A 132,013-nucleotide genomic window follows, 5' to 3' on the forward strand; every position below is an offset into this window, starting at 1 on the left:
TATAGAGCTGCAGTGTAATATGCATGAGTCATGAATAATAATTGGACTAGATCACCCTCAGGGTCCCTTCCAACTCTACAATTCTATGATTCTGTAATGAATTGCCCTGTAAGAATAAGAGAAAGGAGACCAGGACAATATCAGGATGCTCCCTCCATCTATTCCACCTGGGATTACATTCTCCCATACCAAAACCAACAGTTATACTACAGTTAGAAGAGAGTTAAGATGCCACCACCATGCCTGATGTCACTTCCAGTGGGATCCCTCCACCGAATGGGAACACAGATTTTGCATATCATGGGTTGCTTCCAATGTTGGCCACACTCAGAGTTGACCTGTTGGAATTAATGGACATAACTAACACAGGCCCGCTATTCCCAACGGATAATTCTGAGTGCCCTTCCACTCTCCATCTCCAGTAACTGTTGGATCCAGGTAGCAAAAATGTCACTGGGCACAAACAGAGTGGTTTTGGAGAAAAGTCACTCTGATCCATAGAGGTGCCGTGCAGTTGGTGAATGAGGTTAGGGAGCCCTCCTGCATTGCTGAGAGATCTCAGTCTTCACTTAAAAGGAAAAGAATCCCACCTTTCTCCACCCATCAGGGGTGGTGCTTCCCGTTTCGCCACTTGAGGAAAGGGGAAAGTGCCACCATGCCACGCCAATGTTGCTGCCACCACCACTACCTGTCTGCTCCTTCTGCTGCCACCTGCTTTGATATGCGCCCTGCTGCATCTGCCAATGGTGCAGAAGCAGCACCACCATTTGTGCCAATTTCCAACAAGATCATGCCAATTGTGGGTGAGACCACTCCACCACTGGTGAAGGGGATGGGGCAAGCAGCGTAGCTGCGGGGATGCTGCCTGGGGGTCTTCTACTGCCTGAGGCAGCAGCCTCAGCTTGCCTAATGGGTGAGCCGGATCTGCATCCCATAATACAGACGTAGCCAATGTGGTGTCCTTTGAACATTGTGAACTACATCCTCCATCATCCCTAACCATTGGCCATGCTAGCTAGGGCTCATGGGTTTTGTAGTCGGATAAATCTGGAATGCACCATGTTGGCTAGCCCTGCCATAATAGAATGCTAAGCCTCTTCTTCTCCAGCCATCCATGCTTGGAACATTTTCACCATCCTTCCTGAGATGCAAGCAATACCACTTTCAATTTCCCGATTTGTTCTCCTCAAAGGAATCATAACCCATATTACCACCCACAAGGGAAATGCTAAAATCGTTGGCGAAAAACTTGAATCAACACAATACAATTATCTTGTTGCATACAGTACCAAATACTGGGTCGATGCAGTCTTTTCCACATATCCCTTGGCAACACTTCATGGACCCTGTACAGTCAAAGTCATTATTGCAATGGTTGGGGGGATTCATCATCCGACATCTTACAGTAACCACTGGGCACTGTCCTGGTTTCTCTGCAACAGAAAGAGCAAACGTGGAATGAAAGAAAAGGGCAGAATTGTTATGCTTCTTGGACTTGCCAGATAATTACTCTTAAGGACGTAAGATAGGCCTGCTGGATCAGGCCAATGACCCATCTAGTCCAACATCCTGTTCTCACAGTGGCCAACCAGATGCCTTTAGAAATCCCCCAGTCCTTTAGGAAACCCCCAGACATGATCCAAGCACAAGGGCTCTCTCCCCTCCTGTAGTTTCCAGCAACTGGTATTCAGAAGAATTATTGCCTCCAGCCATGGAGGCAGAACATAGCCATTGTGACTAGTAGCCATTTATAGACTTATCCTTCCAGAAAAAAAGTTCCATAGCTTAAGTCTGATTCCAGATTGAAAGAACAGGGGAGAATTCCTCAGCAGTCTTTATGGAAACTGGTTCCCCCTGCTCTGAGAAAAGCAGGAGGAGTTTACTAGACAAGACGAGCTACAGAAGACTGCAGGAGGGCTATCTTGAAGCATTGCCAGTATTAAAAGCATGCTCCTCAGCATAGCTAGAATTGCTATTTGTCAAGTGTTTGCCTGCTCATCCATTATTCTGCCCTTGACTTCAGTATCAGATATGCTATTGAACACGCAAAGTAATTGAAACGGAGACGGCATGTGGTTTGTTTGTTTTTTAATCGTTCTACTCTGGCACCAGTTAGACTCACCCCACTCCCACTCCAGGACCTGCCAAAGTCTCAGGCTGCCCCCTCTCCATAACCACCAGTCCCCACCCTCTCACCTGCCAGAACCACACCAGGCTCTACCATGGACCAGCCCATAGTTGAATGGATGTTTGGCTTAGTGGGTCACCAACAGCGCAAGCATCCCTTAAGATCAATGTTGCTAGCATGATGTCCTCCAGACATTGTTAGATTCCAACTGTCTTGATCTCTGTTCATTGGCTATGCTGGCTTATGGGAGTTGGAGCCCACCAACATTCAGAGGGTACCATGTTGGCTAACCCTGCGCTGATCTGATTTCAAAGGATGAAATGGCGGCGGCGGGGGGGGGGGGGGGAAATGCCCATCTTTATCAGAAGCAAAAATACCCCTTATAGCATATGGTTGTCTTGGGACTTACCTTTTGGTCTTCCTGCAGCAGATGCAGGTGGCATCTGTGAAGAAAGGACTAGGATGCTGAGAAGGAGGAAGGCACCTAAAGTCTTCATGATGTTAGTCAGATATCAATGCCCAAGACTGAGCTAAGTCAGTATTTATATTGGTAGGGGTGGGTCAGGAGATGATGCCATCTTTTCACGCCCTCATTCTTAGCTGGTGCATCTTGCTAATTCTGTTGGGTTGTATATAGTTTCCATCTATGTCACACCTTGCAACAGTAGACATTGGAATTAACAGATTATAATCTGCAATGAGCTTCCCCAGTTTGGTGCTGTCCAGATGTTTGGAGTGACAACTCCCATCATCCCCAGCCAATGCAATGAATGGAGCTGGTGGGAATTGTTGTCCAAAACATCTGGACAGCATCAAGTTAAGAAAGGTTGGTCTACCATGTGTCAAAAGTTGCCAATAATTAACCTTTTCTGCCATTCCATGCAACTTGGTTCTTTTGAAAGGTGTAATCAAGCAGCTCAGTTGAACTGGAACTCTATGCATGCCCCAAGACTATGCAGTAAGTAAATACAGTAAGATTTCATTGTACTTGTACCCAAGACTATGTGTGTAATTTCACTGATTTCAATTAGCAAAGAATCCGGTGACTGTGCTTGAGATCAGAGGAAGCTCAAGTCAAGTATCATTTTGTTAAGCAGTTTCATCCAAAATTCTTCACCAGGGTGGCTGCTATTTGCAAGGAATTCCCTGCAGTGACCTAGAAATGGACTTCCCCTTGGATCACAACAGTTAGTGCATGTCTAATTTATCCCCCTAGGATTGGTGACACAGCTAATGCAGCCAGCACCTGTAATGTGGCCCTTAATTATCCCTTGCAAGTCATGGATTTTCCCCCAGCAAGTATATTCCACCCTGATTAAACACATTTGTTTCCATTCCCTGTGTAGCACAAGTTTAATCCTTGCAGTGTACACACTGATACCTATTAAATAAAGCATGCTCTGATTGGTTAAGAGACACCCTTTGAGACTGTGCTGCATGGGAAAAATTAAGTCCTATAAGTAATGACAGATTACCTGTCCTTTGTCATGGAATGTCCACCCTACCAAGCCCTGTTCTTCACAAGATAATCCTCTGCATCAGAGCCCAGCCTTCCGTATAATCGAGAACACCTTAATACTCAGTTTGTTTGTTCTCGTGGGACTGACACTTGAGAGGCTACTACACATTGCTCTTTCCTCCATTTTGCTCTGACTCTGGATTGCTCTAGGAACAAGGCCTTTTCTTATGTCAGCTAGACCTCCTTGGCCTCTTCTCCCCATCCCATTGCTTCTAAATCATGTTTGTGGTTGTTTTCCTTGTGGGAAAGGATCCTCGTGGGAAAGCACAAGCCACTGCCTCACCACAAATAAGCTTTTCCCATTAAGGGATGTTATTGGAATTAGACATGACTGCTCAGGCCTGAGTGCTCACTGGAAGGACAGATCCTGAAGCTGAGGCTCCAATACTTTGGCCACCTCATGAGAAGAGAAGACTCCCTGGAAAAGACCCTGATGCTGGGAAAGATGGAGGGCACAAGGAGAAGGGGACGACAGAGGGCGAGATGGTTGGACAGTGTTCTCGAAGCTACCAGCATGAGTTTGACAAAACTGCGGGAGGCAGTGGAAAACAGGAGTGCCTGGCGTGCTCTGGTCCATGGGGTCACGAAGAGTAGGACGTGACTAAACGACTAAACAACAACAAAGCTCAGGCCTGAGCCTTGTCAGGACGTGGACCAACTGGAGGTTCTTGAGGAGTGCAACTAACTGACTCTCTGTTCTGAAAGGACTCCATTCCCCATCCAAATCCACAGCCAAGACCACCCACCAGCAGGCCAAGGTGAAATCGCAAGGAACCAGCGTTGTCCCTGCTCATCCATCCACGGGACAGGTAACCATTGTGTGTCACCTCTCACATTTCTCTGCCATTCGTGTTACACAGGTCTCACCCACCTACAGTTTATGCACGACCCAAACTCCACATTTTGCATGTGAAAACGTCCTGGTCTGTTTATTTACTTAGTCCCCTTGGACAACCCTCTGCAGGCTGCATGCCAAAGGTAGATGGTCCAAAGCAGAAAAGCAAGTGAGGCAAGGGATGTGATTCTGACATTTGTAAGAAGCTGCAGTAGCTACATTCCAGGCGACATTCCAGTAAAATAAGGTCAGAGGTTTCTGCAGGGATGTTGCTGCTCTTTACCAAGAGGGGGAAGGGAAAGGCAGCGAGGAGCTTGGCATGGCATAGAATCAGGAACATCAGGTTGGCTCCATCACTATGCTCAGACAGTGCTGTTCTCCCTGCTGCCTTGCTTATTCTCTGTCTGTCTGTCTGTCTGTCTTTTATTACCTGGCAGCAATGTGCAGTGTCAGGACTTGAAAGAGCCCTGATGGCCACGGCTACCAGTAAGTGGACTGGGTGACCCAACCGCACAAATGTATTTCCCCCGCTCAGAACAACCTATCGGCAAGAATTGCTGCTTGCAATTTCACAGCCTTGGGGACTGAACTGTCAATTGCTACCTTGCAGAGCTGTTGTGAAGATAGGGGGGGGGGGCGCGACGACAACCATCTCCTGAGCTCTAGTGGGGGAGGGGGGAGAGAAGCAAGACACAAATATGTAAGAAGCAGGAAATGTTTGGTTTCCCCAACTCTAAGCAAAACACACACACAAACGCACACACGTTTTGCCAACCTTGAATATCCTTGTGTTAAAATGCAGTCTATAGGAATTTTAACTTTCTGCTGCTGTGAAATGTTTCGATGGTTTTATTTCCTGATTCATTTTGCATTTTGCTTTTATGGTTGCTGTATATTGATAAATATCAGCCCAGTGATGGCAAGCATGCCAGGAACAGCTGTGCAGGGAAAATAGAAAATCAGAAAGAGGGAGTGCAATGCGACATTTTTTTCTCAGTAGGAAGGAAGCACCGTTTCTTTCAAGAGAGCTACTTTCATGTAAAACATACCTGATCCAGCCAATTGTGTTTTATCCTGCAAAGGCAGCACACTTGGTGAGTGGATTAAATAATGTGGACTTGGAGTAAAGTGTTCAAACAAATGCACCTGTGTAAAGTATCCAGGCAGGTTAACCTCCTGCTCCTCCAACCCCAGCAGCGACAACAAGGTTCTCCTATTTTTTTCTGCTGCTCTGGGAGGCCCAAGTCCAGAGTAGGGCTGCTCAGCTGGCCAATGGTAATGAGCCCCCATAAGTGAATATAATGTCAATTACTCTGCTCTGCTCTCCCCTATTCCTCATTAATTCCCACATCATTCACTTTGCATCTCATTGCAAGCTGTTTTTGTTGGAGGAGAGTGAATCTCTTCAGCAGGGAAGATACTGGAAATGCCTCATTTAATTATCTTCTGATTGCTTAGCAATTGTAATTAAGTGATTAACTGTCTTTAGCAGTGTTGTTGCCTGCTGCAGCCTTAGAACGTTGCCTCAACAGTTTGCTTTCTAACTTACTTTGAGAAGAAGGAAAGAAAGAAAGAAAGAAAGAAAGAAAGAAAGAAAGAAAGAAAGAAAGAAAGAAAGAAAATAGTGTGTGTCCACACCACCACCACCACCACCACTAATTCTGGAGAAGAAAGCAACATTTACCTTTGCATTGGGGCACTGAGACATCACCACCACCCTTCAGATCTCTTATTCCTGTTTGTCTTCCAAGAAAACCCTACATGTTCCTAATTCCTCCTGTTGCTCTGTGCGACATTAATGCCCCAAACTCAGAAACTGGTCTCGGTCTGTACAAAATACAGAAAAATAAAAACAATTAAAAACAAATCAATCTTTCTATGTCTTGTCTTTCATTTACTTGTTTCCCTGACCTCCTCACACCTCCCTTTTTTGTATTCCAGTTCAGTTAGTTAATTCAGCAAATCCTTTCCCTCTTTGTTTTTAACTTAATCCTTTATCTTAATATATTATAACTTTAGATTCTCACCTGTTAACAATCCATTTTTACATACTCCTTTGTAACATTGCTGCTAAAACCACTTAACTTCATTCCGACATCATTCTAACATTCATTAATTTTGCAGTATTTCTGTAAATAGTCTTTAAATTTCTTCCAATCTTCTTCCACCGACTCTTCTCCCTGGTCTCGGATTCTGCCAGTCATTTCCGCCAATTCCATGTAGTCCATCACCTTCATCTGCCATTCTTCCAGGGTGGGTAGATCTTGTGTCTTCCAGTACTTTGCAATAAGTATTCTTGCTGCTGTTGTAGCATACATAAAGAAAGTTCTATCCTTCTTTAGCACCAATTGGCCAACCATGCCCAGGAGAAAGGCCTCTGGTTTCTTCAGAAAGGTATATTTAAATACCTTTTTCATTTCATTATAGATCATCTCCCAGAAAGCCTTAATCCTTGGGCACGTCCACCAAAGGTGAAAGAATGTACCTTCAGTTTCTTTACATTTCCAACATTTATTATCGGGCAAATGATAGATTTTTGCAAGCTTGACTGGTGTCATGTACCACCTGTATATCATTTTCATAATATTCTCTCTTAAGGCATTACATGCCGTAAACTTCATACCTGTGGTCCATAACTGTTCCCAGTCAGCCATCATTATGTTATGTCCAACATCTTGTGCCCATTTAATCATAGCAGATTTCACCATTTCATCCTGAGTATTCCATTTCAACAGCAAGTTATACATCTTTGACAAAATCTTGGTTTTGGGTTCTAACAGTTCTGTTTCCAATTTTGATTTTTCCACCTGGAAGCCAATTTTCTTGTCCAAATTATATGCCTCCATTATCTGATAATAATGAAGCCAATCTCGCACTTTTTTTTCTTTTTCTTTTTCTTTTTCTTATTTTTGTAATCTTTTCTGAAACTTTAATAAATATCATTAAAAAAAAAAAAAAGAAACTGGTCTCGGTCTGCTCCAGTCACTCCCTAGAAGGAAATACTAAATGCCTTACAGGCTTCTCCAGCTGTACATTGACCTAGAAGTCACCATATGCTCTGGATAGTCTTTTCACTGCTTACATGTGGTGCAGCTACAACTAATCCAGAATGCAACAGCTAGACTGGTTACTGGGAGTGACCACCAAGACCATATCACACCGGTCCTGAGAGACCGGCATTGGCTCCCAGTACATTTTCGAGCACAATTCAAAGTGTTGGTGTTGACCTTAAAAGCCCTAAACGGCCTCGGCCCAGTATACCTGAAGGAGCGGCTCCACCCCCATTGTTCTGCCCAGACAGTGAGCTCTAGTGATGAGGGCCTTCTGGCGGTTCCCTCATTGCAAGAAGCAAAGTTACAGGAAACCTGGCAGAGGGCCTTCTTGGTAGTGGCGCCCGCCCTGTGGAATGCCCTCCCATCAGATGTCAAGGAAATAAACATCTATCTGACTTTCAGAAGACTTCTGATGGCAACCCTGTTTGGGGAAGTTTTTAATGTTTATCGTGTTTTTAATATTTTGTTGGGAGCCACCCAGAGTGGCTGAGGAAACCCAACCAGATGGGCGGGGTATAAGTAAAAAATTATTATTATTATTATTATTATTATTATTATTTATTATCATCCAAACATTCTCAGTGATCAGGCTGGGATAGAAGAGCTCAGTCAGTTGTTTACTTATTATTCCATCTATATCATCATCATCATCATCCAAACAATCTCAGTGATAGACTGGGATAGAAGAGCTCAGTCAGTTGAGCTCTTATTATTCCATCTATATCCTACCTAAGCTTCTAAGAAGCTTATTGGGTGAGGATTCAAAACCTGGTTTCCCAACTCCTAGTCGGACACTTTAACTTCTAAACGCATACTGCCTCTCCTTTAGACTGTAAACCTACAGGGATGAGCAGCAGCAGCACATGCAATTCAAGAAAAAGAAAAGAGACAATCATCACAAGTGACCAAGCTTTCTTTTTTTTAATGTTTATTAGCAGGGAAATAGAAAAAATAATGAAAAAGAAGCCCGTTTCCCACTCAAGCATTTTGCTTCTCTCCCAGTCTTCATAAGCATGATGAGCCGCCAACACCTGTGGTCTTCAGCCATCTTAGGATGAAGGGGAAACATCCTGGAAAGAAATCAAAACATTGGGAACATTACTTTCTAGCAGTTGTTAGAACACAGGAGATCTGGTTTGCAAAGAGCCCTTCTTGGCCACTAATGTGAATTTTGTTGCAGAGTACGTTTCTCTCTCACTAAGTGGAAGACAGACATGGCTATAATATGTAAACTGGCTCCTTACGTAGAATCACCAGTCATTACTTGTTACTGCAGAAGCAAGAAGGAAGGTGGAAAGAGAAACTCAATGCATGGTCCATGAAGGCCACTTTGATTTCTGGACCGAGATACATTAACTGTTCAGTGGCTTTTCCGTCTCATTGCAGTGGTGCTAATTAAAGACTGTTGTCAGAGGAGGAGGTGTTAGCTGGGGAGAGTCCTACGGGTCAGACAGAGAGACCTGGGACTTCCCATTCCTGGTAAACATATTTGCAGCAACCCTTCTCTCTCTCTCTCTCTCTCTCTCTCTCTCTCTCTCTCTCTCTCTCTCTCTGTGTGTGTGTGTGTTTAACTTATATATTTATTTATAATAGAAAGGGCAAAAGGCTGATTGTTCAGACTCAGGATGTTTTGTTTTTAAATAGGTGAGCTGGTCCTGCCTGGAGTTTGCACAAGGGCAAGTTTGTTATGGGGTGCACATGAAGTGCAGAGCAAAGATATTGCACAATGTCGACATGAATGGGTTTGGAATGACAGAAACTGTTACATAAGGTAAACATGAATCAATCAATCAACGCTAACCTGATTCAAATAACAAGTATTCCTGAACAATAGGCTTAGTCACACACCTCGCCTTTGCAGGTGGCTATTTAATCTGCAAAGCGCACAATGAAAGGTCATCATTGTTTGCAGTGATGGTTAAATCCAGAATATCTGGCAATGAATTCCAAATCAGTGGCACCATGCTCTGTATCTGTCCTCTCCCTTGAATCCCTATGTACTGTACATAGAAACTGAAGTGATTCCTCTAAGACTGCTTACACACAGTACATTTAAAGCATGTACCTTACTTAAAAGAATCCTGGGACATGTTGTTTACACTTACACACACACACAGAGTCACAACTCCAGCAACCGTAAACTACAGTTCGGAAGCCATGTACTATATGCAGGAGATTGCAGTCAAACATAACTATCCATGAGTGCTAGTTAGTGCGTAAAGGGGTTAAGATCAGAGAATTCTCTTCCTAGAATTCTCAGCTGGATCACACACCCTCTTCTCCATGTGGGAAGAAGTAAAGCTGCTTCTCTTCTTGTTCCCTCTCTCTCCACTCCATGCAACTGATCATGGATGCCATATCTAAGCTTTGCGCCAAGCTTAGAACATGTGTTTGAAGCTATCTTCCTGCATTTTCTACCCAATAGTATTCTGCCTGTGTTCTCATTGCTGTTGCTTGGATAAATGCATTAATCTGCCCTTTAGAATATTTTGTAAGCGGTCTGTTTATTGCAAGAGGGGTGGAAAGAAAGGAGCACTGTTTACAAGCAGGCTAAATAGGATAGAAGGGTCTGACAGTCTATAAACATTATACTGCTGCCTTTTGGGTGTTTAAACTCTACCTTAGTTTAAACTCTACCTTTCCTGCTGGAGAGTGTGCAAAGCCCAGTGTTTTGAATCCAGGCATCCAGTGAATTCTTTTATTAATTACCTCCCCCAACACACACACAATGGCCACGGGGATCCCTATTTTCTTCCCACACTTTGAGTTGGACATAATTTATTAAACCACCCATCTCCAAAGGTGTGTAGATTAATTTCCAGTGTGAGTGGCCTGAAAAGGCTGTTTTGGAACTGGTGTGTGTGTGTGTGTGTGTGTGTGTGTGTGTGTGCCTGTCTTCTCTTCTTCAAAGCTATATGGGAGATAGCAGTTGCCCCTACCCAGCCGAACAGATCAATGGTGAGGGGACGGTGATGCTCAAAATACCTCAACAGTTTGAAAAGCAAGCAGAGAGAGCAAGAGAGAATATAGGGACTGGATCTACTGTATTCGCAGAAACAAATTATTATTATTATTATTATTATTATTATTATTAATTATTATTATTTTATATCCTGCCCATCTGGCTGGGATTCCCCAGAAACAAAGGACAAAGAGGCATGGGACTGTGCTGATGAGTGTTTGAAGGGGAGAAAGAGGTAAATTGGGGCATCAGAATTACACCCACAGTCTCAGGAATCCACAGTCCCACTTACATTCCACATTCCGGAATCTTGGATCCACACAGCGCATTGCGCAGCAGGAATAGCAACACTTTTTCCATCCTTGGCAAGTATAGTCATCTATGCACTGATCAGGTTGAGGGCCAGTGCATCTGCAACGATCTATCGGGCAGATTCCAGGTTTGCCTGCAACAGGAAAAGGTCAGAGCACAGCCCCATGCAAGGTAGTCACACAAGCAGATAATTGGAAGTCTTTTGAATCAGCACAGTAGGTTTTGTATCTTGGTGCATTATTTAAACATTTGTGCCCCAGCTCATTGTTTGAGGCAACTTACAAAACTATAAGCAAACTACAAGATGTATTGTTGAACTACCAAAGACTGCTTTCAAATACAACCAGTGGACTAATCTTATCCAATTTAAAGTGCTTTGTAAGCACACCCAACAAGAAGAAATGGGGCTTCCTTTAAACTTCAAAAATATTGTTGCGGGCCCCACCAATCTTTGAGTGGTACACGATTCAGTGGGGCTTGCTCCCAAGTGAATGGACATAGGATTGCTGCCTACCTCCTAACATCACCTGGCTTTCCTGTTTCCTGCTCCAGCTGATTATGTCGGATTCAGAACTCCTCCCATTAACTGACCACATGGAAAGAAGTGCTTTAACTACTTCCTGTGGGTTTTCCTGGGTTTTCCCTATCTAATTCCCTTTCCAAGCAGCAGCTGGTTTTATGCCTCACCTTTTGGAGTCTTCTGACAAGCTGTGAAAGGTAGCCAAAGGGCTAGAAGTCCCACAAGGGCAAAAGTCACCAGTGTCTTCATGGCTCTTCCAGCAATCAAGCACTACTGCTCAGAACTGAGCAAGGCTGGTATTTAAGGAGCTGCAAGGCTACAGTTGAGTTGGGAAATCAGATTTGCTAATCTTCCTCTAGCGTCACCTGCCTTGCAGGAAAAGTGAAAAAGAAAAACAACAACAGAAAACTCTAAGCAATTTCTTTGCACCGTCATCACATATTGTTAACAACTCCTAATATTCCAGTACAATCTGGACAACGAAGAGCAAGCCAATCTGGAATTTGCTGGCACTCTTAATGCTGACAGTTGTTAAGCAAAGACAAAAGGGTTGGGGCGACAGAGAGAGAGAACTTGCTGGATGTTGCAGCCACAAAGTCTGCATTCGATTGCTGTGACAGAAATGGATGATGCCGCCAGGAGGAGACCACCATGTTTGTGAAGTTAATGGCCAATAGGATTTAGTCATTGCTGATTGAAGCATCAGAAGGTGCCTTATACTGAGTCAGATGACTGATTCATATAGCTCAATATGTCTGCACCTGCCTTTCTCAACCTTAGGTCCCCAGATGTTGTTGGACTACAACTCCCATCATCCCTAAGCTAGCAGTGACCAGGGATAATGAGAGTTGTAGTCCAACAACAACATGTGTGGACCCACGATTGGGAGAGGTATTCCCAATATTCTGGGGCTGGCTGGTTGGAACCCTGAACAGGAGCATTCCAGTTACAAGGTAAGAATACATTGCAACCCTTGGTTTCAGAATCCTCTTGACATGTTTGAATAAAAACCAAGGAACCTATGCCTATCTCACAAGAACTATACCCGGGATAAAATTCTTTCAACGTCTGGACCCAGCCAGGACACTAAAATATAATCAAAGAAGCCAAAAGGGTCTGTCATGTGTATCTTTGCACAAACAAACTTCAGATCTTGCCATGTTGAAAAGTAGACAGCGCTACTATAGTAGGAGGAAGTGAAAAAAGTCAGACACTAATATTTTTGAGGACTATTTTGGAAAATTGCTTAGCAGGACCACCTTATAAGAAATTGGAATGAATGCTCAATAAACAGGTTGTCTGGAAGAGACCTTTAACAGTCATAGAGAGCTGAAGGTTTGGGTTTTTTTAAAGAGAATTGGGTAACTTTCCCAAATCTAGCCAATAGTTCCTGTCTGCCCTCCAGTGGTGGTAATTCTGGACTGAAGTTATATCCACACTTCTATTTGTGCTTTGTTTCCTTCCGCTTGTCAAGCTGTAGATTAGTTTTGTCCTGGGCCATCCACAAGTTTTGTCCAAGATTCTAGGTCCTCATGCCACACCTTACTGCTCACTATTTCAAGGAGACATCCCTGAAAACATGTGATACTCTGTCCATCACTTCTGTTTTTCTTCCTTCTTGCCCTACCCTTTCTCTGCTCCCTCTGCTCCCTCACACAACTGTGGAGCTGCACATGTTCTCCTTTTCTCTTACTCTTTTTGGGGGGTTCTTGCGGTCCATTGTGTTCCTGCACACAAGCACGCAGTGTCATGTTGTTGCTTCTCCAACCCCCCCCCCCCCCAAGGTCAAACAGGCACAGGTTAAAAACAGACCGTGATTTAATTGCCATTAAAGGAAGACCATCCACACAGCCCAGAATGTAGCATTTTTGAGGTGGCAGGGGCATGAGCTGCTAACCGCCCCAATTTAAACACAAGAGTCTTCCAAAAACCCATCCCAAACCTCCAAATTCCCATGGTGATCAGCAAATGGTAACGGGGGCAGGACTGTGAAATCTGGAAGCCCCTAGTCATGAACCGGCACATGGGTGGTGGATACAGATTCAGTTTCTCCGACTCAAGGATTGACGCAGTTGAGCAGCTCGGCAGCTATATCCATGACTGAACAATCCTATTTAGGATCCACTCTCCTCATCCTGTGATGCGGGTGGTGCTGTGGGTTAAACCACAGTGCCTAGGACTTGCCGATCAGGAGGTCAGCTGTTTGAATCCCCGCAACGGGTGAGCTCCTGTTGCTCAGTCCCAGCTCCTGCCAACCTATCATTTCAAACCACGTCAAAGTGCAAGTAGATAAATAGGTACCGCTCTGGTGGGAAGGTAAACAGCATTTCTGTGTGCTGCTCTGGTTCGCCAGAAGCAACTTAGTCATGCTGGCCAGATGACCCGGAAGTTGTACACTGGCTCCCTCGGCCAATAAAGCGAGATGAGCACTGCAACCCCAGAGTCAGTCATGTCTGGACCTAACGGTCAGGGGTCCTTTACCTTTACTCCGCACCCTGAAAAGGGGGAGGGGCTAGAAAAGGTGCCCTAAACATAGTCTGCCTCCCTTTTCCCCTGATTGGATTACCACGCCCAGTGGGGCCATCACCCAGCGGTCGTAAAAGACTATTGAACTTTACATTTCCAACATTTATTGTCGGGCAGATGATAGATTTTTGCGAGCTTGACTGGTGTTATGTACCACCTGTAAATCATTTTCATTAAATTCTCTTTTAAGGCATTACATGCGGTAAACTTCATACCAGTGGTCCATAACTGTTCCCAGTCAGCCATCATAATATTATGTCCAACATGTTGTGCCCATTTAATCATAGCAGATTTCACCATTTCATCCTGAGTGTTCCATTTCAACAGCAAGTTATACATTCTTGACAAATTCTTAATTTTTGGATCTAACAGTTCTGTTTCCAATTTTGATTTTTCCACCTGGAAGCCAATTTTTTTATCCAAATTGTACGCCTCCATTATTTGCTAATAATGGAGCCAGTCTCTCACTTTTTAATATTCTGTTGTGAGCCACCCAGAGTGGCTAGGGAAACCCAGCCAGATTGGGCGGGGTATGAGTAAAAAAATATTATTATTATTATTATTATTATTATTATTATTATTATTATTACTACTACTACTATTATCTAAACAATCTCAGTGATCAGGATGGGATAGAAGAGCTCAGTCAGTTGTTTACATATTATTCCATCTATATCCTACCTAAGCTTCTGAGAAGCTTATTGGGTGAGGATTCAAACCTGGTATCCCAACTCCTAGTCGGACACTTTAACTTCTAAACCCATACTGCCTCTCCTTTAGACTGTAAACCTACAGGGAGCAGCAGCAGCAGCACGTGCAATTCAAGAAAAAGAAAAGAGACAATCATCACAAGTGACCAAGCTTTCTTTTTTTTTAATGTTTATTAGCAGGGAAATAGAAAAATAATGAAAAAGAAGCCCGGTTCCCACTCAAACATTTTGCTTCTCTCCCAATCTTCATAAGCATGATGAGCCGCCAACACCTGTGGTCTTCAGGCATCTTAGGATGAAGGGGAAACATCCTGGAAAGAAATCAAAACATTGGGAACATTACTTTCTAGCAGTTGTTAGAACACAAGAGATCTGGTTTGCAAAGAGCCCTTCTTGGCCACTAATGTGAATTTTGTTGCAGAGTACGTTTCTCTCTCACTAAGTGGAAGACAGACATGGCTATAATATGTAAACTGGCTCCTTACGTAGAATCACCAGTCATTACTTGTTACTGCAGAAGCAAGGAGGAGGGTGGAAAGAGAAACTCAATGCATGGTCCAGGAAAGCCGCCTTGATTTCTGGACCGAGATACATTAACTGTTCAGTGGCTTTTCCCTCTCATTAAAGACTGTTGTCAGAGGAGGTGGTGTTAGCTGGGGAGAGTCCTACGGGTCAGACAGAGAGACCTGGCTCTCCCCATCCCTGGTGTACATATCTGCAGCAACTCTCTCTCTCTCTCTCTCTCTCTCTCTCTCTCTCTCTCTCTCTCTGTGTGTGTGTGTGTGTCCCTGGTATCTCTTCTTCAGAGCTATATGGGAGACAGCAGTTGCCCCTACCCAGCAAACAGATGAATGGTGAGAAGAAGGTGATGCTCAAACTGCCTCAACAGTTTGAAAAGGAAGGAGAGAGCGCAAGAGAGAATATAGGGACTGGAGCTACTGTATTTGCAGAAACAATATTATTATTATTATTATTATTATTATTATTATTATTATATATCCCTCCTATCTGGCTGGGGTTCCCCAGAAAAAAAGGACATAGAGGCATGGGACTGTGCTGATGAGTGTTTGAAGGGGAGAAAGAGGTAAATTGGGGCATCAGAATTACACCCACAGTCTCAGGAATCCACAGTCCCACTTACATTCCACATTCCGGAATCTTGGATCCACACAGCGCATTGCGCAGCAGGTATAGCAACACTTTTTCCGTCCTTGGCAAGTATAGTCATCTATGCACTCATCTGGTTGAGGGCCAATGCATAAGCAAGGATTTGTCGGGCAGGTTCCAGGTTTGCCTGCAATAGGAAAAGGTTGGAAGTCTTTTGAATCAGCACAGTAGGTTTTGTATCTTGGTGCATTATTTAAATATTTGTGCCCCAGCTCATTGTTCAAGGCAACTGACAAAACCATAAGCAAACTACAAAATATATTGTTGAACTACCAAAGACCGCTTTCAAATACAACCAGTGGACTAATCTTATCCAATTTAAGAGTCTTTGTAAGCACACCCAACAAGAAGAAATGGGGCTTCCTTTAAACTTCAAATATATAGTTTTGGGGCCCACCAATCTTTGAGTGGTACAAGATTCAGTGGGGCTTGCTCCCAAGTCAATGGATATAGGATTGCTGCTGGTTTTATGCCTCACCTTTTGGAGTCTTCTGACAAGCTGTGAAAGGTAGCCAAAGGGCTAGAAGTCCCACAAGGGCAAAAGTCACCAGTGTCTTCATGGCTCTTCCAGCAATCAAGCACTACTGCTCAGAACTGAGTAAGGCTGGTATTTAAGGAGCTGCAAGGCTACAGTTGAGTTGGGAAATCAGATTTGCTAATCTTCCTCTAGCGTCACCTGCCTTGCAGGAAAATTAATAAAGAAAAGCAACAACAGAAAACTCTAAGCAATTTCTTTGCACCGTCATCACAGACCGCATGTAGAGTGACAACAACTGCACGTACTGGAACCAGTGTGTGTTAACAACTCTTAATATTCCAGTATAATCTGGACAATAAAAAGCAAGCAAATCTGGAATTCGGTGGCACTCTTAATGCTGACGGAGGTTCAGGAAAGACAAAAGGGTTGGGGCGACAGAGAGAGAGAACTTGCTGGATGTTGTAGCCACAAAGTCTGCATTTGATTGCTGTGACAGAAATGGATGATGCCCCCAGGAGGAGACCACCATGTTTGTGAAGTTAATGGCCAATAGGATTTAGTCATTGCTGATTGAAGCATCAGAAGGTGCCTTATACTGAGTCAGATGACTGATTCACATAGCTCAATATGTCTGCACCTGCCTTTCTCAACCTTGGGTCCCCAGATGTTGTTGGACTACAACTCCCATCATCCCTAAGCTAGCAGTGACCAGGGATGATGAGAGTTGTAGTCCAACAACAACATGTGTGGACCCACGATTGGGAGAGGTATTGCCATAATATTCTGGGGCTGGCTGGTTGGAACCCTGAACAGGAGCATTCCAGTTACAAGGTAAGAACACATTGCAATGTTTTGTTTCAGATTCCATCTCACAAGAACTATACCCGGGTTAAAATTCTTTCAAGGTCTGGACCCAGCCAGGACACTAAAACATAATCAAAGAAGCCAAAAGGGTCTTTCATGTGTATCTTTGCACAAACCAACTTCAGATCTTGCCATGTTGAAAAGTAGACAGAGCTACTATAGCAGGAGGAAGTGAAAAAAGTCAGACACAAACCAGGGCCTTCTAATAGAGGAGCTTCTTCAATAAAGTTGGACGCATGGCTCCCTATAGAGCCTTGTCATGCTCTAATGAGGTATATTAGAATATAGGTAAACAAGGGTTCATTTTAGTCACTTTTTCTTGAAAAGTATCTTGAAATCAATTTCTGGCTAATATTTATTTATTGTTATTTTGTTTAAACGGTAAAAAAATAAAATAAATCTAAATCTGGCTCTGCAGTTTGTTCTGCTTTTCCAGAAATCAGTTCCATGTTTGCCAAATAAAGTGGGAGAGAGGAAAGCAACTCAGTACATTGGTACCTCAGGTTAAGTACTTAATTCGTTCCAGAGGTCCATTCTTAACCTGAAACTGTTCTTAACCTGAAGCACCTCTTTAGCTAATGGGGCCTCCTGCTGCTGCATTACCGCCGCAGCACAATTTCTGTTCTCATCCTGAAGTAAAGTTCTTAACCCGAGGTACTATTTCTGGGTTAGCAGAGTTTGTAACATGAAGCGTATGTAACCTGAAGCGACTGTAACCTGAGGTACCACTGTATTGGAATTGGTTGTACTGTCCTGACTGTACTCACACAAATGGGTTTGCAGGTGGGATTTAAACTCCTCCTGGCAAACGCAGGTTGAACAGTTAAAGCGGATTTGGCAGGGAGGGGAACCCATTTTCAACAAAAATCCGACTGTTTGTAGAGAGGTAGGTGATGGGGAAATGTGCAGGAAAATTGTTTAGCAGGACCACCCTATAAGAAATTGGGATGAATGCTCAATAAACAGGTTATTTGGAAGAGACCTTTAACAGTCATAGAGAGCTGAAGGTTTTCGTTGTTTTTTAAGAGAATTGGGTAACTTTCACAAATCTAGCCAATAGTTCCTGTCTGCCCTCTGGTGGTGGTAATTATGGACTGAAGTTTTATCCACACTTCCATTTGTGCTTTGTTTTCTTCCTCTTGTCAAGCTGCAGATTAGTTTTGTCCTGGGCCATCCACAAGGTCCTCATGCCACACCTTAGTGCTCACTATTTCAAGGAGGCATCCCTGAAAACATGGGATACTCTGTCCATCACTTCTGTTTTTCTTCCTTCTTGCCCTACGCTTTCTCTGCTCCCCTGGTAATGGGGGCAGGATTGTGAAATCTGGAAGGCCCTAGTCATGAACCAGCACATGGGTGGTGGATACAGATTCAGTGGCTCCGACTCAAGGACTGAGGCAGTTGAGCAGCTCAGCAGCTACAGTATATCCATGACTGAGCAGTCCTATTTAGGATCCACTCTCCTCACCCTGAAAAGGGGGAGGGGCTAGAAAAGGTGTCCTAAGCATAGTCTGCCTCCCTTTCCCCCTGACTGGATTACCACGCCCAGTGGGGCCACCACCCAGTGGTTGTAAAAGACCATTGAACTTTGGAACATGGAATATATAAACACTGACAACTGGGAAACACTGGCCTGCGAGCGCTCCAGTTGGAGATCAGCCTTTACCAAAGGTGTTGTGGGCTTTGAAGATGCTCAAACTCCGGACGAAAGAGAGAAATGTGCTAAAAGAAAGGCAGGGTTGGCAAACCCTCGCTGTGATCAACTCCTGCCTGGAAACCAATGTTCCCGCTGTGGAAGGATGTGTGGATCCAGAATTGGTCTCCACAGTCACTTACACACTCACTGTTAAGACCATGTTCATGAAAGACAATCTTACTCGGCTACGAGTGATCGGAGGAGGAGGAGGAGGAGGAGGAGGAGGAGAAGAAGAAGAAGAAGAAGAAGAAGAAGAAGAAGAAGAAGAAGAAGAAGAAGCAGCAGCAGCAGCAGCAGCAGCAGCAGCAGCAGCCAGGGAAGGGGGGCAATTTGGATGGTGTACATTCCCCAGTCATTCCCAACTTTTGCATTGTGGTCACACAGCTGACACACGTTGGCACTGGAAAGGAAAACTGCTTATGCTCACATATATGTAGTTGTTTGCAGTTCCCATAAGAGTGCAAGAGGTGGACACATTTTTAAAATAAAGAAAATAGTGTTGGGTAGAGACCAGCACAGCTCCAGGCTTCAGAGACAACTGGTAAAAAAAGGATCAGATCAGGAGAGGAACAAATTTCTATTTGGGTTTTAAGGAGTTTTTCATTTGTTGTGATACAGTGTTTTTTTCTATTTCTGTGTCGCGATATACAGTAACACCTCCGCAAACGTCGGCCCGTCGACTGTCCAGTTCTGCCAACGTCTGTGGCAAACCCGGAAGTACTGGAATGGGTTACTTCCAAGTTTGCTGCTCGCACATGCGCAGAAGCGCAGACCGCTCCGCCTGTGTGCGCAGAGCAGCGCTTTGTCGAGCGTCCCTTTCGTCGAGCGTCCAGGGCTCCAGAACAGATCCCGGATTCAAAACAAGGTACCACTGTAAATGAAAAGCTTTTGGGCCAGTGCTACTGATCTGATGCAAATCCTAGGAAAGTGAAAGTGAATGAAAGTGTGTCCAGGCCCAAGATTCTCTCCATTGAGATCTAGCAACTTGCAAGGTCAGGCTACCTGGAATTTTCACCTTTCAGAACTGGTTGTGTAGTTCCTGTTCTGCAACAGGTGTGCTGCTATTTTGGGGAAATCTCCAATTGAAATAGAGCAATATAAAATAATATAGATTGCAGCTCTTCCAGACTGGAATAACAATTTGCATATACAATTTGAACCATGTGCATTTATTTCTTCTGCAAGTGTAACTGTATGACTTTTTCATTTATAGTTTCAAAGAGAGAGAGAGAGATAAATGAGTCCTGGATCCACAGGAGGAAAGCTTCCTATTTTGTGATGACGGTGTTTGTAAATACTGGTGTTGCAAGGTAATTTCTTGTTGCATAAACATTTCCCAGATTGATGCAGGAACTGGAAATAAGCTGTCAGAGTTATAACCACTGGGATGAATCTGGAAGCTTGCTCTGTGTTAGAAGTTGTATATTCAATTTAAATAACCAATAGCCCATAACCTATTATGTAACACATTTTGCTGCAGATTATGACTTCTTCACTGTCAATCACAAGAGCAAGGTCTACTTTTATAGTCCAATAGATGAATGTACAGAAATGCTCCTGTTTCATCTGAGCTTCTTGGTCAATATGTGGCCCATTCAAGAAAATCTCCAAGGAGACGTTATAGCTGACCACCAATATTTTAAGTAACAAGTAAAAACATGTTCCTTCACTTCTGTTCTCCTTCCACATGATGTCCTGAGACTCAGATGAGAAATGCCAACAGCAAAAACAAAAGACTGTTGGTGGTATCCAACTAAGTCATACTCAGAATGGACCCACAAAAATAATTTGATTTACTAACAAAAGTCAATTGGTTTCAATGGATCTACTCTGATTATGACTCAGTCAGATAAACCCTTTATTTGCATTCAGTTGGGTAGAAAGTGGTTTCCCTGCATGATGAAAAGATGAATAATTGGGCGAATTTCAGGCACAGGTGTTGCATTTCAGGCGCGCCAACAGGATGTTATTCTGGATGGGAAAAGGAGACAAAAACAACAAGGTTGGTGACAGAGAACAAAATAATCCTCGTCAATTGTACCTCCTCACTCCCAGCCTCGGAGAAAATTCCTAAAATGTTCCCGCCTGTTGTTGTCCTTACCTCCCTGGAAGAGAGAACTCAGAGTAGGTCCCTCCTTCTAAATCCTTCTAATTGGGAATCTTAGCATTTTGAATATCTTACCGTGTTTTTTTCTCATTTATCAGACATATAAATGCCCCTTTAAAGCACAGAGCTTAGCCCTTTCTGGTGTCCTAGAGAGAAGTGCCCTGCACTGGCGCTCAGTAGCCAAATTCTGATAAATTTGTCAGATCAAAATAAAATCCAAACTGACAGGGCGATATCTTTGAGTGGACCAATTACTGTTGGTATATAGGGATAACCCGTGGCTCCCAGCTTCCCTGATTGCACCAGGCCCATCATAAGACTTTGAACACAGGAAAAGACAAAGAGCCTGCGGGATCGAGACAACTGCCCATCTAGTTCTGCATCCTGCTCTCACGGTGGCCACCCAGATGCCTGTGGGGAACCAACAAGCAAGGCTAGAACATCTACTGTATTTTTTGCTCCATACAGCACACCTGACCATAAGGCGCACCTACTTTGGGGGGGGGAATTCAAGGGAAAAAATATTATTTAAAGGGAGCGCTGAGCAGAGCCCGTATGCATCCCAGGCTCTGCTCAGCGCTCCCTTTCATGAGCCGCGTGGAGCGTGTGTGTGGCGCTTGCAGGCTTTTCCCCGAGGAGGGAGAAGGGCAGCCTGTCAGTGACACACACGCTCCGCACAGCTCTTTAACGGGAGAGCGGGTCTTGGGGGCATTTGCGGGAAGTGGGGGAAGTGAGAGAGCCTCGCTTTGTCCCTTCCTCCACCTCGCGCAAAAGCCAGGGATAGCCGCGTGAAGCCTCCCCAGGGCAGTGGGATGAAGGCTCTCCGCTGCCCTGCGGAGGCTTCACAGGCTACCCCAGAGCTGCTCAGGAGCTTGTTGGGGCTGGGGGGGGGGAAGCCCGGGTCCCCCCCGGGTCCCCCCCAGCCCCAACCCGGGTCCCCCCCCCCAGCCCCCAAAAGCAGCTCAGGAAGCTGCTCCCAGAGCTTGTCAGGGCTGGCGGGGGAAGCCCGGGTTTCCTCCCCACCAGCCCCAGGGACCACACATTCACTCCATAAGACGCACAGACATTTCACCTTTGATTTTAAGAGGAAAAAAGTGTGTCTTATGGAGCAAAAAATACGGTATCTTATTCAGGCTCTCTCTCTCTGCTGTGGTTTCCAGCAACTTGCATTCAGAAGCATACTGCCTCTGTGGAGACAGAGCATTGCCCCCCATGAATTTGCCCGCTCCTCTTTCAAAGCCAACCGAGTTGGCAGAGGTGCCAGCTTGCGGGGGCGTCATTAGGCCCAAGGTTGTCCACGTGATGCCAGGACGTGGGGAGGAGCCAGGGGCAGAGCTGAATGCAGTGGCCGTGCGGCTTCAATGGCCAGTGGCTGCTCCTCCTCCTGGCACAGCCACTGGCGGGAGGCTGCTTTGACCGTCCTTCCCCTCCGCAGCAGGGGAGAAAGGGAAGAAGCCGGCCACTGGAGCTGCGCCATGCTTGGACCCGCACTCGGCCTCCTCTGCCGCCTCAACATTGGGAGCCCTCCGGCCCCTTCCCAAAAGATTTTGAGGGGCCCCAAAACAGATCAGCCCCCAGGAACTGGCACCCCTGCAAGTTGGTGGCCATTGTTGCCCCTTGTGGGAGTGGGTTCCATTGTTCAACAATGCACTGCTTGTATCTGTCCCAAATCTTCCAATATTCAGCTTTTATGGACGTGAAAAAAGTTCTTGTGTTGTTAGGAAGGGAGAAAATCTTTCTCTATGCTGTGCAGAATTTTATAGACTTCTACCGTGTTGCCTCTTACTAATCTTTTCTCTAACCTATAAAGTTCCAAATGCTGGAACCGCTCCTCAGGTGCTCCATCCCCTTGGTCATTTGGGCTGGCTGCATCTATCAAGATGATGTCCAAGGTATGTCCTTAGCCGTCGATGGTGATACCTTATCTGCAGGACCTGGCACAATTGTAGTAGCAACACCTTTGTCTTCCTGGGCAGTCATAGTCAGTTCTGCAACGATCAATTCCTGGGACAGTGCACCTAAATGGATTCCGTGGGCAATACCAAGATATCACTGGGGGAAAGAACAAAAGGAGCATCGTTAACCAATGTTCAGACACTAATGAATGCATTCTAGTATTTCTTTTGACTATTGTGCAGCCCTATTGGCGGTACCAAAAGCCACATTTGAATGAGTAATCAGCAAGTTCACAGCCTGAGCCTGCAAGACCTGACAATCTGGTTCAGCTTTCTATGTATACTTTACAGACTCAGCGTCTCTCCAAATATGTAGTAGTACCATTGCTCTGAAGCGAACCAGAGTCAGAGTAGTAATGCTAGCTCCCCCCCTCCATGCACCTCTGGATGGGCAGATGGGTGGGGGAAATGGTGGCTGTTCTTATTTTATACTTCCTTGAAATGGCCATCCAGTTGACATCCTACAAATGGGTGGTGAAATATTGACTACCCCTCTAGGCACAAGTGTCCACAGGAAAATCAAGGGGTAAGAGATGACCGCTGCTGCCTATCTCCTTGCTCTTATCATTGCTTGCATGGTAAGAGAGGGCATTTGTTTGAGTGAGCAGCGAGGAGCTGCCCAAGTGGCAGTGACAGCAAGGAGTAGGGGGAGCAGAGCAAGGGGTCTCCAGGGGTTGGCAATGTGCCCCTGCAAGGGGTGGGCCTTGGCAGGTGCCCAGCAATGCCAGCTCCAACATTACACATCTCTCAGAGGGTTAAAAGGAAGGTGAATTGATGCAGTTCATTATTAAAAAGACACACACCTTGTTCCTACTCACAGCCAAACACATCTGCTTCATAGAGAGAACTCTGAGTAGGTCCATCTCACCTGGCCCATAGAAAAGGGCTGGATGCAGAGGAATGGTGGGAGGTATCAGCTGGGGAACTCCCCGAGGAAGAAGGTTCAGAGCCAGGGGATTGATGGTGGAATGCCCATATGTGGTCAGAGGGACAAGGAGCAGGCTGGCAGGAGGAGGTGTTGGGAGCAGAAGAAGGAACATGCCTTAGTGAGCAAGAAGAAGCTGGGGCAGAGAGCAGTCTAGACTGAGAGGCGGGAGAGGAGGGGGGCCAGGAGACAGAGATGAGACAGGCTGCTGAAGAAGCCCAGGGCTGACTTAAGCATATGCGGCGTCGGGGTGCAAAGATCCGCTCAGCGCCCCCCCCCCGGTTGCCCAGTCCCAGGTGCGCAGGAGGTCGGAGCCAGCCAGCTGCCTCAGCGTCTTGCTGGCTCAGTCGCCCCTGAACTCGCAGCTCAAAGCCGCCCACAGCAGAAGAGCCCACTGCGACGCTCCGACCAACAGGAGGGCTCTTCACCGGATTCAACTCTCAGGCCCTGGACTCTCGGCCTGGCACCCCTGAGAGCCCGGCCCCCAGGTGCCCCGCACCCCTAGCGCCTATGAGTAAGACGGCCCCGAAGAAGCCACAGAGTCTTCCCCTTCTGCTGTGACCAGCTCCCCTTCCTCATGGTCTCCCAGAACACCCAGAGGAATGAAGAGGGCAGAACAGAGACAAGACGAAGGCTTGGGCTGCTGGGGAAGGAACTGGGGGAGGAATCTTAGAGAGGAGTGGGACGGCAGGGACCTCCAGTCCTTGCAACTGCCTTCTTGGGGCAAGACCTACTGGGAAGAGTTCCTGTGATCACTAGGCCTGTTTGGGTTTCTTTGAATAAAGAGTCAACTTCACTGACACTGGGTGTTTTATTACTGACCCACTCCTGGCACCGGTTCATATTTTATGGAATATATTGTTGCACCTATATATATACACCCATTAATATCCTTTCGAATGGCAGAGCTTAGCCACTTAGGCTGCCCCAGAGAATAAGGTGTGCAGTGGTGGTACATCTTGCACAAACTGGTTTCCCCCTTCCCTGTTTCCAATAATATGCATGCTCTAAGAAATTGTACCTTGAAATGTCAGTCATTGATGAATATACCTGGTGATGGAGCTCTGCAGACCCTGGCACATCTGTAGTTGCAGCACTGGAGGTTACGTGGGCAGTCATAGTTACTCCTGCAACGATTAATTCCTGGCATGGAGCACCGAAATGGATTTCCTGGGCACATCCCTGAAATATTATTATTATTATTATTATTATCATTATCATTATTATTATCATTACTACTACTACTACTACTGCTACTGCTACTACTACTACCCACCTTTTTCTCTGACAGGGAAAAGCATGGGAGACTGGAAGCAGTCATTAAAAACAGTTAAACATTAATAGAATTACAATTTTATATGAGTTTGTGTGTATGAGTGCGATCCATCAAAACATACTAATAATTACAATAAAAAGAGCACAAAAATAAAATAGGACAGCATCTCAACATCAAAATATGAACTTTTACGCACTTTAAAATTCTATTGACTATAGTGCAGCCATGTTATCCATAGCAAAATTTGCATTTGAATTTATAATTAGGAAGCTCACATTTTAGGCATGCAAGAGCCCACTATCCTGCATTCTTTCCACATGTATTTTATAGGTTCCCAATCTATCCAAATCTTATGTAGGCCAGAAACCCTGGGAAATGTTGCTAAATGATAACTTTCCAGTGAAATTTTCCAACACGTTTCTTCCGTCCATTTTTTGCTGTTAGAAAAGTGATGGGACGCCAGCCAAATCTGTGTTAATAAACAGCACGTCTGAAAGTGCCCAATTTCTCAGAGTCAGTAACTAACTCTGTAAGACAGGGGAATCTTTCAAGTCACTATGATTTTGTGAAGATAAATGAGACACACAAAGGAATTTACAATTTAAGTTCTATATAAATAATGAATGGTTCGTTTATCTCTTTTAAGATGTTTCCAGCTAAACATTTCATTTGTAAGAAAAGGAAATTACAGTTGTCATTGTGATCACATGATTCTCCCAAGATGTGAGAATCAAAAAAAGTTGCCTATCTCTAAAGATGCAAAGTTGTCAGCAGGCATGGTAAGCTATGGTAGATAGAGATAGATGATTGATAGATAGATAGATAGATAGATAGATAGAAGATATAGATATTGATACTGTATGTGGTTTGTTCAACACTTCTATTTGTTTAAAGCATATGTCAAAGCAGTCTAAAAATACTAAAATTAAAAAATATAAAAAATAAACAACATAAACAATTATTTCTCATTAAAAAACAATCCATCATTTTTGGTGACTTGAGTCTTTGTCACATGTGCTCTGCTACACTGCTACCTTTTTCACAACATTCCAATCTGTATTGTATACTTAAATAAATGGAATTCAATCATGTCCTCACACACACACACAAAAATACAGTATAGTTTTAGAGAGAATTAAGAATTGCTCTTGGCTTTCTGCAAACTAGAAAACTCTGTCCATGCCCACTGGCAACCTTCTCCAGAGTGCCTAAGAGTGGCCAACATACCACCAGCTCTGTTTAATTGAAGGTAGCATGAATTTATTTATTTATATTAGTAGTAGTAGTAGTAGTAGTATTGATATTATTAGTATTATTAGCATTGCAATGCTGTCCTATATACATGCTTGCTCTTACTCCCACTATGCTCAATGTGACTTACTTCTCAGGCTACAATTTTTCACACACTCTGTAGTCTTATTCAACTCAAGTTCTGGGTATAGACAAACATACGTTTGCCCTAAAAAGGCCGCAGTTCTATGCACATTTACTACCTGGAAATAAGTCCCATTGAACTCACAGAGTTCAGTAACGTATAGCTGCAAAGCAAACATGTGCAGAATTATATTGGGGGCTGCCGTCTCTGTTATTGTTGCCTGCCATTCCTGCTCTGCTTACTCATGCTGCAGCTCACACTGCCACCTACTGGCAGCCACACAAACTACAGCATGACAACTTTTTCCCTTACAAAAATATTATATAGCAAGACAGCGTGAATTCCGTTTCTTTCTTCTGCAGGACAAAGTCCTGTTTATGTCAGGACAAAGTTACTTGCCCTGAAATGGCTTTGTGGATATAACTACCGATAACCCAGCTTTAGCTACTCCAAATGTTTTTTCCCCTGTCCTGTATTCCAGAATCGCCTTTCAACTTTTTCACATCTTACCTACCTATTCTGTAACAAGTTGCAGAGGGTAATTCGGTCCAAAGGGCAAGAAGCCCCACAAGGAGAAGGACCGTCAGTGTCTTCATGGTGCCTTCAGGAATCGGGTGTGAACGCTTAGAATAGAACAAGACTTGTATTTAAACAGATGCGTGGGTAGGGTTAAGATTATATGTCTCCCCATCTACCTCATACTTAATATCAGCAGCATCAAACTTTTCAGGCCCTTGAAAATAATTGCATTGCACCAACTTTATAGATTGCATGTGTTGTTGTAGCCGGGCCTATGGGTGTTGACACCTGTAATGCACCTGTATAAACACCCAAACTTCAAAGAATTCTCCTGAGTCACACCCTGATTATAGCTCCTTCCAGCACGTGAGGAAAACTCACTCACCCCTGGGAATGGTACCAGGGCAGGGCTCATGTTGTAAAAGAACCAGGACTTCCTATATTCAAGTTAATACCTGGTGATTGTGATGTTTTCAAAAAGACAGAGAGTGAGTGAGAGAGAGAGAACTAAACAGCCACAAGGTGGGATAGGCTATAGCTCAATAGCACAGCACATGCCTTTTTTCCCCCCTGAAGAAGCTTGTGAATCACTACGTGGCATTTCTAATTAAAATGATCCTCCGATATAGAGTGAAATAGTCAGCTCATTACTACATGGTGCACAGTGTTCAGTGGGATTTGCTGAGAGACCCCTTGGGGGTCCAAGGCCCTCAGGCCTGAAGAAATGCCCTGTTTGGGTTCTAAAAGTGGATGGTGGGAGTGAGTGGTTGTCCGAATACTATAGTGTGTTTTATTTTGTACATTCTGCTGCCTTGCAATGCTCTTTGACTTCATGTTGGTATTGTCAATATGAATATTGCTTATGTATCTTTAATTTTTTTAATGTAAATTATTTGACATTGGTTTTATTTTACTCTGTGTGTGTGTGTGTGTGTATCATCATCATCATCAATAATATTTATATACTGTTCGATTTACATAGAACATGGTAAGATAATTTAATTTTAAAAAGCAAAAAATGCATATGCAACATTTAAAACCAAAAATTCAAAGAAACATATCAGCAAAATCACAGAAGCCATCAATAAAAAGTCAGTTAAATACCAATAAATAATAAAACCGAACAATGTGGTGAATCTTAGGAGGCTGGGAATGCTATCTATAAATGGAATTCATAATAAGAACAATTGTAGGACCATCACACACACACACACACCCAACACAAAATCCACTTGCAGTGTGCTGGGGTTTTTTGAAGACAGGCTTCTATAGTCCATAGTCATGTGGTCTTGCTAAGAATATCTGCAGGCTGGAATCCTTTCTTCACTGAATGCTGCAATGCTGCAAGTACAAGCGGGATGTTGTAAACCTGCCTTAAAATGATGAGTGAAGTCCCACAGTCACCTCATTACTTACATCAGGTAGTCACAAGCACATGCACATTGGCTCCTCAAAATTTCTTTTAAAAAATATTTACTTTGTTCCCAACTTTTCTCAAACGGTCCAAAGGAAGACCATTTGAAAGTTGAAACAGTGAGAATTTGTTGGACAAGATGGACCACATGGTCTTTTCAGGGTCCACCAAGAAATTTCCACTCAGCCCCCATGAGTGGGGCCACCAGTCATAGCCTCCATCATTAACTCAAGGTGGGAGAGCAGGTGACTACACTGAGGGAAATAAGGCCAATTCCAGGTGGTAGAAGCCCCAACTCCCTGCAAACCATCCCAGCTGAAGACTCAATACATTCCCTCTTCACATTCCATCCAAAAGTGGGAAGCAAATTCCTCCCCATTTGTACCAGTAGCGATGGGGCTTGAGCAAACAGCCCTCCGGACCAAGCGCTGATTCCCTATTCCCAGGGATGCTGATTGGTGTAGATACCTACACAGTTTGAGGCAGAACAATGAGCAACCTAGAATCTTCATGACCCAAGGAATCAGGCACTCCCCAAGCACCAATCACATGACACTGCTACTATAATGCCCCCATATTTGCTGCACTCTTTCAGTATTGTTAGGGGCAGGCACCAGGCCGCTAGGCCTCAGTGCTTTCTGTAACACTAGTTGACTAGGTGACAGCCAAGCCAGGCCAGCAACAAGCCAGCTTCAGCACCACCAGGACACTAGCTCAGGTGGGCGTGAATGCCCTGGGCTGAAGGGCAACAGCTAGGGAAGTGCAAATACTGCCTCCCAAGTATCTGCCACCTGGGGCAGCTGCCTCACTTTACCTAATGGTAGAGCCGGTCTTGGAAATAATTAGTTCTTTTTTAAAAAAAAATATTAAAGCACATAACATGCATGGCCCTAAATATGGAAATTGTTCATCTTCATCTGCATAGATGACAGGCCTGTTTGGTACCTCCTTTAACAGAGTCAAGCAACAGGAAGACGCCAGGCTTGGATTAAAAGTTTCCTGTCACTAATTAAAACAGAGATGGAATTCTGACTGTGTTCCTGCTAATGCTCTGATCTTCCAGAATCACCCAATTATATATGTATCTCGCAATCTGGACCTCGTGTCATTTCTGTTGCTTGCACGAGACCTTTACATTGGTCATAGAGTTTGTGCTCTTAATTAAACGCTGGGCATTCCCCATGTTGCTCAATGATAGCCTTGTTGGCGTGCCATGTTTTCGTTCTTTTGAATGCACTTAAAAGCCACAGTCACATCAGCGTCTGTGAGAAAATACTTCGGTTGTGCTCTTATAGATGTGCTCATATATATGTATTTATGCTCTCACACAGAGAGACGCACATTTGTATTTATCTATTGTAAAATGCTTTGACATATTTCAGATAGTAAGTGGTCTATAAATATAAACAATGAGCAAACAAATGAATGAATAAATAAATAACGGTTTGGTGCATACAGATCCATGGTATCTACAAGTCTCAGAAACCTGGAAACCACCGTGTGAGAAGCTGCCCATGGGTCCCACCTGATGTCATGTCTCAGGTGGCTCCAAAATGCCTCAAATTGGTTTTAATGAGTGTGGTTTGCCTTTGCACCAGCTCTGATGCTGATTGCATCAGCTGGATTTTGGGAGTCAAGAAGCAGCCCGTCAACTTGGATCTGCTGCTGAGAAGCGGAGCGTTTATTGTCTTCCCAAAAGTGCCCTGCCCTTCCTTGACACACCTATGTAATACTTCCGTTTCCCTCCGCCTTTCCAGGGAATACAGGAGATGTTTTTTGATACTCCCAGTGTTATCACTCTAGGTTGTTCGGAGGCCCAAAAAGAAATGTGATTTGGCACTGTCAGGTGTGCTCGATTTGTACTGATATAAATTTTATTTTTAAACGCTTGCACATTAACAATATTAATTTAAATACAGTGGTACCACGGAACTCGAACAGAATCCATTCCGGAAGTCCGCTCGACTTCCAAATCATTTGGAAATCAAGGTGCGGCTTCTGATTGGCCCACTTCCAGGTTTGCAGCATTCGGGAGCCAAAACGTTCGACTCACAAGGCATTCAGGATCCAGGGTATTGCGAATGTTTTCGACAACCTCACATGCGGGACTTGACATCTTTCCGCAGGGCCTGCAAGACAGAGCTGTTCCACCAGGCCTTTGGCCAAGGCACAGCCTGACCCCCTCCTTCGGTAATCCTCATAGAACTCTAGCCCAATGGTTGCCATTAATTTGACTCTGAATTTTAGAATGAATTGATTTTAGAATGTATTTCAATTAATTGATTGTGATTTTATGTAAACTGTGTTATTTTTACTGTTGTTAGCCGCTCTGACCCCAGCTTCGGCTGGGGAGGGCGGGATATAAATATATAAAAAAATAGTAGTAGTAGTAGTAGTAGTATAGTGGTACCTCGGGTTAAGTACTTAATTCGTTCCGGAGGTCCGTTCTTAACCTGAAACTGTTCTTAACCTGAAGACCACTTTAGCTAATGGGGCCTCCTGCTGCCGCTGCTGCTGCGCCGCTGGAGCACGATTTCTGTTTTCATCCTGAAGCAAAGTTCTTAACCTAAAGCACTATTTCTGGGTTAGTAGAGTCTGTAACCTGAAGCGTATGTAACCTGAAGCGTATGTAACCCGAGGTACCACTGTATATACAATAATATTTGCCTTCTTTGCAAATCCCCCAGGGATTGCGTGCCAAAATTTGGTGGCCCCAAAGTAAAAGAAAGTAGAGAAATCAAGTGCTACCAGCAGATTCACTTGGTGGCTGGCGAGACATTAAATAAAACAGAGGTTGGTTCACATTTGTAAGCTAGTGGTTCACCGTTCTTACCACTCTTTATGGAGAATGAGACAATCAGTGACCACTAGCTATTATGGCTCTGCTCTGCTTCCATAGTGAGAGGTTCTAATGCTTCTGAATACCAGTTTCTGGAAACCACAGGTGGGTAGGATAGTCTTGTGCTCAGGTCCAGCCTGCGAGTTTCCAGTAGGCATCTGACTGGCCACTGTGAGTACAGGATGCTGGACTAGAGGGGCTATTGGCCTGATCCAGCAAACTCTTCTCATATTATTATGCCATAAGTTCATGGATTGCCAATCTGGTGCCCACAGGGTCCCTTCCCACTCCTCCCTCCAGCCTGTGTTGAAATCGGGCTTGAAAGAAGTATTCTCTTGTAGCCAATGAAGCAACATGTGCTCAATTGCAGTGCATCTTCAGATTGCAGACGTGTCCATGGGCCCAAAAAGTTCGATGACTCCTATGATCGGTGTTGGAAAAAACAAAGTCATTCGAAAGAAAGAGCCTCAGGTAAGCTGGCTGGTGAGTTTGGGAGAAGGGGAGGGGCACTTCAGGGGAGGGAGAGTTGATGACAGTGGTGGTTGATAAACATCAGTGCAAGCCCACACAGAGCATGCCGCTTTTCAAATATCTCAAGGGCTCTTACATGGAAGATGGAGCAAGCTTTTTTTCTCGTGGCTTCAAGTTACAAGAAAGGAGATTCCTACGAAACATCAGGAAGAACTTTCTAATGGTAATAGCTGTCCAACAGTGGAACGGACTCTCTTGAAGGTGGTGGACTCTCCTTCCTTGGAGGATTTTAAAGCAGAAGTTGGACGGCCATCTGTCATGGATGCCTGAGGTTCCTGCATTACAGGGGTTGCACTGGATGACCCTCTAGATCCCAACTCTACAGTTCTATGATTCTTCCTGCCATGGTACGTAAGTCTGTACTAATATGTTCATAGCGGAGTAGGAGAATCAATGCCAGGTTCGGAATAAACCAAGCGACAAAGTGTGTATTGTTGCAAAATAAGCAAATATCCACAAACGTTTATTTATATGATCCGTTCTAGGTTTAGATTTCATTTCATTTCTTCTTCTTTTTTAAGTGCAAAGCCTCATTTTTAAAAATTTTCATTATGTGCAATGTATGAATTGCTTGATTCAGAGCTAAGCTACCAAAGATAAATCTACACAGCTTTGATTCACTGGATTCCTTCTCTGCTTCCCCCCCTAGAGCAGCTGTCAGCAATGTGTGTGGTACGATCAACCATTGCAATCCACCCCATTGGGAAGGCTTGGCGAGTTAATGCTCCATTCAGTGTTTCACCTGTGAAAACAAGGATTGTTCTGGGTGTGGGTGAAAAAAAGTCTATGCCTCAAGCTTCCTGTTGCGGGGGGGGGGGCGGTGTCTGCCTCCCTTCACAGGCTCCCATTCATTAGCATAGTCAAACACTCCAGTTGTCCGTTCCCTCCATCCATAAGAATAAAGGCTGGGTTAGGGGAAAGAGTTTATTTCTTGCCATTACCCAAGAGAGGAGATTTCAGGATAAATGTATGAAGTTGCCTTCTCATTGCTGCTTGGAATACTTTGCTTAGGAACAAGCTGCGTTGGGAGGGAGCAGGGTGTTGAGCCATTTCGTACATATACGAATGGTGCCTGTTGGGTTCCCACCTATCCTGTATAATACAGGATTGTCCCGTATTCCAATGTAAAATGTGAGGTCCTGTATTGATAGTTTTGTCCTGTATTGCCCCCTCCTTTCTCTGCCAAGTTAGGGATCCAAAGGGTTGTGCGGAAGATCATGTATTTAAGCTCTGGGTAGCCAAGCACACAAGGGACGCGTGTGGCACTGTGGTCTAAACCACAGAGCCTAGGGCTTGCTGATCAGAAGGTTGGCAGTTTGAATCCCTGCGACGGGGTGAGTCCCATTGCTCGGTCCCAGCTCCTGCCAACCTAGCAGTTCGAAAGCACGTCAAAGTGCAAGTAGATAAATAGGTACCGCTCCAGTGGGAAGGTAAACGACATTTCCGTGCGCTGCTCTGGTTCGCCAGAAGCGGCTTAGTCATGCTGGCCACATGACCCAGAAGCTGTACGCCAGCTCCCTCGGCCAAGAAAGCGAGATGAGCGCCGCAACCCCAGAGTCGGTCACGACTGGACCCAACGGTCAGGGGTCCCTTTACCTAGCCAAGCACACAGATTTATAAATTCGTGTGTGTGTGTGTGTGTGTGTGTGTGTGTGTGACAAATTCCAGAGAGGCCATCCTGCTGTAGTTTGCAATGTATTGCTTTGAAGTCACTTCAGCACCAGATTGGGGGGCGGGGTTGCTCCCAAACTGCCCCACCCTGTATTTTGCCGGAACAAAGATGGCGACCCTAGTGTATGTGTGAATTTTTAACAATACAAGTGGGACTGCATAAAAATGTTGCAGTGAGATCTCCGTTTGAGATTCCAGCCACTCTGTTCTATCCCCTTCCCTCCCATCCACTTTTCTGCTTCATCAGAGAGACCGAGACAAAGAGGAAGCAGAAAAGATTAAGATCCTTTGTCCTATTTCCCGCCACAGGAATAGGGGATATGACATCAAACTCTCTGAGCCTTAACCCCTTCATATGCTTATTTAGTAAACGTAATTGCCATTTTGGCGGCAGATTTCCCCACAAACCCTTTGCTCTGCCAAAACATCAGGAAAAACTTTCTGACAGTAAGAGATGTTTGACAGTGGAATGGTCTTCCTTGGGAAGTTGTGGACGCTCCTTCCTTGAAGGTTTTTAAGCAGAGGTTAATGACCATCTGTCATGGATGCTTTAGCTGAGATTCTTGCATTGCAGGGGGTAGACTAGACGACTATTGGGTCCCTTCAACTCTACAATTCTATGAACCACTGAGTGAGTGCACAATCCTCATTGGGCTGTTTGTAGGGGAGATTCCCCATTCTACTTCTGTAAGTCATGGGCTTCCCCCACCAGCATGACTGCCAATGACTCCCTCTTAAGCATGGGCGACACCATTTTGGTTACCTAAGAGGCAACATTCACAGCCTAGCATCAGAAATTGATGGAATGATTATAGTAGCAGCTACTTTGAAGTAAGCCCCATTGAATTCACTATGTCTTACTTCTAGGAGTAGTTTTCAGTTTACTGTACAGTGGTACCTCAGGTTAAGTACTTAATTCGTTCCAGAGGTCTGTTCTTAACCTGAAACTGTTCTTAACCTGAAGCACCACTTTAGCTTATGGGGCCTCCCGCTGCCGCCGCACCGCCGGAGCACGATTTCTGTTCTCATCCTGAAGCAAAGTTCTTAATCCGAGGTACCATTTCTGGGTTAGCGGAATCTGTAACCTGAAGCGTATGTAACCTGAAATGTATGTAACCCAAGGTACCACTGTATTCACTTTACTGCCAAGTTTGCACAACTGGTGAGATAAGGATTGAGCAAAAGCAGTTAAGAGACTTTCTCCTTTAAGGGGTAAATGGGGAATCATGACTTAGCAAGAGGCTAAAGGACATCATCCATCAGCTATTGCAATAGAATTTAGACTGAAGTGAGTTGGAATCTAGCAAAATCTGGAAGATCTCATGTCCCTCTTTCCCTTGCTGTAGGTACCGGCTTGCTTATTATTTTCCAAGGGTCCACACTTGAAAAGACAACAGAAGCCAATTAGAAATCTTCAGCAAGTTTATTGGGTCCATTTATTAAAAATTTACATATAAAAAAGATTGTTTAAAAATAAGACTACCCTGCCCTGCTTTTCAGAAATATATATATATATATATATATATATATATATATATATATATATATACACCGTATTTTTCGCCCCATAAGACGCACCAGACCACAAGACACACCTAGTTTTTGGAGGAGGAAAACAAGAAAAAAAATATTCTGAATCTCAGAAGCCAGAACAGCAAGAGGGATTGCTGCGCAGTGAAAGCAGCAATCCCTCTTGCTGTTCTGGCTTCTGTGATAGCTGCACAGCCTGCATTCGCTCCATAAGACGCGCGCGCACACACACACACACACACACACACACACACACATATTTATATATATAACTTTTTTTAAAAAAAACTTTCTTTTTTTTTTAAAGAGGAGGGAAAACAACAAATTCTCCATCAATACTCTCAAAGTCAAGTTGTGGGGTGGGAGCAGAGTATTCCAATCAGAGATGCCCCAGTTTGGGGGGGGGGGGTTGGAGCATCTTATTCTAACTTACATATTTTAAAATAATATTTCCTTTTTTTTTTTGAAAAGCAGGTATTTGTGTGCAACTGAAGCAGAAAGCTGTAGACAAAGGAGCTGCTGGCGCTGCTTTTCACAGTGGAGGATAACAAGGGAGAAAACAGCACGGTCTTCAGCTTGGAAATGTGAGAAGCTGCCAATGTCTCTCCCTCCATAAGCAAGCCTTTTTTAAAAAAATAAAAATGAAAATGAAATTTAGCAAGGAAGGGGATTTCTTTTTTCAACCAGGCATGTTGATGTCTGAGGCTCTTGAGTGCTCCGCAAAGCTCCCAAGAAAGACTTCATTGGCTGCCAACTAACCCCGGTCGCTCTTGAAGATAATGTCTGCTTCACTTCCTGCGTCTTCTCTGAACCATCCACCTGTTGCGGCTCAACCAGTTTCGACAAATGGCTCAGCCCAACCATCCATTTCAAGCCAAGGGAGGGAAAGTGTTCCAACATAGGGTTTCTTTGTTTTTTTTTAATAAAAAATTTGTTTTTCTTTTTTTTATCTAGGCAAGTAGGGAGCAGTTTCAGCTCCCCCCTCAGGCTCGTGTTATATGAAAACCAACAACCATTTACAACAGGAACGCCAATGATGAGTTAACAGGATGTGTCTGCGCCCATAAGGTGAGGTGTCTCTCAACCCCGATCATTTTCTGCCAACCTGGTTTTCCAGCTGGTCAATTCTGGCAGTCATCTGAGCAAGTGGTTGCATTAAGGAAAGCAGCACATGCAAGATTGTGCAAACGGTCATTCACAACTTAAGGCAGGGGCAACTAACCCCCCAGTTTGGTGCCTGATACACACACACACACTGCCAACAATTTTTTTTCTGTCTCCCAATTATTATTTATTTATTTGCTGCCTGCATTTCTACCTAACCTTTTTCTCCAAGGAAGGAACTTTCAAGTTGGCTTAGTGTCAGGGGCTGGACTGATGAGGAATGGTGGGGACCTCCCCGAGAACAGGAGGATAGTATAGATTTAGAACAGTGGTTTGCAGAAGGACATAGTTCAGAGTCTGCAGAGGGCAGAAGCTGGGAAATACTGGAAGAGGAACAGCAGGAAGAAGAAGCACCAGGGGAGAGACAGATGATAGTGTCCTTGGAAAGCATTCCTGACCCCCCTCCCAGGACCAGGCGTGCATTGCGGGTAGCAGAACAGAGAGCTCAGAGGCAGAAAGATCAGATTAACTGATGCAGGGGTGACGTAGAATAGGAAAGACGTAGGAGGGTGGGACTTTACTTGGAGCAATCCCATTATTTAGGGAAGACTACATTCCTTCGTCACTCTCTGTGAATTATTGAATAAATTGCTTGGTTAGAACTTGAAGCAGAGAAACGATAAAAGTTCTAACCAAGCAATTTATTCAATAATTCACAGAGAGTGACGAAGGAATGTAGTGACACCCTGACACTTACATGGTTATCTCACCCTCCTCATTTAATCCCCACAACCTCCCTGTGAGGCAGGTTAGGCTGAAAGGCAGCAAGCCTGAACCAAAGTCACCCAGTGAGCTTCATGGCCAAGTGAGGATTTGAACACTGGTTAGACACAGAGTGCTGATGCGTATGCAAATCCCCCCTTCTCTCTGGGTAATCAGCTAATTATATGATGAATGGAGAGGCATAACCCCCCTCTCCTCCCTTTCTCAGCTCAGCTAAAGAATGGGGTCCGTGTACCTGTGTACATATGCCTGCCTGAGTGTGCAAGCAGGCGTGTGAAAGTGTGCCCATGAGTGTGGCATGGCCACACCCACCACCGACATGTGAACCCTGCAGGGTTGGCCAAGGGTGAATGTTCACCCTGCAGGGGCTTTTTCCCTTCACGGTAGAGTCTTCGCTGTTTCAGGCAGCTGGCTTTGGGATAAACCCTGAAGACAATTCAAAATCTCATTAGGATAGCGTGCAGAAATGCATTACCTTGCGGGAAACTGCTTGCAAAAAAAAAAAAAGTGTCTATATTGGAAGAAATTCACACAGAAATGCTGGCAAATTTTCATGCCTTTTTTTAAAAAGAATCCACAAAACGATGCAAAAATGCGGAGACCTGAATTTAAGGTTATAAAAATGAGAAAAGTGAAAGTAACAGATTCACTCATCCCTAGTTCCACCCCAAGAGCACGATTTTAGCCTAACATCATCAGAATGAGTGACAATGACTTGCATAGGCCATCAAGTAAGCTTCATTGTTGACTGGGGCTTTGGGCTTGGCTTTCCTCACACCCAAACTCATCCATTCTAGCTGCTGGACCACATTCCCACCCCTGAAGTTATTGCTTGTCACAAAGGCGGCATCAAGAGCACTGAACTCCAGCAGACACTTTGCACATGAGCTCTGTTGCGCCTGCTGAGCACTTCCCCCAAGACTCTGCCCTTTTAGGTACAATTTGCCCTCTGAAACCCTGGAGAATGGGATGCTTAAAATGAGAATCTAAATCCTTCCAAGAAAGGGGGGGAAAGGCAACATAACAAATGTTCCTGCCCGCTTTCACTTTTCGTGAAGGTTATACCAAAAAGGATATTTTTATCAGTGAGGTCTTCCAGGATTGCAAGACTGTTTGTCTGGAACTGAACCAGGGCCTCACATTCACACGGGTTGCGGAATTCAGTTTCTCCCTTGCCTTCCTCTGAAATAACATAAAATATATTAGAAACATATTCAGTTCAGCACTATCAGCACTTAATAGCACCAGAGGCCCCTGATTCCATAAAAAACCTTTGATCTGATGTGACCATCACCTTGCCACTGACTCCTGCACTCTGGGCTAAGTTGGTTAAGTGAAGGCAACCAAAATGTGAAATGCAGTTAGCTTTCTGTGATAAAAAATTGCCCAAGGGCTGCAATGAAGAACTGAAAGGGGTCAGGGGAACAATTCTCAAATTTCCACAGGCTCCTGTTGTGACCTTAATTGACATACTGCATACGATATATGCAATGCTCTAACTTTCTGCTAGGGAAAAGCCTTATTTATATTTATTATTATTGAAAGTCTACCCCTTACCATCTCCAAGTCTCTGTGCTATGAGACTTATTCACACATGCACTGAACAGATATATAAGCTGCCTCTACGGGTGTAGAATTGTTAATGTGACCAAGTGTGTGCTTGTTGATTTGTACAGCTCAATTGTTGTGCTCAATTGTTGTGCGCATGGCCACACAGATTCCACACCTGTGGAGCACCACAAGTGAAGAACTGTACCACAGCTCAACTACTAGACCTGTTCACACGATACACACTGAACACAGGTTCAGGATGTCTCTACACAGCTTCCCCCTTTCTTTTAGGGGGATACTAAATTTAGCGTTAAATGACCTGGAAAGTGATGTAATGTGAGGCAAGACACAGAATCATGTGCAGAATGACCTATTTGCTTACAGGATTTACTGGAACATGGCATTCAAATATCTGACGGTAGAAGCATAGCGGTAAAGGTTGTTGCCTAGATTCCGCCATCGCTTACCAGGACAGATGTTGACTTTGAGATTGTCCACAATGTTCGTCATGGTGTTGAAATCTGCAGAGTATGAGAAGTGCTGATCTACTGGCTCAGAAGCAATCGCTCTCAGTTCCTCTTCAACAGCTTTGCCGACTCCGACCGCAAACATGGTAATTCCTGCAGAACCGGCAACATGTATAGGATACAAGGGTTTCAGTTTTTGGGAACTCAGGCAATTTGTTTGAATCTCAATAGCCAGTGCTATGGGATGCCATTCATACACAGTGCATGAAGACAGAACCAATCGTTTCTGAGATTGAGGGAGGAGTTCCAGAGCTGGGGTACCACCACCAAGAAGGCTCTCCTTTGAATAGCAAGCCTAGGCTGATGATGCAGCCATGAGAGCCTTTCTGACAAGTCTTCATAGTTGGTGAGGTCTGCATGGAAGTAGGTCTCTCAGGTATTAGTAGTCACTATTATTATCACTATAATTTGTGGATTTCTATACTGCTTAATGCCAAACTAGGCTTCTACACAGTTTAGAAGTACAGAAACCAAAGGCTCAAACATTAAAACGCAAAGATCCATAATTAAAATACACAATAAAACCATCCCATTAAAAAATGAACATCCATCGCTGAAATATGCAATAAAACAATTCCATTAAAGCAACACAGCAATTAAAACAGGAGACTCAGGTCAAGAGACCAAGGGGATGACTGGGCAATGAGGTGCATCATCGATAGCTGGTGGAAAGTCAATACAGATGAGGCCTCTCTTGTTTCCGTAGGACATGTGTTCTATAACACCAGTGCTACCAGTAAACAAACCTGCCTCTGCATCACCACAAGCTGGTCATAATTAGGATGGGACAAATAATAACCCCCTTCCCCTTCTTCTCCCAGAGTAGTTTTAACCTCAGGTCTTGCGCCAACCACAGAGCGCTCTTCCAAAACTTCTGCCCACAACGTGAGGGAAGGGTTCATGACAGAAAACAACTGAAGTGGGAGAGAATCATGGGAGTTCTATGAGACTGGGTCAATAGTTGCGTCCAGATTAGGAGCCCTTGAGGTCCCAGGATACAAAATGGCTGATCCCTGTCATGTAGGCAATGAAGTGGGATATCATGCAAGAAGAGAGAGTTATAGACAGGAGAACACAGGATTAAATAATACTGTGTGTTCAATTTTATCTGCCCTGCTCTGTCCCATCATGATCATGCTCTTATCCACCTATGGGAAAAGAACAAGTCTTGAAAATATGGAACCAGATGAATGAAAAACAGAAGAAGACACAACTTTCAATGAGAAGTAAGCTGCAGCTTCCAGGCATAACATTGGCAAAGGATGAAAACTTCTTTTTCCTCCATTTCTTGTTCTGGGTTTAAGCTGCCTGTCCTCTTCTGGCCAGGGATAAGAAAGGCCGCTGTACCTTCCCTTTTCCTCATCTCTTGGGAGTTCAGCAACTGACTAGAAAGAAGCATAACCGCCTCAATTTTTCTAGGCCCTGTAATTTGACACTCCTCTGCATTTTCCTTTTGGCAATAACAGGAGGAAACGAGAGAATTCGCTAATTAGCCACAAATTCCTGACACTGCCCAGAAACACAGAGGCAGAACAAACTGGCTGGAATGCTCCAGCAAACCTCTGGCTGCCCTGGTGCCAAGAGCAAAGGAGTTATTTGGCCCAAACTCTTAGAATGCAGGCATTGCCATCCCAGACAGTCTGCCTACAGAGTGGCTCAGCCCCTGTCTGCACTGCAGCTTTCAAACCGGTTTAAGATAAATAACCATGAGATCCTGAGAACTGTAGTTCTGTGATGAAGGGGTCTCTAGCAGAATCCTCAGCAAGCCCAACTGGCTACAATTCCCAGCATCCTTTCAGGGAAACCATGGCAGCTCATGAAAGAAACTGATTAGAATTTGTAGGTGCTGGAAGGATAGAGAAGGGAGCATCTCTTGGTGGTACATCATGTCTGCATGCAGAAACTCCAGGTTCAATCCCTAGCACACGAGTCAGGAATCTTTTCCTGCCAACTGGATGGATCCCACACTCCTCTACCCTTGATGGACCATGTTGCCACATGGGAGAGGGGCTGCCCATCTGTCAATCACCAGGCTTCACAAGGACATCAGGTGACAACGTCTAAGGGGCTAGCTGGGGGGGAAATATTATCTCCAGCAGCTTCAAAATTTCCAGAAATCTTACATCTCTCCTGGCACTGGCTTTCCAGGGTTCCTTTCAGACAGCCCTATCTGGAGATAAAGGAGACTGAACCTGGGACCTTCTGCATGCAAAGCAGGTGTCTTACCACTGAGACACAGCGGCAATTCATAGCCCAACCTCTATGGTCAGAACATACCTAGAGAAAAGAGTTGTATGGCAAAATGCGTACAGTTAGAGATCAAGTGCTTTACTGATTGGAGAAATTCAGAAGCAACCTCCTTTCAGCTCCTCACCCATGAATAAAAGCTCTGCAATACCTATAGACAGATCCCAATTACACATCCCTGCTGCACCCTCACCTGACTCCTTTGCTCTTCTCGCCCACTCGGAGATGTCGTCTTGAGAACGGCCGTCCGTGAAGACCAGGCCTACTCTGGGCACATTCTGGGAAAGGGGCCGGGCCCCTTCCGCCTCCGAGAAGCTGTGCTCCAGCATGTGCTTGAGGGCCAGGCCTGTCATGGTGCCCTTCTCCATGTACTGCACTCTCTGCACCGCTTTTTTGACATCAGCCACTGTCGTGTACTTGTTGAGAGGGAACTCCGTGCGCACTCGGCTTGAGTACTGGACCAGCCCCACGCGCGTGCCGTGAGGGGACACGTCCAGGAAGTCCACAATCTGGTTCACAAACTGCTTCACCAGCTCGAAGTTCTGAGGCCGGACGCTCTTGGAGCCATCGATCACCAGCACCAAGTCGATGTGCCCAGCTTTACACTCTATAGCCCAAGGAAAAAAGGGGAGGTGAAGGGAGACGAGCGTTAGCCTTGTCTTCTGAAATAGCAGCAAAGTGAGATATATGATGGATATTGGGCCATCACCCTCGAGTTGCTGAAAAGTCCAGACTGGGCACCTCCAAGCTGTGAGGATCCCAGCTTCACACAGTTGGAGAATTCCCTCACAATCCTGTAGCTCTTTTGCTACACTTTACAAGACCTTTGGAAACCCAATCCCAGTACTGTTTCTAGACAACTACAATGTACCTCTCACACACATGATTTTCAGTAGGCCATCTCTTGTGCCTTGCCTCTTGCATCACCAGCATTCTGGTTCCTCAGCAAATCACACAGACAAACTGTGGGTCAACAGTGCCCTCTTGCTACCAACTGACACCACAGCCTAATTAGGACATGCAAATCCCTTTGTAAGATTGGGTTACAACCTGACATCCCAGATATTGTTATTATAATTATTACTCCTTTTAAAGTTACTTTTAACAACATCATTAAAAAAAACTTGAAAATTAACATGAAGCAAATTCCATACAAATACAACATTGTTCGTCTCTACATTTTATCCAACGTTTTTCAGTAAGAGATTATGGTAAGCACAACTTTAGAAAGTTAAAGCCAACCTGAGGTTCCGGAAGGTAGCAGTTCTCTTGGCAGAACTGTACGAAAGGAGACCAGCTCCCCCAGAATTTGTTCCTATAATCATCAGGTACTCTTGCTCTTAGATAAGATGTTAATTTTGTCTTTATAACAAAATGCTAAACTTTGATAAACTGCTCTTTCCAACGAGGGAGTACTATGTCTTTCCATCTTTGGGCAAATAATTTTTGTGCAGCTGTTAAAATATGAGAAGCAAGTACTATGTGTTCCTTCTATATAGTAAGTGGTGTGTGTGTGTGTGTGTGTGTGTGTGTGTGTCAGAGAGAGAGAGAGAGAGAGAGATAATACAACAGTACCAATGCAAGAACTAGTAGTACATCACGATTCAGGATTCTGCTTAGTATTTTAATGATCTCACTATTCTGAACACCTCGTATTCACTTCTTTTATTTAGTCTTTTGCTTCCTGTCACATATTTTTGCAAATAATACACAAACTCCTCCGTTGTAACCTTAGATCCCATGATACAGGAGGAATTCTGTCTGCTCTGAGGCCGTTGCCACCCAACTCGGCAAATCCAGTCTAATAACACACAGCAACTAATGCATCCCTCCTAACCAATCATGCATTTATGTTATGTGCCAACTGGGACACTTTTTGTTGTATTTTCAAAAGCAGAAACAGTATCTCTGAATGTGTGTCTATCTAAGAGATATCAGGAATAGTGATCAGTCAGGATCAAGACATCGCCACTTACCTGCCTGCCATCTATTTGAAATATTCTGTGTCATGTGAGAGGTCAAGGCTAGGAATCTGTTTCAGGTATCAAAGAGGAGTCATGCATGAAGAACATTCCATAGCAAGGAAAACCCCTAATACTCACTGTTGCATGTCTTCTTGTCTGCCTGGAGCTGCTGACCCTCTGGGCAAAGACAGTGGTAAGAGCCTGCAGTGCTGACACACTTAAATTCACATCCATGCTCTACGCTATTGCAGAGGTCGCTGGCTGAAACACAAATCATGGGGATAATTTCATCTAGCTACGGAGTTCAGCATGTTGCACCAGGTGGAGAACCATTAGGACCATACGGTGAAGAAACTATAAACTATGTTTTCTGCTGCTCCAGGGGGGAGGACCCGAACCAACGGAATCAAGTGACAAGAAAGGCAATTCCAACTAAATATTAGGATTTACTTTCTGACAGTAAAAGCTGTTCAAAAGGGGAATAGGCCAGCATGGAAGGTGGTTGACTCTCCTTCATTGGAGGTTTTTTTAACCGGCTGGATGGATTCTTTGGTTGTAATTCCTCCATTGCAGGTAGCTGGACTAAATGGCCCTTGTGGTCCTTTCCAATTCCACAATTCTGTGGTTCTAAGGAAAATTAGAAAGGCAATATTGCCTTTGGTTATGTTGATCACCAGGATTCTCCAGCACTCTAAGGAACATGTTTTATACTGAAGTCACAGCCCATAAATCCAGTGCATCACAGTCCCTTCCACCGACTCTATGGGTGTCTTCTTTTGAGACATCCCAACTCATTTTCAAAACAGTCATTTGGCAAACCTAGTAATGAATCATAGCCAGATGTTGCACTCTATGTTTTAGCGCACTTGTTTGCTTTTCTTTTTTGCTCCCCCCTCTGCACCAATGCATATGGTGTTCTCCGCCACAGCCACACAATGCAACACTTACCCTGGCATGACTTGCCATCAGCCTGCAGGGTGTAACCATCGCGGCAGCGACAATAGTACCCATTGAGGATATTCACACAATCATGCTGGCAGCTGTGGTTGCCAAAGTTGCAGAAATTGATCACTGGAAGAAATAGAGGGGGTGGGGAATGATTTTGAGGTGATCAGGACCCATTGCTCTTCCCTCCAGCAAAATGCCTCCATTCCTCCGAGATCCCAGTTCCCATTTAATAGCTACCAACCCACCACCCCTTGCCCAATATTATGGAATACAGAGGCAGAAAAGGGCAGCCAAAATTAACAGGGGGCTGGAGAAACTCCCCTATCAGGAATGACCACAATGACAGGGGCTTTTTCATTCAGAGAAAAAAAGAGTAAGAGGTGACGTGATCTGTCATGATGGCAATATACTAGTTCCATGCCTCTTGATACCAGTTGCTGGGGGGTGACAGTGGGGAGCGTCCTGCCTGTGGGCTTCGCAGGGGAACCTGATCAGCCACTGTGTGAAAGAAGATCCAGATCTAGAGAGGTTTCTTATCTGATCCAGCAGGACTCGTCTTACGCCCTTAGATGGAGATTACTCACTGCTACATGTCTTCTTGTCTTGGTTGAGCTGATAGCCTGTCCGGCAGCGGCAAGTGTAGGAGCCGAGAGAGCTGACGCATTGATGCTCGCAGCCGTGTCTCCCATCAGCACAGGCATCGATGACTGCAGAGGTTTTAAAAAAAGGACACGTCATGGACTGGGCAAACAAAAGCCATAGGTAAGGCTTGTCCACTCTTGCATACTTGGGCACTGGGACTGCTATCAGAGGATATCAGGTACAGCGACTCATGTTGACAAGAAGCTAGGGGGTAGGCAGATCCTGTTGGTTTTTGGCTTCTCATTTTTCCAGTTCAGTCTTCCACATTTCTTCTTCGTTTTGCAATTCATTTATTTTTGAAGTCTTTGTGAAAATTCATCAGCATTTTTGTTAGGATTTCTCCTAATACAGTGGAACCTCGGGTTGCGGACGTGATCCATGATGGAAGCATGTCCGCAACCTGCAGCATTCGCATCCTGAAGCGCCACATCTGCACAGGCGCCAGCGCGATTTGGCGCTTCTGCGCATGCACAAAGAGCGATTTAGCACTTCTGCACATACGCGAGCGGCAAAACCCGGAAGTAACCCGTTCCAGTATTTCCGGGTTTCCCACAGTCCGCAACCTGAAGACATGTAACCTGAAGCATCCGTAACATGAGGTATGACTGTATATACACTTTCTTATGCAAATTTTGCCCAAAATATGCATTTCTGCAAAGCAATTTACCCAAATCCAATGCACATTCGTATGCTATTTCCCCTTATACTCCAGGATATGTGTTTTTGTACACATTGCTTAGCCAGAAAGCTACATTGCAAAATCCAGAGAAGCGCAAATGTTGAAGGATGGCTGTGTTTTCATTTATACGTTGTTTTGGAAACTGCAGATTAGGTAGGTTCCTCCTTAAATGTTAACTGAACCCAGTTTCCCTCCCATCCTTATAAGAGGTCACAGGCACAGGCACATTGTCACTTTCACAGAATCACAAAATTGTAGAGTGGGATGGGAACCCAAGTGTCATCAGGAATCTTTAACCTTTTCAGACTCAGGACCCACTTTTAACCAAAACATGCATTTGGGAAAACACTTCTCAGTCTTTTACCATATATTTGCATGTTGGTAGTGCTGCTGTTGCAACCTGCCTGGGACCAGTCAGTGATCCATGAGGGTCCCGACCCACCAGCTGAAGTCCAGTGATCCAGCATCACAACCTGCAATGCAGGTATCACAGCTGTTTCTCTTATTTGTTTCCTGCATAAGATGATAAAGAGTCTGGAATCCAAGCCTTGTGAGGAACAGTTGAGGGAGTTGGGGATGTGTAGCCTGGAGAAGACTGAGAGTGGTATGATAGCCATCTTCAAATATCTTAAGGGCTGTTGCATGCAAGATAAGAGCAAGCTTGTTTTCTGCTGCTCCAGGGACACGATCCAGATCAATGGATTCAAGTTACAAGAAAGGAGGCTCCAACTAAACATGAGGAAGAACTTCCTGACAGTAAGAACTGTTCTACCATCCACCTTAGAAGGTGGTGAACTTTCCTTCATTGGAGGTTTTTAAACAGAGGTTGGATGGTCATCTGTCAAAGATTCTTTAGCTGTGATTCCAGTATTTCAGGAGGTTGGATTAGATGACCCTTGGGATCCGCTCCACCTCTACAATTCTATTATCTATGTAGAATCTATTATCTACAGATCCATTTCTGAGTCTCCTTCCCACCCAGCACTGCTTGATTTACAAGGGATTCTTACACAGAATAAACAGTGTCGGCTAATGAACACCACATTTTTTCCATATTGGCACATGTTCAGCATGCATCCACATTATGCAGATGGTTCATTGTCGAACCTTATTACTCGTTGGCAGATCAGCAATGACACGGTTGCAAAATAAAATTCATCCAATGTGCAAGTTGCATTGTAATCTAGGCTTAGGAACTGGGAGAACTGCTGTCCATCTCATTAGCCCTAATAACTGTCTGACTGAACGTACTGATCTTACTTACTGGAGCACGTCTTTCCATCAGCATTGAGCTTGTATCCTGGGTTACACTGACAATAGAAGGAGCCTGGGACACTGACACAAGTGTGCTGGCAGCCATGATCCAGTTCTGTACACATATCAACACCTGGAAGATGCAAGATGGCACAAGGTAAATAAGGGTTCGCCCACTTACATTACACATGAGAACGGCTATACCAGGGTGAAGACAGTGTAATGTTTTTAGTTAGTGGAGCCAATTTGGAAGTTTGGATGCATATCTCTCTCCAGGCTAAGCAATGCAGTGTGGGTGAGGGATGGTATTACAGGCTGGTAGCAGAAGCTGGCTGTGCACAACACTGATTGGCTGGTGCCAGTGACGCAACCAGTTTTGTCTCTTGCTCCCTTGTACATGCAGCAATCCCCAGAGCATTATGTACACTTCAACATGTTTTAAAAACTTAATAAGAAAATGGATGAAGGGATAAACCCTCGCAATTGCTTTAAATTCACATTTATATTAAGGGGAAGGCAGATTGTCCAAAAATCGCAGAGAGCGGCCAAGACTGATGGACGAACCAGCATTTGATAAACTGTGAATCAATTCACGGGCTCACATCCACCCAATCTCCACCTCCATTACAGGTTGCAGGCAACACAAGAAGCAAGAACGCATGAACAACGCTTGAGCTATCTTCTATCCTGGTAACCTCAAAGGGGGAACATGCCACCTTTCCCCTCATGTTCTGATCTCTCACTGAATCGCTTTTGAATGTCAACAATGGCCACGGGAGGTGGCTTGACTGTCCTGCCACTGCCGCCATCACTCACCACACAGCTTGTCCTGGAATTGCTTGCCGAACTGTTGGATGAGGTCAAAGGACTCCACCAAGAACACATGCTCCTCCAGTGGGGGAGAAGCCATGGCCCGGAGGGAGTTCATGTCTGCCCGCTGCACACCCACGGCATAGATTTCAATGCCGGCCGCTCTTGCCTGAGCTGCCACATCCGTCACACGGTCCTGAGGCCGCCCATCAGTGACGATCACTGCCACACGAGGGATTTTCTTGTGCAGCGGCCGTGCCCCCTCCTGGGTGGTAAAGGCCACGTTCATGGCATACTGGATTGCCAGCCCTGTCATGGTGCCTTGAGCCAAGGGGACAATGGCGTTGATGGCCTTCTCCATGTCCGCCCGGGTGAAGAAGGACTTGAGGGAGAAGACGTTCTGGACCTGGCTGGAATACTGGATCACCCCTACCCGGGTGGCGTTGGGCCCGATATCCAGGTTGTGAATGATGTCAATCATGAAGCGCCGCATGGTCTCGAACTCAAAGGGGCGGACGCTGCGTGAGCTGTCAATCACAAAGACAATGTCCAGGGGGCCAGTCTTACACTTTGTCGTCCCTGGAGGAGGGAAATAAGAGAGATCTCATTTCACAACTTTCTCTACCAAGGTGGAGAAAACTTCTGGCCCTCCAAGTATTTGTTGGACTCCAGCTCCCACCATCCCTGACTATTGGCCATGCTGGCTGAGACTGACGGGAGCAACATTTACTATTTACTTATCACATTTGTATGCCACCTTCTTCCTCTAAGGAGCTCTGGGTGGTGCACATGGTTTGCCCCCCTCCTCATTTAATCCCCACAAAAACCCTGTGAGGTAGGTTAGGCTAAGGGGCAGTGACTGGCCCAAGGTCACCCAGTGAGCTTCATGGTCTCTCATGTGTGCATGGTCCAGTATAAATCCAACATCAATGACATGCTTCAGAATACCCCCTCAAAAAACCCAGAAGTTATTATGTTCCTTTCGTGAGAATGAATTCACAGGCTACTCCTTGCTATGCTTAATACAGCTCTGATTCAATTGGTATCTGTTGCCTATATATCTTTTCGACTGGCAGCTTACCTAGGAGTTTCGGTCGGGCTTCCAATGCTGTAAAGGCAAGGAGGAGGAGAGGGGCAATATATAGCAGCTTCATCATTCAGTTTCGAGACTGCAGAATCCCAGGAAGAAGTCTAAAGGATTTTCTGGGGGGAAAGAGAGAACATTCAATGAGATTCTGCAATGTTTCCTTCACCTTTTCTGCACTCTGCGCTGTTTTAGGCTGCAATCCTTACCACGTCTACTCAGAAGTGAATCCTATTCAAGTCAATGGGGCTTGCTCCCAGGTAAGTGGGAGAATAAGGACTGCAGCCCAACTCCCAAATCAGAATTTTGAAGGTAAGCATTCCAACTTGCTATGTGAAATAGTGAACTGTGCAAGTACAAACAACAGCACAATCCTAAGGATGTTTTACTCAGAAGGAAGCCCCATGGAGTTCAGCAGGCCTTACTTCCTGGTGAGTGTGTGCTTAGGATTGAGACCACCACCATCATCTGCTTTTGATCTGTGCTGGGGAAAACAAGCAGACACAGATCCAGTGCCTGGATCCATTTTGGAACACAACATAAGTCTCCATGTCCTTTCAGCAACTTTGCAAATTTCAGCACGTTGAGCTCCAAGTTACTGAACAAAGTACTCTTAATGCAAGGGCATTTCACCAGCACCATCACCGCCCCCCAAATTTTGTGGTTTAGTAGTATTGCTGCAGAAATACTGTGTTACAGTTCCACATCCATAAGGCACTGTGAAACGGCAGTCTGCCTTTCAGACACAGAGCTGTCCTGGCAGCTGGACAAACCTTGTTTCAGCATATAAACCGGGAACAATTTATTGAGGACAGGCAGTCTTTTCAGCTTCCTTTGAGCCAAGCATCTTGCGTAGGCTTCTGAAGGGCAGAAGAAGACTACAAAAAGGAAAAGCCCAACTGTCAGCCCTATACTCAAGATGCTGTGGAAGGAAGTTACCACTCTTGAGTATCAGAGCCAAACTGCACATAATGTTGGTCACGTACGTAGCTGTGCTCTTAAGTGCGGGGGCTGTTGGTGTTTTGGCAAATAGCTAGCATGGGTTACCTGATCCCTAGTGAGGGGAGTACAGTGATTTAACCCATCCTTTGCACTCCCCTCCCTTAGCTAACATTGTGCGATGCCAGGCAGATATGACCCTGGCCAAAGCCATGTGGCTTGCATTTGGCACCAAATTTAAATGGCACTGAACACAAGCTGGGAGCACACTTTGCCTGCCCCACACCAGATGTCGTATTAACCCTGGCAGGCCTAATTTGGTCCATGGGCTGGTAATCCTTCCCCATGCTGTAAATCAAGCCACAGAGCAACCCAAAGCAAGGAACAGGATCAGCATCAGACCCTTCCGAGAAGAGGAACTTTCAGTGGGAAAAGAAGGGCTAGCAAGGGGAGCAATTTGAGACATACCGAGGTGAGGACAATGCAAGGATGGGCACCATGCCCAGCTTGGCAAGAGTAGATAGGTTATCTGATCTGGAGCAGCAGAAAGCAAATAATGAGCAGAGCTCTGGAGATGAAATGTGACAGAGATAAAAGAGAAATTGGATGGCCCCAGCTCTTTGCTTTCAAGGATACAACTCTACCGATTGTTAAGGTCATGCCCCTGGGCCAAGAATCACACTCTCCCCACCACAGAGGCATAGCTCTCCTGTGATCAAATTCAGGATAAGCTTCTAAGTCTCTTGCTAGATGACCTTGGATGGTTTTCATGGAAGCATATCCAGGGTGCTGCTCTCAATGGACTCACAGACAGCAACCAAGCATTTCAGGCTCTTTTGGGGATAGAAACAGACAGATAGCCATTCTAAGGCCCAGTTTGTGGGACCAGGAATGAGCTATGTGCCTGCATGTAGCAGCTGAATCCTACTAGGCTTTACCTACCTAAATTGCAGAGTTGGGAAAGGTTCAGAAAAGGACGACCAAAAGATCAAGGGTTGGAGCTACTCTCTTATGAGGAAAGGTTGTAGCGTTTGGAACTTGGAAGGTTAACTACAGGCATCTGAGAACAAAGTGCTGGAGTAGATGGACCACTGGCCTGATCCCGGAGGCTCTTCTTATGTTCTTATGTAACTGTTCCGCAGCATGGTGAACAAATTCATTTGGGTTGTTTTATTAGCTCTTCCTGCTAAATAAATTTACCGAAGAATTGTGCAACACAGCATTGTGCAATACTCACGAAACCACAATTCACATAGCAATGGTAGCCGCAGCTTGGGGGGAGAGGATTGCATTTTCAGCAGAAACAACTTTTGATATCTAAGAGCGGGGGGGGGGGGGAATGCAATTTTGCTACAACAGAAGCACCTGGAGAAATGACCCAGATTGCTCCCCACAGAAGCTGCTAATATTTAGGATAACTGCAAACTGTCCCCAAAAGACTCCCAAAGTTTAATGACATTATGGAAATAGGGGCTTTGGCCAAAAATCGTGGCTGAAATTGCTTGCAAACCCATGAGGTTGGGAAACGGTTTTCCAGCTTTCTAATAAGAGGGATAAGCGTTGAATTCTAAAAAAGAAAAAAAAGATGTGGTGTTTTGATATATCCACCAGGGGCCACTGCAATGCACAGCAGCTTAAGCCTGCTGGTTTCCTTACTGGCTCTAGGGAGGATTTGTGAATGGGGAAAGAAGAGTGACAACCTTGGCAAAAGGCAGTCAAAGGGAGCTTCTGCTTTCCCCCACGAGGAGATAGTTGGGAAGGGAAGGTTTAAAACACTCCTCCTGCTGCACTCTTGAAAACAGTTGCACCCCCACTCCCCATGATGCGTTACCATCAAAAGAGTTATGGGCCCCAAATCCTGGAAGGCACCGCAGGTTGAGTGATGGGGTGAAACTAGCTATCCATGCCACCCAAATGTTATTGTTGGCATCCGCCTGTCTCAGAAGGTAAACAGATGGGAATCAGCTGTGCATCAAGGGCAGAGGAGGAGCGGGGAGAGAGAACAAGAGAAAGGAGACAGCCCCTTCTGGAAAGGAAAATAATGAAGAAAAGCAAACTTTCTTTGTATTTGCTTGGAAATGGGGGTGTAAGGTGGCTATCTGGCAGGCCTGGGCAACCTTCCGTGGACCTTAAACTAGGTCCGATCTGCACTATACATTTAAAGTAGCATCATACCACTTTAAACAGTCATGGCTTCCCCGCAAAGGATCCTGGGATCTGCTCTTTTATTAAGGGTGCTGAAGAGTTTTTAGGACATACCTCCCTGCCCTCTTTCCCCTCAGTGAGCTACAGTTTCCAGAATGGTTTTACATTTACAATCAATCCCTCTTTTCCCAGGGAACTCTTGCGAACTGTAGCTCCATGAGGGAAATAAGGGTCTCCTAACAACTCTCAAGAGGGACGCGGGAAGCGCTGTGGGTTAAACCACTGAGCCTAGGGCTTGCCAATTGGAAGGTCGGCGGTTCAAATCCCCGTGACGGGGTGAGCTCCCGTTGCTCGGTCCCTGCTCCTGCCAACCTAGCAGTTCGAAAGCACGTCAAAGTGCAAGTAGATAAATAGGTACCACTCTGGCGGGAAGGTAAACGGTGTTTCCGTGTGCTGCTCTGGTTCGCCAGAAGCGGCTTAGTCATGCTGGCCACATGACCCAGAAGCTGTATGCCGGCTCCCTCGGCCAATAAAGAGAGATGAGCGCCGCAACCCCAGAGTCGGTCACGACTGGACCTAATGGTCAGGGGTCCCTTTACCTTTACCTTTAACAACTCTCAGCGCCCTTAACAAACGAAGCTCCCAGAATCCTTTGGAGTGAAGCAAATGCAATGAAGCTGTCCTCTGTGCACTTCCAATGGCTGTCTGAACTGCACACGCCTCACTTTTAATTGCAGCTTTTAGATGGAAAACGCTAGAGCATTTCTCAAGAAACTGCAGAATTGTAGCCTACAGATTGTGGCTAACACCATGTCTTTACAGCTTCCAACACTAGTGATGGGAGCAGACTGAAGCCAAAGTAAATAGTAATGTGTGCGCAGCCTGAGAGAAACCAGAACTAACAAAAAATTGTCCATCCCTACACTGGTCACCTGAAAAGGGGGAGCGATCAGTTCTTTAGACTGCAATCTAAACGTATTTACTGGGATATAAGCATCACTGAGCACAATGGTGCCTACTCCTGAGTAAATATACATAGATTTGCTCCGCTAATCTTTCTCAATGTTCAAACGCTGCCTGGTCACCAAGAGGTGAATTTTATCCTCCACAGGCAACTAGGCTATTAACTCTGAACAGTGGCCCATTCTACAGATTTTCCCCATCATCCATAAAACAGCATTCAAAATTACCCTTCAAATGACCGCAAGCTAAACAAGATTTTGTTCACTGCTCCTAATCATTTTACACCTTGTCACTTCATGCCATTTCCTCATTTCTAAGAATTTGTATTGAGCACCTACAGTTAATCTAAAGGCTCTCTTTGTACGCATACAATATTCTCTCTTTGCACCAGAAAGCTTTCCTCCTTCATGCGTCTTCAAAGTTTGACACAAATTTGTCTCTGAGCCAAAAAGCAAACCCAAACACCTCCATTCATACAGCTGTCAGTTAAGAAAATTGGCAATTTTTCATTCATTGGGAACTGAATGCTCCCCAAGGGGATGCCAGGTGATCCCGGTTCCTTCTGAGCATCAAAAGATTCTAGTCAAATGGGGTTTAAAATGCAAATATATGCTAAGGAAAACATGCCAAAAAAGCAATTAAGGAAATCACATCTGAACTATTCTAACCAGTAAGACTTTACTCAGGCAAGCCATTTTTGAGAAGGAGAAAAACTGCCTTTGCAAAAAAAGAAGAAGATTTTTTTGGGAGTCTTAAGGTCTCGCAGACACAAAAAGAATCAGACAAGGTTGCTTACATTCATGATCTGGCCCCCTATCCATTAGCGGATCCAGTGACATTTATCAGGACTCTTGAACCACAAGCAGGAAGACTAAAACATACATCCACAAACCAATCCTACCCATGTTTACTTAAGAATAAGTCTTGTCGGCTAATTAAATACTTAGATTAAATGCTAATTAAATGCTTGGACTGTGTTTTTATTCCTCTACGAATGAAGCTGCAATCCTAAACATCTTATCCCATTCTTCAATAGAGTTTACTTCTAAGTTAGTGTATACAATTGCAATCTTAACCCCACTTACCTGGGAGTAAGTATGTTTGCATTCAATAGGACTCATTTCTGAGTGGACATAGTCAAGATTGTGCTATTTTAGGCTGTGATCCTAAACAACAGTAGGGCCCTATGCATGTCTGCTAAAAGTAAGCTCCAGCGACTTATTATTGGGGCTTATTACCATGTAAATTTTTATAAGATTGCAACCTAAGTCCCTTTGAAATCAGTGTGTTGAGTAAGTCTCTATAGAACCAAGAAGTTCACAAAATATATTGTCCAGTAATCAAGAATACTCTAAGTCTACAGTGACTTCTATTATTTAGGTAAAGGTAAAGGACCCCTGACACTTAAGTTCAGTCGCAAACGACTCTGTGGTTGCGGTGCTCATCTTGCTTTACTGGCCGAGGGAGCTGACATTTGTCCGCAGGCAGTTTTTCTGGCTCATGCTCTGGCGAAACCAGAGCAGTACACGGAAACGCCATTTATAGTGGTGCCCCGCAAGACGAATGCCTCGCAAGACAAAAAACCCGCTAGACGAAAGGGTTTTCCGTTTTTCAATGTGCTTCACAAGACGAATTTCCCTATGGGCTTGCTTCGCAAAACGAAAAAGTCTTGCGAGTCTTGCGATTTTTTTCGCTCCCCCCCCTTTTTCTAAGCCGCTAAGCCGCTAATAGCCTTTTAGCCGCTAAGCCGCTAAGCCTTTAATAGCCGCTAAACCGCTAATAGCGCTAATCCACTAAGCCGCTAATAGGGTTGCTTCGCAAGACGAAAAAACCGCTAGACGAAGAGACTCGTGGAACGGATTAATTTCATCTTGCGAGGCACCACTGTACCTTCCTGCCGGAGCGGTACCTATTTATCTACTTGCACTTTGACGTGCTTTAAAACTTCTGGGTTGGCAGGAGCTGGGACCGAGCAACGGGAGCTCACACCATCGTGGGGATTCGAACCGCTGACCTTCAGATCGGTTTAAACCACAGAGCCACCCGATGCAAGGTTCAAATGATATATATTAAGTGCAAATCATTAGCTTTCCCCACCCCCCTTGGGGCCTCATTTACTATTGATACTAGCACCATCCATGAAGGAAAAGTCTCCCGCCTGTCTTTGATTCTTCCTTTCCTTGATTCTCTTTCCTTTCCCATATCTGATCTGACTGGTCATCAGGTGTGGTGCTTAGAATGTTAAACTAGGACCAGAGGGGGCTGACTTGTTTGTAACTGGGGAGGGGGAGAACCAGGAACACCACTTGAGCTCCTTGGAAGAAAGGTGGGACGTAACATAATAATAAATTTTAAATGTATAATGTCACTTGACTCCACAGAACACGGCAAAAACCTGTCTCTTTCCTCTCTGCCCCTTCAGTTAAAAAACCCTGGAATATACTCTAGTTCTGCCCTGAAGTAAGCAACTCTTAAACAGCTCCATCCACTAGACCTGCTGCCCTTCGTGCCTGGAATTTCCTCCCGGAATACCATCTTGGTGCCACAGAATTTTTCTCTCTGTTCAAAGCCTTCCTCCAAGCTCCCCTCTGACATGAGGCCCTTTCTTACTCCTGACTCCATGTTTCTTTTCTATCCCTCTGTTATCTCCCCCCCCCCCGCCCCAATCACCTAAATTCACACTCTTTGAGCCAGATTCTTGGTATGAGGAAAATAACGGCCCAACAGATCGTCTGGATTGTGTGGCGATGTTTCTAGGCATCCTTGTTCAAATTAACACATGTGGAAGTTTCCCCCGTTGCAAGCCGCATCAAAGTACATCCACATCTGTTTTGTGTAAGTACCTCAGAGCTGAACTAAAGCGCTATTCGGCCATTTGTCTCCTGGGTTAAATCAACATGCAGGCAGGGAAGAGAAGTCTAGATTCCCCCATCACCACCATCCCTTGGAACATCTGTTGTGGAGAGCCTGGTTTACTCATGGAGGGACCCTGATTTTTCAGGATTCGATCTCGTGCAAAGACTCTACATAAGAACAGCCTCCCTGCTGCAGTCACCCTCCATCTCAGAGGGTAGAGGGGGCAGTGATGAAGGGGGACAGAGCTAGCAGAAGCCATATAGATTCTTCCTCTCACCTATTGATTTAACCCTGTGGATGAACGTTTCAAAGAATCATAGAGTTGGAGGGGACTCTGAGGATCATCTAGTCCAACCCCCTGAAATGCAGGAATATGAATGAATGCAGGGGCAAAGGCATTTTTGGCATCCCCTGGAGAAAGTACCATGAAGGCAGCTTTGCTGCTTGCACCTCAAAAGGAGTTGTGCCCAGCCTCCAGCGCCACCCTGGAATATTTATTTACTCATTTGTTTGCTGCCTTTCCCTCCAAGCAGGGCAGGGCAGGATGCATGGTTCTCCCCTCTTCTTATCCGCAAACTACAACCCTGTCAGGTAGGTTAGACGGAGAGGCAGGGAGTGGTCCAAGGTCGCCCTGCGAACTTCATGGCTGTGTGGGGATTTGAACCCGGGTCTCCCATTTCCTAGTCCGACACTCTAACCACTGGACTGTGCTGACTCACTGAACAGAAACAGGAGCAGGACTCTTATCCTGCTCTAATGTGAGTGGTGTGGGGCAGATATATGCCAATCCTCCTCATGTCATACAACTAAAGCTGTTCTCAGAGAGAAACCGCTGCTAAGCAGAGGAAGAGGGATATGAGGCTGAAGGTTAAAATCCCACTGAAGTGTCACAAAATAGCAAGCAAGTTTTCAAATCCAGCTGAACTTTTTGTCAGACTGGATGTCAAGGAAAGCCAGGGACTGTAGGGACATGAGAAAAAGCTTCACTTCCTGTTGATGCCATAATATCACTGCATGGACAGCACCTTCACCTTCCATTACCCCTCTGTCCCAGACACTCCAGGGATGGAGTGATGAGCCACAGAGCCCGTCAAAAAGTCATGTGGGTTAGCTTAATTTTGGACTCACACACGGTGAGAGAAAACCTCAGCTTCTACAAAAGCCATTTGCACGGAACACTTTCTACTTAAAAAAAACCCCTGCACTGTTTTTACCACTTCTTAAATTATTATTATTTCTCTCTCTCTCCCCCTTTGGCAATGCAGCAATAACCACAAAAATTGTTTTGGGCAGCTGTGCCATGCATAACATTTCTTGCATTCTACCATGTCCAAAGCTTGCTTCAATGACTGGGTGGCAAGCAGCCTGATTCTGTCTGGGTCCAGGTCATTTCGAAAGCTCAACTAGAGAAAGAAAAACTTGAGAAAAAGAAACAAGAGAAGAAGTGAGATGTTTATTTAAAAAATGAGGAGAGAACCAATTTATTTTAACCAGAGGGGAATCACATGGTAATACTGCTGACCATCCCTACAGGATTATAGTAAGCATTAGTGTGTGTGTGTGTGTGTGTGTGTGTGTGTGTGTGTGTAATGAAACTGAATACAGACAAGAGAGAGGTGCTGCGTGTTGCAGGCTCTCAAGTGTGCAAAGTGAGTGGACAACCTGTTATGAATGGAGGTGGCGCTCCCCCGGACAGATTAGGTTAGTAGGCTGGGCATGCTTCTTGGCCAACTAATGTTGCTTGAGGGTCAGGTGGCTTCAGTGGCTACGAGCGACTGTCTCAAACTATGGGCCTTCCTTGGCAGAGAAAGCTTGGCTGCAGTGCTCCATGCTCAGATAACCTCAAGAATGGACTACTGCAATGCACTCCACATGGGCCTGCCCCTTGAAGACAGTTCGAAAGCTGCGACTGGTGCAGAATGCAGTGGCCGGGATTCTGGCAGACAGGACCGGTCCCAAATATCTCAAGGAGTGCCTCCTCCCATACAAACCTACCCCAGAATCAAGATCTGCAGGGGAGGCCCTATGAGTTTCCCTGTGACAAGGTCAAGATGCAGCTTTTTCAGCAGGCCTTGGCGGGGATGAGGGAAGAGGTTGGTACATCCCTCCCATTTACATGCAACCCAATCTAGGACCCCATTACAAAGTGTGAGCTATAGATGCCTATGAATGAATGAGTAAATAAATCAATTTGACCGCTTAGATGTACCATACTATATTTGGGGAAGGACCATAGCTCAGTGCTACAACATTTCCTGGCAGGCAGAAGGTCCAGGTTCAATCCCCAGCGTCTCCAGGTAAGGTTAGGAGACTCCTTCCTGAAACCTTGGACCGCAAGTTGGCATAGACCAGGGGTCATCAAACTTTTTCAGCAGGGGGCCGGTCCACCGTCCCTCAGACCTTGTAGGGAGCCAGACTATATTTGGGGGGGGTGAACAAATTCCTATGCCCCACAAATAACCCAGATGCATTTTAAATAAAAGGACACATTCTACTCATGTAAAAACATGCTGATTCCCAGACCGTCCGCAGGCCGGATTTAGAAGGCAATTGGGCCGGATCCGGGCCTTAGTTTGCCTACCCATGGCATAGACAATGGGGATGGGGGAAAAACTCAATCCAATTCATGTTTGAAGATCAATTTATTCAATTGGCACTTTCGAAAAGATGTGGGACTTGAAACACAGCCATCCTTTAGCCCAAGGGACACATCCCTTGCAGGCAGGCTGCAGGCAGGTGATGGTGGGGGTCAGATGCAAAAATGGGAGGTGTATCAGACATGATTCTGACCTTTGCAATGGGCTACCTTCCAGCCATGAAAAGACCAGAGGTTTCTGAACATATTCGTTTCTACACGCATCTATATACACCAGAGGTATCTCTCAGTCCTGACAAACAAATGACTCCACAGTTCAAGGACACACTCAAGCCAGGAAAAAAGCATTCAAGAAGGGGAATAAGGGGATAGAACAAGGACAGTCCCAAGGGCCCAATAGGTAGTCCTGGAGAGCCCCATCCAGTTCCCAGGGCTCTCCACCCCTTGTCCTAAGCAGCAGGGGGATCTGGGCCCAGAGGCAGAGTGAGTGGGCAACAGCAAGAAGGGGAACAAGGAGGAGACCTGCTTATTGCCCACAAGCCTGCTCCAAAAGAATCCCAAACAAAACCTGGAACCAGCATTGCCCTCAACTCCCCGCCCCCAATGCTGCAGCCGTTGTTCGGTGGTAGTGGAAGGTTTGTGAGAAGCCAGGAGCAGGAAAGCAGCTGGGGGAAGGATGTGCAAATATTGAGCAGCAGTGGAAGCATTTGAGCAACAGGCCTTGGAGATTGTGGGCTGTTGTTTTTTTATTGTTAAAAAAAAGAGCTCTGCTGCAAAGCCAAGGATATTCCAATGGGTTGTTTAAAGCAAAGACCTTCACAACCTGTGCGGAGGGGATAAGGGTATTTGTGTTTGGGCAAAGCCGGTCAAGAGATAAGTGGCTCTACTGGAAAAGCAGCCTATGATTCCTAATTTTAAAAAGGTATGATGCAGGCGGCGGGGGGGGGGGGGGGGGGACTCCACAGAATTTGGGAGCAGCCAAAAAGCTTATCTCGGCCAGCAGTCCCCTTGCCAGTGCATAAAAAGAAGCCAAGACAGAGAAAGCCAAAGAGCGAATGGAGGCTGCAGGTGGTGCATTTCAGTTCCTGGAATGATCAAAAGCTAGAAGAAGGGGTCCCTGATCACATAATGGAGCCAGGTATGTCAATGTGAAACCCAATAGGAGTCCTGGCTCTCTCCCTCTCACTGCTCTACCCAGCAATGTCTTGCCCTGTTCCCATTTTGTACTGTCTGGACTAACAGCCAAATCCTGAGTTTCAAGAAAAGCAGCCGCTTTGGGTTTCAGTGTGGCCTGCCTGGTCAATTCTTTATTTAATCTTTTTTTCCTCCCCTTTGCTGGATGCTGGTTAATAGAAATGCTTTGAATATTCCAATTGTGAATCACACGGGTGAATACACTGTCTGCCCCAGAGCATAGCAGAATAACACACAGCAAAGTTTCTGGGCAGGATTCTCTTCCAGGTCTACCTGGAGATGCCAGGGATCAAAACTGGGAACATCTGTTTACATGGCAGCTTCTCTGCCACTAAGCTATGGCTCTCACTTCTTTGGTAAAGAAAGTTACAATCATAAAATCAGAGTTCATAGAATCATCTAGCCCAGGCTTCCTCAAACTTGGCCCTCCAGATGTTTTTGGCCTACAACTCCCATGATCCCTAGCTAGCAGGACCAGTGGTCACAGATGATGGAAACTGTAGTCTCAAAACATCTGGAGGGCCAAGGTTGAGGAAGCCTGATCTAGTCCAACTCCCTGCAATTCAGGAATCATTTGCCCAATGTGAGGCTCAAATCCATGACCCTGAGCATGAGAGTAAGAGTCTCATGCTCTACCGACTAGGCTGTCCTCAGTTAAAACATTCCACAGTATATTTTGCATGGAATATACTCGGACAGTGTCTTGGACAGTGATTCTGATGCAGAAGAATCCTTTACTGTGGTGGCACCCCAATTATGAACACCTCCACACATGCTTTTTTCCAGTGCCAGCTCAAAATTCATTCATCAGTTTACTAAAGGCATTTTTAGGATGCTAGCTGTGAAATTATTTTGAAGTATGAAGCCGCTTCAGTGCTTTTGGAGAGTTCTGTTATTTACTGTGTTTTTAATTCCTGGTGGCATTTATGGTCGTTTCTGGAATTTAATGCATTTGTGGTTTTATGTTCTGTATTTTACTCTGCTTCGTAGCCAGCTCTGGTACAGTTTTGGATGGAAGACTAGGTTAGAAATAGTTTAGCTACACAAATAAATACATAAAACCCTCAATGCACATGCAACAGAAGGAAGAGAGGTGGCCCAGATTGAATGCTCAATGACTCAGTGGGAGGGGTCCCTGCATTCCCCCAAGAAGAGCCAGCACTGCTTGGGCATAACTGCATGTGTGAAGGCTTCCAAAGGTAAAGGTAAAGGACCCATGACAGTTAAGTCCAGTTACGAACGACTCTGGGGTTGTGTTGCTCATCTCGCTTTACTGGCCGAGGGAGCCGACGTTTGTCCGCAGACAGTTTTTCCAGGTCATGTGGCCAGCATGACAAAGCCACTTCTGGCGAAACCAGAGCAGCGCATGGAAACGCCATTTACCTTCCCGCTGGAGTGGTACCTATTTACTTGCACTTTGACGTGCTTTTGAACTGCTAGGTTGGCAGGAACAGGGACCGAGCAACTGGAGCTCACCCCGACCTTCCAATCGGCAAACCCTAGGCTCAGTGGTTTAGACCACAGCGCCACCCGTTTGTAACTAGCCAAATTAATACGGAGCGAGTGGGAGGGAAGGGGGTAGTGGGGGCACACAGTGATGGAGGTGGGGCTAGCCAGCGAGGCCCCGCTCATCAATTTCATCAATGTGTAAGTTCCAGCTTCTGAAAAGGGCTTGATGAGCACTACCCAGAGGGTTGACTCCAGCAAAGTCAATGCCTTTGTGCATTGAAATTGTTCCACAAACTCAATGACTTCACTGCATACAACCCAGATTCACCCACTGCAGGTTACCCAACTCCTGCTTGGTGGCTTCCTAGACTTGTGCCAGTTCCGAGTGCCTATTCTGAGTGTTGAGTACCAAGCACACCGGGCTGGCTCACCTAGGCGAGTCTCTTCTGGACACAGGACAGCTGCATTCCTAAGTACCTCCTGCCTCATGTTAGAAAGTGTGGTTATACCTTCTTCTGAGTGTTACTGTGCTTTAACAAGGTTAGAATGTTTCAGGGAAAGCTGGCCAGGGGCTGTGCTGGGCGCACAGCTTGAGATGTTATGTAAACAAAGAGAAAGGAACAAGCGCCATGAGGATGGCCAGCAACAGCTTTGCCTCTCGACCTCTAAAAGTGCCACAGTGGGGAATGACAACTAGCTTAGCCCAACACACGGCACTGAATGCTTCCCACCAGGCATGGTAATTATTTTTCCATACCTCTTTGCTCTTTGCCCCATCCCCAGCCTGGCAAACCCACTGGCTGAAACATGAACCTGCCTTTGCCTTCCTGACACAGTGACAAATTGTTTCCCACGTGGAAAGCCTGAGTTAGGCTCCCCGGCTCAGCTCCCTCGCAGCCCAAATCAGCAGCGAGTGAGAGAGCTGAACAAAAAGCTCTTTATTAAAACAGAGAGATTGTTTTACCTTTTATGTTCTGCGGAGCAGGAGCTGATTTCTTCTGATTTCGAGCCAACCTGTTTTAACTTGCGCCAAATTATTACCCTAGTGAAGGATTAAAAACGGTACTCTGAAACCGGCATGCATGTGACACCAATGTTGAGGGACCCAGGTCACATCCACAGCATTCATTTAATGCATATGGTTCTCCCCACCCAAAGAATCTTGGGAACTGTAGTTTGTGGGGGGCTTCAGAGGGCCTGGAAATGCTCTGCTACTGTAGCTGTTCAGTGCTGTTTTGTGTGAGTTTCCCATCAGCCTTCTTCCTACCCACAATGATGTAATCACACAAGCCATCACCATGTCGCTAAGTTGGCCTTCCCCATCCTGGTGCTATCTAGACACAGCTGGGTTCCAGCTCTCATCAGCCCCAATGGTCACAGATGCTGGGGGTTGTAGCCCCATACCATCTGGAGAGCATCCTGTTGGAGATGGCTGGGCTATGTGATGCCCATCACTATGGGCAAATAGAAATCCTTCAGAATAATTGTATGCTGGTTGGAAATGCAGCAGGAAGAGAATATCGTGAAAGCAGCAATCAACAGGGCCTTCAAAGAGGATCTGGAGAACCCACATAATGCCAGGCACCTGAGAGAAGAATGCTGAAGGTGTTGGGGTGCAGAAAAATGGACACTTCTGCAACTTGTCATACACACCCCTAAAAATTGGGTGAAATTGGGAAGTAGGTATTTCAAGAAGTGTTCACAATATGCACACATGCCTGCTTCAGCTCAGATCTCAGCACTGACTTGAACTGTCTTCAGGACTCCCAATATACCAGCATGCAGGAAGATGTCTAAAATGCTTCTCGCATGTGTGAAGGTTTCACTCTCCATGACACACAGCCAGGAACTCCAGTCTGATCCTCTCTTCTGTCGAAATTATTACAAGTGTTGTATTCATTCAAGGGTGGGTTTGTGGATTTTCCCACAGGCATCAGCTTGGCTACTGTGAGAACAAAACACTGAACTTGATGGGCCTTTGGTCTGATTCAGCAAGGCTCTTTTTGTGTTCTTACAACATTCAACAAGGCTGCAATCCTAATCCCAATTACTTGGGAGTAAAACCTACCAAATTTAATGGGGTTTGCTTCTGAGGGGACATAGTTAGGATTGCAGCCATAGGCCCAGATGTGCGGAGGAGACACATAACAGTAATGTAGTTCGGAAAAGCACCGTCATGTGTTCTATCAGCTACCATAAACTGTCAACACCACTATCCTGTCATCAAATCTTTATCATTCCCACGATCACTTCGTACTGATTCAATGAAAATTGCTTTATGCCATTTTGATTCTATTAGCCACCCGGAGCAACTTAATGCAAAGCTGAGATATGTAAATATGGAGTTAGGATAATGTGCATATAAGCAGGTGTCAAAATTCAGCACAAAGTCTTGCTAGGGAGCACCATATTCATTCACATTTGGCTTCCTTAAACCAAAGAATTAAGCTTCCATGTGTATCTGGTGGAATGATGTTGGTTCACCAGAAGAAGGTGCAAAGAGACTTACAGCACAATACTATGGATGTCTACTTGAAAGTTATATCCCATTTAGCTCAATGAAATTTATTCCCAGGTAATACTGGGAATTGTAAACGGCATTTCCGTGTACTGCTCTGGTTCGCCAGACGCGGCTTAGTCATGCTGGCCACATGACCCAGAAGCTGTCTGCGGCTCCCTTGGCCAGTAAAGCAAGATGAGCGCTGCAACCCCAGAGTTGGTGGGACTGGACCTAACGGTCAGGGGTACCTTTACCTTTGTACTGGGAATCGTAGCTATGTGAAGGGTAAAACAGAGTTCCCAAGATTATCTGGGGTAAGCCATGTGCTTTAATACTTGGGAGTAAGCCCCAATATACACAGTAAGACTTACTTAAGAGTAAATATAGAACGGAACTGCTTATTCACAATCTTTAGTAAGGCATTCAGGTTTTAGATTGGTATCTTTCTTAGTCCTACCATAGGTCTACAAAGTCATAGTTCAACACTCTAAATTACTACACCAAAGCAGCTCTAGAGAAGCATTAAGGAGAGATGCTGCTCAACAGTGAGACCTCTTTGGGCAATATGGTTTGATGCTTACCAAAAACCCACCCTAACTTGCACATTTCGATGGACACTGCCCTCATTAATTTTCTGTTCTGGGGTGTCACTAGAACTGGCTGCTTTGATCTTCCCACGAACATTTGGATTTTCCATTTGTGTACACATCTCTGCTGGTTACAGGGATCAAAAGCGTGGCGCAGGGACCCTGTGCAGTAAGCTGGTAGGAATGCAGGCATCTTGTCCAAGTTCCTTTGCAGACTGAGAGGAGTATCTAAATCACAGTCTCAGGCCAGCTTTGTGAGTGAATTTACTGTACTCTGTGCCCTTTAGCTTTTAAGTAAAGGGTGAAGTTTGCAGTACTTCTGGAAAAGGGAATGAATCTCAGCAGTGAAACTCTGGGTGGGTTTCCTCTTCTTCTGAGCTTTTGCGGATTTTGCCTAAGATAAAGTTGCTTCCCTATCAAATATCTGCCTGTGACCGAGCTAAGCTGCAGCATGACTCTTGTCTAACCCATGCAATTTTGGAAACACACATGCGCAGCAACTGAAAGCCTAAATTCTCTTCTAAGCATTTCTGAGGTTTTGAACAGTTTGAACAAATAGGATTTAACTCTGCAAATGCTATATGCTGCTAGACATCAGAATGTCAATTCCCTTGGGAACAACCTTTGGAGATCAAGAGGTGATCCTGCACAAAGCACTGCATCCCCAGGAGAGCTCTTGCACCAGGAGCCACAATGGGTACCAGCAAACGGCCTGCTTGGGCAGCCCCATAAGGTCTCACTGCTGATGTCTGTCCTTTAGCTCATGGGTAGGCAAACTAAGGCCTGGGGGCTGGATCTGACCCAATCGCCTTCTAAATCCAGCCTGTGGACAGTCCGGGAATCAATGTGTTTTTACATGAGTAGAATGTGCCCTTTTATTTAAAATGTATCTCTGGGTTATTCATGGGGCCTGCCTGGTGTTTTTACATGAGTGGAATGTGAGCTTTTATTTAAAATGCATCTCTGGGTTATTTGTGGGGCATAGGAATTTGTTCATTCCCCCCCCCCCCAAAAAAAAATACAGTCCGGCCCCCCACAAGGTCTGATGGACAGTGGACTGGTCCCCTGCTGAGAAAGTTTGCTGACCTCTGCTTTAGCTGGTGCTCAAATCTGAGTGCCTGGCAGCTGAATAGAGTCATTTTAATTTCTCACAATGCCCTGATGTAATGTTGCTCTGGGGCCTTGCAGAAAATGTAAATGGCAAACCCATTGGAGCACTGCTGCTGTCACCAAGTAAGCCCACTGACATAAGAGAGGGCCGATCAGAAAGCACTTTGCTAAGAGCCCCCTCACACCCGGATCTGGCCCTATCAGTGGCTGCACAGTTTTCATTCTCCATCTTTGCCTTACATAACAGAGAGAGGCCCTGGTCAAGATTTCTCTCCCACCTGCCTCCACTAAATTCCTGAAGATGTAATGGAGCTCCATGAGAAAGCTCTGCAAGCTTGAGGCATTTTTCTATACTCCAGTGCCAATGCATTAGATATCTGGTATGGAGGAAAGGGAGAAGAAGTTAGGCAATGCCAGGTTTGCACTGAGAGAGCTGTCAAATCAATTGGAACTAGAGCTGAGTCAAATGTTCTCAGAGGAAGTTTTTTTAATGAGAAAATTTCTGTTTTGTTTTTCTCTCTACCCTTCCCCAGAAAAAGCCCACTTTAAAAGAATTTATTTGTGTTTGTTTGTTTGTTTGTTTGGTTGGTTGGTTCCCCACCACACACACACAATATGCACAGCCTTAGAATAACAACAGGTCCAGGGCACTGTGGGAGCATTTTCTGGGGGGGGGTGTTAAAAAATGGCAGCCAGGTTGCCAACACCATTGTCGCTACTGTCTCTTGCAACAGCAGGCAGGCAGACAGAAAGTTATAGTAGGGAAAGAGAGCTGGGCAGCTACCACTGCTAATTAGAATGGCCAGTTATGCATTGATGATTTACATGCACGGATGCAAATTTAGAAATAATTACTATTATTTTAAAAGAAGCACAACAGACAATATGCCACTCTGCCACTTCCTTGCAGAGTAGCTGTCTGGACTGGCAGCAGCTGAATCTTACCTAAAAAGTAAAAAGTACCCCTCCTAAAAAGTAAGGGGAAATGTGTGTGTGTCTTATGGGACGAATGCAGGTTGCGCAGCTATCCCAGAAGCCAGAACAGCAAGAGGGATCACTTGCTTTCGCTGCACAGCAATCCCTCTTGCTGTTCTGGCTTCTGGGATTCAGAATTTTTTTTTCTTGTTTTCTTCCTCCAAAAACTAGGTGCGTCTTATGGTCTGGTGCGTCTTATGGAGCGAAAAATACGGTACTTCTTTACACAGTGCATACTTAAATGATGGAATGTGCTCCCACAAGAGGCAGTGATGTCCACCACCTTGAATGCCTTTAAAACAGGACTGGATGCTTCTTGCCCATTTAGCTCAGTTGGTTAGAGCATGGTGCTGATGGTGCCACAGGTTCGATCCCAGTATGGGACAGCTGCATATTCTATCACTGCAAGGGGTCAAACTAGATTGTCCTCAGGGTCCCCTTCCAACTCTACAATTTTATGATTCTATGAAATTCATGGAGGATGGCAGTACTCTGCCTCCACTGTCAGAGGGAGTATGCCTCTATGAGTACTAGTTGCTGAGAATTATCAGTAGAGAAAGAGAACTGTTATGTTCAGGTTCTTCTTGTATGCTTCCCATCCCATGAGAATAGGATGCCTGACTAGATGGGCCATTGGCCTGATCCAGCAGGGTCTTCTTATTTTCTTTCAATCCTAGCAGCATGATGCTGTCCTTCAGCACATCTGAGGACAGCAGAGTAGCTTAGAAGGCATGGGGCTGTGTGGCACACACATCTGCCCTCCCGCAGGCTACCACCACCCCACACACCCTTCAGCATCTGCTGTCTGAGGCAGCCGCCTTGCTTTGCCTAATAGTAGGGCTGGGGCTGGCCCCAGGAGAATCTAATTTTGGGAGGGAGTACTTAATGCTCTTCTTGCCCGCCGATTCTTCCCTTCCAACGTCCCCTAGGAAAACAACCTAGGAGGGAAATGAGACTGCGGTTGGAGGGAAGGTTCCGTGGCATTTCTCCCCTGCAAATCTACCTCCTGACTTGTGCATTATCTTGGCAAAAGCAGGTCTGGAAGCAGCCAGGTAGCATGCAATTCTGTTCTTAGAATAACTGTTGTGCCATGTTCGCTTGCTGAAAGAAAGGGGGGGCATGAAGCTCTTGGTATATATGTAACACCTCCTACACCCATTTCTATTCCAAGCCCTGTTTTAACAAGGCTATTTCAAAACAATCTGCCCATTTTGCCAAGATGCATGAAGGCGGGGAGTGGGGAGACGACTTCCAACCGCTTTTAAAATATAAAATGTTATATGATACTTAAAGCTATGTCTGTGTTGCAAAAACCCACAGAAGACTAATTCTTCCACCTCACAAGCGGGTAACATAGAAGTGTGAAGGGCGAGTCGTAGGGGCAAGCCTCTGAATGAAACCTTTATGAAGTCCCTGATCCAAATCTGGTGACAGACATTCAGTGGATTGAACCCACATAGTCAAAGCTCCTTCTGTCTGGAGGAAGCTGGAAGAAGGCTGAGGGAGAAGCAGGGAAAACTTAATTGCTCTACAATAATTATAGATCTATATCTGGGGGAACCCTATGTTTCCACAAAAGCTCATCCAGGGATTGGGGAGAGTTCCTCAGTGAGATGATAACACATAGCAGATACAACTTTCCTGAAAACCATTACCAATGTTCTTCCCCTGCAATGTACAACTGCAGGAGGGTATTGGGCTCACAGACTGCCTTTCTCCAGATAAATCATGACCTGTAAACAAGGTCTGTTCTTGGTTTTCATCTCACAGTTTGTTTGGGGAAGACAAAGCACGAGTTTGAATTCAGACACAATGCTAATCCAAACCATGGTTTAGCTCATAGCAGTGTGGCAGCAGCAAGATCAGAGGAATAGGAGCAAAGCTGTCACAGGCAATCTCCCAGTTAATCAGAACGTTTAGCATTATAGGTAAATGATGTCAGTGAGGGCCACCAAGCTTTGCAAGTGCCTCTCCTAAGAGTATGCCCTTGCCAGAATATGCCTACATAATCCTCTGCAACACAAAACACCAGGGGTTCTAGAGCAGAGATGTAAAGCAGACCCACAGGCAGAAACCTTGCAAGGCGGAAACCTAAGGCATAGTAGTTCAGGAAGGGAGCATCAATGCAGAGCAACTGGAACCTAAATACTGGCATTGTTCACACTTCACATTAAACCATGGTTTGGCATTATAGGGAGAAGCACAGAAAAGCCTTACGCTTGTATGATTCCCACCCCTACCCCTACTCCACTCTTCCTGTACAACCATAAGGAGATTGGAAGCTTCCATTCATTTTAATTAGCTACAGGGAAGTTTTAACGTCTGATCCGTGAGATTTTTGAAATATTGAGCAATCTACGAATGCTTTTTAAACAAACAAACTGTGGTGAATCTCAACTATGGTTTGTGGAAACAAGGCACATTCTTATTTTTGGTATGGTATCTTTGTAAACCACTTATGAACAACTGTTTCTTCGCAGTAGGGCTGTAGCTCAGTGGTGCAGCATCCTGCTTTACACGCAGGAGCCACCGGGTTCAATTCCCATCATCTCCAGGCAGGGCTGAAAGAGAGCCTTGTCTAAAAACCCTGGAGAGCCACTGCCAGCCAGTGCAAACAAAACTGAGCCAGACTGACTTGTAGTCTCACTCAGTGTTAGAAGCTTAGATATATGAGCTAATCACCCAATGGAACCTTAAACCAAGGTTACAGTCACCACAACAGAATGTCTAGGCATCTTTTGTTTACAGTGAAATTTATTATTACGGTTACAGTGGTACCTCGGGTTACAGGTGCTTCAGGTGACGCGATTTTGGGTTGCGCACCGCGCTGATCCTGGAAGTACCAGAACGGGTTATTTCCGGGTTTCGGCGCTCGCACATGCGCAGAAGCACTAAATCATGCTTTGCGCATGTGCAGAAGCGCCGAATCGTGACCCGTGCGTGCGCAGATGCAGTGCTGTGGGTTGCGAACATGCCTCCCTCATGGATCACGTTCGCAACCCGAGGTTCCACTATATTATTATTATTATTATTATCATCATCATCATCATCATCATCATTTCCTTACCACTTTATATTTTAAATAAGAAAATCTCAAAGCGGTTTACAACACATTAAAACATCAAATAAAACAAACCAGAATAAAACACATTCAAGCTTCAAGTAAACTATTTCAGATCCTTCTCTAAGTGATAGTTTGCTTTTCCCATATTTAGTTGCCTAGTTAATTTATACAGCAGAAGCACTCTAGGAAACCAGTGTGGCATAGTGGCTAGAGCAGGCATAGGCAAACTCAGCCCTCCAGATGTTTTGGGACTACAACTCCCATCATCCCTGACCACTGGTCCTGTTAGCTATTTGCCTATGCCTGGGCTAGAGTGTTGGACTAGGGCTGGGAGATGAGGGTCCAACTCTCCATCCATCATGAAGCTCACTGGGTGACCTTGGGCCAGTCACAGTCTCTTAACCTACCTAACAGGGTCGCTGTAGGGATTAACTTGGGTGGGTGGGGGGTGCAAACCATGTACTCCTTGGAGGAAAAGATGGAGTATAAATGCAGTGACTAAGCTCTTCTTCTTACCTGCTTAAGAAAGCTGGAGGGGCCAGCCAGGTAGAGATGTCAGTTGACAACCTGGCACCCAGATATCTCCATGTGGTTGCAACTGGACCTGTGCCAGTTGCAAACCATGCCTGGGGGATTGCTATCACTGGTCGGACTCAGTATAAGACAGCTCCCCATTTCCCAGCCTTGTTCTGCACCCACTTTGAGTGCTTTTGCCTAACTGCAACGCGTGCTTGAAAAGTGGTCATCCCTCTTGCTTGTCTAGATGGAAGTTGGAGAGAGGCGTATGCCACCCACTTTTGCAATAGGTCTTGGAATGCCAGCAGTGGGACAGAGGCAAAGAAGAGGATCATAGGTGTTAAGTTGTGGGAGAACATATCAGACGACACAGCGATTCTTCAAACAGCTCTTCTGAACTGAACTGAACTGAGCTGAAGGGCTCAGTCAGCCTGCTTATATAGAGCTCCAGTACCTTGTTACTGTAACAACTTTCTAAAACTATCCAATCACTGAACGTCACTTTCGATCCTTCATTTGCATAACTATCTACAGTATCCCCCTGCTGGCCCAGGGTGAGAACTTCACTACATAACAATAGGAAGTTGTCTTATTCCAAGCCAGACTGTGCCATGGGCATTTAAAAGATGGAACAGAATCCTGCTATTCTATGTGCACTTACCTGGGATTAAGAACCACCAAATATGATGAGACTTATTCCCAAGTCAATATACATAAGCTTTGCACCATTAACTCACCCTAAATCAGAGCACTCCAGTCTAAGCACTTAGCAGATCAAGTATCTCTTATTTGTTCTCCCAGCAGCGGCAGACTATAACTCATCTATGCCAGCTACTTTCTTCAGATGTTGCAGCCACACACTTGAGAGCAGCGCAACCCCCCTCCCACCTCTCAAAATGAGGTTAGATGCATACCTAGGAAATTTTAGCAAAGGGCCCCTGTTGGAGACACTGAGGAATGTTTTAAGTTTTGCTTGAGAAGCCTTGCAGGAAACCTCAGGAGACGTATTGAGTTCTGAACAACCGAAGGACAAATTCACACAGAATTCTATTTTAAAGAAATACAATTGTCTGCTGAAAAAGGAATCCAAAAGAAAAGAAAAGACTCTCTCACCAAATGGCGTCTGATGAAATAATAATAATTTGTAAAGGAGGGAAAGATATCTTTCTTTTTTCTTCCTTTTTTTTGGTTTTAAAGATTTGAACAACAGTTCTTCCAGATGGCTTCAGTAAAAGCCTATTAGTTTAGGTAGATAGTGTCATTTTACTTTTTTGGGGGGGGGGACGAAACACCAAACTCTCCTGCCCGCATTCCAGACAGGAATTCATATTTCATGCGGGGCCAATTCCATCTCCGAAGCAAATCCACTTACTGTACAGAGCCACCCTCTGAGAGGCAAATACCAAAGCTGAGCTCTGCAAGCGAACCATAAAGATTCGCTTCAGAAAAGTTTTCTTTCCTGCCAGGTCCTAAACACCATCCTCAAGGCAGCTTATTCCCCTGGCTTTTACAAGATTTCATTCTTGGAGGTTTGGCGATTCCGGTGTGAGATGCCGGCAAGGTTTTTCGAAGGATAATTTATTGTGCTGCTTTTAACCACCGGGTTTATGGGACAAAAGTCCCATTGACTCCAGCAATATGGAGCCATGCCTTTCCTGTCTGCCTTCTCGGCACTAAAACCACTAGACTTTTTCTGGTAAGCAAGGCCCCTATAGAACATGCTTCTGCCTCTTACATAGGAGCTCTTTCTGTGCTGCCATTATACATGCAACGGTTTACTTCCAGGAACAAGTTTGCCCAATTACAGAGAATTCTTTTATAGGTCCTAACCTCGTCAAAATGTTTCAGGTCTGCAACATTTATAGTCTTGGACACTGCACACTGACTTGTAAGGAAATCCCACTGTGTTCAAGTGTAAATAGCAACACTCCATTACTTGATTGATTGGTTATTAATAAGCAATTTTTACAGTGGTGAGCCTATTAAAAGGAATAATACAATTTTAAATATAAGTACATACAAAAATCACAGGTGCTAGGTATCGTCTAGGTTAGAAGATACAACCCTTCGTCCCCCCCATACAACAGAATGCAACTGAATACCCCATTTTCAGAACTGTTTCTACATATGCAAATATATGCAGATTTATTGGCCCAAATCCAGAGGTTAGTTGTGCTTAAATCCCATTGCAATAAACTAATTTGCAATTGTAAAAGTTCTGTCCCATCAATTCCAATGGGTCTAAAACACAATTAACTTACCCTGGGTTTGGGTTGCTGCAATAATTGATTAGTTAAACCCCACATTATGAACTGGCATGTTTTGTGTAACAGGGTAGGAGCCATACTACACAATCCTATACATGTCTTCTCAGAAGTCATGTGTGCATTGGATTGCAGCCCTAGTCATTCTTGGCTGATTCCACAGCTAAATATAAAATACTGTATCTGCTACAGAGGAAATAAATAGTGTAGGGCACACGGTCCCCTATCAACAACTGCTTTGGTCACAATGCTACACATAAGAACAAGAAACTGCAGTGACATATGAGCCGGATGCAGCAAACAATCCCCTACTCACAGCTGCTGAATTGATTTCGCCTGCTCACATACCTGGGCAGCAAGTGACTGCCTGTGCAAACTTGCCTACCACGTGTAGTGTACCTTGATTGCAGGTACAATTTCAGCCAATGCAGAGCAGATGTAAAAGCTAAACAGCCAGGCATGGAAAAAGACATGATAGCCTTGGACAGATCTTGTCATGCTCAGAGCACTGCAGTGAAGCATGTATCAGTCTTAACAGTCATGTGTGGGGCAACGCTACGGAGTTAACAGCTGCAAAAAGCATTCAAGGTCCCAGACAAGTTCGGTTACCTTCAAGATTAAGAGCAGATTGCTAACCACTACTGTAAGCAGCTCTAGATAATCAGGACCATACTAAGAAGTAGGTACCATTTCTTACTTAAACTCTAACAAGGAGATGTTAGGAAATTCCTCACCAGCACAACTGGGCCTGGGACAATAAGGAAAACTTTCCAGATTGCAACAGGGAAAATGGCTGGAGAAAACGAAGGTGGCTCAAAAATCTTAATGCTTTTTTATACAGTTACCATTTCTGTGGGAAAGTTTGTACATTGCATGTGCACCACTGTGTGCAATGCACAGGTATGCATTTATGTATTTTACAGAAGGCGTGTGTGCGTTCATGGCATGTGATGGGGCACACATTTCCTATTCAGGCGTGATACCTGTGCAAGAAAATCACCATGCATGAAGCATCCCTGAGCCAAGCACCTGCATTTCCAAATCTACCCCCAACAACCCTTGGGATGTTGCTTGAAGATCTGAAATGTCCAAGGCCAGAGGGAGCTTAGAAGAAGGGAAGGGAAGTCTGTGCTCTGTAAGGAGCCACAGTTCTTAGGAACCAATCCCCTGGTGCTTTGTGAGGAACAGGAGTGGTCAAAGGGAGCTTTATTTATTGGCAGGATCTCTATGCTTTATCACAAGGCTGTAGCTGAGCGATGTATGCACATGCTTTGCATATAAAAAGTCCCAGGTTCAGTTTCTGGCATCTCCAGGTAGATTTAGAAAAGCCTTAAAGTACAGCATACTAGGCTAGATGGACCAGCCAGCTGACCCCATTCTTATTCATAGCAGTGAGCAGCATACCTGGCTCTAGGCTTGCTCCTCTGAGCAGATCATAGCATAGCATTGGAAGGGACCACAAGGGTCATCTAGTACAACCCCCTGCATTGCAGGAATCTTTTGCCCAATGCCACTCAAACCCACGATCCTAAGATTAAGAGTCTCACATGAATTAGTAGATAGGTGAGAACAGGGAGTGAGAGGATGGCATAATAAGAGGGCAGTAGGCTCTTCTATCCCAATACTGTCATCCGTTTCCTGGCAAACATTGCCCTATACAAAAACTCAGAATGGAGCTACGGATTTCTGGGTATTATAAATATTTAATGAATTGAATTTCTGCACCGCCCTTCATCCAAAGATCACAGGGCGGTTTACGATATAAAAGCATGAAAAGGGATGCCATAATAACAAACAAAAACCATACCCCACCCCCCAACACACACACTGCTATTATTATTATTATTAATAATATTATTATTATTATTTATAAAAGGATATGAAAGGCAGGAACTCATTACAAGAACTCTGCAATTCTGATCTTTTACCCAAGAAGATGGGATAGATTTTATGAATAAAGGAGAAGAAATTTCCCCAAAAGATAAACAAAAACAACTGAGGAGCAACTGGGATGAAGCTGCGTGGAATTGGATAAGGAGGGAAACACCTGCTCAGAAAAGGTGTGCAATCTCTTTTTATGGAGGTTTAAAAGGCTTGGGCTCGAAGCCACAAACATGAGTCTGACCAAACTGCGGAAGGCAGTGGAAGACAGGAGTGCCTGGCGTGCTCTGGTCCATGGGGTCACGAAGAGTCGGACACGACTAAACGACTAAACAACAACAACAAAAGGCTTGGGTGTTTATCTATATCCCATTATGGTATTTAAGTCAAGGAAAAGTAGAGTGCCTGGGATAGGGGGAGAGACGATCCCTCATGTTCTTTCCAAAAACTTTTCTGTCTGTCTGTCTTACACCTCCCCCCCTTCCTACACATTAACATGACCTTGGGCCAATCACCATCTCTCAGCCTAACCTACCTCACAGGGTTGCTATGAGGATAAAATGGGGAGAAGAATCATGTACACCACCTTGAGCTCCTTGGGAGAAAAGGTGGCATAGAAATACAATTAATAAATATTATGTGGAAACCCCGCATGGCTTCTGGACCCCCACTTTGGCACGCACACGTATCTCCCCACTCCCTCCAGTCTTCCAGCTGCACTTGATCAGAAGGTCAGCGTTTCAAACCCAGCTTCTGCCAACCTAGCAGTTCGAAAGCACACCGGCGCAAGTAGATAAATAGGTACCGCTGCGGCGGGAAGGTAAACGGCATTTCCGTTGCGCCAGAAGCGGTTTAGTCATGCTGGCCACATGGCCCAGAAAGCTGTCTGTGGACAAACTCTGGCCTGAAAAGCGAAATGAGCGCCGCACCCCATAGTCGCCTTTGACTGGACTTAACCATCCAGGGGTCCTTTACCTTTTACCTACTGCTATATGCAGCAAGCAGAGGAGATGCTCAGCTTGGCTTTGCCTTTTGCTAAGGGAGTGGCGGGAAAACAGTTTCTCGGGGGATGAGGAAGAAAAAACTTTCAGGGTTGAGGGGGCTCGCCTCCTCACCGCCCTGCCCCCTGCGCCCCGTTATCAGCAGGGTACCCAGCCTGCCCCCTTGCCCGTGGGGAGGGGGGAGGTCATGAGTCCTGGTGCCATGCGCTCCCTCAGCCCCGCGCTCTCTCGCCCTCAGGTGCCCGGCTCTCCCCGGAGCCCCTCACTCACCTCGGCCGTCTGGAAGGCGAAGAGGGGCAGCCACGCGACGCCGAGGAGAGCGGCAGCCGGACGATGCCTCCCTGGTCCTGGGGCAGGTAAAGGCGGCGAGGCGGGGCGGGGCGCAGAGAAGGGAGGCCGCTGCTTGGCGGTGCCGGTTGCGCTCTGGCCGCTGGCTCGGGACTGAGAGGAGGCAGAGCGGCGGGCGCCGCATTTAACCGGGGCGGCGTGGGGAGCGGCTGGGGGCCGAGCCCTCCCCCTGGAGGCTGCAGAGAGTGGGGCTGCAGCCCCCTGGCGAGTGGCGGGGCTGCGCGGGGCCGGCCCCACCCACGCCCCCGCCGCCTGGCAACGCGCAGGGTGGCGCCGTCTCCTTCCCGCCCTCTCCCACGAAGATCTTCGGGGTGGGGGTGGGCGTGTGTCCCCGAGGCTGTCTCGCAAGGTCAAGGAAGGCGGGAGAGACAGGAGCCCGAGTCTCCAAGGAAGAGGCTGGTCCAGTCAGGCTGGCAGCTCATAGAATCGTAGAGCTGGAAGGGACCCTCAGGGATCATCTAGTCCAGCCCCCTGCGACGGAGGAATCTCAGCTAAAGCATGCCTGGCAGATGGCCATCCAACCTCTGCTTGGAAACCTCCGAGGAAAGAGAGTCTACCACCTTCCCATGGAGTTGGTTGGTTCCCCTGCCCAACAGCTCTTAACTGTCAGAAAGTTCTTCCTGGTGTTTAATTGAAATCTCCTTTCCTGTGGTTTGAGTCTTACCCTCCAGAGCAGGGGAAGACAAGCATGCTCCATCTTCCAAGTGACAGCCCTTTAGATATTTGAAGATCATTCAAAGGAATGGGAATTGATCATTATTATTATTTATTAAAAATTTGCATGCCGCGCTTCATCGGTGCCCAGCATAAAAACACAAGATAAAAACACAAAATACATAAGAAAAGTAAGAAAAGAAAACAGTAACCCCCAAGCCCTCTCAGAAACACATTTAAAAGTATGGCATGTGCATGTATTCCACACATGTTCTCTGCCTGGGACAGTCAACCTGGGGCCCTCTAGATAAGGTGGACTACAGCTCCCATTCCCATTGGCCAGTAGTTCGGTTGTCTGGGGCTGATGGGAGCTGGCATCTAATAACAACCAGAGGATGCAGTGTTGCTTATCTCTGGTTTCTGCTCTCCCCAACCACATGTCCTCCAGATTTCTAGCTCCCATCATCCTTCACCATTGAGATGTGCTGACAGAGGTAGAGGGCACCAGGTTGGGAAAGGCTTAAAGCAGGCATCACTATCCTAGCTCCCATCACCAGATACTTGTTTCATCCCACACACCCCATTTTTGCAAATTTGATTGATAGTTTGAACATGGGATCTATCCCTGTCATAGAATATCTTAAATGTATGGATCTCATCGCCATCACTCTGACACAGGAAGTTTGTTGAAAGGGCACTGACAGTCTACATTTCCCCACAGATTTTTTAAAAAAGCAACAGTAGGGACTCTTCCTGCAACACAGACATAACAGCATGACAAACACCTGGACTGCCTGCCCCTAAATTCGACCCTCACACCACCATAGTCTCTGTTGTTAATATCCTTATTGTTGTTGTTATGTGTGGATTTATATTCCACTTGATACCAATATGGCTTCTAAGCGGTTTACAGTTGCACAGCATTGTTAAAATACAGAATAATTAATATTGCACCCTGAAATACTCCTGAATATATGGGAAAATAATATCTGGGATACAACAATGCCTCAGTATCTCACCAGACACAGGAGGGCGATTAAAGACAAAGCAAAAAGAGATACCTTTCAAGAAACGTGGACCCCTCTCTTTAACTATGTTATTGACCAGAATCAAGATCTTGTTATAACCAACTGCTCAGTCTTCTGCATGGATAGATGGCATTAAGTAATGTGTTTGAAAGTTGAATATGTAAGCCTAAAGTCAATGGACAGAACAAACAGCATTAGATGTGCTGCTGGATAAGTGTTGAATGGTTCTTGTTTTCATATTTATCTGAAACCAATTTTTAAAATGTTTTAAAAACAGTTACACCATACACAATAAAATGATCCCATCCAAACATTAAAATATAAACACCCGTTATTAAATCTACTGTAAAACAGCCCCATTAACGCAGCTCAGCAGTTAAAATAGGACAAGAGGCTTAAGAGTTATTTGATCAAGTCTTGGCTGATGTTGGAAAGAGTCAATGGGTGTTGTCAACATTGCAGGTCCTATTAAAGATTGGGGGTGCCTGCATATGATGTTATCAGGCATTAAGCTATCCAATCTGTATTGGCCTTTTAAATATTTAGGGCCTTCTAGTACACCTTCTGTGCAAAGAATGTATGACCCACATTTGGCTCTGGGTGGCTTTAAGCTTCATCACTTAAATTGGGGTAAACAGGAGTAATCGAGTGTAGACGTGTGAAGGAAATCAGACCTGCTGAGGTACATGTGACTCCTACAAATGTAAACAAGAATCTTGGCACAGATTAGACTCGTACTGTCCTGAGAGTGCTTGACTGGCCAGCACATGAACTGGACATTAATAGCATTTCATTGCTTTTTATGTTAGTGATGTGTTTAATTGCATGGAATTTCCTTGGCAGGACAGCAATCACGCCTCCATTTAATTTGTCTTGAGCGCTTCATGTTGCTGCCTGTCCAGAAGAGGGTGGTAAGGACAGCTGTGTTCAAATAGAAATATCAATCATGAAACATGTCCATCAAATTCTGACTTTACATAATTGAAAAATTATTCACATGTTCTGAGGCTTTTTATCCACAGTCATCAATAGCCAGGGAGGGGTTTTGTTTTTCTCCTTTATTCCACTGTTGGTATGTGTTTGGAAACATTCTTTCTGTTTGGTGCAGAGCTGGACCGGGGGGTGGGGGACCCAGAGCTTAGCCAATTGAGTAGAAACTGGCAAGGATGATACTTTCAAATGTCAAATAAACTACCAGGAGATAAGAAGAGTATCTGCTCTAAGGAAGTTGTCTCTTGGCCTTGGTACAACCTGATTCTGATATTACCAGGCCTCACCTGGAGGTATCATGTACAGTTCTGGGCCCTGCAGTTTAGGAAGGATATCGACAAACGAAGAGGTTCAAAGGAGAGCAACGAAGATAGAAGCAGTGGCATAGCGTGGGTTGTCAGCACCCGGGGCAAGGCAAGTAATTTGCTCCCCCTAACCCCTAACCAGGTAGGGGCAGAGAGCTGCGAGTGCAAGCGCCTCCCCCCAGATGTTGCGCCCGGTGCGGCCGGCCCCCCCTGCACCCCCCACGCTACGCCACTGGATAGAAAAGATGATAAAGAGGTGATACAATAGCCGCTTTCAAATATTTGAAGGACTGGCACGTAGATGATGGAGAAAGTTGTTCTCTGGTGCTCTAGGGGGCAGGCCCTGGACCAATAGGTTCAACTTACAAGATAAGAGATTTGAAGTAAACATGGACTGCCTTGGGAAGTGGCAGATTCTCTTTTGTTAGCTGTTTTTAATCAGAGACTGGATGGCTAGTGATCAGGGATCTTATAGCAGCAGCTTCCCTGCAATGGCAGAGGGTTAGACTAGAGAACCTTTTGAGATATCTTCCATCTCTACAGTTCTATAGTTAAAAGTAGCCATTTGTAAATACCCTTTAATACTGATAGTGATAATGGCTTGCAGCTGCAGAAATCCCCACTTGTGTGTTAATTATCACTTGGCATACCATTCACATGGGACCATAGGGAAGAAAAATGGTGGAGCTGTGCGTTTTGATCAAAAGTGGCAGTTCCAAATTAAGTTACATTATGAATTAATAAATAGGTCACCAGCTTGATCAATTGATCTATAGATAAATATTGCATAAAATCATGTGGATTATGGATCCGTGAAAAAGGCCAAATGGTTCTGAACCCCATGTAGCCACTGGCCAAGATTCTGTGACGTTATGGAATATTCATGGCTGAAAACCAATCACCTCATCAGGAAGCTAGCCTGGCTTACATTTTAACACTTGCTGGATCCAGGGTTTAGAAGGGTCTCTACATGCAGCCTACTCCTCCAAACTCATAACATTATGTTTCCTAGCACTGCTTTGCAGAGCCATCTGAATCCTGGATGGGAGCTCAAGCACTGGAAGAGAAGTGCTTTAGAGACATTAAAGCTCCATCCCAGCTAACAACGCAACACATTGGTGCAGACATGACCAAGTAATAATATGACACAATACTCAAAGCCTTATATGGATTCACTATAATCAATGTCAGAAGGAACAAATAATTCCCCGTAATCCTAAACATATACCATGTGCCAGAAAGCCATTGCCCATGGACTTTGACGAATGTAAATTTAAACCAGATGATGGACGTTGGGTGGTCTCCAGTAGATTTGAAATCTGAAGATGGAACATGGAAATAGTTCAGCCAACAAAAATTTAAAGAACAATGGACCGTTGTGGTGTAAGAACAGGGTAGATGTGGTCCACTGGATTGAGCATGCCAAGGGACTGGGCTTCCAAACTGCATTTCACAAGGTGAAACAAAGCAGAAAGAGACAAGAGTTTTACAGTGAGGCAAAGGTGGTGTGATAGAAGCACAAGGAATATAAGAAGCTTCCTTCTACTGAGTCAGACCCATCTTGCCTAGTATTGCTTGCATAGGCTGGCAGTGACTCTCAAAGCTTTCAAGCATGAATTTTTCCCAGCCCTACCTGGAGATGCTGGGGATTGAACCTGGGACCTTCTGCATGCAAAGCAGATGCTCTACCAATGAGCTATGGCTCTTCCACTAATACAGTCTTCCCTATCCCTGTCTTATATAAGCAACACTGCTTTCGCTGTGATTATTTTACAGACCTTAAGCCAGGGATAAGGAACCTGTGGCCCTCCAGATGTAGGTGGACTACAGTTCCCACCATTCCTGACGGGAGCTCATGGGAACTGGAGTTTAACAACATCTGAAGGGCTAATTTCACCATCCCTGATTTAAGCTTTGATGTAATTGTCAGTTTGTAGCTTTTACATTTCATTTCCCTCTAACCTTACTGTTTACAATGTACACACACAGAGCTCTCTCTCTCTCTCTCTCTCTCTCTCTGTGTGTGTGTGTGTGTGTGTGTACCTACACCTGTCATCTTAGAATAACACATTATGCCACTCTTGTACACCAAAACCTATTCCACAATTGTTGTTGTTGTTTAGTCGTGTCCGACTCTTCGTGACCCCATGGACCGGAGCACCCCAGGCACTCCTGTCTTCCACTGCCTCCCGCAGTTTGGTCAAACTCATGCTGGTAGCTTCAAGAACACTGTCCAACCATCTCATCCTCTGTCGTCCCCTTCTCCTTGTGCCCTCAATCTTTCCCAACATCAAGGTCTTTTCCAGGGAGTCTTCTCTTCTCATTCGCTCCACTCTAAGACGCTTTGTTTTCATAAAGCACGGGCTGTTTCTGAATTCTGTTCAGGTGCCACAGAGATCTAGGAATGCAGCAAAGAGATAGAGCTAGGATCAAAGCTGTCATTACAGGAGCTGAGATGCTGGGTAATTTGCAAAACATACCAAAAAGAGTTCAGTCAATTTCTGTGTCCTTGCATAATTATCCAGCTGCTGGCCGTTTAGGCTCCTAAGCCCTATCAGATCAAAGTGCATGCTTATGAGTACTTGGAAGCAAGTCCCATTGTGTCCAGCAAGGTTTTCTCCCAGGTAAGCATCTACAGGATTGCAGTCTTGTTGCAGGCTTTCTTTCCCCTCCTTCCATCAATGAACACACATGCATAAAATAGACAGGCAAAAGAAACTTCAGTGCTTATGGCTCTGTACCAGAGCGAGCTGCAACATGAAGAGTTTTTCCACCACCAGGCGTCCCAGTTCCTATATATATCAGCAGAAATGTGATCGATGTTGAGCTTCTTCATAACCTGCTACCCTCAAATATACCCACCACACCACACCACAGCTGTCAGTTTTAAAATGCCATACCTGGGTAAAGGCAACAGTTTTGCAGACGTGGCATTTTCTTGGAAGGTATCTTGTGCTTTTGCAGTAAATCTCCTGGTATGGATTGTCCAGGATTCAAAAGGTTTCATCTTCAAGGAGTAGAGAATTGTCAGCCTGTTGTCAGTCCAGTTTATGTGAGGGCAAGCATGATTGTCAGCTTTGCTTGGGATAAAGCCTCACACTGCCCCAAAGGACAGAAGTGGTTTGTGAGGAAGTTACAGGACTGAAAGTAGGTCACAGGAGATAGGACAGTTAAGGAGAAGGAAGCCCAGAGGAAAAGATGGCTGAGAAAGGGAGTAGAAAACAGACAAGGAACCTGGAACCTGGGAAAAGGGCAGAGGAGACAGGGGACTGAGCAAAACAATAAGAGGAGATAACAAACCAGTTGGCCGAAGCCTTCGGGTGGCTTAATAACATTGTTGGATGTTGCAAAGAACAGTGTTCTTTCCTGTTGGATTTATGTTTCCTTACCAAAGTACATCCTTGGTAGATGAGCCATCTTAAAGAGATTCTCATTTAATAGAGTACAATTCAGCTATTATTCTTCTATTTTTGCCAAGATATGTTATTCAACATGCAATAGGAGGTTTATATAACCACGTCTGGAATTTAAGGGCTGAATCAAAGAAATAATTTATCCTGGGCTGTTGGACACTATAATAAATTATTGTGTTATACCACCTTGTTATTTCACACTATGGAAGTGTACCTAGAGAAAGAGAGACATGTATGTTGCTGAATGGCACAATATCACAGGCCAGTGGAGGAATCCAGTAATCAGTGTGATACATAAGGCTGCTGATCATGTGTTCTGGCTTTTCAATGATAGACCTGAGCTCCCTTTACTTATACCTGTGGTTCTACTCTGCTGCCTCCAATGTAGATCCAATCCAGAGCAAGCTGACCCTCTCCGAAATGGAGTGCGCAGGTACCTTCAGCTCCCATCTGACCGGACTGTGCTGATAGTCCATGCAAAAGTCGCTCAGAAATCGTATGGCAGTGAAAAGAGGTAGGAAATCAGCTTGAACTTCCCGTTAAAATCAGAATTTTAATGGGGCTCTCCACAGTAGAGAGACTAAACAGGTGTCATGTGTGTGCATATGTGCTCTACGTGAAATGAATTGTGGGTCTCATGGTGTTCCAGTAGTTTTTCAAGCACACCCAGCTCTCCTTCTAAGGTATTCAATTCCCTTTCTTAGGTCACATCCACACTATAACATATAAGGCAGCAGTGGCCAAACTTGGCCCTCCAGATGTTTTTGCTACTACAATTCCCATCATCCCTGACTACTGGTCCTGTTAGCTAGGGATGATGGGAGTTGTAGTCCAAAAACAGCTAGAGGGCCAAGTCTGGCCACCACTGATATAAGGCATGTGGCTTCGCCCAAAGAATCCTGAAAGTGGTAGTTTACCTCCTCATGGAGCTACAATTCCCATCACCTATAGCAAACTATAGTTCACAGGATTCTTTGGTGGAATCACCATTTCCAGGAAATGCATAGAGCCAGAATTCACTAGTGTTGCCAATGTATAACATTTGTGGTAGATTCCCCAACTCGTGTTCTTGTTTAATACTTATTACACTGTGTTGTTGAAACCTGAATTGTTTCCACTAGCAGTGGAGGATAAATTATTGTTTTATATGACCTTTCATAGACATCTGAAGGCAGCCCTGTTTCAGGAACCTTTTAATGTTTGATGTTTTGTTTTGTTCCTTTATATTTTGTTGGAAACCACCCAGAGTAGCTAGGGTAACCCAGTCAGATAGGTGGGATACAAGAAATAAACCATCATTATTATAAATTATTGCTATTATTGCTATTATTACTTTGTTTTGAATTTTAATGCAAAACTCCCTAATTTGTACCTCTAGTAACAAAACATGAACTGAAACACAGCTATCCTTCAAAAGAACTGGCCCTAAACTTGTTAGGCTAAAGTCTAAATGAGTCAGATGGGACCCCGTCCTGTAATGAACATCCTCAAAAAATACTATTATGGCATCGGAGTATAAAACCACCCATTCTGGTGTGTTTTATTACCAACATTTTTACGCACTACCAATGCAGCATGAATCCTAGCCATTCACGTGAGTTTAAAGACAGCGGAAACCCAAATAAAACACAGGAAAACACGTTTCCAAACCTTTGGACCTCAATTTATTTGTGTTGGTCTAAGGATCTCGCTGTGAATGTAAACTCTGTTTCCAGCCTGTGAAACTTCCACATTCCAGGCTGAGACAGTCACAGGGACAAGTCCTCCCTCTGCTCAAGGAGAAGCGAAGAAACGAGAGCTTTCCCCTCTATATAATCACCACCATCTTCCACAGTAGGAGGTCATGTTGAGCTTGCTGTGCCTCTAATAGATGTGGCTACTCCATGTTGATGTCTGGAGCCCAGATCATAACAAGAGACCCCTGTGCCTGTTCAGCACTATGGAAAGTAATTTGGTAAAAACATGAACAATGAGAACAATTCCGTATGTTGGAAACAATTAAAAACAATTCCATATACAAAGTAATGACCTGTCCAAGGCTATCCTGCGAATGTTATGGCTCATCAGGAATCGGAACATGTGTGTCCCAGATTGAACCATGACAGCTTAGTCCTTTTCCCATTCCACCGCTCTTTAATATTGGTGATCATTTGGTTATCCAGAAGGTTGTAACAGGAATTCTGTGTGCATATTGTACACAAATCCTTGTACAATATACATAGCAATGCTATCTTGGTATGAAATCTTATATAAATTAATAAGAAAAAAAGATTTCTGAAAAGTTATATTTATAGGTGCCCCTTCATATTTTATTTTATTTAGTTTATTGATTTGGTCTTTCAAATTAACGTCTTAGAGATATATCAAACATAAATCAAAAAAACAAGATTCCAAGGAATCTCCTGGACTTCTATCCTCCCTTTGTGGGTCCTATTATTGATCATTTCCTCCTGCATCTTTTAAGATGAGCCAAATCTTTTACATCTCCATTGTGTCCAGAATTCACCTACAAGTGATATTCCAATCCTGCTAACGATTTTACCTGTTTAAACAGCCCCTTCATATTTTCTAACCTTGTGGATGTATTTAGGAAAGGAATTAATATATGGCCCTCTTTGTTTGCTTTTTTTTTGTCCCACCCCTGCCCCATTTTGTTGCTAAAAAAAAAAAAAAAAACATTTCCACACTTGCCTTTTTTTTCTGCATGTTGCCTTGTACAAGCCTTCGTTGTATCTTTTTATAAAATAATGGCAATGTAGTTTGTATCACAATTCTCCGGGGGGGGGGAGGGGAAAACCACAACTCTTGTCAGTGAAGTGTTCTTAGCTTAATCATTTACTTTTTCTTTTCTTCTCAGGTTTTTCTGCCCCCCGCCTTGCGTTTACCTGACTGGACCAGGCTGGAAGTTGAAGAAGGAAGAAATGAAAGGTATGGCATATGTCATCTGAAGTCTTCTCCGCTGTTGCCATTAATTCTTCTCTGAGCGATAATGGACTTGGGGGACAGAGTCCCTTGATGGGCAGTTGAGCTGCCCAACCCCAAATACCACTATATTTCTATTTAAATTATAGTAATTATTTCTAAGTTTGCATCTACTGTATACATAAAAGTCACCATCATGGGCAAATTGTTGTTCTCTTTTTTGTTGATGTAGATCCTCCCCCCCCCCCCCGCCCCCAGTGAATGAATAAGTGCCTACTTTAGAATCAGTAGGTGCCCAGTTTGGATCTCACCTCTGCCCTGAACTCACTACGTGTCTTAGGCAAGCTCAGCCCCAGTTGCTTCCATCTGCAATAGGGTGTGTGTGTGTGTGTAATAATATTTACTCAAGTCACAGGGCTCTTGCAAAGATTGCAGCTAGATAATGCACATGGGGCGCTTTGAATGTTGAAAAGCACTATATGCTCAATGCCACCCATTCTCAACTGAGCCACCACTATGTTCTCACGCCATGCAACTATGTTTTTCATCTGGAGCTATGCAGAGTCCCTGTTGATACCTCCTTTCTTAGCCTAAGGGTGTCCCTGCTCCTTTTGATCATTCTTTGCCATAGGACACCAAGGGGAATCAACAGGACATGTGTCTACTTAGGTCAAAGTTTACCTTGGCCTCTGCTTCCTAGTAGACTTGACAGATTATTGACTGCAGTGGCTACAGAGAAGCCCACCACCACCCGACTATCAGCCTGTAAAAACACCACAAAATATGGAGCAGTTGGGCTTCAGGCTGGGCTGCCAACTGCAGGAAATGTGTCCAGACCACAGGGAGAGTTTTACAGCCTCAGGATTTGCTGACACATCAAGGGGCAGAGGAAGGTGATAACACAAAAACCGGCATTGCTTTGAAAGGGGAGATCTGGGTCTGCATTTGAACATTATTTACCTGTTAATCCACTTTCCCTTCCTTCAAATTAGACCAGAGCAGTCCACACCTGCAGGTATTTGGAATTTGTATATGTGAAGCAACTTCAATCTTCCCTGTTCTTGCCTGCAGGCTTTCTCTTTTGCGTTCAAATAATAGAATTATAATGCTTTCTAATTCTTGATTTCGTTATGTCAGTTAAGTGTGAACAGGGCATGTACACAAATAGCTGTACGTGCATCTTGGAGGGGGGGGTAATTTTAAGAAAAATCCCCAGGCAAGAAGTGTGCAAAGGCACCCAGTCAAGCAATTGTAAATGTGCTTGTGCAGTTTTCTGGCTTTGTGCAAATCAGAGGGATCAAAAGAAATATATAGATCCCTATGCCCAGGAGCATACTGGAAATAGGCTAGTGCACAACCAGACGAGAAATGAAAGCATAGAAGGAGGAGGAGCAGAAAGTGACAATTGAGGCACCCACTCAAAAGCACGGGGGGGGGGCATCTGCGACCCCACGTGGGCAGTGTGGAACCCAATTTGTCATATTTTTCCCATATCAGGCGAACCCGAATTTACAAGGGGGAAAGCAATGAGATTACTGCTGTTTGAGGCTAATTTCTTGAACACTGTGCAAATTAAATGGGAACACAAACAGCTGCAAGCACACAGTAAACTCCAGTGTGAACAAGCCCTGTTATGCTGGAACATAGGAGCTCCTATGATTTCTTTTCAACACCCTCTTTTTAGATGGAGATAAAAACTGACCACAAAGAATTCTTTGAGAATATCAACAAGCATGTGGACAGGGTTGGTTTTGCATATCAGGTGTCGCTAGTGAGGTACTCTGCGTATGTTGCTGCTTCCTAGAGGTCATCATGAGATCTCTGCTTCACTTCCTTTCCTTCTCCTGCCAAAGATCCAACAGACTTCAGTTCCAAAGTATGTGGCTATATAGGACTCGATGGCACAAGCAGCAGCCACGTGGAGACCCAGAAGCTAAACTTTGAGGAGCAGCTAGATTCCAAGGTAAGCAGCAAATTAAGGCTCAGTGGTAGAACATCTGCATTGCACACAGAAGGCCTCAGGTCAATCTCCAACATCTGTAGGTAGGGCTGGGAGAGAGCCTTGTCTGAAACCCTGGAGAGCCCCTTGAGGTCACTGTAAACACACCTGAGCTAGATGGACCACATCTGATCTACATCTGCTCTACATCTCATCTCAGCTAGATCTGAGCTAGATGGACCACATCTGAGCTAGATGGACCATCTGAACTAGACAGACCAATGGCAGCTCCCTATATTCCTAAGGTGGATCTGTTCAGGGCAGATATGATATGTATTTTTAATAAACCCAGCTCACGCTTAAAAAAAATAATGATGATGATGGATCTCAAAACATAACAATTTGTGCCTTGCACTGAACATATTTATGCTCATTCTTTTTTAAAACTGCTGCTGCTTTTTTTGCAGAGTGGGGATGCTGTTTCCTGATTTTTGCAGTGATTTGAGGCATGGCCCAGTCAAATTCATTGTTTTCAATGGGAGACTTCAGTTTATACTGAATTTAACCCACAAGAAACACTTGCTTAAATCTATTTGGCTTTAAGCCTGCCGTCCTATACAGTTACCTGAGAATAAGTCCCATTGAACTCTGAGCTTACTTCTGAGTAGGTATGCATTAGATTGTGCCCTCTTTGCCCTGCCCTATACATGCCATTCTTTTTCTCTGTTTGCTTTTACAGTATTTTACAGTATTTTAAATACTATAGTTTAGAGTGAAATCTTACACGTCTCGCAAGGGCAATTACATATTAGAAATTGTACCTTATCAACTGATCAGTGCCAGCCTTGAGACATGCCGAGGAAAAAGATGTGGAGCATGGCTGGAGTTGTAGTGAGAGTTCAAACAAGTCGAAGCCTCATAAACAGTGACATTTTGCAAGAAAACAGAGCTCAAAGGGGATTGTTTGAGCCAAGGACTCAGGTACAGTCATCCAAAACCAGCAGGTGGTGTTATGTGTACAGCCATTCACAGGGTTCCACTGTGCACAGGGAGAAAGGCAAGGTCTATAACTTGTGCAACTTGGCACTATGTCATCATGATGGCCGATGTGCATGAAAGGTATAGATTAGCAGGGATCAGAATCAGATAAGGTATACCACACATCATACAACCCAGCCAATGTGATCCTCACTGGGACTGCCAGTGAGTTAGAAGTTGGGCCTTTCCATCTGCCATGCAATGGCAGTTAGAATCCATTTATTTGTTGTTTGTTTGTTTGTTTGTGTTTTATAAATTCTACTCCTCAGCCAGATAAGGCTCCCAGATCAGATTATTATTTTTTTTAAAAAACACCCAACTCCCTGCCCTGATGCTTACAATTTTAAGAGGCAAGGCACAAAAGGAAAATGAACAGGAAGGGAGGAGGAAATAGGCAAACTCCAGTTCAAGTTTTTAGTTGTAAGTTCTAATGACAAGCTGGTATGGAAAGGAGAGGGGACATCAAAAGTCACTGGTCTCTAATATAATACCCTTGAATACCTTCTTTTTCCTTCCCTAATGCTGCCAGGTTGTTGGCAGTCTCATTGAACGAGCAAACTTTATTGGTATTTTTTGGGTTTTTGAAAAGATTTTATTGGATTTTTACAGTTTTATATTCAATCAAACAACACAATATAACACTTGTCATATAAAAGAAAAAGAACCACCCCTACCCCCATGAGTTCCCTCAACTTCCCCTTCTGGTTCTTTAAATATTTACTACTTCTGCTTATTTATTACCTTATTTTTATAATCCTATATCTTAATACTCTTATTTTCTTATCAGTTTTATATCAAATTTTCCTTCATGATTACATCTTATAGTCAATTTCATTCCATGTTATCCTTACTTAACCTTTTTTCTTATTTTCTTACTTGTGTTTAATCAAACCCTGCTAGTGAGTCCATATCTTTACAGTATTTCTGTAAATACAACATAAAAGGTTCCCAGTCTTTTAAAAATTCTTCATTATCATTGTCTCTGGTTCTTTCCGTCAGTTTTGCCATTTCTGCAGATTCCATAAGCTTGACTTGCCATTCTTCTTTCATTGGTATCTTGTCGTCCTTCCATTTTTGGGCTAGTAGAATCCAAGCCGCCGTTGTAGCTTACAAAAACAACTTCTTCCTTCTTTTTGTAGTTCCTGTCCTATTACACCCAACAGAAAAGCTTCTGGTTTTTTAACAAAGGTTATTTTAAACATCTTCTTCGGTTCATCATATGTCATTTCCCAATAACTTTTAATTATTTTACAATTCCACCACATGTGGTAAAACATACCTTCTTTCTCTTTACACTTCCACCACTTATTAGCACTTGTTCTATACATTTTTGCCAGTTTGACAGGAGTAAGCTTTGTTTCTTTTTAAAACTGCAAATCCCCTTCTGTGGTTTTGATAAAAATCCCTCCTCTGAAGCTGGTGTTTGCATTGGGAGAGAATCCATCATTGGCGTTACAGAACAGACGATGCATGCCACACAGGGTTATACATACAGTCCTACAGACTGCCGGGACACAGGCTCACTCCTCCTTCCTCCAAGCCCTGGAAGTGTTTGCCCAGCTTAGGGAAGGAGACACAATGTTCCAATGGAGTCCAAGAGCCCTCCTGCTTCGTCCCCCCCCCCACGCAAAAAAGATGGTGGTACTGCGTACCATTGCATACAGATAGGAAGAAAAAGCAGTGCCACAATCCAATATGAAATCTGAATGTTGTGAAATTTCGACACAGTGCTCGTATTTACCATCCTTCCCAGTTCTGATTCTATATGAGCTGTGGAGCCACTTTGGAGCCAAGCCACCAAAATATAGCCACCAGATTAAAAGGATATGGGGTCCATTCCTAAAAATAAACGTGTGATGTTATTGGAACACCAAGTGATTTCCCATTACCACTCCTTTGCCATTGGATAAACAAGCATCGTGACATCTTAAACATGGCCTCAGCCAAGAGGCGAATGAAATACTGGGCTTGGTGTAGGGGAATTAAGTCTCTAGGGAGATCAGCTAGTGCCTTGAGCAGGAAGAGCCAACACCCATCTTGGATCGTAAAGTCTTGATAGGAGAATGATCCCTCAGGGGACTATTGCTTGAGAGACTAAAAGGCCTTTGGTTTGCTCAAATGTCTTTTGCGTTCCTGTAACGGAAACTTGCAGGAAGCCTTCCCCCGGACAGGCACACTGCCCTTGGATGAAGTCTAGTCTAGCATCATGCTACAGGCTGGCATGTGCCGCAAGGGCACATATGTCAGATGACATAGAGACTAGCCTACAAAATGTCAGGGCCCTAGGACAGGAGCCTCCCACTAGGAGGAAGAGATGGCAATTCACTTCCCACGCAAACCACGGCAGATGCCAACAGCTTAGTTCAGTCGATCAATCACATGAGCTAACAGAGAAAGGGCCTTACTTTTTGTTGTTGTTAAAAAATTTTTTATTGAATTTTCAAAAGTTTAACATGTATACTTCAGTGCCTGGCACCTTACATTTTTGCACACCGCTCCCTTCACACCGTTTTGCTGTACACTGAAGATGCTTTAGGCGCGCACCTTAAAATAAGTGTGAATGAGACAACTGTGAGTTCACCAATTCATGCATCATGCAGGTAGAATAATAAAATTGTGGAGTTCAAAGCGACCCCAGGGGTCATCTAGTCTAACCCTCTGCAATTCAGGAATCTCAGCTAAAGCATTAATTTCAGATGGCCATCCAAATTCTGCTTAATAAACCTCAAATGAAGAAGAGTCCACCGCCTCCCGAAGGATAGCTACAGGTATCCACATAAAAATGCTCAAATGTTGACCATTTTCCAGAGGACTTGATCAAATGTATTGGTTCTCCTCTGCCTTCTTCTGCAGCATCCACAGTTTCTTCCTCCCTAAAAGTCAGTTTTGTTTACTCCTTCACATCACTATCCTCTTGCATGTGGCCTCCAGAAAGAAAACCAGACTCTCCGGAGCTTCAAAGGAACCCATCTGCCTTCATCACTGCCTTTGTCCTTCCACAGCTGGTTTTCTGTGGTTGGTGATCTGCCAGGGATTACGCAGCTTGCAAAGCTGTAGGTTTCTGCTGGTGAACATAGATATTGCTCGCTGCCAAGCGAAAGTACCTTCTTTCGTTGGCAGATAAGCGGTGAAAGAAACCCCTAAATGGTCCCAAAAGATCAAGAGCGGGAGCGATAGCTTGGCACCTTTTTATAGAACCAAAATGTCTGTGGCATTATCTCCAGCCTTGGAAGAATGCTGGGACCAGGAGAAGGGCCAAGAAGGCTACAGAAGGGACCTTTGTCTCTGCAATGCTTAACTCATTGTGAATGCAAAGCCTATCAGAAGAGAGGGAGAGGGAGAGGGAGCGCCAAGATGACTGGGAACTGTAAACCTAGGAGATTCCTTGTGCTGTGCACAGCCAATTGCACGTGAACATTAATTTTCCATTTGGATTTCCCTAACCCCAAAGTAAATAAAGCCTTCCCCATCCCCAAGTTTTTCATCCCACCTGTAATAACATCTCTAATCACATTCCCCTTTAAATGAACCTCAAAGGGCTGTGAATGGTGACCATTATGAGTTCTGCTGAGAGTTGCTTCGTCCCACATTTCATTCTTGCTGGTGACAAGCCGAGCTAGTGATAGTTCACGCTGATGCGATTCCCTGAGAAGGCCAGTTTGTTTTCCTGCTCATTGGTCCTGGAGACAAAAACGATGCCTTGCATTTCTTTGTATTTCTTGCTTGGAAGGTTCCTTTCCCCTACCATCCCTTCCTTTCATCTTGTTAAAATATTGCTGCTTTTTTCCGGGGGTTGTATAACCTAATCTCTCTATCAAAGCAAGATGGCTTGTAATCCAATTTACACAGTTGCTGTTAAAGTACTGCTTTCCTGTACTGCACTTTGAAGACGCTAACAGTTCGATCATGTTTGTGCCTACCTGTAAGTTTTGAGTACAATGGACTTTACACCAAGGTAAGTGTGGTCCTCAAGCTTTTTTTCCTCTGGTCCCTACTTTCAGGATAAAAAAAACAGTGGGGTTTTTTATTGATAAGAAATGCATTAGAAAACAAAAAGAAGCAACTGCTAGCACTGCTTGATTTATAACATAGAACAGAACTGATTTATAATTTGATCATGGGATGTCCAGAAAGTATAAAGCAATGCAGCTACACAAGAACATGCATCGTTTCCAAAATATAAGTATAAACAAGCCTCTTCCACCCTTTGAGAACCACTGGTGTACAGGATTGTAGCCATAACAATCCCCCTCTTTGATGCAGGTGTTCAGCTGTGCCAAAGCTCTGTACATTTCAGACTCAGACAAGAGGAAGCACTTCCGGCTGGTCGTCAATCTCTTCTTCAGCAACGGGCTGGAGATCGGCACGTTCCACAGCAAGCTGATCAAGGTGATCTCCAAGCCCTCCCAGAAGAAGCAATCCCTGAAGAATACAGACTGTAAGTGGACATGGGCTCCTGGGTGCCAGCGGAAGGAGCCTTCCTTGTGTCTTTGGAGGCAGCCACCTTGCCAGGAAGCCGCAAGATAGGATGGTAGACTGGTTGTAGTTGGAGAAGGTAACGCAACAGGCTAGGAAGGAGGCATAGCGTGGAGGTAGAGCACATGCTTAAAAGGAGCAGAGGGGAGAAGCTGGTTCAGACCCTGAATCTGAGATCCTAGATGGCTGCTACCAATAAGTAAGAGTAGTCCAGAGGTGGGGAACCTTTCTCAGCTCAAGGGCCACGTCTTCTTCTGGGCAGTCTTCTGAGGGCCATGTGCCGGGTAGGAAGGCCAAAGACAAAAGTGAGCAGAGCAACCAATGTATCATGTTCCTTTGTTCAGTAGGCTAGCTTCCACACTTACTCTGTATCCTCCATCCCAGACCCTCCAAGTGTCCCTGTTTTCCAGGGACAGTCCCGGATTTACAGAAGCTGCCCGGTTTCAACCCAGAATGTCCAGCTTTTCCTTTGGGTGTCCCTATTTTCATCAAAGAAATGTCGGAGGGTGTGGAGTTATCTGACCCCCATGCCATCTGAAGGCAAACCTGTACAGTGGTACCTCGGGTTAAGAACTTAATTTGTTCTGGAGGTCCGTTCTTAACCTGAAACTGTTCTTAACCTGAAGCACCACTTTAGCTAATGGGGCCTCCCATTGCCGCTGTGCTGCCGCCACGCAATTTCTGTTCTCATCCTGAAGCAAAGTTCTTAACCCGAGGTACTATTTCTGGGTTAGCGGAGTCTGTAACCTGAAGTGTCTGTAACCCGAGGTACCACTGTATAGGGAAGCATTTTTTAATGTTTAATGTTTTATTACATATGTTAGAGGCCACCCAGAGTGACTGAGGCAACCCAGTCGTATGGGGGGGGGGATAAATAGTAAAACATCATCATCACCAACAACAACAACAACAACAACAGCAGAATAGGGCGTTCCTGTTTTCAGCGGAGAAACGTTGGCAGGTATGCCATCCAGAAAAGCAAGTGGCATTATTAGAGCTCAGGGACACATTCCAGCCAGGCAAAAACTCTCAAGGAAGGTGTGAAGCAGGGCTGTTGAGAGGTGTGGCCTGGGGAGAGTTCCAAGAGTCAGATGGAGAGGCCTGGAGAGGCCACCATCAGCCATCAAGCCTGAGGTTCCCACCCCTGAAGAAAAGATGGACAAATATTCTGACCTGATATTAGGCAGCTTCCTATGTTAAAGCAAGAATGTGTCAGCTTCAGGAATCGGATCCCTCCCCCAGTGGCAGTAATTAATCAGAAAGGAGTGTTCTTACCAGTTAGTTTCTTTAATAATCACAGCGAGAGACAAAGGAATGCATATCTCACCCCCTCCATCCCCATTAATCTATGTCACTCCTACGTCGGGTAATCTGAGCTTGTTGCCGTTGCGATCTCTGTTCTATCACCCTCAAAGCCCATCTAGTCCTAGGCAAAGGGGGGTCAGGAATGCTGTCCAAAGACACTGAATCTGCAAGCTGTCTCTCTCCTGGTGTTTCCTCTTCTAGCTGTTCCTCACCCAGTATCTCCAAGCTTTCCCCCTCAGGACTATGCCCCTCTGCAAACCACTGTTCTAAATCAATGCTGTCCTCCTGCCCTTGGGAAGGTTCAGGAGAAGGGGGGCGGCGGCTCCCACCATTCCTTCTCAGTCCAGCCCCTGACAGAGCAAAGGAGGAAAATGCTACCGTAGGACAAAATATCTGGGGTTGCAGAAGTGGAGTCTTCAGCAACAGCTTCCCTGAATCCTGCACATGTTGACTCCTTGCACGAATCTCACTGTGTTCATGGGCCTATTCATCTGTAAGCATGTACAGGGCTGGAGCATTGAACCTGGACTTAGCCATTTACATCAATCTCTTCCCTGATGCTCTCCTTCCTGTCCCCCTGCCACCCCGCAGTGTGCATTCTGTCCGGGTCCAAGGTCTCCCTCTTCAACCGCCTGCGCTCCCAGACTGTTAGCACCCGGTATCTTTCGTTTGAGGGTGGCGCCTTCACAGCAAGCGCCAGGCAGTGGGCAGCCTTTACACTTCATCTGGGTGAGGCTTGCTAACGACATGCTCATTTTTAATCACTAATAATGTGGGGACGTTGGTGGTTCTGACCTCCCAGCCAGTGGCATTGCAACATTTGGTGGCACTGTGCCCAAGAGTGGGTGCAACCTAGCCCAAAATAAAAACGGCTAATTAAGGCTTGGCAATTCATCAAACTAGGAAAATTAGCATCCGTTGTAACGTCCCTGTTGAAGTTATAAATATGTTTGGGGCCAGGGTGGACTGCTGCATAAGAGTTAAAATGACCAAGGGATGACAGTTTTGTGAAAGGATAAAATATGGTTTGGAAGGAGACACTGTTTTGTGATTGCTGTCTGGGTACTGCAAGTGAGTCCATGTCAATGGGATTGCCTTAAAACAGGGATAGGGAATGTGTTTCAGCTCAAGGGCCACATGCCTCAAAAGCAGCATTCTGAGGGCCACAGGCCAAAGGTGGGCGGGACCATAAACAAAAGAGGGAGGAGAAACAGGTGGAACTCTTACCATTGTACAATAGGCTACATTCCAGGGACACAAGTGCCAGAGGTTTACACACTCCCACACCCCTCCATCTAGGCAAGCAAAAGGCATTATCGCAGCTCAAGGATGCTTTGCAGCCAGGCAATAGTATTCAAGGAGGCCATGGGGCAGGGCCAGTGAGGGGTGGAGCCTTGGAAGAAGGGGTGTGGCCTGGGGAGGGGGCATAGCCTGGGGGCCAGACAAAAAGGTCTGGAGGGCGGCACTCAGCCCCCAAGCCTGAGGTTCCCCACCCCTGTCTTAAAACATTTTGTCAAATAAGGCACTCCTGTTAAGTCCCCCCTTCTTGCCCTTTGCATTTAGCTTTTCACCTTTTTCTCACTTTTTCTTCTTTTCTTTTCTCCCATCCTTGTTTATATCAAGCGGGTGAGTCCCAGGGTGAGTTCCCCCTGCGAGAAGGATACATTCACTATGGTTCCACCATTCGCCTCATCTGCACAGCCACCGGCATGGCCCTGCCCCCTCTGGTAAGGACTGGCAGTCAACTGGAAGGCAAAAACCAAGAATCCATCTTAACCTTCTCTCTCTCTTGCATTATCTGAAATTCAATACACTATGCCGTGCATCTTGTGCCTCACCCAGATTTTGCGATGGTTACCTCCTCTTCTAGCTCCTCTCCCTCCCCAGGAATTTGGTATGGTTGCCACATTCCACCAATTAGTATATTTTCAGCCCATCATGTCCGTTTCACATCCTATGTAGTCCATGTCCTAAATACATTCCATCCAGGTTCAGCATTCAATCTGCAATTAAAAAAACAAAAACACCCTTCATGAAAATCCATATTACGCTTAATGTCATATTCCACAAAATATGTGTTGTGCACTAAAGTACAATTTTTATGCACATTTTATGCGTCTTTTGAACTGAGAACCGTACAGCAAAACCTGGAGATAACCTTCTAGCCCCATCCTGATAATTCAATAGAGCAGTATCCTAAGGACAATACCAGAATAAAAAACATGAAGGGTCCCGTCCCCCGTCCCCCGAGCTGCTGTTAATCCAGGCGTATATTCATCTCCCCAGGTCATTCGGAAAGTTGCTAAGCAATCAGTGATGTTGGATGTGAACGAACCTGTCTCCCAGCTGCATAAATGTGCGTTCCAGCTGCATGGCACTGACCGGATGTACCTCAGTCTCTCCACAGAGAAAGTGGTTCAGTTCCAGGTAGGAGGGATGGCGGGCAGAACTGGGGGGTCAAGTGAGATACCCTCCACCCCAGCTGTATCAAAATATTGCTGTATTATTTAATTTGGAATCTATGCCACAGGGCTAGAGCAGAGCTGAAATCATTTCAAAATTCCGTTTTTTAGTAGCAAGAAGGGGGAGAAACTTTTGGAATTTTCAAAGCCCCTGAGAAAAAGACGACAGAATTTTGCAGAATTTTCTGTGAACATTCTCAACCATTTTCGTGGCGGTTGCCATTCCTACATCCAGTGCCCCAAATAATGACAAGTCCCAGACATTGCGGAAGATGCAAAATGGTGGCCTGGCTGCTGCCAGTGCTGGTGGTGTTGCTACTTGCAGCAGGGTGGTGGGAAAATGCTTAGAAAATACCTTTGTCACTGCTGTTGCTAATGGTGAGTGACCCCTGGATTGAGAAACTGTTGGAGAATTTCTCTTCCCCTTGGATTTTTTTTTTTTTTTTGGAAATCCCTATTTCTCTGTCCACAAATATAGTGTTGGACAACAACTCCCACAACCCCTAACCATTAGACATTCTAGCTGGGGCTGATAGGAGTTGGAGTCCAGCAACATTTGTACGAATGTAGGAACCTGCCTTTCATTGAGCCAGCCCATTGGTCCACTTCACTTAGCATTGTATACACCAGAACTGGATCTGGTTGGGAGAACTGGATCCAGAAGCAGCCAACTCTCTATGGGCCACTCTGACAGGTGAGCAGGGTCGCCCACCTGTCCCGACGATCACTTCAGCAGCATCTGAAATTGGAACAGTTTCCAGATGGCTAGTCTTGTTAATCTAATACACTAAACCCAACATGGCACCTTAAAGACTGAAAAATAGACTGTGCCATGAGCTCTTGGGAGTGCCACAAACATAAAACCCCCACATCAGAAATGCCTCCTGGAGGGGGGGGGGTCACCAGCACTGATGTGGGAACTGCCAATGCGATCCTTAACAATTCCAAGTAGAAAGTTGACCACAACCACACTGTTCAGGTAGCATGAACTAGGACTTAGTTCAACTCCTCTTTTCTAAGTACCCAGTGAGGTTGTTGATGGTTCCAACAGGCATCACCATGTCCGAAGGAAGTGAACCGGGAGCTGCTGAACGACAGCTCTTGCTGGACCATCATTGGGACGGAAACCACAGAATACACATTCAGTGACTGCCTCACTGGCATTCAGGATCCTGTGAGCCCGGTCCCTCTCATCACAGCCCTGGAGGTGAGTCGAGTTCTTTTGCTTTGTGAAGAAGAGAGAAAAATCTGGCAGAAACTTTGGCTAACCTGCTTTAATGAAATACGGAATTATCCCCATTTCCTGGGATGCTACTCGTGATTACTTGGAGGAGATTAAATCACACACCCATCTTCCCATGCTCAGGATACTCAGAAGGTGCACTTCTTTCACTCTTTCAGTGCATGCTGATGGGTGCCAGGGGGCTTCTCATCTGGTTTGTCATTCTGACTGAAATTGGAAGATAGCAATTCTTCTGGCTGACTTAATGTAGACTACAAGGGACGCGGGTGGCGCTGTGGTCTAAACCACAGAGCCTAGGGCTTGCCGATCGGAAAGTCGGCAGTTCGAATCCCCACGACGGGGTGAGCTCCCGTTGCTCGGTCCCAGCTCCTGCCCACCTAGCAGTTTGAAAGCACGTCAAAGTGCAAGAAGATAAATAGGTACCACTCCGGCGGGAAGGTAAACGGCGTTTCCATGCGCTGCTCTGGTTCGCCAGAAGCAGCTTAGTCATACTGGCCACATCACCCAGAAGCTGTCTGCAGACAAACGCCGGCTCCCTCGGCCTATGGAGTTAGATGAGCGCACAACCCCAGAATCGTCCACGACTGGACCTAATGGTCAGGGGTACCTTTACCTTTACCTTTTTACAAGTGTGTAAACTTGGGTATGCAATATGGAAGCCTCTTTGAGAAGGGAAGACGAGTTGAAAACAGTAAACTTGTGATTTATAAATGAACTACAGTTGTACCTTAGATCCCGAACGCCTTGTGACTTGAACGTTTTGGCTCCTGAATGCCACAAACCTGGGAGTGAGTGTTCTGGTTTGCGAATGTTCTTTGGAACTCAAATGTCTGGCACAGCTTCTGTGGCTTCCGATTGGGTGCAGAAAGCTCCTGCAGCCAATTGGAAGATTATGTGAGAAGGTTACTCCCCAGTAAATGGATGTAGGATTTCCGCCTAAATCTCTTGTTTAGTTTTTCCTTCAAACATTTTTGGAAGTCAAACGGACTTCTGGAACGGATTCCGTTTGACTACCAAGGTACCACTGTATATTGACACCACCTGCTCTTCTGCAGCCTCTACGTCACTCAGATTAACAAATGTTGGATGGAAGGCTGTTGCCTATTTTCAGTCCTCTTAATATGAAGACCGCTGTTTTATAGGCCCTATGTCAGATAAGAAATGTCCCAGGAATTTACGTTGCAAATGTGAGATAACAAGCTAGTGATGTCATGTAACCTCCACACCACCTTATCAGTATGATTGCTCAAGGAACAGGCGACATTGCATAGCCGCCACACAATTTTGTCCAAATATATCAGCAGGAATGCTCGATTAAGCAGCCAGTCTGGAATCTCCCGTGCTTGCTTTAATGTCAGAAGGTGGAAGGGGAAGAGGGAGGCGAGGCTGTGCTCTAACTTCATGATGAGATGTGTGTAACCTTTTCTCCCTGCGACTGGGTCTGCTTCTCACAGCTGGCAGGTGGAGGAGACGTGGCGATGCTAGAAGTACAGGGAGAGTACTTGCATGCAAACCTGAAGGTTTGGTTTGGCGATGTGGAAGCCGAGACCATGTACAGGTAAAGCAGAGAGACAATCTGTTGTGCAGACAAGGTATGTTAAGCTGGGCCGTTTTGCAGCCGCTATTCTTTGGGCATGTTCCAGACAAGTGGGGCGTTCACACGTTATATTCAACAAGTGTATACTTGCTGTAAACTCACAGGGAGGAATTCAGCATAGCGCTAAGCAGATCGCTCCATCAGCGCAAGCATTTCTCCTCTCCCTGTGTGCTGTTCCAGGGATTTTCCTGACCGCCACCCAAGCCAATCTGGGGAGAATGGGGCATGCAAGGAGAGGAGGGAGAAAGCCCCCTTGTTCTTGCAGAAGTCTTTGCATGGAAGATGTACTGGAAAGTGTGGGGTAATTGCTGCGTGTGGTGTCGTATAACTTCCCCACAAACAAATCCAAACAAATGTTCAATAAACAATGGGCATCATATACCGTATTTTTCGCTCTATAACACGCACCAGACCATAACACGCACGTAGTTTTTAGAGGAGGAAAACAAGAAAAAAAATATTCTAAACGAAATAGTGGATATATGATTTTTGTGGTTCATGCTGTGGCCACAGACATGTGATCTGACAGTGAGTTTGGAGTAGCCCAATGCAAAAATCCTGAGGATCCATGTGGATCCATGCTTTGTAACCACGGAGGAGGGAAGGAAGGGGAACCATGGATCCTCTGCTCACGACTGCAGCAGATCCCCCCCCCCCCCGCAGGCATTCGTTCCATAACATGCACAGACATTTCCCCTTACTTTCTAGGAGGAAAAAAGTGAGTGTTATGGTGCAAAAAATACGGTAACTTCCCTGCAAATCAGGATGAATGCTCAGTGAAATGGGCTGTCTGGAAGGGACTCCAATGTAACCCTTTGAGTCACTGCGGGGAGGAAGAAGAAACCCCATTTTTCTTGTGTTGTGCATTCTTTTCCTCCTTAGGAGTCCCAAGACTTTAGTATGCGTTGTTCCTGATATCTCTGCGTTCAGCCATGACTGGAGGTGGCTGAGATACCCCATCACTGTCCCTCTCCTACTGTTAAGGAATGACGGCTTGATTTATTCCAGCACTTTCAGTTTCACATACACACCAGAGCAGAGTTTCTTGACTGGGCAACCAATCCTGCCAAAGGTGATGCAGGATTCCGACACCTTGCTTGATACCATCCATCAGGAGTTCACGAAGACCAACTTTCACCTCTTCATGCAAAGTTAGAGCCGGTGTTCTGTGTATGCCAGGATTCAACAGGAGTGCAGAGGACAGAGCAAAAGATTTGGCTTCCTGTTAATCTTAACTTTAATTCTCATGTCTTATTTAGGGCTGGGCGATATCTGGTTTTCAACGTTGTGATAGATCACCAGCTAAACATCACGATATACCAGTATATCACGATGTCTGAAATAAGGATGGAGCTATGTAGAGGCATTGGCTGGCTTCACAGTTTTCCCCGCATTGTGATTTTTGCATAGCGCACACACACACACACACACACACACACACAATCACGATTCACAATATATTGCCAGGTCAAAAATTATGAAACAGATATTACAATACGGACTTCAAACAGGTTTTGGACAATATATTGATATATCGCTGAGCCCTAATGCATATACCTGAAAGTATGTGGTGAATTATATCACCTGTAAACCGCCAACACCAGAGAGGTGGCTGAATAAGATGGGCCTGTTGTGACTATCAAGGCTGAAAAAATTGTGCAAAATAGCATTCTATTATACATTATGCGGAAATCATGAAATATTGTTCAATATGCATAACTTTTCCAAGTACAGAATCTGGATTTCTTGGACATTACGAGTTAAGAATAAATAAATAGTGCTTATTAGACTGCAGTGGCAAAAGAACATAGTTGCAGAGCACCAGCATCTCATATGAAAAGACACTTTCATTTGATGGTCACCTGGACTTGAACTGTTTCTTATGGAGATGATATGCTGCACTATCTGTGGAATGGGGATTCAGGGCTGTATATGTTACGTTGCATTTATCTGAAACTTAATTAAATAAAAAAAAGGTAGTGGATTACATATAGCAGTTGTTAGAATTTTTTCAGATGACCAGACACCTGCATTTCAAGATAAAATGTTAATTTAAAAAAATTAACATTAAAATTAAAGTACTTGTAAGGCGACTTGAGGGCTGCAGTGCTCCCTCTATCCTTTTAACCATTTCTTAGAAAAGCTCCAGCACAGGTCAATCCCAGGGGCCACATGGCTTGTTGCTGCCATGGGCTTTGGATTACAAGAGCAGGATCTGCCTGGATCATCAAGATCATCAAGATCTGCCTGGATCGAATCAGGCGAGTTTGTTTCGCAATCCAATTTCAGGCAATTCCTCTCTCATTCCTGGATGCACCCCCCCCCAACCTGCCCCCTAAGGTGGGGCCTAATCCTACATCTTCCCTGTCCAGTCCCACTTATAGGCAAACACACACATAGCTGTTTTTTAATTAATGAGTCCCTAGCGGTTTTGGAAGGGCCTCAAGAGGCATCCAAATTCCATGGATGCACAAGATACCCACTGTACACATGTTGCGGGCTTTGAAGATTAATTTAGAACCTTCGGGCGAATACAGCATCAAAAGGCCAATCATAGATTCTGAAGCATGTTGCTTTAGCATTAGGAGCTTATTTAGAAAGCTGTGTGGTGCCAAAACCACACACTGGCTTTTAACCTGTGTTGAACTCCTGAAGGCCTACAGAGGAGCCCGGTGGAAAGAGACCGCAGCCCAGCGAGCGTCAGCATCCTCAAAGTGCCAGGCGAGTCATGCCAACAAGAAGCCCTTTCTCTGCTTCCCCCACTCATGACTCCAAGGCTGGAAGAGTCTCTTGTACATCAGTGTGTCTTGTGGGTGCCGTGAAAAGCTGTGGCTGGCGCATTTCGGGTTATTTTGTGCCAGTGGTTTCAGAGAGATGGGCTTCCATGCTGCTTTGTGTCAACGTGGGTGTTGTCAAAGAGTTGTTTGCTCAGAGGAAAAAATGAAATGAAATGAAAATCTGACCTTGTTAACACCTGGCCCACCCTTTCAACTCCAAAGAAACCCCAGTGATGCCCCACAGCTATTTTGTTCCCAACTGTTGCCCAGTTCAACAGCAGACCCATGGCCAAAAGAAATAAGGAACCTGACATTTATAGGAGGGGGCTGTCAAAATCTTACTTATTAGAGATGATATTCAAATAAATAATTGAACTCGCACAGGTTACTGCTAGCAGAATGGTATTCACACACACACACACACACACACCTTTTGCCTATGTGTAATGCACACCATCCCTAAATATGGTCCAGAGGATTGGGGGAACCCCTAGAACAGATTTCAGAGGGTACACAGAGGGAGGAGAATGGAGAACATACCACTTCTCAAGGAAAGTTCTTGTGCTGCTGGAATGTTCGCCTTAGGTTGAATGCAACCGTACATTTTTATGTTATATGTTCAGCATAAGGGGCTCCGAGAGGCAGATAGGGCTTCACCAACCTGGGAAGGAAGCCCATCTAGGAGAAGGAAAACTCTGGTCCTAGACCTCTGCTGCCTTGTGGGATATCTTTGGGAGAAGAAAAGGCTAAGGAATAAGCCCTAAGTGGGGTCCCTAAGATGGTTGGATGGCGGCTTGTAAGCCTCCTTCTGGCAACTCCTGCACTCCAGGCTGGTGCCAAACATATTGCTCTGCTTTCCCTTGGAGCACATCAGCGAGGCAGAGATGGGGGTCTTGTTGTCTGGGCAGCCCAGAACCTCCATACACACTGTTGAGAGCCAGTGTGGTGTAGTGGTTAAGAGCGGTAGTCTCGTAATCTGGTGAACCAGGTTCGCGTCTCCGCTCCTCCACACGCAGCTGCTGGGTGACCTTGGGCTAGTCACACTTCTCTGAAGTCTCTCAGCCTCACTCACCTCACAGAGTGTTTGTTGTGGGGGAGGAGGGGAAAGGAGAATGTTAGCCGCTTTGAGATTCCTTCAGGTAGTGATAAAGCGGGATATCAAATCCAAACTTTTCTTCTTGCTGTGCCCCAGGGAGGTCACGCCATTACTGCTAATGCAGCAGTTTAGCTTCACCCCTGGAGGCTAGCTCCATTGTCTCTCGAGACAGACAGGTGCCAACAACAAATGCTGCCTATTTGTAGCAGTTGTGGGACATCTCTGGCCCACAGACCTAACTCCCCATTCCTTGGCCAAGCCACCCCCACCTAACTATATGATGTCAGATATTATTTCAAAACACGTGAAGGGGGGGGGGAATAGGTCAACTGATGCCCTTCTGCTGCCTGGCTGGTCTGTCCACATGCCAATCTAGCCAGATGTAGGGGCAGATAAGGATCCAGCCCATCTTTTGGATCTACTTCCCCACCTCTGCTTTAAAGGAATTGGTGTCGTAGGGTGGGGCCTTGGTGTCAGCTGACTGAAGGTTGACAGGCAGAACACTGGACCTGACAGCTGAAAGCCCTCTTCAAGATCTCACTGCATTACACAGAGACCCACCCAGCAGCTTCTGTGGGCTTGCATTAGTATTTTATTCACTGACCATGGCTGAAATCCATCCACACCCCTTAGGAAATGATGGGCTATATAAATCAATCTGCAATAAACCTAGGGAATGTTGCCATTCCATGAGGCTGCTGTTCTGACTCTGAACTCTGTGAATCAGACGAGAGTGTCTCCTGCATTTTGGCAGGGATCACAGTCCCCCGAGACTAGCTCCCTGTATTCTGCCCTACATCATGGTGTGTTCCATTTTTAGCTTATGAAGTGAAAATAAGGCCACTCTCTGCTCACCAGCTCTCCCAGCCAAAGTTGATTTTGCTTCAGATTCAAGGACAGATATATTGCAGAGCGGAACTCCAGAATATGTTGGCTGTTTGGGGGGCCCCTTGGGCATTAGCCATGAATAGTACCATATAAAGACTTGGCCTGTTTAGTAGCAGCAAATATAATTGCTAGTTTCAGTTGCCGGACAGGGGCAAAAGAGATGAACAAGCAACATGCAGTAATTTAAAGTCCACTCTGTTTTTTCTTTATGGGTAGTATGTTATGGTGCTGGAGGAGACTCTTGAGAGTCCCATGGACTGCAAGAAGATCAAACCTATTCATTCTTCAGGAAATCAGCCCTGAGTGCTCACTGGAAGGACAGATCCTGAAGTTGAGGCTCCAATACTTTGGCCACCTCAAGAGAAGAGAAGACTCCCTGGAAAAGACCCTGATGTTGGGAAAGATGGAGGGCACAAGGAGAAGGGGACGACAGAGGACGAGATGGATAGTGTTCTTGAAGCTACCAGCATGAGTTTGACCAAACTGCGGGAGGTAGTGGAAGACAGGAGTGCCTGGCGTGCTCTGGTCTATGGGGTCACGAAGAGTCGGACATGACTAAATGACTAAAGAACAAAGTATGTTGGCAGAATAATCTATCTTTCTGTACAATAATGCAAAGTGGATTTTTCGGCACCTGAGTCCACCAGATTTCCATTCTGCTTCCTTTAACTCCATGTCTATGGGTGGAGACAGATGTATTACTGAAACATGAGTCACAGAGCACCTCCAGAAAGCCATTTTACTGCAAGTGTATTGTAGAATGTTATTGACAACACATTCATGTTGGATTTATTCTGCTTTGGTTTGTTCTGTGATGCTTCCCCAAACCTACCACATTATTGCTGTCCGGAGGGCCTATAGTGCAACAAAGGCGGAACAAAAATCACCCTAAAATGTCCATTTGATGAACATTTTAACCTAAAATAGTCCCTATATGTGCATTTGGCATATTTTGTGACCAGAAATCTGTACTGCAAAATTCAGAGAAGAGTGGAAATGGGAGGATAACTATGTTCCAATCCATTTTTCTCTCAGAACTTGCTATGAAAGGGGGAAAGGTACATTTGCACTGAATACAGTAGAATTGCTTCCAAATAGGCTTCTACCTGTCCCATCTGGGTTTACTCACTATTTCACTTTTTCAAAAGTGCTCTGGAAGAGTTGCCTTCAGTTTGAGGTGGCATCATTTCGTTGTTTGCTTTAAATGTGAACATGCCAAACAATAGCCATGCACAACTTAGACACTCAAAGACGACTGTGAAATACAATAGAGAAAAAACAGAGGCTGGATCTAGACACATCAAAGAAGCGTTTCAGTTTAAAGCGTTGTAAATTTAAACAGGGAAATCAGGTAGAGAAAAACGGGACTCCACGTCACCATCTGGGGGCGCAATGTTATACCGCACATACAAATCGCTTTTTCTTTACCAGTCTATCCGAGTCTCAGTAGGGGTATATATGTGACAACTACATATAAAGAGCTACACTGAACGTTACAACTCCCTGTAGTGAGCTTGGTTTTTGCAACATCCCTAAAATGAGTGCAACTCAGCTACCGGGCACTCTGAAGCCTAGAAGAGGTTCTTTTATTGCCCTGATAATATTTCCAAAGCCCCTAAAAAGCTGCTTTGCTAGCATTTATAGTTAAAAGCTATACATGCTTCAAGAAATTGGCTCAGATGCTGCGGCCAGCTAAATCAATATTTGCCCATTGGGAACACAGACTCCATGTGAAAATTATGTTCGGAGAACTTTTCAAGGCGGTGCCCCCTGGGAACAACTGGTTCAAATCGACAGGGGGAGGCCAAGAACAGCAAAAGGAAGGCTTTGTCTGCACACATACCCCTGTCCATTTCTCTCTTCTTTTCGTTTTGTTTGTTCATCATCTTAGGCAAGCAAGAACGGCAATATTATGTTGGGTCCTCGTACTATCCAGATGAAGTGTTTCAGCTGAAGCAGTTGTACAGATAAACTCCATCTGTACATCCTGCTCCAGAGCATACATCAAAGGATGATCCCATTGACCTGCATCATTTTTTCCGTGTGAAGTTCAGAAAGTACTGTTGATATATTTTTGGAAATGAATTTCTCATCCACGGATCCAGGTATGTTTAAAAAAACAAAATAAAGTAATTCAGAGAACATCTTGTCCTTAGCGGACAAGTCAGAACTCATGTTTAGTTATGTGTACACCAGCAACCCAATCCTATTTATTCGGAGATAACTTTAACTGGCTTCAATATGGCTTACCACCTACAGCCATACCTCGGGTTGAAGTAGCTTCAGATTAAGCATTTTTGGGTTGCGCTCCGCGGCGACCAGGAAGTAACAGAGCGCATTACTTCCGGGTTTCGCCGCTTGCGCATGCGCAGACACTCAAAATGACATCACGCACATGTGTGGAAGCATCGAATCGCAACCTGCGCACACGAAAGCGGGTAGCGTTCACTTCAGGATGCGAACGGGGCTCCAGAACAGATCCTGTTCGCATCCAGAGGTACCACTGTACTGTGCAGGATATAGCGCAGATGAGATTCCTTCCTACATTGTTTCCACACGATGCAAGGCATCTTCAGCAGAGGCTACATCTGGGGGAAAGTGACCCTGGTGACCCCTTTGCGCAGTAGACTTTGGAGACACAGACTTCAGAGGAAACATGTCAAGGCCTGTCTGCTCAAACACCCAACTACACTGCCCGTCATCCCTGACCATTGTCGATGCTGGCTGGGGCTGATGGGTGTTGGAGTTCAACAACAACTGGGGTGCAAACCAGGTTGCCCACCCCTGCTGTAATAGTTTCATAATGGGACAGAAACCAAGAAGTGAACCTTTTTCCAAGCATGAAGATGGAGCAATGAGTAAAACTTCCTTCACTGCCTGTCATGTACCCAATATCTATTTTTAAAAAGTAACAAGCCTAGACACTTGCATGTGCTACAGCTTGTGTCCTCAACACAGGCACAGCTTATGAGTGCAGGATCAGGGCATTCTTGGTGGGCTGTGTCCATAGGATTGTCTCGGAAGATACCTGCTTTTGTTTGGAAAACTCTCCACATCCTTGACTCACTATACGTGGCTAACGTTTGAATACGTTCCAGGAGTTGAGAATACAGTTGTTGATCCCATGACATGATCCTTTTTCTAGAGGCAGGTTCCGATACATCTTCCTTACGCATCTTGTCCTCCCCTCTCTTTTGGAAGCACTGCAAGTGGGTAAAGGGATGGGGAAATATATCAGTGGGTGCCTGCCTTGCTTCTTTGGCTTTATCGCAGTCGCAGGCCAAATGGATGGAATGAAAAATTCCATTCTCCGCCCTCCTGAAGAATGCCCAGCTGAACCGTTTGCAATTCTAATTTTATGTATGGAGGCCTCCCTCTTTTTCTTTTCCCCATGTCTCGAAGTTCAAGCGGAGGAGGCAGCATGTCTTTTCCTCCCAGTTCGATCGTCTGAAATAAGCAAACGTCTTTTGTTTACTGCAAAAACTATTGGAAGGGAGGCAAAGAGTGCGAGGTCCTTACAGCCTAATGGATTAAGCAAACATCTGCAGTAATTTATATCATATGCTGAAATGGAGTAAAAACAGCAGCTCCTTCTGAGTTGGAAGGAACCTCAAATGGGTCGCCGGGTTGTGGCAGGATCGATTTCATTCTCCTCTTAAAACCGGCCGGAAATGCCAGCAGCCTCTGTACATCCTGGCCTCTCATTTGATTCGATTATTGTTCTGCCAGCCCCTACAGATGGGCTGCAAATATAGATCTGCAACTCACAAAGGGATTGACTCGACCCTTGCCGCTTTCTAGATTACGTGCCTGGCCTCTCAACAAAGAGACTGGCACGGCTGGGAGAAAAGTGCAAAGTGTTTATTTGCACAAGGAACGGCCAACACAGGATCCCCCGGTGGACATCTTCGCGCCAGCCAGAAAACCTCCTCGCTCACAACACGTCGTACTTCAGCAGCCCTCTGTCATTTCCAAACTGAATGCCAAACCAGCAGTGGGATTCAAGGAACATCAACAAAGATGTGATATCAGAACATCCCCTCCCCATCCCACATCCATGGGCATAGCCAGGGGGGCAGGAAGGGGCAGTTGCCCCTCCCAAATCAATAAAAATACATAGCTAACTGAGGTTCTGCCCCCTCCTAACAAAAGGCCTGGTTACGTCCGTGCCCACATCCACAGGTTGTGAGCACCATTTCTGCTTTTATAGATGAATAAAACAAGCACTGTTTTCCATGGCACATCACACTGGAACAAGTGCAGAAGCTGTAACAGGGGTAGGCAATCCAAAGAAAACTTTGCAGCCTGACTTGCACTGAAGAAAATGCCACAAGTTGTCCTGTACTCCGTGATCTGAGGACTGTGAGAACAAAATTGCTTATTTCGATTCACAGCCTCCCATATCCCTATCACGCTGATTGCAAATCTCTGGCCTGGAAGAGCTGTGGGACAAAGGCACGGGGTCGTTGAACTGTTTAACCCATGGCATTTCCCAATGAAAATACCTGCTTGCCCGCACACACACAAGAGCACATACAGGCTTCTATTAGGGGGGGCAGGAAGGGAGGAATACATTTTCAGACATCCCCATTGCAGTGATCATTTGTCCCTGGTGTGTGGTTAAGGCTGCAATCCTATACACACTTACCTGAGAGTCAGCTCCATTGAACTCAATGAGTCCTATGTCTGATTAATAATAATAATAATAATAATAATAATACAATTTTATTTATATCCTGCCCTCCCCAGCTGAAGGAGCGGCTAACAACAGTAAAATAATACAGCATTCTAAAATCAATTCATTATAAAATCAGTTCATTCGGCATGCGTAGGATTGGGCTGTTAGCCATTGAATCCAGGCCTGAGCTGAAATGAGGCCTTGGAAAGCATCCGCTGAGATGATTCCTCCTCCCTTGCAGAAGTTTCCTAGGATGAAGAAGAGGAACAACTAGCCAGAAACAAGCTTCCTCCATCTCCTAAGTCTGTGGATGCTTCCTTCCAACATCCCATATGGGATGCTGAGTCTATTCTGCAGCTGGTGCAAAATGCAAGGCTAGACTACTTTCAAGGCTAGACTACTTTTCTGGGGCCATGTTACACCTTACTGTCTATCTTACTCCTTTCTATATTCTCTGAAACTTTCTACTGGAGCATTGTTGCTTCAGTTTGCACAAATAACAGTAGGTGGATATTCCTGCTGGAGGGGTGGTAGAAGAGGACCTCAATAAGGCATCCCAACATTTCAATAGACCTTTTCAGTTCAAAGCATTTTGCGGCAGTCATCTCAGTTGCACCATAGGGAAGACGTCTGTCTGGTTCAAGCTGCCAACGTCACACAATCCTTTCCCGTTTATTCTCCCTTCAAGCACGGCTAGGGAAAGGCAGAGTAAGACATACTGGAAGGTGATGATCTAACAAGATTTGCAGGCCAGCTTCTCTTTCTGACCAGGGGCTCTTCAAACCATACCAAAAGGCAGCACTGCAGGCAGCTTTGAAAGTAACATAGGAAGCTGCCTTCTACCAAAGCAGAACACTGGCCTATCTAACTCAGTTCTGTCTACACTGATGGGCAGCTCTCCAGGGTTTCAGCCAGCTGTCTGAAATTTCAAGCGGGCAAATTTCAAAGGATGGTTGTGTTTCGGTTCACACGTTGTTTCAGAAAGTGTGAATTTGACAGATTTTGGCTTTAAACATGGGTCGGCAAACTAAGGCCCACAGGCCGGATCAGGCCCAATTGCCTTCTGGATCCGGCCCGCAAATTGCCGCATGGATCGCCAGTGCGCACATTCTTTCCCTCTCCCTCACACAGTGGTGGCGCCTCCTGGCTTCTCCCTGCCCTGCCTGGAGGAGGAAGGGGGCTGGGCTTTGGTGCCAGCAGCAGCAGCGCTCGAACGGCCGCCATTTTAAGCTGCCCCTCTCCAGAGCCCTTTCATGCCCCGCTCATTGTCCCGCTGCCACCAGCCCCTGACAGCTGCAAGACACAGGTAAGCAGCCACTGGGGCTCGTGGTGCTCTTGCATCACCACCCTTAAAATATAGTCCAGCCCCCCACAAGGTCTGAGGGACAGTGGACCGTCCCCCTGCTGAAAAAGTTTGCTGACCCCTGGCTTTAAAGGTGTACTGAAACGAATTTTAGTCCCATCCCTTACCAGCAGCTACTGGTATATGGCCCCCTGAAGGTCACCCTTGAGGAAATGTGGCCCTCGGGTTCAAAAAAGGTTTCTCACCCCCAAAACTCTTCTTTATAGAATCCTAGAATTGTATAGTTGGAAGGGACCACGAGGATCATCTAGTCCAACCCCTGCAACGCAGGAATATTTTGCCCATTGCAAGGCTTGAACCTACAAACCCTGCATGATGATGCCCTCCATGTGAGCAATGCAGGGGGCATGGCTTTGGAAGTGCAACAAGGGTGGGTAGGCCTCCAGGAGAGTGTTGCTGGGCATGTATCTCTGTTTTAAAAAGAGGCATATATGCATTGCCCTGTCTGCCAGTTCATACAATTTACCAGAACTGCATGGGATCTGCTTTGCCCATTCGGCCCTTATGGTTCATGTTTACGTTGGCAAAGGCCGGCCTAAAGTTACCTCAGGCATAGCCCACAGCTGCTGCTGATCCCAAAGGAATTCAGCAGAAGAAGGCACCCCTTGGCAACCGCTGAGGCTTTTTCCATGGAAAATGTCACAGTCGTATTCTCGGCTGACGGAAAGGGATTTTGACTTGCTTGCTGAATTTCTCTGACAAAGAGTGAACGGTTCAAGAACCAAAGCTATTAGTATAGGAGTGTCTTCCTCTCTTTTCCGCTGCATTGCAAGAGTTTTCTCCAGAGGCAAAGAAGGCCCCAGAGAATGAAATTTTGGGACGTTTTGAGCACATACTGTGACGAGTGAAGCATTTCATTTGCCTCCCAAGGAATTCCACATATTGGTCAGTGTTGAGAAAGGAGAAAGGAGATGGCCAGCATTTTCACATGTGTTTTTCCTAAAGAACATGAAGCCTCAATCAAATTGAATACAACCCCGCTTAGCTTTCGTCAGTGGGACATGCCCTTGCCTCCTGCTCTTAAAAATGCCACTCAGGAAATATAGGTCAAATAACCAGGTGTCCCACACATTACAAATATGTATGACAGACTCGGCTCAAGTGAACTAGACGCAAAACAGCTTCTCCTAGCTCAGCTGAAAAACATAAACAAGGATTCGTGTCACCAGCGTGGAAGTGATGCCACCCTCAAAACTGCCAGGTGATCTATCCCAAGGTTAATTTCCCCTCCATCAGTGCCATGGCCCCAATCCAATTCTGCCCATGTCCCCGTAGCTGCTTCTATCCGTTTAAAAAAGCATGGGAAATTTGGTCACAGAACTCTTGATTTCACATCTCATTTGTCCCTGATTCAGGTAATTTCTGAATATAACTGAGGCAATTCAATTACAGCTTCACTGTCCTGCCCCCAAAAGGGCAGGAGGGTCCAGAGCCCATTCATGTAAACAGAGTAATACATATATAATCACAGGCTTCCCTGGTGTATCAACCCCATACCAATCCATCACTAGTTTGTTTAATAATCTGAGACGGCTACAACCCACTCCAGAGTGTGCTGGTTTTGTTGTGTAAATAGCTGCTGCCCTCTAGTGTTTGCTCATATGTACTGCGGCGTCTGCCTGCCAATTTACTGAGCGTCCGTCTTGTTTTAATAAGCGCCTGTTTGTTCTTTGTGCCAGATGAGAGCAGAAAAGAAAATGGAACCATGCTGAAAACTGGAGCTTTTAGTGGGTTTTTTGTTTGTTTTTTGCTTTAAAAAAATCTCTGTGTGGTGAAAACCTAGTATTCATGCTCTAAATTTGTTTGCTGTACACGACAAAACTGTACAGGGGAACGAGCCTCTAATTTTTGTGATTTTCACAGCAGTTTCATCTGCAAACATGAGCAAGTGATAATGTTTGTTTCCATGCCCTGAAAGCTCCACCTGCTGATTTCCTCAGATTGAGCTGCCATCAAAGGCAGGTTAGCTTATTTCTTTTTTGTCCTTTTCCATTGACAAGTCTACTGCAATCCATGCATAGGAAAGTCACTGTGGTGCAGTGCAGACGGGATCTAGACTTGTGAAAGAATCAGCTTGAGACTGAGGGCTTGTTTTATGGATCTTGGCTAGAATCAAGGCCTGCTTTTAGGGCAGAGGTGGGGAACCTCAGACTGGGGGGCCAAATGGAGCCCTCCACCTGGGCCCTTGTCACTCTCCCCAGGCAATGCTTCCTTGCCAGGTCCCACCCCTTATCACCCTTGCCCCATTCTCTCCCATACCCTCCATCATTCCTCCGAATTTAATTGCACACTGTATTAACATTTTTTTAAATATATTAGTGGCCATGTGATAATTTCAGCTTATAAATGTTATTGTTTAGTGTCTTAATTTGTATATTAAGGTACTTTTATAGCTCTGTTTAGAGTAGGTAATGTCTTGATAATATAAATGTTTTAAGTTTTTTGTATCAATCCAGTATATTTTCTTTTAATTGTTGAATGATTCTGTGTACATTGCGGCAGCCTTTGGCTATGTGCAATAAAACTGACTGACTCCTCAGATGAAAATAGGGGCATCGCTTAGTCCACCACACAACTAACCCTCCTCAACCTCCCACCCCCACCCCCAGAACATTTCCTATCAGAAGGAGGACATCAACAGGACACAACACACACCCCATCCACCATCCTGAGAAAACCCCTTCATCCCAATTTTATTATACAGTCGTACCTTGGTTTTCAAACAGCTTAGTTCTCTAACGTTTTGGCTCCCAAACACCACATACCCAGAAGTGACTGCACTGGCAGAGGAAGAGGAGTGCAGGGGGAGCGTACCACCCCCAGCAGCACAATTCCAGTGGGTTGCCATCGCTGCTGCCCCCGCCCAAGCTGGGCTCCACGTCCCCAGGACACACGCCAGCCCCGCCCCCTCTCTGCCCCCGCCCCCAGAGCATGAAGTTCCGCCACTGAGTGACTGTTCCAATTTGTGAACTATTTTTGGAAACCAAACGTCCAACAGGGCTTCCGCAGCTTCCGATTGGCTGCTGGAGCTTCCTGCAGCTAATCAGAAGCCACACTTCAGTTTCCGAACATTTTGGAAGTTGAACGGACCTCCAGAAAACAGGTTCTGTTCGACTTCCAAGGGACGACTGTATTTTATTTTTTGGTAGATTTACAAAAAGAAAAAACAAACCAATAAATAAATTTCAGAAAGGGGAAAGATTAGACACGTATGCACTTAAAGAAAAATTAAGACTCCTTGTACACCGCTCTGCTCCCCCTTTCTGCCCACCCAGGGCTACCGTGTCCTCTGCCGGTACCCCAGGTGTACTTGCCTAGAGGCAGAGGCAGTGTCAAAAGTTAGGTCCAGTCCTAGGGTTGGTCGGACAGCAATCCACACAGTCAGACAGTCCAGGGGTCAGGGAATCTGATGATCATGGGGTCAAGGGTCAAAACAAGCAGAAACATAGGACCAGGAACTATAAGCATTGTTTCTAGCATCTGACTGCTGCTGGAAGCTCTGCTTAAGAAGGCTGAAGGCAGCTGGTTCTCATTAGCACCTTCTCCTCTGTGTCCTTGAAGGCTGATTAGCTGCAGGTGGAGTCACTCTGCCTTCTCCCCTTTCAGGCTGCTGTTCTGCGGGTGAAGTTGACTCCTGGCCCATGACAGTAGTCATGTACATGAAAGCTAATACCACACTGGTTGAACTACAGGTTCGAAGTGTTGGTGCTGACCTTTAAAGCCCTAAATGGCCTCGGTCCTGTATACCTGAAGGAGCGTCTCCACCCACATCGTTCAGCCCGGACGCTGAGATCCAGTGCTGAGGGCCTTCTGGCGGTTCCCTCATTGCGAGAAGTGAGGTTACAGGGAACCAGACAGAGGGCCTTCTCAGTAGTGGCGCCCGCCCTGTGGAACGCCCTCCCTTCAGATGTGAAGGAAATAAGCAGCTATCTTCTCTTTAAAAGACATCTGAAGGCAGCCCTCTTTAGGGAAGTTTTTAATATTTAATGCTGTATTTTTAACACTTGATTGGAAGCCGCCCAGAGTGGCTGGGGAAACTCAGCCAGATGGGCAGGGTATAAATAATAAATTATTATTATTATTATTATTATTATTCCCAGTGGTGAACCCCAATGCTAAGAGAATGCTCTTGGGTCTAGCAGAGGTTTCTATCAACAGAAAGGGCAAGAGGTGATTTTTGACAATTCTGCTTCCTGAAGCAACCTCTACCATGCACTCCCAAAATCTGGCGCAGTGGGTTGGGGGACCCTTTGGAAGTGAGTGGGGGGTGGCATGGAGAGCTACACAGGGAAGGGGAGACGCTGTGGACATCATCTCTCTTCCTGTTACACTGACAGAAGCCTCTGATGGATCAAAGAGCCTTCCATCGGTGCAATGGAGACCATTGGAGACAAGCCACCATCTGAATGTCCCATTCATACTAGCTGACCATTGGCTATTAGCCTGGTTGTGTTTACACTGAAGTAAGTTTAGGTAATGTCACTGCCTGTCCGGCCCAAAGGGATTTCCACCCTCCTTTTTAATATAACAGCTATAATCAGCTTCCCTTGGAAATATACTATTACACAGGCCAAAACAAGCAGGATTTTGTTGCTTTCGACAATTTCAATTTATCTGATTGGAATAAACTGCCCAAGAACTTCTTTAAAAATAACTGCCAACCAGAATCAAACATAAAAAGCATTAAGCATAAGTCAGGAGTACAGTATACCAAAAGTAGTATTCCAAAAGGGGAGGCTTACATGACCAACCTATGTGGTTGTCTGTGTTGTCTCAATGAAACACCCTTCTGTATAATAACTACAGGAGTCCTATGAAGAACTACTTCATATGAGGTCAGACAACTAGGTCCATCAAGCCCAAATTATCTGCTCTGTTGCTGCCCTAGATAGATGTACCCAGTTCTGCATCCTGAGATCCCAGTAATTGGAGGAAGCAGGGATTGAACCCAGGACATGGGGGGAGAACCTTTGGCTTCTCCAGATGTTGTTGAACTACAGTTCACATTATCCCTGCCCCTTGGCCATGATGAGGACTGAGGTCAATGGAACATGGAATCCACCAACACCTGGTGAACCAAAGGTTCCATAGCCCTGATTTAAGGCATTCTGCTTGTGAAACATCTTCTCTGCCACTGAGTTACAGACCTTGCCCATTCTCATCCAATACAGGATTTGTCTGCATACATAGGTATGGAGGAGTTGATATATGGGATGCATCTAATTATGGTAAATCTCATTGAGACAACATTATTTTTCTCCACTCACAACTTCTTTTGCAGCTGCTACATGGAATACAACTGCCTGAATGCCACCCACAAACACTTATCGGAAGGGCTGTGCTGTGGGAGTGCAGAAAAACCCTGAAGAATCATTCTCGGACAAAGACTTCTGCTTTCTGAGAATCTTATCTTACATTTTGAGGTCACACTCTCTAATAAAGAACTTGGGGTGTGAGCGCTGATGAGATTACTGAGAAACAAGAGAGAAGGATCAACATGCAAGTAATTTCCCCTAATATTGTGCATTTTATATGTTATCTTTCATTTATGCATATTTCCCCACAATAAAAGCGTTTTTTCACACTTTGCTTGGTCGAAGTAAGGTAAAGGTAAAGGGACTCCTGACCATTAGGTCCAGTCGTGGCCGACTCTGGGGTTGCAACGCTCATCTCGCTTTATTGGCCGAGGGAGCCGGCGTTTGTCCACAGACAGCTTCCGGGTCATGTGGCCAGCATGACTAAGTCGCTTCTGGCGAACCAGAGCAGCGCACGGAAACGCCGTTTACCTTACCGCTGGAGCGGTACCTATTTATCTACTTGCACTTTGATGTGCTTTCGAACTGCTAGGTTAGCAGGAGCAGGGACCAAGCAACAGGAGCTCACACCGTCGCGGGGATTCGAACCGCCGACCTCCTGATCGGCAAGTCCTAGGCTCTGTGGTTTAACCCACAGTGTCACCCGCGTCCCTTGCTTCATCACAAAATTCAGAAAGCATGAATTTTGAAGGACAGCTGTGCTTGTTTGCTTATTGGTTCAAGAAGTGTGAATTAAGCAGTTTCTCATTAACATGCAAACAAAAATTAATTTCTTCCTCATCCCTAGCCAGGAATAATAGAATATTCTGTGTGAGTCATAAAGGGAAAATGAAAAAAGGGGAGGAGCATGACTGATTCACTGGAACTCTGAAGAAAAGTTTTGTTAGGAGATTAGGATCCACTGCCATGTTTTGTTGCAGATTTCAAATGTAGAATAAAAAAATCTGAGCCAATGAGTACACAACAATGTGTTTCCATACTGTTGTTTCCAATATTATGGGATCGTTCCAAAGCTATTTAGCATTGCCTGTATTGAGGGAAATGTCACATGCACTTTTTACTCACATAAATGGTTCATAAAAGGAGTTGTCTCTAAGGTACCTAGGTCCTAAAGGCCTAAGCCATACATGACTTTAAAGCTCATGACCAGCTCTTAGAACAATGGTTTTCAACCAGTGTGACTTGGCACCCTAGGGTGCCTTGATTGATGGTCAGGGGTGCCGTGGGCAATACTGACCTCTGTCCCTCTTTCCCTCCTCTGATGCCCTCTTGCATCTCTGCCTCCCCAAGGCTTGCACAGCTGTTTGTTGCAGCAGCCCTGGCTACAAGCTCCCCTGGTGAATGGTGCCTCTGGGGCTGGCCAGCGAGTGATTCCCAGGCCCCTGTGGGGCAGCGTGAGGAGGCACCTCTCTTTGGGGTGGGGGGAAGCAGCTCAGAGATCAGGGGCAACGGCAGGTGCTGCACAGAGGACTCCCAAGGAGAGGGGAGAGGAGAGGAGGCTGAGGGAACACTCCACAAGGAGTATTTGAAAAAGGGTGAGAGGCTGCCAGCTCCCCAGGCAAGGGGTGACATAACTGGGCTCCTGAGCCCCACAGGGGTGCCGCAGAAAGAATGTAGATGGTCAAGGGAGCCGTGGACTCAAAAAGGTTGAAAACCTGTTTTAGAATCATGTTCTGAAATCTGCTCCTCTATTTTTCCATTTTAAGATACACATAATTTTCCGAGCTTTGCGATCCTGAAAAGGCAGCTCTTTTTCATTTTTTTCTTTTTAGAAAAATAGAGGAGCAGATTTCTTTTTAGCCAATCTTCAAAATCTGTTTTCATTTCCAGGGTTCAGTCCTGGAATATCCAAAGTTAGTGTCCCTGAACAGAGAAATGCAAATTGCCCATTTCCATCTTCACATTTATTTATTTTTTGGAACCTTGCAAATGAAGTAGGTTCGCCTTTAAATGCAAACGGAATCCAATTTCTCCCCTGCTTCAGCTTGAGCTCAGTTATAACTGCTTTTTCACTCCATCCCACACTGAGCAGCAGCACTAAATATGCCTTCAGAGTAAACACTGGCGGGCAGGCATTGCCAGCTCTGCTCGCCAGCAGCCTCTCTTTAGCCTCATTCACAACAGAGATTTTGCCGGCACTCTGATGGCGCCTTGGGTCCATTGCATACCTGTCTGCTAAGGCAGCAATGGGCAACTCACTTGCCAGGTCAGTCACTGGGCTGGTCAAAAAGAGGTTTGGGCAGATGATCCCTTTCCACAATCTGACTGTGTGTTCATCTCTGTGCCTGGCATTCAATGGCCACTGTTTTGCTAAGAACACACCGCCCTCTGGGACAGCAACAGATTCAAGCAACCCCAGGGACACAGTTGAGGTCCAATTTATCCCAGTGGTTTTCTATTAACTGCCAGCTTTGGAATGTGGAATACCTTGGAAGCATACACAGAAGTTTACATGGTGACCGTTCGCCTACTGTACTGTGGACTCATAGTGTTCTTGTCCCTCCTTTCAATAAATGTACCTCTAGAAGAAAAAAGCAACAGATCTCCTTTGACCTGTTATAAACTGCTGATTTGTTGACAATGGGGTAGTATTGCTATAATTGCAGTCCTATTTCAACAAACTTGCTTTAACCATCTTTTGGCTTTAGTAGGTATGCAAGACAGTGGACTACCATCTTTATTGCTGTAATGTGTTGAGCATTATATGCTAGTAGAATCTAGTTTAATTGTTGCAGGTGGAAAGTATTTACTTTTTAAGTTTCCATTTTTGAATGTGTTTTGACTAAACATACCAATAAACTACTGATGTCTGCAGCAAAAAAAAAAGAAAAAAAAAAAAGGAATGTGGAATACCACGGGGGGGGGGACGTAAAACAGAGGCTACATCCTCTGTCACGCCATAAGCTCTTATGATAGTCACCTTAAATGGCCAGCGTCAGTCAGCAATGACAGGAGCCATCTTAGCGTGAGATTCAAGAAGGACACTGACAAACTGGAACGTGTCCAGAGGAGGGCAACCAAAATGGTCAAAGGCCTGGAAACGATGCCTTATGAGGAACGGCTTAGGGAGCTGGGCATGTTTAGCCTGGAGAAGAGGAGGTTAAGGGGTGATATGATAGCCATGTTCAAATATATAAAAGGATGTCACATAGAGGAGGGAGAAAGGTTGTTTTCTGCTGCTCCAGAGAAGCGGACATGGAGCAATGGAACCAAACTACAAGAAAGAAGATTCCACCTAAACATTAGGAAGAACTTCCTGACAGTAAGAGCTGTTCGACAGTGGAATTTTCTGCCAAGGAGTGTGGTGGAGTCTCCTTCTTTGGAGGTCTTTAAGCAGAGGCTTGACAACCATATGTCAGGAGTGCTCTGATGGTGTTTCCTGCTTGGCAGGGGGTTGGACTCGATGGCCCTTGTGGTCTCTTCCAACTCTATGATTCTATGATTCTATGAATCTCTGTGCACGATACGGGCAAAGGGAGGGTCAACTTAACTTTCTAGGGCTGCTAGAGATGTGTTTGGTCAATGGATGAGCAGCCAATGAAATGGCTTTCTTGCCTCGGAAAGACGCTGCGGACCTGCTCAGTCAGCAAAGCGTGAGACCCTTAATCTCAGGGTCGTAAGTTTGGACTAGATAACCCCTTCCAACTCTACAATTCTATGATTCTGCTAATTCTAATTCCCCTCAGAAAGCGTGAGGGGTGTGTGGGAACCCACTGGCAGTGCTCCAGCACTGATACCCCTGTTGGGCAAGTCCTTCACAGACTGCATGTTCCACATTAAAAAGAAAGAGCCTGAAGTGTATATAGCAACATACACATGAAACCCTTTGCTATATAAATGTATTAGAGAAATATAATATCTATTTTTGAGACCCAGATGTTGTGGAAAGTAGGTTGTAATTTTAAAAAATAATAAACAAATGTTACATTTAAAAATCAGCTTGCGGACGGCTTGCCTCTCCCTTCCTTCTGTTGCTTTACTGTTTTGGATGCTCCCCCTGCTCCTGCCTTCATTCTCCCTCTTGAGACCACACCCACTCAATATCCATGTAATTAGCGCAACCCTGCCATATGTGCAGAGACATATATAGTCCCCGCTCACGTGTGTCACACCCAGAGCCCTCTGTAAACTGTACCGAAGCCAAACGTTTAGATGCTTCAGAGAAACCCTTTCAGTAGATGCGTCATTGAGGTGGATGTACACAAAGAGGTGAGATCTCTGAAACACCCACATTTATAAGTAGCAGTGGCCAAGTTAAATACAGTTAGATCTAGCTGAGTCTTCCTTCTTGGCTCAGAAACGATTATACCTCGCAGCGCTTGGGGAGTAAATAATTAGCCCTAATTTGGCTATATTTAACCACACAAACCGCAAACCTGTCTCTAATGTGGCTGCCTTGATATGTGATATAGCTTGAATGGGAACATTTTGTACAAGGCACTGTTCAGAAAGTAGCTTCTCCGGTTTTCAGGTGTTATGTCACACAAGACCTCTCCGTTAGACTATTTTGACAGATTTCGGTGGTCTTAAAATGGGGTGGTCTTTATGCATCCATGAGGGGAATGGGAAAGGACCCCATCATTTGCTTGTTAATTTTTGTATACTATTGCGATCACACCATTTCTATAATAAATAAATTAAGTGAAATGAATCAAGAAGCAGAGCAGTGGGGTTACTAGGGCTGCAAAAAGGAAGCAATTAATTAAAAGGATTACTGTATATAGGAAATACCTGGAAATGGAGAATTAAAGGGACAGTAGCCATGATCAGCTGCTGAACTGAACTTACTGCAGAGTAAGCATATTCAGTGGTCTTCTTTTTTTTTTTGGATTATAAAAAAAGTGAAGTGCTGCTACTCTTGTATTGATAAAAGTGCTGTGAGTGCCAGCACAAAATGGCCGCTGTGGGCAGCAAAAAAAAATAGGTGAGTACAAAAAAGAGTTGCGAGTATATTGGGGCCTTTCCTGTGCAGGCTGGCATTTTAGGGATCATTATGAGGCCCCCTCGTGGTAAATGAAGGGCTCGTCCACACCAGAGTGGAGGAATCAGGATACAAATTACTTGTTCCAGTTTGTTGTGGTGGGTTGGCCAATTGTCACTTTCTTTCACTCCCCTTTCCACACACATTACTTCCTCGGTGCTTTAGTTTCTTCACCGGTCTTGCTCATAACTATTTCCTGAATAAAGAAATGTAGATGTGTTTATATTCACCACCACCACCACTTTTGGATCCCTCTGATTTGCACAAAACCAGAAAACCACAGTGAAACCACACTAAAAATTTCTACGCCAGATACCCCCCAAAATGTGTGTGCTGAGAATTTACAATTGCTTTAATCATTTATAATTGCCTCACAGCTGTCTGTACACATGCCCTATCCGTATTTAATCGTCATAATATAATCAACATATCAGAAGGGAGGGATAAACACAAAAGGGTACAAACCTACTGGTACAAACAGGAAAAAATGAAGTTGCTCCTCGTATACAAATTCAAATACATGCAGGTGTGGTCTACTCCGGTCTAATTCTAATGGGCAAAAGATGGACTAAATCATGCTAAAATGTGGGCAAGCCCAAAGGTCCTTGTGGAATCATTGCTTTAATTCTGTTTTCCAGCTGACTGCAGAAGAGTAATGCATCAGCGTCACTAAAGAGCCCTAATTGTGAACCACTTATGAATTCCGTCAAGTGATATTCAGAGAGGCATACTTCCTCCAACAGAGGAAGCACAACATAGACATCCTATCCAGGAGCCATTAATACCCTCATCCTCCTTATCCTCTTCAGACTGTGACTGAACGCAGACTCAATTCATGACTTCAGCACCAGCCAACCTTTCCCCCTCCATCTTGTTTACCGTATAGCCCAATGAAGAGTTCTGGAGAGCTCTAAAGCTTGAACATCACTTAGTAACATGTTGGTTGGCCTAATAAATGTATCACGCCAATGTGGATTTTGGAATGTTTATTAATGGCAAGAAGACCTGCTTTCAAATAAGCTATAACCAACACAGAGAAAGCTTTAGGTTTATTGAGTAGCAGTGAAGGGAATGATTTCACGCCTCCTGGAAGTTATTGTGCCAAGTCCTCTACTTAAAAAAAAAAAGTTTCCTATTTGCATTTGGCTGGAAAGGAGAGGAATACCACTGATATGCAGATTTTCCAGCCAAGGAAAAATAGCTGAAAGAAGTGCTAACTTTTTTATTTTTAAAAAAAGTTTTTTTTACTGGAGATTTTATTTCCGCAAGCACTCGCACCAAAATAATAAATCCCAAGAGCAGAAGAAGGGAGAAGCCTTTGGTTAATGTGTTGTCTTTTTGTCCTGACTTAGGTAGGGATGGGAGCCAAAGAGAGACCAAGCCAGAATCTCACTTCAAGGGCTAATTAAGTTTCCAAGGAGCATTGCACCATCCTTCAGGTAGAAGAAGAAGAGTTTGGATTTGATATCCCGCTTTATCACTACCTGAAGGAGTCTCAAAGCGGCTAACATTCTCCTTTCCCTTCCTCCCCCACAACAAACACTCTGTGAGGTGAGTGGGGCTGAGAGACTTCAGAGAAGTGTGACTGGCCCAAGGTCACCCAGCAGCTCCATGTGGAGGAGCGGGGAATCGAACCCGGTTCCCCAGATTACGAGTCCACTGCTCTTAACCACTACACCACACTGGTAGGAGCAGAAGCAGGCTCCCTATGACTCTAAAGCCACTTTCATGGAAATAAAAGCCAGGTGGTCACAAGGGCTACCTGTCTGAGCTTTGCATTAGGTAGAGAGGGCAGGGCAAGGAAAATGTCATTTGGCTGCCTTGTTTCCACCTCCAGAGATTTCTCCCTGAGTCCTGTCTAGCAGTGGTTACATAACTTTATGACCACTGCTCCTTAGTACCGTAATTGTTGCTATACAATTCCATTCACCATATAGATGGGTTTATGAAGCACTTCTGTATCCTTCTGTGGTGCCGAAGAAGAATTCCACGAAACAGTGGGTATATCTGGAATCACTGTTCACTACGTCTGTTTGCGGACCACTTTGGCAGCGCTGGACATCATAAACAAAGCTTTATGGCTTGTTTTCATCAGATAAGAATCTTACCCATTGCTTCTCAGAGACTTGCATAGCTCACAAAGACTTTCAGAGACCTATAAGACTTATGTTTATTTGGGTCTATGGTTTCAAGAGAATCCATCAAGAGTGCATATTTTGTGACTTTCAGAGATTTGGAAGATTTCTGTTTATTTGGTTTTGCAGAGAGTGTATATTTCATATTGTTCAGTGTTCTGCATAGATTATATAAAGAGTTTATATTGACATCGCATGGTTGTGCTTGGTCATCGTGTTGCCTTTGGATATTACTGGCTGCAGGAGTTGCTAGAAGGAAATGTACAAAGTGTCATCCATCCGTCTTAGGGACTCCACTCTGGATTTGTGTGGGGTTCGCTCCTTAGCCTTTTCTTCTCACAAAGATGCACCCACGAGGCAGTGGGTACCAATTTTTCCTTTGGGTTCACTCCCCAAGCCTTTCTCACAAACGAGTATAGCCACAAGGCGCCAGAGGTTTGGGATCAGAGTTTCCCTTCTCCTAGATGGGCTACCTTCCCAGGTTGATGAGCCCCTTGTTTCCCTCTGCAGCACATGCAGAAACCAGTTTCTTTACCATTGGACTCACTCAGTCCACCAGAACAGAGGAAGTCCTTAACTCACCAAGGGCTTGAAACCCATCGGCTACCCTCAGCTGGTTTAGCCGGCCAGTCAAAGGCATTTCTCAGGGTGTGGCCGCCTGTCACATGATGGCAGCTTCCAGGAGCCGTAGGTGAGTTACTAAGTGCAGGGTGGAGGCCAAAATGGGCAAACTATTCCAGAAGGAGCACAGCAGGTCCCCCGTCAGAGGTACTACCCTTCCCCTAACACACACCCCACACACTGTGTGTGTGTGTGTGTGTGTGTGTGTGTATATAAATACAAAATAACCTCCAATCAACTCTACCATCTATCTATCTCATATACACCTTTTAAAAAGATTACTAATGTATGAATTACTTCCAAAATGATAAAATTCTTCAAAATATAAAAGTAAGCTATTATCAGAAATTTATAAGATACAGTGGAACCTCGGTTGTTGAACATAATCCATTCCGGAAGGCCATTCAACTTCTGAAACATTCGACAACCAAGGCACAATTCGGTTGGCAAAATCCATTGGAAAAAATGGAGAAACGCACATCGGAAGCCGTTCGACTTTCGAGGCGTGTTCGAAAACAGAAACATTCACTTCCGGGTTGTCGGCGTTCAGAAGCCGAAACGTTCGACTTCCGAAGCATTCGACAACAGAGGTTCCACTGTATAACAAAGACTAATCTGTATAAAACTGTGCCCCTCAAAGGTCAGTACTGCACCCCTCTGACGTCTGTGCCCTAGGCGGCTGCCTAGCTGACCTAATGATGCTTTTATATTTGTTGGAAGCTGCCTGAGTGGGCTGAGACAACCCAGTCAGACAGGCAGGATATTATTATTATTATTATTATTATTATTATTGCTGCTGCTGCTGCTGCTGCTGCTGTTGTTACTACTACTATACTGGCCCTGAGTGCAAAATGACAATAAAGAGCCACCCATCGGAGGACAGTGCTCTTCTCTTTGAGAGAGGTCAGCCTGTTCATAATTAATTGGTAGTTCCTGATGTCTTTGACAGCAGCTGAATGAACTAATGGTGCATGAGTTGTAATTTCCTCTTTTCTGTGCTCCCTGGGCACTGCGTAGCACACAGAGAGCCCTTTGCAGAGATGGGCTGCCAGGAGCCACCTGCCTGAATGGTAGGAAGAATGCTGTGGCCTCTTCCACCTATAGGTTCAGATCAATGCGGTGAAGCAAAAAAGAAGAAAAAAAGAAAGCATTTGAGAAGCTGGAGAATTCTGAATGGTTCTCAAGCATGAAACCACCACACGTTGCGGGTGAAAGGAAAAGGTGCTTCATTATTAGCACATGGCTTGATTTAAAGCTTCACTCCCCCTTCCTTCCCTGAGATGCGTTTTGGTTACTGCAGGCTAAAATTTCTGAAGATCCCGTACGTACAAGGATATCCTGCAGGGCAAAGGATGAGGAGTGAGGAAAGGTTGGCAGGCAGCCTAGCAGAGTTTTCACATCTAACGGAAGCATTACAGTCGTACCTCAGAAGTCGAACGCCTTGCATGTTGAATATTTTGGCTCCTGAATGCTGCAAACCCGCAAGTAAGTGTTCCGGTTTGCGAACGTTCTTTGGAACCCAAACGTCTGGCGCGGCTTCTGATTGGCTGCAGGAGCTTCCGGCAGCCAATCGGAAGCCGGGCCTTGGTTTCCAAATGTTCTGGACTTCCAGAACAGATTCCATCCGACTTCCGAGGTACGACTGTATTGCGGGATATGTAATAGATAAGGTACCTAACAATGACAGCATGCAAAACTTCCGGGATTCGCATAACTGTTTATATGCAGAAATCTCACAGCTTCAAACAAAAAGCAGGAGATTCTTTTCCAACAGAGCGAAAACATCTCTTAGTTCCACAATACATAACCTTCTGGGTTCCACAGAACTCTATGGCAAGCAGCACTACTTAGATAGCCTTTCACAAAAACTGTTTTCAGTGGGAGCTGGGATCTGAAATACTGCACTTCGGAACTCCCTGCCTGTACTTTTTGGCACCTGCTAAAAATATTCTTGCTGAGACAAGCCTATGCAGAAGCTGAGGTAATTTTAATCTGTTTTGGTATTTAAACTTTTGTATGCTTTAATGTACGGTTGTTGATTTTTCTTATTATTGCAGGGGCGGGGGGGAGAAATCCCCTTAAGGTCATCCGTGGGATTACAGACACTCTGGGAGCATACAAAGAGATGTTTGACAAGCTCAAGAGACAAAAGCTGCAGCTGCCCATGTTCCTCACAAAGAGACCAGCACAACCACCACCAGATGTGCCCGCAAAACTCACCTGAAACAAGTGCTTGCCCAGAACACTGTACCCGTACCACCTAAGGGTGCTTCAAAATGGTGCATGTGGTAATACAGTGGTACCTCGGGTTAAGAACTTACCGTATTTTTTGCTCTATAAGACTCACTTTTTCCCTCCTAAAAAGTAAGGGGGAATGTGTGTGCATCTTATGGAGCGAATGCAGGCTGCGCAGCTATCCCAGAAGTCAGAACAGTAAGAGGGATTGCTGCTTTCACTGCACAGCGATCCCTCTTGCTGTTCTGGCTTCTGAGATTCAGAATATTTTTTTTCTTGTTTTCCTCCTCCAAAAACTAGGTGCGTCTTGTGGTCTGGTGCGTCTTATAGAGCGAAAAATACGGTAATTCGTTCAGGAGGTCAGTTCTTAACCTGAAACTGATCTTAACCTGAGGTACCACTTTAGCTAATGGGGCCTCCCAAAGCCGCTAAGCCGCCACCGCGCAATTTCTGTTCTCATCCTGAAGCAAAGTTCTTAACCCGAGGTACTATTTCTGGGTTAGCGGAGTCTGTAACCTGAAGCGTCGGCACCACTGTATTGCAAACAAACCATTCAGATATCACAGGTGCTTAAAACGAGTAGTGACTGGAAAGAGAACCCTTTTCACTCACAATACCCCATTTTTTAGAGAGTCCTGCTCAGGGAGACTCCTATCAAGAAGCAACTGTCACTGTGTCTACATGCCATCCATTTAAAGCACGTTCTTCCCTCAAAGCATCCTGGGAACTGTAGTTTGCTGCTCCCACACACAGCTATACTCACAACACTCCTAAACTACAGTTCCCATGATTCTGGAGTGGGGGGTGGTTAGTTATGTGCTTTAAATGTATGGTGTGCAGGCAGCCTGTGTTGACTTTTATTGGAGAGCTAAAAATTCAGCCCAATAAAATAAGTTATTGCATAGCACGCCTTGTAAATTGGAAAGGAGAGGCTTTACAACACCCAATCATGATTTGCGCCTTTCTTTGTAAACTGGGGAAAGGGTCCCAAGACGCAGGAGACATGAGCTCACTCTTGTTGACTAGATGTAATGCTGTGTCACCTGATCCCTTTGCTACCAGGTACAGATGCCACGCCCAGCACCCCACACCCTCAAATCTACCTCTCCCCTTCCAGGAAACGCTTTGTTTAGACCTCACCTGACGGCTCTGTCAGAATCAGGCCCGCCCTTCTCAGCAACAGGAGTGAAAGGCTCTTTGTTCCTCTGGGCAATTATATCGGAGAGTGGGAATAAAAATGTGTTGAAAACTCCTGACTGAAGGGCAGCCTCTCGCTGCTCGCGAAGGTTTCTGAAACAAATAGCCCAGTTCTTCAAACATTACACTGAAGACTTTGTTTCTCCCACCCCACCCCCCTCGCCACGCCACGCCAAAGCTCTTTGGGGGCTGGTTTCCCCACTGGCCCGCAGGAGCCAATTTCAAGAGTTAACCTGGAATAATCAGTTGCGATAAAACAGGCCTTGTCTCCTTCGCAAATTAAAAAAATAAGTCAATCACAGGGCAAATAACATCTTGAAACATTCTTGTTCGCATGCCACTGGGAAACAAGCTACACGAAGGATTACTGAGAGTAACACAAACATATTCCTCCCAGCCCTGTCCCCAGACTATACCTGTGCCAGGAACACAAAAGCCATATTTTCTGATTATATGTCAGGTGTTTGCACCCAAGGTGTGCAAAAGAACCCTTTGATAGTAGGTAAGGTCCTTGGGTGCATCCATATGAGTGCTCCAAAATCAAAATGCTTGCACATTAAACCAGAAGGGCAGGAAAACATGGAATTTGGGAACACAGAAAGCTGAGTGAGGCCAAGTCAAACTGTTGGTCCATTCAGGCAACAACCATTTTGCAAGGGGGTTGCATTCCTCACACACACACACACACCGTGCATCGGTGGAGTACATGCAAGCCCATTCCACCCCCTTTTCAGCCACTTCCAGGACCAGTGCGGTGTGTGCATGCACAGTCGCACATAAATTGGACACAACTAAAATGTTCATGGTCTGTATAGCTCAGAACGTACCCCTAAACTGTCCCAATAAAACCAGGACTACCCATTTCTTCACGAGAGAACACGGCTACCATTTGGGGCACCATGATCTCATGGGGTGCCCCAAAACAGTGCTTTCGCAGTGGGGGGCGGGGAGGCGGTGCGCCCCAGGTGCCATGTCGGGGGGTGACAAGAAGGCACCCCACGGGGGCTCGCAGGGGCACAAGCAGCCATTGCCACATGTGGAAGATCCTCCATTCATGGCTGCAGCACATGCGATGTACCTAACACGGCTGCACATGCGCTGTACATAGCGGCTTGCCGCCGGCGCTGCTTGAGCACCGTACGGACGGCTGTGGGATCCCTCCTTCACCACTACAGCCGCGAACAGATAACTCTCCGTTCGCGGTGGCAGCCGCGAGCAAAGGATCCTGGCACTGTCCGTATGGCACTGGAGCGGCACCACCGGCAAACCGCTATGTACAGCACATGTGCGGCATCGCTATGTACAGCGCATGCGTCATACATAGCGACACCACACATACACACGCCCTATGTAGCAACGCCTTGCCCCGGGTGTCACAACGCCTTCGTTCGCCCCTGCCCCAAAACACGTGTTTTTGGACGGCAGTTGCAAAAAAGGTAGTCTTTTGGGACTGTGCTCTTGCATGGATCACATGACTTGCACAGGAGCATGGCCCTGGTATGCGGCACCCCAGATTTTCACCTTAACATGTTGGAGGGTATGTCAAAATTGTTGACGCTGACAGGCAGCAGATCTCCAGGGTTTCAGGCAGGAATCTCTCTCAGCCCTACCTAGGGATGCTGGGGACTGAGCCTGCGACCTTGTGCATGCAAAGCGGACACTCTTCCCCTAAGCTACAGACCTTCCTCTTTTTCTTGGTCAGTGCCGTTTCTATGGTTTTTCTCTTTTTAATGCACACCACTCTGATCTCCTTAAGGTTGGAAAACGTTAAGTATTGGGTTGGATTCATTTTTTATTTTTTATTTTTAAAACTTGATATTCGCTTTCACCACGAAGGAACTACTCGGAGCAACTTGCAAACAGAAAAACAAAAGCGATCCAGCCATTAGGACACAAATTATCCATTAAAACAACAAATTACAAAGAGCAGCACCAGCAATCAGCACATTAAGCAGTGACAGAATAATAAGAATAAAAAATGCTTTCAAACGCAGTGGAGCACAAAGCAAGAGGAAGGTAACCTAACCTCTTGTAAACAAATAAATGAAACTGTATGTGTGTGTCTGCGTGTGTGTGTGTTCCATTGTAGTGCAGCTGAATGCTAAGTAAATTTCAGGGCCCCATTGTTTCTATAAGAGCTGCCAGCCACCTACTGCGTGAACAGCAGGTTCGACACCTGTTGCCTGAGCTGTATCTGAACCACACATTTAAAGTACACCACTCAAATCTCCAAGCAGCCTGATATTCCAGGGAAACCAGGTGCACTTTAACCCAGGGTCTGTGTTTCCTAGTGGACAATGAGGGTAGCCAATGGGTCTTAAACCCTCCGTGAGTTAGGGAATTCCCCTGCATGCAAAGGGGATGCAGGTCCCTTTACCTTTACCTGCATGCAAGGATAGAATCTGGTGGATTAAGCGGATGACACCAAAAGTAGGTCCAATGGTCAAGAAGGAGATGCCTCTGTTGCAGAGGAAAGTGACAGGCAGATGGGGCTCATCAACCGGCGAAGATATCCCATCTAGGAGACAGAAAACTCTGATCCTAAACCTCTGCTGCCTTGCAGGATTCCAGCAACTCCTGCAGCCAAGCTGATACCAAACATATTGCTCTGCTTTCCTTTGGATCACATCAGCGTGGCTGAGAGTCTTGTTGTCCAGGCAGCCCAGGACCTACATACACACTGCCCAGGCTTGCACCCCAGGAAAGTCCCTTCAGTACTGCTAACGCAGCATTTTTACGTCACCCCTGAAGGCGCACACCATTGTCTTTTGACAGATGCCAACATACAACCTGAGCTTAAAGGTAACGGTAAAGGGACCCCTGACCACTAGGTCCAGTCGTGGCCGACTCTGGGGTTGCGGCGCTCATCTCGCTTTATTGGCCGAGGGAGCCAGCGTACAGCTTCCGGGTCATGTGGCCAGCATGACTAAGCCGCTTCTGGCGAACCAGAGCAGCACATGGAAACGCCGTCTACCTTCCCGCCAGAGCAGTACCTATTTATCTACTTGCATTTTGACGTGCTTACGAACTGCTAGGTTGGCAGGAGCAGGGACCGAGCAACGGGAGCTCACCCTGTCGCGGGGATTCGAACTGCCGACCTTCTGATCGGCAAGCCCTAGGCTCTGTTGTTTAACCCACAGTGCCACCCGCCTCCCTTACAACCTGAGCCTACTCATTGTTAAAACCATGTTTATGGAAGACAATCTTACTCGGCTACGAGTGATCGCCAAAGAAGAAGAAAGAACCATGGGGGGATTTCCAGCAGTTCATTTCAAGAAGCTCTGGCTTTTCCCCTAACCACAGCATTGGATTCAAAACAGACATCACCATCCTGCTTTTTGAGTCTCTCTCCAGCCCACTGCTTAGTATGGTAACTCTGTTACTTAACTCCCAGCTGCCATTTCCTAAAACACTGCCATTGTCTTCTAAACTAAACACTCAGTTGAGAGAGGGAGGAAATGAGGTTCGCTTTTGAGCCTTTGTGTTGCCTGAATGGCTCATCCGCAGGCACCTCGAAAGGAAATTATCTGAGTTAATTAGCTTTTACACTAGCTTCATTAAAGAATTAACAAGGTCTAGTGCATGACTTAGATTCACACTAGGTCAGGCTTAAATTAAATAAATTGAATTGGATATCACATCAAAGGAAATTGGCTTCAACACCCCAAACCTTAATTAAATTTCAGCACCCATAAACCTATAACATTACTGTACTATTATGTCGCTTTGATAGTCATAGCTCCCCTCCCCGCACAGAATTCTGGGAGCTGTAGTTTGTTAAGAGTGCTGAGAGTTGTTTGGAGACCCCTTTTCCCTTACACCAACCCCTCTTTCCAGGGGACCCTGAGAACTGTGAAATCCTGGAGCGTCAATGGTAGATGATACTGATCTACTGATCTGAGTCAGAATAAGGCGGCTATGCAATGCATGCATTGATCGCTGAGAATACATTCTGTGTGGACATTAGGCACATGGAGAGGAAAGGCAGAGCTGGACACCTGAATCATTACAACTCCCCACCTCCCTCCCTGCATACACTTAATGACACCGAACGTCTGCCCATCATTTGCGTATGGAAGAAAGGAAGACTTAATCCTTGTGCTGTATCAGTGATAGCTTAGCCTGTTCCGCTCCTAAGTTTCATATTTCCACGAACTTGGCTTAGCAAAAATGTTCCTTTTGTCGGCCAGATATCGGCCTTCCTGATCAACAAGCTTTTCTGGTAAACAATCAGTGTGTTTGTTCATGCCTGCAACTGTCTTTTTAAAGCACTTCCCTTTAATCTACCTTTACAGGCTGATGATAATAAGTGCAACTCTTTTTACACATATTATTGGAGAATCAAGAACCAGTGAATGGCGTTTCTTTGTTCCGTCTCGGCCCTAAGCCATAACAAAATGATATTATTTGGGACATTTCCTCTTCCTTTACAGACAACCTGGCTGCTTTTCCCTGAACCTAGCGCTGGTTTTCAGGGAAAGGACTGGCTGCACACTAGGTGCTTGCTTTTGGAACAACCACACTTTTGATTACTACCTTTTTGTTGGGCATCCTCAAAAATTTGATTCATCATCAGATTGTTTGGTCTGTGTTTTTCCCCCATGGTCTCTTTCAAATGTTAGAAAATCTGGTTTTTCTAGAAAGGACCAGAGCAATTGGGCAGATCCACACCAGATATTTAAAAGCACATCAAAAGCGGCTTTAAAGCAAATGATTCCCTCCAAAGAATCCTGGGAAGTATAGTTTGTTCAGGGTGCTGGGAATAGTAGCTGGGGGGGGGGGAATCATAGAATTGTAGAATTGGAAGGGACCCTGAGGATTATCCCATCCACCCCCCACCATGCAGGAATATGCAGCTGTTCCGTATGAGGATCGAACCTGCAACCTTGGTGTTATTGGCACCATGCTCTAACCAACAGAGCTATCCAGTGCTCATTGGAAATGGTAACTCTGGGAGTTACTGTTGATCAGTAACTTCCAGAACTCTGCTCTCTGTTTTTATTGTTCTTTAACCCAGACTTGAAGCAGCCAGTCCTTCAGGACTCCTTCAAACAGAGGACTGTCTTCTATAAAGTAGAGCCAATGACCACACTAGTTTTCTATGTTTTTCCCTTCCTTTTTCTTTAGAAATGATGCAATTAACATATCCTTCAAGTGTACCTTTTGCTCTATTTCCACAGAACACAGAAGCACATTTTCCTTTATTTGGAATACATATATTTATACGGAGGAGCAACTCAGTCAAGCCATTCCCTAGTTATACATGCAGCAGTTTGCCCATGTGATCTATTGTTTGCAAACACTATCTCCGAGAGGTCATGGCTCTTTAACTGTTGTTAACATGTTTTTTGGATTGCCCCAGAATAACCCTCCGTCCGTGAGATTGTCTCTTGACCTAGACAGGCTATAGAAGCTTGAGGGCAGGGTTTGGCTGCGTTCCTACAGTCAAGATGCAGTGAATGTTTACCAACAATGGCAGGTTGAGGCAAGCACAGATGCCACAATGGTCTTTTCCACCCTTATGGACAACTGGATAATAATTAACCTGAGTCACCCTCCGATGACAAACTATCTGACACCACCCAGCACTTAGCATACCTCGTTCAAAGACAAGCTAGGAGTTACATTTCAAGGTGTGCCTGCTCCCTTTTTCAAAAAAAGAATTGTAGACTCTTCCTCTTGTTAAATGTAACAACTTGTAAAAGCTGGGGGAAATAAATATATGTACCAGCCCCAACTGCTATTTGGCCATCAATGTTATTAGGATAGGATAGGCCTCGGTCCAGCATACCTGAAGGAGCATCTCCACCCCCATCATTCTACCCGGACACTGAGGTCCAGCGCCAAGGGCCTTCTGGCGGTTCCCTCACTGTGAGAAGCCAAGTTACAGGGAACCAGGCAGAGGGCCTTCTCGGTAGTGGCACCTGCCCTGTGGAACGCCCTCGCATCAGATTTCAAAGAGAACAACTATACCAGACTTTAAGAAGACATCTGAAGACGGCCCTGTTTAGGGACGCTTTTAATGTTTGATGTATTACAGTGTTTTAATATTTTGTTGGAAGCTTCCCAGAGTGGATGGGGAAGCTCAGCCAGATGGGCGGGGTATAAATAATAAATTGTTGTTGTTGTTGTTGTTGTTGTTGTTGTTGTTGTTGTTTTGAGTTGAGAGAAGACTCTCTTTTTTTCAGGCAAGAATGTCCTGAAGATTTCTGTGCAATGTGAAAATTTCTTATCTCAGGCTACAACTTGCGACAGTCTGTTTCTGAATACCAGTTGCCCGAAATCAAGTCTGGGTGTTTATGGGAGGGGGGGTGCTATTGTGATTGCCTCCTACTTGCAGACTTTCCAGAGGCAACTGCTTGGCTATTCTGGGAATATAATCCTGGGCTAGATAGGCCTTTGGTCTGATCTACCAGAGATCCTTAGAATCATAGAATCACAGAACTGCAGAGTTGGAACGGG

At 45.3% G+C, this 132,013-nt stretch overlaps 3 protein-coding genes and 3 long non-coding RNA genes across 8 annotated transcripts in view; 2 read left to right on the forward strand and 4 right to left on the reverse strand.

Moving 5' to 3' along the window:
- LOC308479493 overlaps positions 1-2,645 on the reverse strand; it is a 3,511-nt gene extending 866 nt beyond the window's left edge. Inside the window, exons 1-2 of the long non-coding RNA XR_013987711.1 lie at positions 2,538-2,645; positions 1,290-1,433 (exon numbers count right to left, since the gene is read on the reverse strand). This is a non-coding gene — a long non-coding RNA (uncharacterized lncRNA). The remainder of the gene's footprint in view (positions 1-1,289; positions 1,434-2,537) is intronic.
- Positions 2,646-14,717: 12,072 nt separating this feature from the next.
- On the reverse strand, positions 14,718-16,335 carry LOC308479194. Its single transcript, XR_013987546.1, has 3 exons — positions 16,211-16,335; positions 15,707-15,859; positions 14,718-14,876 (listed from the first exon to the last, which is right to left on the reverse strand). It is a non-coding gene; the product is annotated as an uncharacterized lncRNA (long non-coding RNA).
- Positions 16,336-19,918: 3,583 nt separating this feature from the next.
- LOC308480428 (waprin-Enh1-like) lies at positions 19,919-27,082 on the reverse strand. The gene is made up of 4 exons (XM_081011878.1): positions 26,923-27,082; positions 24,808-24,939; positions 22,798-22,929; positions 19,919-20,741 (listed from the first exon to the last, which is right to left on the reverse strand). Exons 1-3 carry the CDS (start codon positions 27,002-27,004, stop codon positions 22,799-22,801), a joined length of 345 nt encoding a protein of 114 aa, XP_080868004.1. The 5' UTR covers positions 27,005-27,082; the 3' UTR covers positions 19,919-20,741; position 22,798.
- Positions 27,083-35,152: 8,070 nt separating this feature from the next.
- Positions 35,153-74,951, reverse strand: MATN4 (matrilin 4). Of its 2 annotated transcripts, none has more exons than XM_081012431.1 (11): positions 74,816-74,951; positions 48,503-48,612; positions 47,428-48,000; positions 46,622-46,744; positions 44,621-44,743; positions 44,037-44,159; positions 43,227-43,349; positions 41,318-41,731; positions 38,818-38,970; positions 37,877-37,981; positions 35,153-36,058 (listed from the first exon to the last, which is right to left on the reverse strand). In XM_081012431.1, the coding sequence occupies exons 2-11, from the start codon at positions 48,576-48,578 to the stop codon at positions 36,003-36,005; spliced, it is 1,869 nt and encodes a 622-aa protein (XP_080868557.1). In that variant the 5' UTR covers positions 48,579-48,612; positions 74,816-74,951; the 3' UTR covers positions 35,153-36,002. The 2 variants fall into 2 exon arrangements, with proteins under 2 accessions (XP_080868557.1, XP_080868556.1); XM_081012430.1 differs by having other exon boundaries at positions 48,503-48,624; positions 74,816-74,949.
- Positions 59,095-100,252, forward strand: RBPJL (recombination signal binding protein for immunoglobulin kappa J region like). The gene is made up of 12 exons (XM_081012432.1): positions 59,095-59,142; positions 74,784-74,901; positions 81,672-81,797; positions 84,141-84,211; positions 86,059-86,168; positions 91,446-91,620; positions 93,555-93,692; positions 94,587-94,690; positions 95,250-95,390; positions 96,477-96,632; positions 98,123-98,226; positions 99,148-100,252. The coding sequence occupies exons 1-12, from the start codon at positions 59,133-59,135 to the stop codon at positions 99,419-99,421; spliced, it is 1,527 nt and encodes a 508-aa protein (XP_080868558.1). The 5' UTR covers positions 59,095-59,132; the 3' UTR covers positions 99,422-100,252.
- Positions 100,253-116,193: 15,941 nt separating this feature from the next.
- LOC308480715 lies at positions 116,194-120,332 on the forward strand. Of its 2 annotated transcripts, none has more exons than XR_013988252.1 (2): positions 116,194-116,588; positions 120,002-120,332. It is a non-coding gene; the product is annotated as an uncharacterized lncRNA (long non-coding RNA). The 2 variants fall into 2 exon arrangements; XR_013988253.1 differs by lacking the exon at positions 116,194-116,588 and adding an exon at positions 118,458-118,591.
- The last annotated feature ends 11,681 nt before the right edge of the window (positions 120,333-132,013 follow it).

The sequence above is a fragment of the Podarcis pityusensis genome, assembly GCF_964106645.2.
Source record: "Podarcis pityusensis genome assembly, chromosome: 6".
NCBI classification, from domain to species: domain Eukaryota; kingdom Metazoa; phylum Chordata; class Lepidosauria; order Squamata; family Lacertidae; genus Podarcis; species Podarcis pityusensis.

What these genes read in the sequence shown, in the direction of transcription:
- LOC308480428 (XM_081011878.1), bottom strand. Translation starts at nt 27,004, where the DNA reads ATGAAGACACTGACGGTCCTTCTCCTTGTGGGGCTTCTTGCCCTTTGG. An exon ending in TGCAACTTGTTACAGAATAG is followed by an intron (nt 24,940 to 26,922) that starts GTAGGTAAGATG and finishes ATAATATTTCAG; the next exon opens with GGATGTGCCCAGGAAATCCA. An exon ending in CTGCAGAGCTCCATCACCAG is followed by an intron (nt 22,930 to 24,807) that starts GTATATTCATCA and finishes TCTTTCCCCCAG; the next exon opens with TGATATCTTGGTATTGCCCA.
- MATN4 (XM_081012431.1), bottom strand. Translation starts at nt 48,578, where the DNA reads ATGATGAAGCTGCTATATATTGCCCCTCTCCTCCTCCTTGCCTTTACA. An exon ending in ATTCCAGGACAAGCTGTGTG is followed by an intron (nt 46,745 to 47,427) that starts GTGAGTGATGGC and finishes TGCATCTTCCAG; the next exon opens with GTGTTGATATGTGTACAGAA. An exon ending in AGACAAGAAGACATGCAACA is followed by an intron (nt 41,732 to 43,226) that starts GTGAGTATTAGG and finishes CTTGGGCTATAG; the next exon opens with AGTGTAAAGCTGGGCACATC.
- RBPJL (XM_081012432.1), top strand. An exon ending in CCTCCCTGGTCCTGGGGCAG is followed by an intron (nt 74,902 to 81,671) that starts GTAAAGGCGGCG and finishes CCTCCAATGTAG; the next exon opens with ATCCAATCCAGAGCAAGCTG. An exon ending in GAAGAAGGAAGAAATGAAAG is followed by an intron (nt 84,212 to 86,058) that starts GTATGGCATATG and finishes CTCCTGCCAAAG; the next exon opens with ATCCAACAGACTTCAGTTCC.